Source organism: Anguilla rostrata, chromosome 2, assembly GCF_018555375.3.
Source record: "Anguilla rostrata isolate EN2019 chromosome 2, ASM1855537v3, whole genome shotgun sequence".
NCBI lineage: Eukaryota > Metazoa > Chordata > Actinopteri > Anguilliformes > Anguillidae > Anguilla > Anguilla rostrata.
Genome location: NC_057934.1, coordinates 40337036 through 40464246, shown reverse-complemented (window position 1 = coordinate 40464246; position 127211 = coordinate 40337036). Strand labels below are relative to the sequence as shown.

General features: G+C 40.0%; 6 protein-coding genes across 18 annotated transcripts; 5 read left to right on the top strand and 1 right to left on the bottom strand.

Annotated features, from left to right (window-relative positions):
* Nucleotides 1–32984: 32984 nt before the first annotated feature.
* On the top strand, nucleotides 32985–38497 carry LOC135249501 (stonustoxin subunit beta-like). The gene is made up of 5 exons (XM_064325129.1): nucleotides 32985–33090; nucleotides 35413–35442; nucleotides 36625–36687; nucleotides 37261–37400; nucleotides 37498–38497. Exons 1-5 carry the CDS (start codon nucleotides 33039–33041, stop codon nucleotides 37921–37923), a joined length of 711 nt encoding a protein of 236 aa, XP_064181199.1. The 5' UTR covers nucleotides 32985–33038; the 3' UTR covers nucleotides 37924–38497.
* Nucleotides 38498–50243: 11746 nt separating this feature from the next.
* LOC135248027 (nucleobindin-2-like) lies at nucleotides 50244–64092 on the top strand. The gene is made up of 14 exons (XM_064322134.1): nucleotides 50244–50247; nucleotides 54398–54422; nucleotides 55157–55289; nucleotides 55606–55713; nucleotides 56630–56762; nucleotides 58189–58292; nucleotides 58525–58710; nucleotides 59250–59340; nucleotides 59912–59970; nucleotides 60415–60507; nucleotides 60824–60913; nucleotides 62675–62848; nucleotides 62970–63084; nucleotides 63205–64092. The coding sequence occupies exons 3-14, from the start codon at nucleotides 55161–55163 to the stop codon at nucleotides 63297–63299; spliced, it is 1377 nt and encodes a 458-aa protein (XP_064178204.1). The 5' UTR covers nucleotides 50244–50247; nucleotides 54398–54422; nucleotides 55157–55160; the 3' UTR covers nucleotides 63300–64092.
* On the top strand, nucleotides 50261–53899 carry LOC135248028 (G1/S-specific cyclin-D1-like). Its single transcript, XM_064322135.1, has 4 exons — nucleotides 50261–50599; nucleotides 51585–51800; nucleotides 52305–52631; nucleotides 53215–53899. The coding sequence occupies exons 1-4, from the start codon at nucleotides 50393–50395 to the stop codon at nucleotides 53386–53388; spliced, it is 924 nt and encodes a 307-aa protein (XP_064178205.1). The 5' UTR covers nucleotides 50261–50392; the 3' UTR covers nucleotides 53389–53899.
* An 851-nt stretch (nucleotides 64093–64943) lies between the features above and the next one.
* On the top strand, nucleotides 64944–84304 carry si:ch211-234p6.5 (pleckstrin homology domain-containing family A member 4). 10 transcript variants are annotated; one of them, XM_064322133.1, is made up of 24 exons: nucleotides 64944–65380; nucleotides 68048–68120; nucleotides 68533–68631; nucleotides 68795–68867; nucleotides 69069–69169; nucleotides 69553–69671; nucleotides 69771–69977; nucleotides 71585–71921; nucleotides 72127–72186; nucleotides 72667–72810; nucleotides 73551–73616; nucleotides 73723–73845; nucleotides 74011–74178; nucleotides 75720–75818; nucleotides 76077–76185; nucleotides 76273–76358; nucleotides 77082–77192; nucleotides 77451–77550; nucleotides 77711–77766; nucleotides 78504–78641; nucleotides 79227–79838; nucleotides 81349–81473; nucleotides 81732–81842; nucleotides 82076–82214. In XM_064322133.1, the coding sequence occupies exons 1-23, from the start codon at nucleotides 65325–65327 to the stop codon at nucleotides 81814–81816; spliced, it is 3147 nt and encodes a 1048-aa protein (XP_064178203.1). In that variant the 5' UTR covers nucleotides 64944–65324; the 3' UTR covers nucleotides 81817–81842; nucleotides 82076–82214. The 10 variants fall into 10 exon arrangements, with proteins under 10 accessions (XP_064178203.1, XP_064178195.1, XP_064178193.1 ...); XM_064322125.1 differs by having other exon boundaries at nucleotides 65001–65380; nucleotides 76312–76358; nucleotides 81727–81842; nucleotides 82076–84304; XM_064322123.1 differs by having other exon boundaries at nucleotides 65003–65380; nucleotides 81727–81842; nucleotides 82076–84304.
* A 4349-nt stretch (nucleotides 84305–88653) lies between these two features.
* On the top strand, nucleotides 88654–115045 carry LOC135248024 (liprin-alpha-3-like). 4 transcript variants are annotated; one of them, XM_064322118.1, is made up of 33 exons: nucleotides 88655–89106; nucleotides 89242–89326; nucleotides 91201–92332; nucleotides 97870–97971; nucleotides 98922–99086; nucleotides 99604–99678; nucleotides 99762–99821; nucleotides 100043–100171; nucleotides 101267–101359; nucleotides 102302–102354; nucleotides 102677–102770; nucleotides 103165–103299; nucleotides 103515–103598; nucleotides 103832–103963; nucleotides 105310–105372; nucleotides 105511–105614; nucleotides 105803–105968; nucleotides 106069–106262; nucleotides 106707–106953; nucleotides 107392–107525; nucleotides 108038–108189; nucleotides 108905–108998; nucleotides 109126–109207; nucleotides 109385–109585; nucleotides 110308–110370; nucleotides 110768–110794; nucleotides 111156–111331; nucleotides 111632–111729; nucleotides 112132–112307; nucleotides 112596–112664; nucleotides 112882–113044; nucleotides 113405–113468; nucleotides 114263–115045. In XM_064322118.1, exons 3-32 carry the CDS (start codon nucleotides 92006–92008, stop codon nucleotides 113455–113457), a joined length of 3711 nt encoding a protein of 1236 aa, XP_064178188.1. In that variant the 5' UTR covers nucleotides 88655–89106; nucleotides 89242–89326; nucleotides 91201–92005; the 3' UTR covers nucleotides 113458–113468; nucleotides 114263–115045. The 4 variants fall into 4 exon arrangements, with proteins under 4 accessions (XP_064178191.1, XP_064178188.1, XP_064178190.1 ...); XM_064322120.1 differs by lacking the exon at nucleotides 89242–89326 and having other exon boundaries at nucleotides 105511–105590; XM_064322117.1 differs by lacking the exon at nucleotides 89242–89326.
* A 262-nt stretch (nucleotides 115046–115307) lies between these two features.
* Nucleotides 115308–125696, bottom strand: LOC135248025 (uncharacterized). Its single transcript, XM_064322122.1, has 2 exons — nucleotides 124709–125696; nucleotides 115308–120008 (listed from the first exon to the last, which is right to left on the bottom strand). Exon 2 carries the CDS (start codon nucleotides 119987–119989, stop codon nucleotides 118340–118342), a length of 1650 nt encoding a protein of 549 aa, XP_064178192.1. The 5' UTR covers nucleotides 119990–120008; nucleotides 124709–125696; the 3' UTR covers nucleotides 115308–118339.
* Between the last annotated feature and the right edge of the window lie 1515 nt (nucleotides 125697–127211).

The following is a 127211-nucleotide window of genomic DNA, read 5'->3' as shown; positions in this document are numbered from 1 at the left end:
TTGATTAATGAAATGGCCAGCTGATTGTGTTGCACTGTCTACCCTTGTACAGCTCATCACCACACAAAATGGCATGACTGCTATTGACTCATCAAATGCATTCTACTGCTCATCACACACCGACATAACCTGTGTCACCGGAGAACAGACACTCTACTGTAAGGTAATAATACAAAAAAAATAAAAATACACTCTAGCATATTTTTTTTCAAAAAAAATTGCCATGAGACTTCTGAAAAAGGTAATCCAGGATCATATAACTCAGAAGTCAATGGGTGTGGCTTTGAAAATTTTAAGCCCATAGTATTAGAAGTAGTATTTGAGAAAGGTCGGTTAAATCTATGGCTGGTTTTGCAAGTTTCAATGACCTTCATGACAAATTCAGCTGACTACAATCTAGTCTTTTTCTATATTTTCAAGTATGTGACTGTTCTCATACACACTTTGCCTTATTCCCCCAGTTGTCTACTGTTTCCTTGACAGATGAATCCCTCTTGGTTCCCAAATCAAGTGGTAGATTATTAATTTGATTTCATACCATCCTCTGGGACTTCTTAACTTTCTGTGACCAAGTGTAGCTGGGAAGGGAAAATTGCACCTGACCATACAGAATAATTTTGGGAAGAAGCTCTAAGGTGAGTTAGTCGTACTTCTTCATGTGCTTGACTAACTTTGATTTAGTTTAAGGTCTTGAGATATACTTTTTTACATTACAGACATTTAGCAGGCGCTCTTATCCAGAGCACCGTACACTTTTTTTACACAGCATTTACATTGCATCCATTTATACAGCTGGATAAGTACTGAAGCGATGCAGGTTAAGTACCTTGCTCAAGGGTACAACGTCAACGTCTTAGCGGGGTCTTGAACCTGCGACCGTTAGGTTACAAGACCAACTCCTTACCCATCATATTACACTGCCGCCCACTACACACTACCAAAGCCAGACTCAGTAAACTGTTTCCAGGCACTACTAATGCATGTGATAGGTGCACTTTTTCACCTACAGATCACATTGTTTTACTTCTGTCCAAAGTGATCTGGTTTCTAGTCTTCATTTTTTAATACTTCGTCCAGAGTCCTTAATATACATTGGAGCCCAGTCCATTAACACTAAAAGGTCACGTTTTTAAACTTTCTATTACCACCAACCCTGACACCCTTGTCCAGCATTACAGCATCAATTTCTGTACCGACAGTGAGGTTAGATGTGGGGATGTTGGTGTGATGTGGGTGGGGAGTGGATATGAGGTATAAATTTTGTCTAATTGAGAAAGTTCAATTTAAAGTTACAATCTCGACGATTTCCGTTTTGTTCTCTTTGGCGGTACCAATGGCGAGAAGCGGTAATTGCAGGTGTGTTTTTGGACCTCACTTCCCATCGATCCAACCGGATCTAACCAATGTCGCCTGTGTGACGTCAGTCAGTTGGCACCTGGGCCACGCCAACTGTAACACTTACTATTTACTGAATAAAAAATGGTTATTATAAAAGTAACGTTATGTACATGCTCATTCATTGTCTAACATTAGGCTAACTTAAGCTGTCTTTACACCGCTGAGCCAGGTTAAAATGCTGTAGCAGACCTGGGGTAGAATTAGTGATGATCAATTTCCACAAAAGTTCTTTATCCACCTTTTGCCCGGTATGAACATCTTTACACTGCAGAGAAGAATTTGCGGGATTCGCTGTGGCTCGTGCAACTATGCATCTCGTGCACAATAAACAGTCTTTTTCGTGAATGATTGTGTGATATTTTTTAAACAACTGCCTTGCAAAATGTTACCCCTGGTGTTTCTGGTTTTGCTAGCTAAACTGTTCGAGGATAAAGCTGAGCTGGGTGTTAAATTAGCAATCAGAACAAGAAGAATAAAACAAAGGAGATTTCATCAAAAAACGGCATCAAGGCTGAAGGAACATATGAGGAAGCGTAATAAAATAATAACAACGCTAATCCATACTGCCGTATTCTTTTATTTAGTTTTCTCTGGCTTGACATCTTTACACAGAAATCAGACCTGGCTCTGCTCCACCTATACCCCGGCTTTATTCTGATCATTATAATATATTGATGAACTTTATGGCAATGTAAATAACGGTAACGTTAAGGCCAGTTCAGATCAATGATTCGCAACGAGACAAAACGGTTTTAGAATTTTGCAGAGAAAATTGCAGCGGTGTGAACTGATTAGTTGCAGAGCGTCTGAAGCCGTTGCCTAGGGTCCCAAGAGACCCACCTTGTCAAATCGCCAATGCAGTTTTAGAACGTTTACAATCCGACGTCTTGGAATTTTGCAAGTTGCATCCAGTCTCGTTGCGAATCATTGATCTGAACTGGCCTTTAGTTAGCACATTGCAACAAGGTAGCATTGCATTCGAGTGACTGTTCGCGAGGTCGGTACCGGGCGGTAGCATTAGCTAGCGTTTTTTCTAATTGTTAGCTGACATTAGATTGTGTTAATTACATTAGCTAGCTAGCTAACGCAACGTTACCTTGCTTGTGATTTTTTTCCTGGGAATGTCGCCACAAACACCCAGTTCTTAATCATAAATTATTATTATAATAATAATAATAATAATAATATAAATATAAATTAATATAATAATAGGCTCAATCACCATTGTGTTACCTAATTCGGCGATAGATAGTGACTTAACAGACATTTATTTAAATGAAAATCTTCAAGATTATTGCTTTATCTACCTTGTTAAATGGCAGTGCTCCACCATGGAATCAAACCTACAATCTTTAGAAGATCTATATGCTGTGTTCCCCAACCATTATACTACACTGCACCCACATTATGCTGCACTGCAACCATGCAACTATATCCCAGCTCATAAGATTTATCTGGCATGCTTGCAGACTTAACGGATTTACACTTGGACTGGATAGTAGGAAAGTGCTCATCGGCCTCCAGTGTGAAAAGCTACACACTGCAGGCTGAAGAGATGGTGACAAGTTATGATGAAGTGATTTCAGAAGGCCACATTTTAAAATGGGACTTATCAGTAATCACAGAGACCAGACCAGAGGATGAGCTGCCAAATAGAAAAGCCCTGTGCTATTTGCACAAAGCTGCAGTGAATTTTACGCTCCACAATCCTCACAAAGTCCTAAAATCATAATCACTTGTGAAGAATGCTAACATTTCATTCTTGTGGGACTCAGACAAGTTAAATTGAATGGTAGCACAATCAGCATTAAAGAAAATATAGATTTTAGTTGAACTGATACCAAAACATTTGTGAATAAATATGTTAATTCAATATTTTCACTATATTTTTTAAAGGCTGGAGCTGCATATCAACATATATCACCAGCCTGGTCATGCGTTGCTGTGGGATGGCATTCCATTCCTCAACCAGGATTTGTCACAGGTCAGCCAACGTGGTTGCATTGGTCACTCTAGCACGTACAGTATGCCCGAGCTGATCCCACAAGTGTTCAATTGGGTTGAGGTCTGGGCTGTTGGCAGGCCATTCCATTCAACCACGTTGGCTGACCTGTGACGAATCCTGTTTGAGCAATGTAATTCCATCCCACAGCAACGCGTGACCAGGCTGGTGACCAGCATGAGGCGGAGGTGCCAGGCTGTTGTGGCTGCATATGGTTTTTCCACCCGCTACTGAGGCTCCTGAGTGTTTGTTCAATGAATAAAGCCTAAAATTACCAATATGTCTTGTTTGTTCCTTGTTACTGATAGACAGTTCAATCATCCAGTCCCCCAAACACCTCAAAACAATAGAGTCAATACCAACAGGAGAATACACTGTTTGACATTGGCAGGGAAATTTGCGACATTTCACTTGGGACCCCACCCACATAATCAGCTGTGCTGCTCATCCCACAAATGCATGATCCTTACAAATTGGGACACCATTGTAAAGGGAAATGAACAGGCTTTCCAATGATATAAGATACAATGCTAATAATACAGTAACAACAGAGATATGATCGACCAAACACAAATTTCCAAACTTTTTTTGAGGAGTTTATTATGTTCTAAATGTGGTCAGTGCAAGTTTACTGCACTAGTATCCCATGAGGTGAATCCATGAATATGTATGGGTTGTTTTCCTTTTAATGTTTTCTGTCCATTGGTGCAGTTGGTGCATTGCATAGCCCTAATTAAAGAAGTGATATGTCTGCATATGCAGTAGTAAATTCCAGGGACATAGCTGTGATTACTCAATGTTCTAGAGCATGGATACTCAAATCTGGACCTAAAATTGAAATCCATCCCTGGTTTTCTTTCTCCCCCAGGTAATTAAATGAATGATTAGTACTACCAAGTGGCCAGACTGTATAGCACACTCCCAGGCAAGAGTAACAGGGTTCAAGAGTTAAATCTGACTTTGAAATAAAGTACATGTTAGTTAAGTACAAACAATTTTTTTTCATTCCAAACTGTGTTGGTGATGATGACTAAGTTAGTATTGAAAGATAATGATAAAATATTGAATTTAGGCCAATATCTTTTCATCGCATAATTATTGGTGATAAAACTGATCGTAATTTTCGATTGCAACTCTCTGAGAAAGTTCACAGTAATACAGGAAGGAGAAGGAATACTGAACATGAGGCTATTTTGGTTTCTGCAACTTGAGATGGGGGGGGGGGGGGGGTAGTCAAGCTACATATACGGCTGCTTAGACATGAGACCTTGAGAAGGGCAGATAAAAACTGGTGTTTATTATAGTGTTAATGCTTTTTTGACAATGATAGGCTACTGACTTCAGTCTGCACTGTCATCTAGTTTTGGTCATAATTTGCATTCTTGATGGATGAAATTATTTACATATTTGTGTCTTTACCTGTGACATTCAGACATGTGACACATTAAAGTAAAAACCTGAATAAATTAGTGGAAAAACATAACAAATGCAGATTCTTCTCTACAGATGTACCGCATACAATTAATACAATTAAACTATTAACATCATGCTGTGGCATGTGCAATAATGTTGAGCAGGCGCAGTTGACCTTGATTTTGGAAAGATGGCAAGAAGAAAAGATCAAAGTGACTTTTAAAGAGGGCTCATTACTGGGGCACGGATGGGAGGAGCTTCAGTCACAAAGACTGCTTGACTGGTTAGTGTTTCAGTAGGATTAGTGTGCATTAGTGTGAAATGTAAGTAAAAACAGAAGTTGTAATAAACCCCTCATTACAAAGATGAATGCACATTCGAGGGTTCAGTGGTACAAAAACCATAGGCCGTGGTCTACAGAAATGTGGAAAAAAGTGATATGGTCAAATGAGTCATCCTTCACCATATTCTTCTCAAGTGAGTGAGTGCATCTGTGGTGTACACCAAAAGAATGGTACAGGCCTAAATGCTTAACCCCTACAGTGTGGAGTTCCGTGGCAATTTCCAGGCATAATTTTGGTCCACTAGTCCCCTTAGAGGGAAGGGTCACTGCAAATCAATACAATATATATATATATATATATATATATATATATATATATATATATATATATATATCCTTTATTTAACCAGGTAAAAGTCTCATTGAGGTTAAAATCTCTTTTTCAAGAGTGACCTGGCCAAGAAAGCAGCATAAACATTGTTACAAAAATAACACAAGAATACAAACAGACAAATACAACTGTCATACTATACAAATAAGTGAACACAATATCTTGTTAAAATGCAATACATAGTTATTCTGAGTGCTCACCTTGATCCTATGATGAAACATTTCTATCCTGATGGGAGTGGTCTCTTCCAGGATGACAATGGCCCCATCCACAGGGGACAAGTGGTCACTGAATGGTTTGATGAGTATGCAAATAATGTGAATCACATGCTATGGCCATCGCAGTCACCAGATCTCAACCCAATTGAGATTTTGGACCAACGTGTTCTCCATCACCATCATCAGAACATCAAATGAGGGAATATCTTTTGGAGGAATGGTGTTCCTTCCCTCCAGCAGAGTTCCAGGGACTTTTAGCATCTTTGCCAAGGTACATTGAAGCTGTTCTGGTGGCTTCTTTAATTTGTCACTTGCCTGTATATTGCCATAGTCATAGCCTTAGCTACGACAGAAAACATCAAGGACATGATCTCAGTAGTTGTTACTGAGTTTTCAGCACACTGCTTAAAGTAGTCAAAATGAGAAAACAAGTAATGGTTGCTGGTAGCTAATGACCAGTAGAATACAGTATGTTGTATCCTTTGAATGCTAGATCTAAGGTTAATTAAGGTTAACTCATAATATAAATATGAGTTTTGTTTAGAGCATAAAATTATCCATGCTCATCTGTCGGCATATGGTCTCCATGAACCGAATGTTCATACAGTATGATCACAAGCACACACATTGCTGTTGAAATGATGGGAGCCAGGGCAATGGCAATGATTTCTGAGTGGCTAATTTCTCTACCATTCGTAAAATAAAATAATTATTTTCTGTGTGAAACTACAAAAACAATTGTAAAGTCTCTTCTTACAGACTTTAGTTTTCCTGTTATATTTTTAACCCCAGGCTAGCTTACTAGCTTAAAACGTGGAATGTATGAACTAGCTAGCAAACCACTTGTGCAAGCTGTAATAGCCTACCTTGCAGTTGTTTGCTAGATGATTACAGAATGGGTCAGATCAGCACCTCTCTCTTTGTTCATGCATTAGTAAAGTGAACTATCTAACAGTATAAGGCTAATATGAAAGCAGCAGTGTGGGAAAATACAGTTTGCATAGTTAAGTTGTTAGTTGGTATACTACTGTATTCTGTAATGAGGAAGCTTATTAAATCTCCTACAGGTGTTGATTGCATTAGATGACATACCCCATAGCCTGACCAAATGTTTAGCTTCTATTTGATCAATGTTCTGTTTCATTTACCTGAAAATTGATCCGTTTGTTACTGTTCTGACAGTGTTGTTACTGTTCTGTAGGCATTTGAGCCATTGTTTCCCACCAGATTGTAGACGTAGGATGATAAATATATGCAGGATTTGTGCGTCTCAGCTGGAACCTGAATTGACTGTCACAATCAATATACCTGTACTGAAGTGGCACTCATTTTCCACCTTTTCCTGCATTTTATTCCTGAAAAATAATACATTTTTGTTGATCCCATTAATAGTTGTGTTTTGTCATCATGTTTGTACAACCAAAAATCGATTTAATATTAAATATAAAATAACTCCTTGATGTACATGTCAAAATTCTTTAAACTTTTGAAATTTTGATAGTAATGCCAGATAACCATGTTCATCATGTGGCCTGCCATTATGATGACCTGAAAAACCGGTCTGGTTACAGCCCTAAGCACAGTGGCTGTTCATCTACACACTGCGTAGTTCTTACTCATTCAAATGTTGCTATTTGCTTCAGACTCAAGCACAACCCACTCTATTTCACCCAGAACGCCACAAGCTAATTTCCAGGTAAGAGGCCCCTTGTCCACACTTTAATGAAGACAGATACGGAATACTGCTTCCTCCAATTTGAGCAGTTAATGAAAAATATTGAGCACATTTTTTCAGTTCTTGGTTTTAAAATACTTTTGCTCCCGTTGACTTGAACCCAATGGCTCCTGGCAGGCTGAGGCTTTTAATCTATTTTTCCCTTTTCATTTAATTTTGTGCCATGCCCCTTTCTGCGTTAGATACTGTTTTGCTCTGTTGCATGGCATGAATTGATGTCTCAGTTCTCAAGCCATGCTCCTTCTTACTTTGTATCCTCCATGTTCTTACATTTTCTTCTCTCATTAATGCAGGACTCCTCTCCACCTGAGTCTGGATGGATACATTCTCAATGTTTTTAATGCATCTCAGTATGTCATATTTAGGTAAGAGACTGGGATTTGCTCAAGTATTTCTGCATCAGAAAAAGACAGGAGAGTAATGATTAGGAGATTAATGATTATGTTTTTATGCATGATTAGTACAAAATTGTGTGAAAAAAACTAAATTAAATCTAGGAAACTTCCACCTTTTCTCAATTTGTGGGCTTACAAAATGTTGGGATTTTGCTTGATGGCAGAGGGGGGACATCCTGGGGTGGAGGGATCATATTTTAGCTAATTATAGTTTTGAAACGTAATGCGTTATGCAGGCAGAAGATGGTAAAGGATATGCTTATATATAAAGACATACAGTAAGGGCTGAAGAAACTGGGTCATTTAAGTTAGTAATTCTCACCTCCTGGTACAGTATTTCAGATTAGGATGCAAAGGTAACCTGTGAAAGGTTAATTTAAGGGATCAGTGAAAAAGACAGATCTGTGATATGGGTTGATGCTGCAAGGCAGTGTCATAAGACAAGACCTGCTGTCAGTGTTCCTTTAGTGGGCAGGCTGATTCCAGGCTAGCACTGCAGTGGTTTTTAAAACAGTCAGTTTGAAGGGACATGCTCACAGTGCTCAGTAGTAAGGACAATACAGATGCAATCTGACAATGCAGCAAGAGGTCTGTTTGCAAGAGATCTGTTTGCATCTTGTATGAAACTAGAGGTTGGTGCGGCAAATGTCAGATCTAGTACCAGAATGAAGTATGACCTTTAGTGTACAGAGCATTAAACTTTCATACAATTAGCCAGGTAAAATGTGGTTACTTGTTTTTCCATTTAAAAATCAGGCATTCAGACAGGGGGAGGGCAGGGACAACAATGCAAGCGGGATAAAATCACTATGATGAAACTGTTAAACATCCAAGGAGATCTTGCAGTGATATTTGTACCAGTACCATAGCTAGATGGGATTACATTATTAAAGTGCCAGATGTAAATATTCTCATGATTGGTGTGGTATGTATACCATCCCGCCAAGTTACGGCTTGGTGAGTTGGCATGCCCCCTACCTATACAGCACCAAGAGTTTGGAACTTTTTAAGGTACAGATCTAACCACAATGTCCACAGACCCTTAGCCCTTAAGAACATTAACTTCTGCACCTTCTGACCTCATGTAAACACACAGAATTCACAAACAACTTCCTGCATCCATACAATAATGTGGGAAGTTGGGTGATTTTGCATTTTTTACTTCTTTTTCCTGTCAATTACATCATCATAAATTCCCCCTGTACCACAATCAATAATTCCTCCCATTGGACATTTATCTACATCAGCCAATAACAACATCTTGTCTTGAAGGTAGCCAATTGCTTGCAGGACACATACACAAAATGTGCACAATGTCTGCCAGTTTGGCTCCGCCCACAAAAAACATCATCAAAGTTTACTAACATGAAAATTGTCTATTGGTATGTGGATCAGTAGCTATTTATGTGTGGATCGTAATACTATACTGTACCAGCTGAGAATTACTCACCTAAATCACACAGTTCCTTCAGCCCGTACTGTGTCTTTATATATAATCATATCTTTTACCATCTGCTCCCTGCATAATGCATTACCTTTCAAAACTATAATTAGCTAAAAATATGACCCCTCCACCAAAGGATGTACCTCTCTGCCATCAAGCAACCAGTTTGGTCAGGAAACTCTTGCTGCAGCCGACCGTTTGTCAGCCTCAGCAACCACGTTCTCATACTGAATCAATCACATATGCTCATCACTACATGTAGTCCACCAGTCACACACATCACTTCATGTTCTCATATTCAAGCAATCACATACACACATCACTACTTGTTTTCATACTCAACCAATCTCATGCAGACATCACTAATGGAGCGCTTGTTTTCAAACCTCTCCAGTGCTGCTCGCCGCCAGTGCTGCACTTTGCGATCGAGTTAGCAAGCTAATGATGAAAGTTTCATGCTCAGATCTTTATTTTACTACCACCACTACATTAGACAAACTATCAAGAGACTGCTCTTTCTGCCACTAGTTTGGCTCCGCCCACAGAAAACAACATCAAAGTTTACTAACATGGAAATGGCCTCTTGGTGTGTGGATTGATAGCGATTTGTGTGTGGATCGTGGTGCAGGAACAGCGAAAGGAAAGCCTCAAAATCGATAAAAGAAAAAAAGAAAAATTACAAACTTACATCACGTGTGTCACTTGTTCAACAAATGCAAATTCAACACTTCACAAGCCAATTTTACATTTGAGAATGTCTTATTGCAAAAAATACACACAGTAACTGGAAATTTAGTTTTGGTTTTCATATATAAAGCATGAGGTATTTGTGCAAAAGGGAAAATATGTATTCGCAAATATATATGTATTGCTCATTAATTGAAATGTCAAATTCATTTCATTTTACAAGACAGTTGAAAGATGCATGTTTGTGGATAATAAAACACATTTATGAATTATCACTTGTTTATGGATCATCATACATGCATTTAATAATAATAATAATAACAATAATAATAATAATAATATAACAATAATATTAAGAAAAACCTCTTTCCCTATGGGCCTGCTACCTCCCTAGAGTTGCGGTATATTATGTTAAATAGTACTCTCATGCAAGCTTCGCGGCCCGTAAAGAAACTACCCTGAATCCACAACATCATGCCCTCTTTCACGTCTGTAGCATCCAAGAGCATTACCAAACATGATTTGCTTCTCTGTTGGGTCATTTGTATTTTGCAATTAATCGAGTGAATCGGCACAACGTGCACACATTGTTTTATATAAAGGATGCTGCTCAGACCTGCATTTCTTGGCTTTGCTGCTTAATCACTGAAACAGCATTTCCTTTTGTATGATCTAGTCAAGCTTCCTCTAGTGGGGGGGGGGGGGGGGGGGATAGAGAGAATGGGTTACAGGTAATAGCCTGATGAAATGAAATCCTTGCCATCCTTTAATGGTGTTAAATCAACGGTGCTCTTTGGAATTTATCTTTGTTGTGCGTATTTTGTGGGGCATTTGCTGGTGTACGAAACGGATCAGCTTCTATGACAGTGAAGATGCAATCAGTATCATTAACAAAAATCATTATGATAATCGGTAATTTTCTTCAAGGTGGCTTCAGCAGATGCGTTTATCGTCTGGTTGTGCTACATTTTGATGAATATGATGCAATCCCCCAAACACCACCAGCAGCCATTCTGCTATTTCCTTTTAGTCGGGTATTCTCAGAAGTCTGTAACTGCGCAAAATCAATGTATGGCAAGTCTCGAGTTATAAAAGTGCACAACAACGCAAAGCGGACTGGGGTTGATTTGTGTTCACAATGCCTAAATAAAGTGGACTTCTAAGGTGGTCTGAGTTTGGTTCATTTCACAGTGGTCTGAGTTTGTTTGGTGTGTTCACATTGTACAAAAATGCTGAGTCCACTTGAGAGGCTTAAACAAATCCAGTGTGAAAACACCCTTAGCTTGTTTGCCTTCCATCTTAATAGAAAAATCACATATTTGAGATGACTTCTCAGGGGAGAAATAGGGTTTAGCATTTGAATTAGGGATAGGGCTAGTAATATGGTAATGTAAGTTTTCAGGTTGAAGCAAGTTTAGGGTTGTATTTAGGAGCTAAGGAAAGGGGAAGCACAAGGGTTACTCTTTAATTTTGGACACCCTAATTTTTACTAATAAGTTGTGACACTCTAGCTCATGTATTTTGATATTTTTTCTGTGAAACACATTTTTCATATTGCTGAATTTATAATGTTTAGATTTTTCCCCATCCATCGTAATAGAAGAATCATATGTCTGTGATGACTCCTAGGGTTAGAAATAGGATTTAGCCTCAGGATTAGGTGCAGATTATGGTTAGTGTTAGGAATACGGTAAGCGTTACGGTTCCGCCAAGATTAGGGTCATGTTTAGGAGCTAGGGAAAAGGTTAGCACCAAGGTTATGCCTTGATTTATGGGACCGAAATTGTTCCACTATTGGGACATATTTATGGACTACACATGTATGGACCACACTATGCACACTATTATGTGCATTTATCATGACAAATAAGTTTTTTCATAGTGACTTCAAACATATTTCCTACCATTTTTCAACCATCTTAACACAACAACCACATATTTAAAATGACTCCTAGGGCTTTCCCTTTCCCTTCCTCCTAAAAATAACCATACACTTGCTTCAAGCGCAATGCTTACGGTATTCCTATCCTGAAGCACAACCATAAACCCTAACAAACTTTATTATATAAATACTATTTATTATAAATATTGCTACCAATAATTTTACAAAGTGACATTTTAAATGTATAATTTTTATATTCTTAGACTAATTAAGTATACCTATTCTTACACTAATTTTTTTGAGATTTGAGGTACAAGTTTCACAGGTTTTATATTTGCCGGTTAATGTTAGCTAACTAGCCAAATGGTTTGGGAGCTGAAGTTTCTAATTCTATTTCCATATTGAGCTAGCTACTATAGCAAATAAGCATTGGCTTGTGACATTAGGTTGAGGTAGGTATGGTAAATTTGCTTGTTGCTGACTAATTATTTTGTTAGAAAATAAAGAAAATAGTAAAAATGACACCAAAAAAAAAAACTGGAGAGAAGGTCAAATAGGACATGCCTTACAAATTCAGCAGGAATGGCAATGTTAGCAGTATGAAATGGGTGTGTGTATTCATCATCTTCTCACAGTTAAGGGGAGAATGATGGGCCAGAATGTCAAGGTCATGAGATTCCAACCCACCACCACCCAGTGGTACGCAGTGACATGGCAGTTATGCGAAATGTCCCAGAATGGTCTAACAATTATTTAAATATTGTCCGAATGTCACAATAATCACCACGTGGGGAAACAGACAAAAAAGACGCACTAGAGAGCAAAGTCTGAGCAAAGTCTGTCAACAAGGAAGTGAACTTCAAAAATGAACCCTGGACTTGGCCCCTTGGTTGGAACAAGAACCCTGGCCTGGATCAGGAGCTGGAGTTTCATGGTAAAACAGTAGCTTGTTAATTCCAAAGCTGTGCATGTATTTCAGAAATGATACGCTTTCATCTGGCATGAATAATCCCTGGAATCACTAATCACAAAAACTATAGATTAAAAGGAAAAATAAAACGCATTCACCTTTAAATCAAATGTAATCTCATATTGTTGCACTCTAAAACTATAATGATTTGTTTAACTAACATTTTAAAAGCAGTTATATGGTATTGAACTAAACGATAACAAGTGCTTGAGCTAGTACTTTTGTTTGTCAATGCTGCCTATGAGAAAGAAATATGCAAACCATGCTGCAGTGTAGTGCATATTTATTTCAAAGGGAGAATGTCTGGGGATCACATGACAGACCGATGAGTCCCTCACATTCTCTGTGGAGCTGGGCTCTAGATGGAAGCTGAACATGTCCGTAGACACATTATCTGAACGCAGTGGCTTTGGTGAGCTGAAATTTATTTGGGCGGCAAACTTTCCTTTAAACTGATCATTGATTGGGCTCCACCCGTTTTCATTCATTTTCCTTGATTTAGAAGCCTGCCAACAATCTGACTAATCAATTGGCAAGTAATACAGCCACTTCACATTCTGTTTAAATTAAATGATGAATTCAATTTAGAAAAATCTATTTTAATCACTAAGTAAAGATACGCCAGCGTTTACTTTCAGCATAACCACCAATAACATAACCTGCGCTTCATTGCACATTGCTGATCTTTGCCATGAATATTCTTCAAGTGTCCAGAGAAGAAAGAGGTCTACATGTTTCCACAAATAATGCTGATAAATGTGTACAATTTTGCAATGCATATAAAAATTATTATTTAAAAATGAACTTCACGAATTAACATGTAACCTTCAAAGCCCTGTCCAGATGGGATTCATTTCACTAGGGGAGGTAATGGCAAATTTCAGGTAAATTTTTACTAGCATAATTCAGTAATTAATTTTATATGCCAGTGGTTTTTTCCTCTTATAATTCTATTGCCGTCCAGATAAACGTATCTGTATTTAATGCAAATTACAACTGTTTTGGGTGGTACATTTTCATAATATTTTCCATTGTGGTAGTGCATCGACTGCTAAAATTGGTGTTGGAAGCGTGGTTCTCCCCACACTGATATGAGGCATTAAGTCTCTTCTCGAGTCCAGTGCTGAGTCTTCTTTGTTTTCGACATGTCTTCGACTAAAAGAATGAAACTTTTCATTCTTTTAGTTGTATTACATTACACGTGTGTTGTGTTGGTTCCTTTTCTTTTTTTTCCTGTAAGATGAGAATGTGTAATGAGTACATCCAGAAACAGCAAACAGACATGCCTGTTAGACAGATATTATAAAGGGAAAGGCTTTTTCCGTTATGGACTGGCCAGTGAAATCACTGATGTGCAATGATGAGAAAATACATTACTGACATTGTCCTGCAATACTAATCCCATCCAGACAGGGCTTTTAGCAATCATTTCCCATATAGCAATCATTGTTATTTCTTACATACTTTGGCTGAAGAGGGTAAATAATTGCCATTAGACATTAAAAGTCTGTAATTAAGAACTTTTAGCAGCATGTAGCAAGGTCCAGGGTTGCAAAACAAAGGAAAAGTAGCTTACACAGGGCTCTCAAGTTTGGTCTTGGAGGAACCCTGAGTAAGCTGCTCTTCCTTTGTTTCGCTAAAATGATTGCAGTCTGTTAATTATTTGATTGCTCGCACAATTTTGCCCCTGAAATAAAGTCAACATGTTTTCAATTGAGCATACTTTTATTTTTTAACATAACGCTGCCTCTACAGAAGATGAATGTGAAGATGAATATGAATTCCAACATAAATTGCGGTAGTTATTACCAATATCCTAATAACTCTCCATTTGTGCTATTCTTTTAGGAAAAAACTAGTTTTGAGTTTGAAGGACCTTTAATCACCTTATTATGAACAGCCTTTCTTGGGAAAATGTACTTCTATTGCTGCCATTTGGCAAGTTGATTCAATGTGGATATTTGAATCTTGCCTGATGTTCTGTCAGTCCCTGTTTAATAACATATGACCCTTTTTACAGAAAATGTCCACTTTTTAGTTCCTCCCACTAGGGTGTGTTCTATCTGTACCTGTATCTGTATATGTTCGACCAATAAAACTATCTCTATCTGTATCTATTCAGATATAAAATGGTTGTTTACCCTTTCTCCAGTGTTCGTTGCTCCCCTGTTATTATAGTGTTCTCGGCCAAATTTGGCCGGTCTGTTTTAACTGCTCTTATATTAACACAAAAACCATAAATCACCAAATTTTGTTTAACACCTTTTTAAGCTGTGAAACAATGTCTTCAACTAATGGTTAACATGACAACTCTGTTATCTAATCGAATAACTCTCGAGAGGACATGAAACTGTTGACATTGTTGCCTGGAATAATAGGCCTCCCGGACTCCGCATCCCACAGACTTGGTGCAGCCTCATTGTTTGACCGGTATACTCCTGCCAGAATCAACAGACCCATGTAGGCATGGAGGTCTGCCCGGTCCAATTCTCTCCACTTGTCCCCAAACACACGCCTCCCCTCCAAGTCTGTCGTGTCCAGTATAGTTTTCTCAATGGACTCCGGTAAAAAGAGTTGGAAGCTGGAATCGATGTCATCTACACGAGACGTTGCATACCGTGTTGGCCCTGGGGTCATTCTCACTATGTTTTCCACTCTCGCTCTGCTTCCTCTGTCCAGGCAGGATGAATACCAGAGCAAGTTGCCATTCTTGGGCTGGAATGTCACCTCAGGGACCTCTTCCTCAGGGGCCTCTTCCTGGTTGTCTGTTGACTGTTGGTCAGTCTCATAATAGTCTGGATCGAAATCTGGATCGATGTTGTCTTCCATTTCCGAGACATCTTCCTCTATCTCTGGTTCAATTTCAATCTCCTCTCCATCATCATTTGGTTCAAAAATATGATCCAGAGCCTCACTGACAGACAGTCGCCTACTCATTGTGTTCACAGAGTAAAATGAGAGCAAGGAACAAAGAAAGCTTTATATATGGGGTCTGTGAGAAGATATGATACATTGTTTAGTCTGGAAGGTGTGGTTCACCTGGGGGGATGGGCACATAAGCGCATTGAGAACCAACCCCCCTCTGTGTGTGTGTGCAGGAAGGGGGGGGGGGAGGGGGCGAATGTGTGTGGGGGGGCAGGGTGGGGCAATGGGGGGCAGGGGGGATGGATGAAAGGGTGTGGGGCGGATGGGTGGGGTGTGAGGGGGTTGTGGTTTTGGATGTGTGGGTGAGTGTATGGGGATGTTTTCCATCTTCTGGATGAACATAATATAGTCTTACCCATTCTTTTCCTATGGCGGTCATTTTAGACCCAGAACACCACAGGTGTGACAAAGTTGACTAAACCACTCAAAATTCAATGAAAGTGGTGATCAGCAATTTTATATGTTCAAATGCCTAGTGTGGAGGAAAACATAAGGTCTTGAGGCAATCAGATGAAAAACACAATATTTGTGATTCAGGAAAATTGTGAATCGGATTTGACCCGAACACTAGAGGAAGGTTACAAACGTCCAGTTTTTGTGACTTCTACCTCTGGGTTTTATCAAAAAATAAATACAAATACACATAGGGTTGAAAACAGTATTGTGGTTGAGCAGCTACAAATACACATATTGCACACCCCTAACTTCTACCAATGCCACCAGAACAATTTGCTGTCAAGTAATAGTTTGGGTCCTTTTACAGTACTGTTTAAGGGACCTTAATCAGGTAGTAATCTTGAGCCTATCCACTCTGTTTAGGCGTCCGTGTCAGAATCAGCAGGTAATATATATAAAGAAAGGTCAAGGGGCAAAATCAAAGGGATGACATGAGTGCTATGCATAGTCCCAGCTACACATCATACCGTCCTGACATACTCTAAATATGTCCCATTAGCGGTCTCATTAGCCAAAACATTTGGATTAGGATTATTGGTTGTAATAAAGAAATGTTTTCATTCCAATTATTAAACTTAATAGGGTTAGCTTTGAGCAAATCAAAACTGATGAAGATAAGCAGATTTCTCTCTCTCTCTCTCTCTCTCTCTCTCTCTCTGTGTCCACTGTTAGTGTTCATATCATGTAGAAATAGTTCAGTAAACTTAACACATTAGTAAATAATGGGTCTGCGCAGAAGAGAATATTCAAACGTTTAGAATCTGTGGTCGAAATAGCTGTAAAAACTAAAAACAGTACAGTAAATACTCCAAGCAAATTTGTTCCCTGACATTGTTGCCTTGCATTATCCTTTTTTTTTTTTTTTTTTAACTCAAACTACCGGAAGGCTGCAGTTATCACACCATAAAAGTGTGACTAATGGTTAGATGTAAAACGTGGTCCATTTCAACTAGGAAGTGATTTTGAAGGGGTGATTTTATTTCAGATTACTGCCAGCACGTTAGGTAAACAATTTTCAAGCCCCTGGGAACATATGACCTGCAGTAGAAGAAATAGTTGGAAGACTGTTTACTGTTTATGGGATCACCAGATATGTAGTAACCTAAAGACTGTACAATATATCAACTCAGCCAAAATAATAAAATGCTGCATCCTGTAAAATATATTTCATAAAAGTTATGAAATGCTGTACTAAGAACAACCAAATAAGTAAGAGCAATAAAATGGAGCGTATCTCATTTTAAGTGTTACTGTTTCTATTATTATGAACTTGAACCTCATAAGAGATAATATACTGTAGGCAGCACACATTTAAGCTCACATTATGAAATTCAGTTTATAAAACTACCTGTGATCCCAACACACACGCACACATGCAAGCATGCACACACATACACATAGACTTATGCAGTCTGCCTCTCTCAAACACACATTCTCAGATACAAGTAAAATGAACATACAGCCCTGAACATGGAAACCTGGTAATAATAAGCCTGGTATTATAATGCTGCTGCAGATAGATTTATACCTGTAGGTCTCTATGTCAGGTCACTGTAGTGACCTTTGGGGTCACATGTCTGATTCTCTGTAGTCCCCGACAACTACTCCTTCTAGAAAATCTTCTCCTTGGCTGCTTTCTGCAATTGAACTTAACCTCCAGCTTCTATTTCTTCCATAGGCATTCCCCAATCTGGAAAAGCACAAAAAAACGATTACATATTTCTCATCTTACTGGGAATATCCGAGTGTACCCTAAAGTAGAAACCAGCAGTATGTCTTTTATATGCCGTTCACATTATCTTTATGGGGTGACACATTAAAATAATCTGTGGTCGGTTTCATTGTTACAACACTTTTCCAAGGCACCAGGGAGAAAAGATGATCCTCAATGAAAACTGCAAGGTCTGGTCAGTGTCACCAGCTAGGCCGTTAATCGAAATACAAATTGAAAGTCCTTGCAGGACACTTTCAATTCTATTTCACCAAGCCAAGGGTGACATCTGGTGTTCAGAGTACATTTAAAGCCAAAGCCATTTCCACCTACATTCTGCTTCATAGTTAAGTCTGTGCAACAGTTATTATGTCCTGTCATAAACAGGAACCTCCTGTCATGTTTGACCCCACTCCAGTTTTCATGTTCACTCACCTTCATCTCTTTAATAGTCATTGTAAACAATCTCTGGATCTGGTCTCCACTGATGAATATTCTGTCCACAAGTTTGTAGATGCTGTCCTCTTGGCAAAAAGAATATTTCCTCCAGTCCAGGCCTGTGCCTGTGGTGTCCGTGGGGTTATATCAATACTATGCAATCAGTGATATATTATCCATTCTCTTCAGTTCATATGAGCTGGCTTTCAGTGAATTCACTCCTGATGAACAAAATAAATGATAGGCACTCCATGACACAAGGCCATGTGTGTTTGGGTGTAAATCAGAGATTCTGTGACAAAATGATTCTATGCTAAGTATATCAATGTATGTTGTTAGACTTGTACTGTACATGTAAAGATGATCGAGCGAGAGAGAGAGAGAGAGAGAGTGAGTATGTGTGTGTGTGTGTGTGTGCGTGAGCTTGCGCATATGCACAAATCCACTACTAAAACATTTGCAAGCACACGTTAACACTCTCACTCCCATCCCTGAATTACTCATACACACAAAGCTACAGCTTTCTCACATGTACACACAAATCATTCATTTGTTTGGGAGGGGGATGTGCTTGCTGGTGTGTCAGGGTGAGAACTGTAAGTGCATTTTCACAGGGATTTCAGTCCAAAGGGATAGTAGTTCTGTTCTTGAATTCTGATTGCCTTACAACTCCTCCGCACTGGGCAACACCTCATGTGCATAAATACTTTAGGAGTAGGCCTTATGGAACAAAAAGATCAGCTTTACAAAGCTTTCAGCTTATTAAATCTTTTTTTTTTAAATCCGCGACAAGTGCTATCAAGTCAATAGGTACATGAGTGCATCAGAGATAGGCATCATACTCTCCTTAAACCACTGAGAAGTCAATTAGGATTGGATGGAATGGAGCGGACTTGGAACACTGGTATCGGGCCAGGGTTAGGGAGACAAGCAATGATCAGTGATAGATCCAGTCAGTAACGCGTCATAGGCACATAGCCAGAGCCAAGTGAGGAAGAAAACAATCCAGTGTCTGTCACTGCTATTAATAGGGACACACTGTAGATCAACCCAGCTATCATTGCTATTTTTATAATGTCAGCAAATTACATTAAATCATTGTTTCCTAATAACCATTAAAGGTTATTTGGCAAAATGATCTGAATGGCGCTCAAGTGTTGTCCTTATATGAACACAGCGTGGACAAATGATCCAACTCAGTGGCCTGAGGTATCATTCCATGACATCTTCCTCTATCTTATTGAATCCCCTAGTAAGGAACCATGTCAACTGCATTTTGGTCCATGACCATTAAAATGAGGCTAACAATAGCTAGCTGACCATAATCAAATGGTTTCACCTTGAACATTCAATTGCAGAAGCAATGTTAACCATGTCATTTTGCGGGCTTGTGCAATTAGCAATGGTCAGCCAGAAGTTTCTTGGCAATTAGCCACACATCTGTTCTTTTTTTTTGCATTTTGAAAATTGCAGTGTTTTTAATATATTACTAGATTTTGTCCCAATTTAAAGACCTATACCTGACCACTTCATTGATTTCCTATGGAAATCATATTTCATTATGCCCTGGATCAAGGCCACACAGTGTCACTGATGCAAAGCAGAATGATCCCTAATAGCTTACTCTTGTGGAAAACCTTCAGCCTGCTAAATGTGAGTGAGTGATTGAGTGAGTGAGTGAGTTACAAGCCAGGTTCATGAGGTGCTTTACATCAAAGAAATGAACCATTTACATGCTCCATTTTAAAATCACAAAATTCTCTTCTCAGAAAAAGAACATTGAACATTGTGCTTTGTGTAAAAGAGCCCCCTGTGAATTAAAAATGGATTGTCTCCACGTGACAATCAAATTGCAAAAATGTTAAAATAATTTTTTCTTCTTAAAATGTATTTGTGTTAAAACAGATACATGGATGCTATATTGCATTAAATTGTTTTGTTTTGCTTTTTGTTTACAAAAAATCCAATTACTCCCCAGTGTGACATTGTGACATCATCATTTTATAAATGAAAACATGACTTTGGTCATATTTAGGGAACAATTACATTCCTTCGCTATCTTGTTTTTCCTCCCTCCCATCAAGCATATAAAATGCAAGCTTCCAGCAAGAAGGGTATGAATCCCAATATGTAATGCTTCACACATGAAGACAAAACGATCAAATCAGTGCATTATGAAATTGAAAAGAGGCAATATTTTGTCTTTGGAAGAGTTTGAAAGGTTTGCAAATAATTCATGAACACATGCTGAGGGATGGAAGGGGGGATTGTCAGATCCTTTAGCCTACACATTTTTGTGTTTGTGTTTTTGAGTGAGGTTTTCTCACAATAAATCCTCATTTATGGCACCCCAAAGACCAGAGATAGTGTTTTATAAGCCCATCTGGTGTGTTTTTATTATCACTCAAGATAAGCTAGGGTAAGGTTTCAATGACCTATTCACGAACCTTCCAATGTCATCCTATGAAAAAATACTTGTGCACCGAGCAGAGGTTGCTATGGGGTAGCACTTCCTACATAGGTTGCAAAGGGCATTCAGTTCCATTTTGGTTTGTTCCTCATCTATCCTCCCTTGCAGACCAACTGTTAAGTTTGCTTGCTGCACGTCAGAAATTAGCTCACTCGAGAGAAGAGAGCAAGGAAAGGGAATGCATTAAAGTGGGACCAAATCCAGCCCTGACGGTGTTCTGAGACTGCTGAAAGACACATATGTATTTCTGTGTACGCTTGCTTGATTTTGCTTTATAACCACTGAAAATCAAAACTAAAACAAGGAACAAACAAGAAAATGTATGTGATGGATGGATACATTTGTGAACAATGGAAGAAATGCATGGTACGTTTGTAGGAGAGCACTAGTGACAAGTGGCATGCCACAGTCCACTTCGTCACACCCTGAAAAACTTGGCTGCTTAAGCAATGTTTAGGGTAATTTTCCTGCCACAAGTTGAAGTGCTGTCCAATGAGTTTTGAGGTATTTGGTTGGATCTGAGCAAATAAGATGTTGCTGTACACTTCAGAATTTATCCTGCAGCTGCCGTCAGCACATCATTAATTAAGAGCCAGTTCCAGTGGCAGCCATATATGCCCAAGCCATAACACTACCTCTACCATGTTTCACAGATGAGGGCTGCTGCTTGAGGATCATGAGCAGTTTGTTTTCTTCTCCACACTTACCTCTTTCTATCACTTTGGGATAGGTTAATACTCATTCCATCTGTTCATAAGACTGATACTGAACTCTACAGTTTTTTGTATTGTAGTGTACTTTTTTAACAAACTCTACCCTGGCTGTTCTGTTCTTGTGGCTTATCAGTGGTTTGCATCTTGCGGTGAACCCTATGAGGTTATGTTGGTGTAGTCATCTCTTTATGGGAGTCTTTGACACATGCCGACTATGCCGACATCGGGGAGGGAATTCTTGATCTGGTCTACAGTTGAAAAGGGGGTTTTCTTCAAAAAGTATTCTTTAGTCATCCACTACAGTGATCTTTTATGGTTTACCAAATTGTTTGCTGTAGCTGAGCCAGTGCATACCAATGTATTAAACAATTGATTTTGACACATACAATGTTCTGGCTATGTCTCTGATTGATTTATCCTGATTTTTCAGCCTCATGATGGCCTGATTTACTGGCTTTGGCACTTATTTTGACCTCATGTTGAGAGACAGCCGCAACAAATCCAAATTCCACTCATAGAATCAACTCTAGACTAAATGCAAATTCCACTTATAGAATGAACTCTAGACCTTTTGTTAGCTCTCTTGTGAATGAACTAATGATACAAACATGCAGCTGGCCAGAAACAGCTGAGCAGTCTACTGTCCAATTACTTTTGCTCCCGTGAAATTGAGAGACTATGTATAAAAAGGGCTGTACTTCCTACACGGATCTCTTGATGTTGGTGTACATATCCTCAAAATCAAGCTGACAATCAGTCTCTAACTTCATTATCATTATTTTATGTCAAATCCAATGTACTAGAGTACAGAGCCAACACAACAAAAATTGTGTCACTGTCCGAATACCTTTGCATTTAATTGTTTATGAAAACCTGGCTTTTTACATGTTACACTAGATGTTAAAGTATCATTAGGAGCTGCTGAAGATTGTTAAGGAGTCTGTTTATGCAAGTGCTCACAACAAGCGGTTTGAAGCATAGACAATATAAATGATGGCCTAGGAAGCCGCTCATCTTGAGGGGTGGCAACCATCTGGAGGGGCGGCAAATGGGGGGGGGGGGACTTGTGTCCATGCCAGTGCCCTGCCTCCCCCTCCCCCTTCCCCCCTCACCCTATCCCTGATCTGCAATCACATCCAATCCCCCCTGCTCTAACCCCTCCAACCCCCATGGTCCGCATTTAACATTTCATCAACTCCCCTCCTGTCACCCCTGGCCCGCAATCACATCCCATCTCTCTCCCCTGGTCTCTAATCACATAGCACCACCACCACCATAGGCTATTGCGACCTCTAGCTGGCAAAGGACAGAAGTACAAAGGAAAACAAGGGGAAACAAACCGATGGCCTTAAAGGTTTGTATCTGGATTCCGTAGCTTGTGCAGTTTTGTGAATGGTTTAATTTACATCCGGTAAGATGCTTTATTAATGACAGACCTGTAACTGGATATGTACAAAATTATACAGGTGTAAAAAGACACCAAAGCCATATAGATAATTTAATTATATACTGTATGTCGTAGTAGTAGCTAACATCATTTCTAAAACTAAAACTAATCTTTATGTAGCCTAATATACACACTGTGGTCCCATTTATTTACTATAAAGGTAGTAAAGGTAATCTTTGCAGTATTATATAGAAAGTAATGTTACATCATATGGCAAAACTGTAGTAATTACTGGTCTAAGGGTTTTGATTTGCAGCTTTCTTTACTTTAACGTGATATTTAATGTGACTTACATGTAATGTAGAAAGTATAATAACTTGATTTTCAAATGTAAAATTGAGCTCAAATACCATGTAGGGGACAAGTATAGTCACATATACCACATTTGTTATATTTTTCATTTTAATTCTGAGGCACCAGGATCTTTTTGTTGTTTGAGCTAAGCAAAACAATTACTTGTCACTGGTAATACACTGCTAATGCTCAGAAATGTTGACAAAATATCCTAAACAAATAAATGCCCTATTACATTTTCAGATACTTTCTATGAGGTATTAATTGGTAGCAATTAACCATATTATACGACTAACTTGTAAAGAAAAAAAATGGCTGCCTCATAAATCCTGCTCTTGAGATGAGAGATTGGTTAATTTTGTCTATGTGCCCCCTGCCTTATTTCTATGCTTGTTGAGAGGGTTGTATTGCTGAATGGGATTCTATAGTGTTTATCAGTAGGGAGCTCATAGAGCTTTCCATTCTCATTACACCCACCTGATTGCTTGCATGAGCTACAGACACTTTCTACTTTAAATTCCAACAGACTACTTAATTAGAAATGCACTGAATGAAATGACTGAAGTATTTTTTATTCTACCTCTCTCACTTGATTAAAAGAGGGACATTTAATCAAACTGCAATGGCAATTTGCCCTTAGATTTGAGTAAAGAATTTATTTATTTATTTGGAAAATGCACTTATCCAAAATGATTTACAGTACGGGTCCTTTCATGAGAAAGGACATACTATATTTTGCAGTGCATCAGTGCTAAAGCATCAAACTGAAAAACAAAGTAAAACCTAACCATCTGCAAAATCACCAGACAGAATATAGGTGTCGTATTCCGCTCCTATAAATACTTGTGTATGGTTATTTTAAATGCACTAACGCACTAGGCAGCTCACAGAAGGCAAATTAACTCTAAAGTGAAATATTTGGCCAAGTTTTTCCCTATTCCCTGTAAATGTCCAGTTGTGTGAAGTATCATCTTCAATTCTTTGTTTATGTTTTGTATACCTTCTGATCTGATGACTGTCACTGTTAGTCTCATATAGTCTATCCATTATCACCTGAGTAGGAAACAATATTCACGTTCAGACATAAAACCTAAATGGCAAGAACCTTTTCTCCACTCTCATGCAGACACAGGTTCTTTTGCACATCTTACAATGTTTTACAAGTTACAAACAATTCTATTACATTCTGGAGTTCATTAGAGTATGAGACACACAACATAAAATACATGACAGGTAGGGGGCGCCACTGACACTTTGGTACAGTATCCGGGAGGGCATAAGATGAGCCAACAGAGGGCAACAGAGGGCCAGCACTCTGACGCACTTTTTCTTGTACTATGACCATGAACTTAGCGACCTTGGCTACACCACACTTGCTACCACCACACTTGAATAGGTCATACACACACACTGTACTATACAAGTAAGAAAATAAGCAAGCTATTACTGGGGACATTGCTAGAAGTTAAGAACAGTGGAGACTCAACCTAGACCATTTCAGACCTGCCATACCCATTTTCCAATCACAATTTAGATATTAAGGAATACTTTGTCTACAATGTGATCTCAATAGTGTTTTCATACGTCAATTATTTCATAATATGCACATGTTGCTTGGCAATTCACAAAGGTTATGCATGCACTGATACAAAAATTGCTGATGTCAAGGTAAAATCACCAGATATATTTAACTTTTTCCTAAAGATGTATAGGCTATAATTGCTAATTCAGTAAAATTCAAACTTCAAACATTTTTTTTCATTCTTACCGCCTTGTAATCATGCAATTTTTTTAACTATACAAATGACAAGTCAGCTACTGTGCTAATGTTAGCTAATTGCCAAGCAATGTGTTTTGTTGCCAAGCAATGTGTTTTTTTAGTATAGTGTTTAATCTAACAGCTTGCAGAAGTGTGCCCCTTGTCAGACCCCCCAAAGGAAAAAAGACTGTGTTTACTGTGTTGGCAGGGAGTCAGCAGGGGTGATGAAGAGACAGTGCTCAGTTACAAAACATCCTACTAGATCAGCATTTAGTAAAACTTTGGTTCTCCATAATACAGTGTAGGGATCATGTTTGGTATTGAAAGCTGATGTCATGGGGAACAAGTTGGCATCTCAGCTACAAAGGTTAACTCGGTGTGATATGCTTACAGGGATAACGCAAGCAGGATCATTGATGTCCTGTTTTGTTGTGTCCTTATTTGACGACTTGGGGTTTGACTTTGGTCTTGGGTATATAAGGGGAGATGTGCAATGGTTTGGGGAGACTTGTCAGTACGACCTGCGCACCACTCGCAAAAAACATCTCACTACACACACTTTTGCACTATTGTATATTGCCATCATTGAACATACTGTAAAATAAACTGCATTAACTTTAACCTGCCATTCCTTTTTGACTGTTACCACTGCACACCTAGCAATTTCAGGGTCCTAATATAAAAATATAAGGCAGGATATCAGCACCCTGTAGTCACTTGCTTATACACCAGTGCTGTGCTAAGATACACAATTAAATCTATGCAGGCTACACATGCCAGAGGCACGTCTGCATCTACCAAGATAGATATTGATCTGTATAGAGCCACACTCCTTCTATGCACAACTGTAAGCACAGAGGAAAGGTTAAAACATTTTGGAGTCAGATAACCAAGGTAAGATTAGATTAATCCTGTTCCAGTAGCACCAGGTAAGACTACACATGTTCCTTCGCTACTCAGATATGAGAAGTTTCTTACACGTGTGCCACTTGGTGCATTAATTAAGCAACCATTCCCTTAACTTTGTAAAAAAACTGTACATCTGCCAATGTTTAATACAGTGACACTTATTTTTTCTTACATAATGTTTCAGTGCGGATCCCAGAATAGTGTTTTTTTATATAAAGTTACCCACATATGTATTTTGGTGCTTCAAATGAATAAAGAAAAATGAAGATTCCCTTATAATGTTTGGAGTACATTTTTAATTACAGAATGAAGCCCAAAATGTGACCAAAAATCTGTTCATTTTACTTTGAGTGAAAATTCACTCAATTATAATGGTCTCTAAAATTAAACTCTTACTGCTGCCAGCTTCCAGAGCCAATAGACTTCTGGGCTCTTAATCTAGACTGAAAGGCTGGGTCCAGTTATACAGATCAGTGGCTCCACGGTAAGGGGACAAATTTAGACACTCAAAAATCTCTTCACATTATAGGCAGGGACGGCACAAATAACCGTTTTAACTATATAAATGCCAAGTCAAAAACATGGTTAATGCCAAATGGCATAAATTCTTTAATTCTGTCTGATTTCACAAAACGGGAAATATGAGACCCTAAATATAGCCTACCTCATAAATAAAAACAATTAGCAATTGTCCATACCCAACATCTCAATATTACAGAATATCTTCCAGCTTTTGATGAAATAACTAACAGTCTATGTTCTGTACTATTCATAGGCAGCTGGTTCCCTGTTGTGGTTACCATTAGTATATATTATCCTATTTTAGGTTACGGAAGACACTTGATAAGAACGTTATGTCGTTTCATTGTTGCTTAGTTCATTAAAAGATGCTTTGTGACGAGGCGGTTAAAATTTAATTTGGTTCAACAAGACCAGGTTAAAACTGTATATGGCTGGACCTAGCACACGTGATCCGGCCGACCAATGGTGTAACTTCATCACTCACTCAGTCACTCAATCAGTCAGTCACAGACATTAATGTTTGTAGGGCTGGCCCAACTGTTGCGGTCCAGCCAAAAAGAAATATATCAGTCATAACAAAATAGATACATTCATTCAGTGACTAGTTGTGTTACATAATTTAATTTATTTTCCCTCACTGCAAAAAGTCAGTCTTAACAAGTGTTTTAGTCTTGTAATGAGACTTAAAATCTTATTTTTTTCTCACAAATAGAAAATCTTAGCTTGATGTAAGTTATCCTTTTGCTTGACAAGTGAAATTGTCTTACCATATTGGAAAATCTTGAAATGAGTCAAATTGTCTCACCACATTGGCAATATGTTTATCTTCTTGAGCAGAAAAATAATAGAAATAAGAGTTTAAGGTTAAGAAAAAAGATAATATAAGACTAAAATACTTAAGATTGACTTTTTTTTTTGTTTTGCATGTACTGTTATATTTCCTGATGCTATAACATGTCAAGGACCCCTGGATGACAACCTTTGGTGTCAAGCCTAGTATCAAATAATGGTTTCCCAAGAACTATGTGCTCATGCACCTGTCACTCTCGCTCTTTCATCCCTCTTCCACTTCTTTTTTTGTCCATCTTTCTCTCTTAGCCCCTCCTCCTCTCTAACCCAATCCAAGTTTAGTATATGACAGTTGCAGGTTAGTCCCCTCCTCACACCACTAGCCATGTTCCCCAACACCCCGCAGAGTGACAGGGGATTAACGGGTCAAAGTCACTCCTGCAGGTCAACGGGTCTGAATGTTTTCTCCAGACTGAATGTGTCAGCAGTGACTCATTCCACCAATGCTTTTGTATGAACCTCCATTTTACGGTCTGATTTTTCTAGAGAAACTTCTACCTGGTGTTTCCAAAAATGTTCACACAAAATCTCAATGAAAACGTCTCTGTCAAATATAATGTATTTGTGTACTTGTGCACAATCTGTAAAAGGAGACTTGGTTCTGGTGCGTGACACTTAGCTACTTATTCTGTCTATTGGTGGCGTGTAAAAGTGGACTGCTATCCAGCTGAACAGTGTCAGGGTGGCTCAATGCATTAATTTCAGGGACAGGCCAAATGCTTTAGAGTCCCCTGTGCCTCCCTAACGCTCGTTCTTTTGAGCTGTTTTAAATTCTCTTGCTGTATTTAACTGTTATGTAATTTTATTTTCTTTCTCTTTGTGTTGTTGTTTTTCTTAATGCACAAAATAATTGTAACATGTTTGACAAAGGAAATCATATTGTGCTATTTTAAAGTCCCTCTCAGTGTTTTTTTTCATCTACTATTAAAATTTGAGAAGGTGAAATATGAAGATATGAACTCAGCTGGAAGGCAGATGCAAATGTGAATGCTGCTTTTTAATGGTTTGAAAGAGAGATGCAGAGTAGGCATTAAAAATGATCAAGTAATCTCAGCTCAAATTCCACAAAAATAATGAGAAATTTAATTGTAAGTCACATTTCCAAATCTATTATCAAATTACATATAATCAATCTCAATCTATTTGATATTTGGAGTAAATTTTACCATATGAACAGAATCAAATGGCTACACTAAATCATTCATCAGTTCCTAAACACCAATCCATCTTGTTGTGACATACAATGCTTTTGCATTGGTCAATAGTTGATTGACAGTATAAACATCAACAGTATTGTGCTGGAATAAATCACAAATTTTTTGGGTTATTGGGTACTCTTCAGTGTACATAGAAAGTAGCAAAGAGTAGCAAAAGGACAACTCTCTATTTTATAACAGTTGTAGAGTAGGCTTATAGTTGCTAAGCAAGGCAATAGTTGATTAGCATGACAAAAATGGCACCCATACAACTTAGACACTAGATCTGAATCAAATCGAGCCACTATCTCAATTTATGGAAACAGTAGAATAGTGCCTCAGTCAACAAGACATGGGTTTATTAATGAATTTCTTGAGAAGAAAATGGCGTTGCGGATATACTGTAAGGATATACAGTGAGCTCCATAATGTTTGGGACAAATATTTTTTTCCCCGTGATTTGGCTCTTTACTGCACAATTTTAGATTTGTAATCAAACAATTCACTTATGGTGAAAGTGCAGAATCTCAGCTTTTAAGCGTTTTATACATTTTGATTTCACCATGTAGAAACTACAGCGCTTGAAACAAAGCCCTTACGAAACAGAACATGCGACAAGCTCTACAGAAACTTAAAAATACATACATTTATGTGTGTATGAAAGCACGTGTATATTAATGTTACATGAAAGCATTCAAAATATTTTACATAATATATCCTTTACTTCCATTTAGATTTTTCATCTATTTATTACAACAAATAATGCATTTATACTTAATAAAACGCGATGGCTGAAATTGGATAGCTGCACTCTGTGGGCTATGAGTAATGAGCCTCCTGGGATGGCACTAAGCACACTCATCCTTTATCTAGAGTCCATCCACCAATAGCCCCTTTACAACATCCCCCCATTAGGCACCTCATCCCTGGGACTGCTGAGGGTGACCAAAGACAAATTACAAATAGACAAGTAGGGAGGCCTAAAGTTGTCTGCATCATTTTACATTCTACATGGAGAATGTGAGCATTTCTTTGTCCGATCATAAGCTAAGAATCAAATCTTGATACAGGAATTCCTTTTATTTAAGAGCACGGTTTTATATATAGTGCTTAAAGGAAATAAATGATCCATGAATTAACTATATTCTATACATTCAGAGGGAACCTGGTTTCTGCCTTTTCTTTTCTCTAATTCCACAGGTTTTAACAAGAGCCCCAGAACCAGAATATGTAAAACATGGTTTCCCCCAGATATTAATTGCAGAGCCACTGCATCTGTGCTGAATTCATGAGAGCCTTCCATTGATGAAAACCTGTAATTCACCTTTAGTGGGATGGTTAGGCAGCCCCACTAACAGATCACTACTATATATTGCTTGCACTTCACTCATGAATTTTGTTTTATAATACCATGGAATTTGAAAAGTTTTTTTAATGGAAAGTTTTCTATTAAAGGTTTTTGCTATGTATATTTTTTTCCTCTCTGTGCTGCAACGTTTTTGACCCTACCTACAGCAGTGCGACTGACAAAAAAGTTTGACCTAATCTACAACCCTACACAGTTTTCTATGATCTTAGGTAAAATCTTGTGTGCTGTTTAACAAAGCTGGCATTATGTAGCCATGTTTTCACCAGGCCAGGTAGAGCCTGTAGCATGTGAATGCCACAGCTTGCTGCTTCACGCTGGGGCTGCTTGTAGTCTGAGGCGCTTCCCCCTACACTAACAGTTTTCCTTGGGGATACCCTGTAAAACAACCATGTGAAACCAAAGATCCACCACCACATTTCACCATAGATATAACACACTACTGGTGTGCAAGGCCATACAGCTTAAAATAAGTTATGCAGGGAAGGTGCATCTTTGTGGAGACATATTTTACTCTGTGTAGATTTATGCAAAGTATTGTGGGCCTAGCCATTCAGATTACACAAGATCTCAGTGAAAGGCCAGGCTTCCTGACCTACTGTACACCTATGGCCCACATGCACAGATTTTGATGTCAGGCATAGTGTTCTAGTTTTCATCCTATACATTCCTTTGTAGCTACACACTAAAGGACAGAGCAATAGGCATATAGCATATTTCCACATATTTAAAATAAAACAACATGGGAAAATAACAACAAAAATGCGAATGATGAATAATATCAAAACAGAAAAGGTTCTTCAGTAGATTATTTAAAAAATGCCCTACAGCCCACCCAATATTCACAAGAGGGCTTTTACTCTTCCTACAAGTAAGACCTCCCCAGTTCTCATTGATTGGTGATGGTATTTTTTTGAATGGGTCCACATGAAGCTGGAAACAATTCTACTTCTATCCTCCAGAAAATATGCATCACTCAACAAGGTCAAACTCATTTACTTATGTCAAATCAATTACTTTCTGGGTCAAAAAAGCTGTTTGTTATTACATTACACTTAGCAGACACGTTTATCCTGAGTGACTGCGAAAATACTTATACATCACAAATACTGTGAATGGAAAATCTCACAAGAAATTGTAGGTGTAGGTCTTATGTCTGTCTGGATAGAAGGGACACACAGCAAATGGCAGAAGCTAGAAACTCTGTGCTTCATAGTAGCTGTGTATCCAGACCCAAAAATAATATTGGGAAATGTACAAATAATGTTTTGAATAAGATTATTTGTATAAGACCTACAGAGCCTGGAATAAAACATTGGTTCTTGTGGTTCAGCTATTCTTCAGGGGCGGTAGTACCCAATTTGATTATTGGATCCTAATGTTCCAGAAAAGCCTTGTGATTTTATTTTTAATTTTTTGCAATAAGATCAGATATTTTGTCAATATTTGAAATACAAGTTCATTTTAAGATTTGTTTTGATGCACTTTGTATTACACAATTACCTACTCAAAACCCCCAAAAAGCTTTCCAAACTCATGTTGCCGTTCGGATTACCAGATTGTTCGACAGCACGCTACAATGAATGTTTGGTAATTAGATAGAAGTTTCAATTGTAATTAACAAAGTTATAACAAAGATATCTTTCCCCAGAAAGAATAGATGTCTCAATTAAAATTTTGGCACAATCAGTTTATTACATATTACTAAATTAATTCAATAGACAACTTAACCTCAAGCGTTACCACTAGCGTTCTTATTTATCAGCCTCATTTCGCTGCCTGGTAAGCCAACAAAGACCCCTAAAGTTGATCACTAAAAAATTCTCACCTAATGAACAAAAACCCTCAAACATCTGTCCAACAAATCAGAAACACTCTTCAGGATGCAGGTTTGGATCTGTCAGGGATTACTGTCCACAGAAGACTTCATGAAATACTGAAGGCTTCACTGCAAGATGCAAACCACTAGTCAGCCACAAAAACAGTTTACTAAATAGAACCTAAAAGAGCCAGGAGAATTCTGAAAAAAGGTGGATAAATGAGTCCAAGATTCACTTGTATCTACGTGATGGCAAGAGCAAAGTGTGGAGGTCAATAGGCTGCCCAAGATATTTTTTTATGGGTATAAAAATACCCATAAAAGCTGAGAATTTGCACTTCAGCTATTCTATGAATTGTTTGATTACAAATCTAAAATTGTGTAATACAGAGCCAAATCAATTCAAAATATGTCTTTGTCCCAAATGCTATGCAGCTCACTGCATATTTGCAAATACAGGGCATATATTTTTATTTATTGTACTTTTCTGTTATCTATTCCATTTAAAGTGAAGGTGGTTAGCCGAGCCAGATTCTGAAGGAGACACTGCGGGGATGATGGGTAGACATCTACTGTGTTACCCTTCTGTCATGTTCAAATGATTTGTGTGTCTCACAAGGTGAGAAAATGTCACCAAGGACACACATTACAAACATGAAAAAGGTGCACAATGTATGACAAACATGCCAAACTGTGGGGGTTTTTTTGAGAACCAAACTCAATACCAGTTTGAATATACGCACAAAAAGTGATAAGAATATACAAAATGAAATAAGTGTGTTAATAAATATCCATTCATTAATCTAATTTGGAACTTTTGTTAGGCCTTCATGGTTAATTTTTTTTTTTTTTAAACAATTGACACGAAACATTTACTCTGCTTATCATTTATGCAACATATGCAGACCATATATATTTGCAGTAATAATCTGTTAATATTTTCAGCAGCAGAGATGAGTGTATTTGGTAAAATTATTTTTGACTTTGTGTTCAGATTCAAAAATTGTGTCATTGGATGAGCTCTCCATAGCTTTGATTGACAACCTTGGGAGATATTCCATGTTCCAGTCATATCCAAAATGTTTGTCCATCTCTCCGCTCTTGAAGAGACACTTTGGTTACGCAGGTTTCAAATGCCAACCTCATACAGTAGTTGCTTTCATGTCTGACCCTATTCCCTCACACCCCTTTCATCTGCCCTCTCAGCCCCCCCCCCCCCCCCACCCCCCGCAGCCCTCACCCCACCAACACCTCCACCTCTTTCATTGGGTATAAGTACCCTGAGAGAGGGACAGGCTAAGCATTTCTGGTCTGAGAGATAAAGAGGAAAACAACCCAGCTCTAAAATGCCTAGCAGAACATCAGCAGCTAGATTAATTCCTGTCTCGCAGAAGTCAGGTAGGAACTGCCCATTTAGGCAACACAAAGACAAAAAGATGCAGAATTGTGTAAAATGTTAGACATTGAAATGTTATTTTTAAATGTACATTATATACATGAGAGTCATTATATTTTAAATAGATATCTGAAATTAAATGACTAAATTAAATGAATAAAATTCTGCAAAAGATTGCTCTTAAATAATGAGGAAACTAAAAATTACATTTTATGAGGATGACACTGCAGTGCCAACACCTGCAGAAAATGGATTAAACTGTATTAACAGTTTATAGGGCCAAGAAAGTGCCAGTATTGTTTTGTGTATATGTTTTCTTAGAAATTTTCATTAGTCGTTTTCATAGTCATATTGTCAGACAAATTTAGTGCGACAGAGAAACAAGCCAAAAGGTAATTTTTAAAAATCAGAATAAAAAATGACATTTCAAGAATGGTATGATCCAAACACAGGGTTTTAGGGATGAGGTGGCCTAGTGTCGTGGGGCCCAATGTGAGATCTTTTCATGGGGCTGAAAATTTCTGGTGGCACCCTTATTTTTCAGCCAGGGCACTTGTGACTTATTTGTTCAATGGTGACGAAGGGTCAAGCAATCGCTGTATATGAAATACAATACATATCACCATAACTTAATAAGGATAATTGGTTTTTCTGGGTCAGTAGTATGGGAAAGAGAATAGGTAAGTCTCTGTTAGGAAGTACATGTGAATCCTTGTATTGTACATTGTACACAATGGGTATTAAGACATCCTTATCGAGGTGCCACTTCACAGCTGCTCTTGTATGTTCACTTTTAATTTGAGGTTTGAATGTGCATCAAAAATATTAAGCAGGTTGTCAGATAAACAGCTACAAACACAAATGAACTCGAATGGGAAAGCCAGCCATAAAATAAATGTAAGCTTTCATCACTGAGCATACGTTGTGTGATTTATGATCTGAATATTTTTTTGTTTACAGGCAGAGGGGTCATGTTACAATAGCTCCGTGTTCTTACCTCGGTCTTCCTTACCAGTCTCGCTCTGGAAATCGCTCCCTTCATCAATCATTTTCTAAATTCTTTCTCACCTCACCACTCTCAGTCTTTTCCTGTGTCTGTTTATCACTGATTTATTTCTGTCTTCTTTTCCTCTCTCAATATCAATATTTTCTCAAGTTAGTTTTGCCCTACATAATATTTTAATAAGATCACACTGTGATCTCTAACATTCACAATCCAGAGAAATATGCAAACAGCTTGGATGTAACTCTTCAAAAAGTCATGAAGCATCAACTTAAAATCAAGTCTTACCTGTACACAGAGTTCTTCACTCATACGTAGATAACCAGAGATTACCTTTGATCAAGTGATCCAAACCAAAATAATATCTCATTGGTGCAATATGAATTACATTTAGTTACCGCTGCTGTTACTCTGAAGGAGATCAATGGTGAATAACCAGTTTAGTGATTAGACGATAATAAAATATTATCGTCTAATGTGCTAAATGTTCAATATTGTCCATGAATATTTATATGTGACCTTGGTTTTGAGTCTGGGTGGTCATATAATACTACCCAAAGGAGTAGTTATTGTGATTCAGACCCTCAATATAAAAAATTATTGCCCATTGTTGGAAAGGCTAATATCGTTCATGACGTTCTATGAATTCAAGACAAAGATGACAGCAAAATAAAATATACAATTACTAAAGAAGGCAGCAAAAGGGTTAAGTGCTCCCTGCGCTAGGTCTAAGCTAAGTCTTTACTTTCTATTGAACGCATACACACTCAAAGCTTCTTCTATTATCTTGAGTGGCTGAATTAATTATATATTGAGACAGCCAGGACACAGTCTAAACATTTCCCTGCATCTGTGTTACATCTTGACATTCATAATGTTGCTCAATGCTCTTTGACAGTAGACCTTTCAGCAAAGGTACATCCAACTGTAGATTAACACCCACAAACCAGGTCAGTAGAAAAGTAGAAAATTAAACTACAAACAGGGTTTTCTGGATAGCCATTCTCATTGACAAAATATCATCAGGACCAAGGCTGACTATCTCTGTCCAATCCTATAGAAAATTATGAAAGAGGCACCAAGGTATGAAGACAACAAGCAGTTTATTTATGCATGTTCAGGTATGCAGTCTGGGCTGATTTAGAAACAATGGTATGGTATTGATACTGTATACTGTATATTAGTGTATATAAGGCAAACTGCTGGACTTACGTTAGCTTTTACCTACTCCGATTCTGGTGACTTTTTAACCCCATCCACTCGTTGTTTTCACTCCTGATTAATTATATTTACATCTTTTTTTTTTTTTTTTTTTTTTCAGAACAGAAAAATGCTATCCCAGGTCCTGCTGGTAAGAAAAGCTGTGTGAAATGATTAATGAATAGAATTAAATGTAAACTTTTCACAGTGAATATATGTTTAATCATGTCAGTGTTCTTTGTGGTTACATTCTTAATCATGACATTTATTAAGGGCATGCTTGATAAAACAATAAATAAAATAAAATAAACACACAGGCAATGTGTTATTTAATGCCCTGTTTGTACTATGGATGCAGTGGTGGTCAAAACTAATCAAATACCATACTTCAGTTAAAGTAAAGATACAACCATAAAATAACTACTCAAGTAGAAATGCAAGTCACCTATTTAAAAAAAAAAAAAAACTTGAGTCAAAGTCTCCAAATATCTGGGTTTTAATGTACTCAAGTTTTCAAAAGTACAATTTGAAAAATACATTTTTCAATAAGACAAAACTAACCATTTTTTACAACCATGAACATCTCTGTATAGCGTAAAGACATAAGGAGCCACATTGCGAGTTGAAAAAATGAGCCTTCTTTGTTTACCCTGAGATGGGAAATATAGGTGCCTTCACTTACTGTAGTAGGTAATGCCCCAGGCTCTGCTATCTATAGCTGCATGCATGTAACAAATACACCATTACAGTTATTATAAATTATACCGGCCAACCCAGAGAAATGCAACGACCATACGAAATGTAACAAGTAACGACAGTTGTCTATAGAAATGTATTTTAGCAAAAAGTACATGATTTCTTTGTAGATGTAGTGGAGTTGCTAATAATGTTTATACTCAGCGAAAGTACAAAGTCGCCAATATTCTCCTTAAGTACAAAGTATCTGTAACCATCAAATATTTTTGAATGGGGATTCCCATGTGATTTTTTACAAAACATCAATCTAATTACAATTAAAGTTAGTCAAGTGATTGCCTTTAATGTAAAGCACATTCATTGATGCCAATATCCTCCTTAAGTAGGCTACAGTACCACCACTAGATGGATGACTATGAAAAACAATATAGCCAATTCATGACCTCAGATGTTAATCAGGGGAATTATGGTCCACCAAAGAATCTCCTCAAGCTATCTCCGTGTCTTGTTTCAAAGTCAGTGGAATGGGTTTACATTTCAGTTACAAGTTAAGAACAAATTTTAACTCTCTCCATGCCAACAGTCTTTTATGCTGTGTAACTGAATGAGATTTGCCAAATTTTCTGTCTCGCCGCAGTGGAAACTCCTGTCTATGACCCAAATGTCCCAGAGCCTTCCAGCAGAGCAGAGCTCCAGAAATGTAAGGAATTTTGACTTAATTTATTTATAAAAATGTTGTTTTATTATTATTATTATTATTATTATTATTATTATTATTATTATTTCAATTTTTATTTTTGGTCTGACTCTTTTAATGATAAATGACCCAGCATATGTTAAAATTGTGTAATTTGCTCTGACAGCAATATAAGGACACTTCCCATTGAGCACCTAAAAAATGCAAATGTAGCATTTGAGGACCACCAGGTGCTAGGAGTCATCATGTATCTTCTGAATATCCTGAGAAGTATACGGAAAACAATTTAGAATTTAGAGTGTTTTGCAAAATTGTAAGCAATCAAAAGAATATAGGGCAGACAGGGGGTAGATGTAGAAGAGGGAAATTGGAATCAGACAATGGAAGGTAGGGAGACACTCTGCTGTCCTTACTGAGGTGGACAGGTTGTTTCCCCAAGAAACAAGTTCACTTAAGTTGATCTTTTCTAATGCTCTCTCTCTCCTCTTTTTCTGTCGGTCTCTCTCTCTCTCTCTCTCTCTCTCTCTCTCTCTCTCTCTCTCTCTCTCACTCTCTCTCACACACACGCACACACAGACTGGATGAACCTCACTCTGAATGAAAAAACTGCTCAGAAGATGTTGTGGGTGTCAGAGGGTGGTTCTAAGGTGGTTCGTTTGACTGAGGAGGTCTGTCCCTACCTGGACAGGCCTGAGAGATTTGAGCTCACACCACAGGTAGGGTTGTCTAAGTGCTGATGATATTATGCTGTTGTGATTGGCCAGGTATATCTTTTGAAAAATATCTACACTTCCTTTCTCTCTCATTCTATAGGTGCTCTGCAATGAGGGCTTATGGGGTACAAGGGGATACTGGGAAGTGACAGTTTCAGGATGGGTGGTTATTGGTGCCACATATGAAAGAGTTGGAAGGAAGGCTTATGATGGTCCCTCTGGTCTTGGAGAGAATGATGAATCCTGGGGTGTGGGTTGGGCTGGATCCTGCTATCATGCCTGGCACAAGGGCCAGGTTGTGGAGGTTATGGGCATCCCCCACTGCTCTACTCTTGGGGTGTATGTGGACCAGCCAGCTGGGCTCATAAACTTCTACCTGGTGGAATGCAAACAGGAGGGGGAGGAGGACACAGGAAAGAAGGAAGTCAAGCTGATTTACAAGTTTCAGAACCCAATGACAGAACGCATTGTGCCAGGAATCTGGGTAGGAAGGTCATCTTCTTGCTGTATACTAAAGAAAGATTGAGAGAGAAAACAAAAATTGAGAAAATGAGGGAACAAAATGGAAATTTGAAGTAAAGTAACATCAGAAAAGAGGAGAAAAGAGCAGTATTGGAAAAGGAAAGGAGAGAGAACATCTTTTAGATTTATATAGAATGGAGAGGAGTAAAAGAAAGTAGAATTAATTTTTCCTTGAAAACACCAGAAACAATTATGAATCGGTTGAAAACAGGAATGGGAGGGGAACAAGGGTACAAAATATATTTATATTAATATAAAAATTATTAAACATTAAGTTAATATATTAAGTACTATTCTTATTATTATCATTATCATTTATGACCTGGTTAATAATAGTTATTATGAAATAGTATAGTTAGTAAGTTAAAAAATTATTTTTGTTACATATCTGAATAAATGTTTTATTTTATAATTTAAATTTGATTGCAGTTAGTTTTTTGTTTTTCATGTCTAATTCATATATTATATATGATAGGAACTGTATGTGAGACTTTGAGTATCTAGACTGTGAAGGAACTGTATGTGTAGTGCAGTACAGGAATATGCTGTGCAAATAAATATGTATGTGTAAACCTCTATATTTGTGTGGGCAAATTTTCTTTTTTTCTTGAAAAATAATTGATCATTATTTTTGTCAGTCAGCTTATCATGATGCTGTTCTTCATGATATATAGGTGAATTTTCGCTTTTGAAGTAGTAAACATTTTTTTTCTGAAAGGTGATTTTGAGGATGCAATACACAGTTTTATCTTCTATATAAAAGAAAATTAGAGCATAATTTCAAGCTACATGTGCAGGTATTCAGACAAAATAAGCAAACTTCAATCAATGCAATGAAACTTCAAAAAGTGTTTTTATTGGTTTATGAGAAATGCCCCACCCACCAAAGTACAGGGGTTTTCATACTTGGCCCAGATCAATGTTTTTATTTTATGCAAAATTCTATATGTTTTTTATATGTGTCTTATATATATTTATATTTTTTTTTTTTAAGTTTTCATTTTCTAAATCACATTAAGGAAAATAATAAAAGTGAAACAGGGAGAATAACTACAGAATAACTTTTTTGGAAATATTTATGGGGTTTCAGAAAAACATAGGAATAAATGGTAGACATTGAAACTCATCAAATGAAAAAATCAATGATTCAATGAATTTGCGTGAGTATGTAAGCTGAAAGTAATAACCCATCCCCCACCTGCCTTCATATTTAAATTTTTAATTACAAATTAATTAATTTTTTGGAGCAGGACCTGACACACAGAAATTGTTTTGCTAGATTGCACAATTGACTGGGTATATCTCTCAGATCATTTCAAGTAAAATGGATCTCCAGTTCCTCTGACAATAACATGACATAGATAATGATACTGTTTGGCTGGGTTTGAGCTGATTTTAGCATTGTAGCAGAGAAAGAGCAAATAATTTATATCCATATTAATCTTGATCGCATCAGTACTCCTCATGGTCTCGTCCCTAGCTTATCATTCAGTGCTGCTAGTCTTTGGATTGGAGAGTTTGAGTGCTTTGATCTATGATCTCTAAATAAGGCTGCAGCTGCACTGTTTCATTCTCCAATCCTTCCATAGACTGGTTTATGTTCTTAGTGATATTTAAAATCAACTCCTGGTATAACTACTTCATTTGCAATTCCTCTGGGTCCCACTACATTTGAAGGGATATTGATATAGAAATTTGAATCAATTTGTTTCCCCTTCTTTTGTAATTGTTAGAAATAAAGCACAATAAGCACAATGTGAACACGGGATTTGTATTCTTCATGGCATGCATAGCTATTTCTTAAAAGGGAAATAATCCCTTTAAACAAGAAAAGCACCTAATTTAGAAAAGTTAAAATTCTGAGGTTGCAACTATTTTGGTCTGGAAACCAAAATACACAGGGGTGCCCCAGGGCTTTAGGTTCAGTTTCATCATTATGCTTAGAATACTTTTCACTTTTCAGTTCCAAGTCTTTGATGTTTTTGAAGTTATTGCTTCTATTTCATTTTATTTTAGTCCTTATGCAAATATTTGAGTAGATTCTTCATATAGACTGTATCATTGTTTATAATTACTAATTATATTTTATTACGAGGTCTTGTATTGGCTGCTCCTGTAGGAGCACCTGTGAAGTATAGGACCTCACCAAATTATGGCCTTAATTATTGACTTAATCATGACCCCTGGTTGAATCCATGGTCAAACCACACGATAAAATATTCAGTTCAATTCTTTGAGACCAAAAGGGATCAAACGCACTTGTATCAAAATGAAACTACTCTACCAGACCTTATTTAGACCTGAACAAATGTAGTTAGCACTGCACATGGTTTTTGCTTTTTAAAATGCTTAGAAACATTTTTTCATTAAAATGTCCTCAACCTTTTTATTAGAGCAACCTACATATGTCTGCAGGTTAGTGTAGATTAAGGAGTAAAATTGTATCACAGCAGTTGAGCACAATGCCCTTGTATTATTAACTTGTCCGTGTAAAATCTTTGATCTTGCAGCACAACTCTGCATCATCTTGCTTCTGGGTTTTAATCCCCCTGTGCCAGATTCAGTCCATATACAGCAAGCTACATAATGTTTGGAACAAAAACATTCTTCTTTTTTAAAGTGCATATTCTTAGCTTTTATTAAAGGGTATTTTTATTCATTTTGGTTTCACCATGTGGTAATTATAGCACTTGTCTGACAGATCAGAAAAACTTTCTTGGAGGCTGGCATGGATGTGTCAGTGACTACTGACTGCATAAAACTTAATGAACAGAACTACACAGGCTACATTGAAAGATGCAAACCACTAGTTTGCCACAAAAACTGCAGAGTTCTGGAAAAAAGTCTTGTGGACAGTTGAGACCAAGATTGACAGCATCACCGCAAGGGCAAAGTGTGGACATTCAAAAGGAACTGCCCAAGATCCAAATCACCTCTACTCATCTATGAAACATGGTGGTGGGAGTGTTATGGTCTTGGCATGTATAGCTGCCATAGGCACTGTCTTACTTGGCTTCATTGATGATGTAACTGCTGATAGCAGCAGAATGAATTCTGAAGTGTACAGAAGCATATTATCCGCTCAAGTTCAACCAAATGCCTCACAACTCATTGGATGGCATTCCTACAGAAAGATAATGATCCCAAGCATACTGCTAAAGCAAAAAGGAGTTTTTCAAAGCCAGAAACTGGATGATGTTCATATGCTGAAGAGAGAACTTAAGGCAACTAGCCTTTGAAATCAGCTGGAGCTGAAGATGGCTGCAGCACAGGATTGGCACAGCAACAGCAGAGAAGATACTCAACCCCTGGCGATGTCTATGGGTCATAGACTTCCAAGTAGTCGTTGATTGCAAAAGATATGCACCAAAGTACCAAGCATGATTACTTTCATTCACATAACATTGATACTGTATATCTCAAACATGATGGTGCCCTGAAATGCAGGGATATGCATACAAAGTACTATCATTTCTACAAGGTGAAACCAAAACGTATAAAAAATACCATTTAATCTGCACTTTAACCGCATGTGAATTGTGTCATTGCAACTCTAGAACTGTGGAACACAGAGCCAAATCAAGAAATGTCTCTATCCCAAACGTCATGGAGCTCACTGTATGTTACAGTATATGCGGCACTCATATGTTATATGAGTGGTGTTAATGGAATTTCTGCAGATCATTTGAGAGAGTAACAACTGTGCTCCAGTGTACTCTTCCCCCATGCACATGCACACCACTGTGAGAGTATTCAGGGGTTGTTTACTCTCTGGTGCCACTCAGTGGGGTGCTCGCATACTGGCCCAAAAAAAGAAATATGCGCCCATTCACCTGTCATATAGTGTGAGGGGTAATGAGGTGTACTGGAGCTACACGACAAGTGCCTAAATGAAGTATCATGTTTAACTGAAAAACAAATATTAATTTTAAAACCATGTTAATAGAGGTTCATGTTCACATTATATTGTCATAGAATGGACAGATTTGAGGATGATTATTAATTACCATTCATTCAAATTCTGCAGATTGCTAAATGATACAAAACATAAAAGCATAAAAGTAAAGCACAACAGACATGCCAAATGAAATCTGGGTTTATTAATTAAATGTTATAGAGGTATAGACAGCATGGTTCAAATACACAGGGTCAGTGTGAAAGTATTCACTTTAGTTTGCTAACTGGTGAGTCTGTATTAACTTCATTCTGTCGTCCCTCTCCCCTTCTTGAGTACTGACTGATGGCCTGTGACAGGTTGGATGGTCATGGGGTAGGAATCCAATCATACTGAAAGTGTAAAAGTGAGAAGGTGGCTACAGTTTACTTTAACTGAGTCAGCAAAAGACAAGAAAAAAGACAGACATATCCTCCTGACCAAGAATACAGCATTAGAGGTTGTATTCTAAGAATATTATGCCTGTCATTTCAGAGAAGCTATATTTGCGCCAGTAGGTACATGTAAATGTCTGGCATGCGTCAAAGTCGTAACCTAACCTGATGGTCTGTGTAACTATTCCTAACTTGAGATATGGTATAGTGCACATGGCTCATGTTGAAATATGGCTGGGAATAAGTGGGGCGAATGGGAATGAAGAAGATGAGTAATCGCATGTAGCCCAGTTCCAAGGTGAATGAGTACAATGCACGTATCTATCAATCTGTCTGTCAGTCATTTTGACCTGCATACAGTACTGAAGAATGTACTGAGCCATCATTTTCTATTCTGACATGCTGTCATCTGCATGTATTTCACTCACCTTCTGAGTTAAAAATATTCCGTACTCACATATTTTGCTGTTTTGATGCCTTTTAAGCCATATTCTAAAAACTATATGCCACTTGTTTACAAACAAGCATAATTATGGTATATAGCTGAAATAAAAATATAGCTGAAACACCATTTTTTTATTGTACATTGTTTGTATTCAGCTTTCACGGTGATGTGTCTGAATTTACTGGAAAAATGGAGTGTGATTCAGTAATAATAATAATAATAATAATAATAATAATAATAACGCAGAAATGCACATTTATGACATTTTAGAAGGTATTACTTTGTGTAGCAACATAATTTAAAAAGTATTGCTTTGGGTTGCTGAGTGGATCATTCTGTTAAGGCATGATGATTCTAGGGCTTGATTGGACTCTGTAATCTATCAACTCTGAACCTTGCCAGTGCTGTTTGAAGTAGCATCCATCTACACAACTTCTGTTGTTCAAACACTGCGCAACAAAAAATAGTTAATAAATAAGTAAATAAATAATACACTGCCTTATAAATAAATCTACCATGCTGACCTTTGTTGGCGAGCGACAGCCAGTGGAGTAGGAGAATCATGCACTTGAATGAATACCTGGATTTCAGCTCAGTTGATCAAAGCAATGAGAAATGGGAAAAAATGCACTGGAAAATAAAATGACAAGGGCCTAGCATAGCCATAAATTGCTTACCACTGCTTGCTATGTAGAAATTCCGTTCAAGTTTTTGCATTGCTATAATGAGCAACTTTATACCAATAAAATAATTCAGTTTTAAGGTGGGTTTAATTTAACCAGTCCAAGGGATTTTAGCCATTTGTGTAATTGTGGGATACAGTATATCAAAAGTAGGTGCTTCCACACAGGTGTGGTTCCTAAGTTAATAAAGGACTTAGCATAATTACAAGGTTGCCAGTAATTATGGTTAGCATGGCTAGACAACAGGCCCCTAGTGACTAAAAGAGGGGTGACTGCTGGGGCAGGTTTGGTTGGACTTTCAGTGTTGAAGACAGCTGACCTTGCTGATTTGTCACAAGGAACAGCGTCTGAGATGAAGTCAGCTTAGAACTATGAGGGAACATCATCAACAATGTTTATGGCACCTGTGGTCAAAGGGGCGTACTCCTGGACTGTGATGTCCTTGGGTTAGTAAACAAGGATGAATCCTGCGAATGAGCAGGCAATCAGATGAAGAACGGCCTTTTGAGAAATCTGCAGAGTGGAATGTTACAAGTCTGGTGCACAAACCACTAATTTCACCTGGCAATGCACAGGTGTGCTTACAGTGGTATACATAATGGACAACTGAACGGCAAAGAAATGTTATATGGGCTGATGAATCATCCATTTTCATGTTTTTGAGAAACAGGCAAGTGCACAGTTCCAACAGTGATTCCAAGAGTGATCACCTTCATCCCATGTCATTGCCTTTATGTCTGCCAGGAGGAGTGTCTTTGGGGATGACAATGCCTCTATTCATAGAGCATGTACGGCCACCCTGTGGTTTGGTGAGCATAAAAACTATGTTATCCATATGCCATGACCTAATCAATCACAAGATCTGAATCTAATCAAGCATTTATGGGAGATTCTGGAATAACATCTAGGACAGTGGTTTTCACCTTAGTCAACAAGGCCTGACTTTTTTATGTGAAAGAAGGGTTCTGTATTCCTCCTGCAGAATTCCAGATGCTGGTAGATTCTTTGCCACAGCAGATATACCGTAAGCTGTTCCAGCAGTGTGTAGTGGCCCAGTGGCCTAATATGTGCCTTCATACTGGTATTTCCACCTTTTTGGCCACAACCTGTATATTATTGTAATCAGTGCTCTAACGTTGTTTTACTATTTCATTTTCAGAAGCTTATTTTTCATTTATTTTTCATCTATTGTCCATACCATAAATATATGATGTGATACCATGACCACAAATCTTTTAAGAATCGATTTCAAGGCAAATTTATCTGTAGTTAAATCACAGAATGTCATCGAGAAAATACAATTAAATACTGCGCGTCCCTGATCAACAATTTCTCTTTTTGCTGAGTTTTAAAACATATTCATAAAATGCATTTCATTGTCACATAAACCCACATAAACAATTTATCTCCCACCCTCCCACCCCGAAGTTGCTCGAAGTGCTGAACTTTATACCCATGAGACATAAGACTTTGCTCATGAATGCGAAAATGAGAAGGAACACTGCCCGTGACCCCCTTTGTTCAGCCATCCATCCACAGTCTGCCTGCACAAGTCACAGACAAAGGGTCCTCCCCTGACTCACTGTCTGTGCAGGCTTAACTGGTAGACTGTGAAATAAGCAGCTTGACATCATTGTGTAGCGCTAGCTCTCATTTGTCTCAGCTGTTGTTGAAAAGAGTCTATACCTCTAAGTGCCGGGGCTATGCGTGTAATGGCTGTTGCGTATGGGGAATTTCCACTGAAATATAGCAGCGTCCTAGTTTTACACATTGAATTATTATTCTTATGTGTCAGTAATGTAAACAAATAGGCAAACATATTAAATTAAATTCTATTCAATTCTTATCTTGTGCATTAATGTTTTCAGCGATGCCCAACGTGAGGATAAAACCACAAGCTAGCAATGTTAAACAAGGGACACAAGGGACAGGGATAGTCATCTGATTTTATTATTTTTTTAAAGTCACTGTCGTCTGTAAAATGTTAGTCTGATAAATGGACTGTCATCAACAGGGCTGTAGAAATCCACGGAGGACATTCAGCTCATCATTCAAAAACATATTTAACCTGCTGAAATTACATTACATTCACTAACTGTAGCTACTGTAGCTCTACAGTATCCACCCAAATACATAAATAAATGATGTGGTTATTTAACGCCCTGTGATCCGGGCACTGTTCATTTCTTAATTATCTAGAAAGGCCACTGTAGTTGGGGAAATACAATCCACTATTGAAAAAAATGGTTTGTTGCTTCTACCGATTGGTTTTATTTTATTTTTTTGCAACTACATGCTACTGCATAATGTTAAAATGATTTATTTGCAATAAACAAGCATTTGCTATGATATCAACTGTTTAGTTTAATCTTGTGAGAGTTAGTTGGGTTTTTCATGACGGTACATGGGTTCATTGAAGATAGAAACCTACAGGACCTTGCCAGTGGTTTTAAAAAATCACTTCATTTTGGGGACTGTGATACTGGCCAGTTTCATATCTACTTATTCACAATCCAAACTGTGCCAAATGACAGCAAATCTGCCAAAACATAAATTAAAAAGTGCTACCAGTGCAATGTCCATCACTGCCAGCAAAATAATAGATCAAAATGATAAGAAAGAAAATACAATGTGTATGTTTGTGACAACAAGATGTTAAAAAATGTCTTTAATTATGATGTTGTTCTGTATATATTTTACAGGATAATTTACTTTCTTGGACTAGCCATAGTTTTCTGTCTTGAGAAATGTCAGCATTAATAAGAGAACAAAAAAACTGGCTCTTTAAAAATAGGCCTTTCTTTTTTGTCAAAACAATGGCCTCCTCTGCTGGTGATTTTAAGTATTGCAGAATGAGTCATGCCAGAAGAACTGCACAGTGCCATCTTTTTGAACAGAAATGTTCCATTTTGGTGGTGTTTGTTCGTAGGGTTGGGGCTTAGCACAATTTTGATTTTATGAAGCAGTTTGAGAAACATCACCCAGAGAGAAATCCAGTCAACTATAATGTCATGACATTCACTGCACAATATATGTATGTACCTTTTTTATTCCTGGATGAAAGTCTCACAATTTCAAGTCACTGCACCTTCATTATTCTTTTGAATCGTCTCACTCACTAGAGAATTATGTGAAACAGGTTAGTGGATTTTTTAGGCAAGACACATTATATTGTTGCACATTTTATGGCAGGAGATTGGTAATGGAACTGGAGGAGAGCTTGGTTACTGTTTTTATGTGGAGAGAGGAAATAGTATGCAGCTATACCTGTTGTATTATCAGATTCAGAAGCAGGTAGCAATAAATATATTTTCTAGCCTAGGCTATTTTAATTTTGTTTTAGCTGCAGTATCATTTGCTCTACTATAGTGGAGTGACAGAATCTTAAGCCAGGTGAAATAACATGTGTTTCATTATATTCACAGCCATAATATTTGAAGCAGCAGCGGAATTCTCTGGTTTGTCAACATAAATAACTGGTGCTGAGGAATCCAGTCTGTCCAATAAGCCAGAGGGGAGGGAGTCCATGGAGGTGCTGGCATAGTCAACTAATCTACTTGCTCTCTTTGCTTCAACTCTCACCAGATAGTTTCAGAACTTTGCAGAACCTTTGTCATTGTGAAGTCACTTCCCTAATAAACACAAAGGTTTTTTGTGTAGCATTGCCTGATTTATTGAGTTTAGCCAGCAGCAAACAAATAATCATTTATTATGCAAATATAAAATATTAATGATGGATTCTCGGAACAAATTATGTAACAACCTGGTAGTCTGTCTGCGAATTGCTCCAGATTTATTAGCAAGTCTTAAATATATTGATTCATAGCCCACCTAAGTTTATACTGTGCATATGTATTGTATGATTTGTACTGACAGAGTAGGTATAAGTAAATAACTATTCAGACTAGAAATCTATTTAGAGCTCATGACATGTTCTAAAGCAATGTATGCTGCTTTGTAAGTGTTACTGTAAGTGTATTATTAGTATTATAGTATTTGTACAACAAATCACATAAGAAATTTCTGAATGTTTCTGATGATTAGCCTTAGATGTACTGTAGTATCAATGCTTACTTGAGAATTTTTATTTTACTTTGCACATTTATCAAAATTGGAGCTGGCTTTTAGTTTGACAGTTGGATTCCTTCTGTCCCATCTTTGTCTGGCTGTGCTAGTTATATTCCTGTCTGTCAATTCTCTGTCACTGAGCTCACTGACAGATCACTGATACAGTCTACTAACACATCAACTCGGAATATAGTTAGCATCATACCTTACTGTAATTGTGTTACACATTGATTTTGGTTTTGCTATTTAAATATTCTTTAAGAACTCAAAATTTCTGAAATCTATTAAATAAGATATATTTCCCCAGAACTATAAATAAAATGTATTTTTGTTACTCTGTCACATGCCATGCTTGAAGGCATGATTCAAATCCTCTGCTTCTTTCTGTGTCTGTCTCCTGATAGATATGCTGTCCATTTCTATTACTATTCTGCCAAAATTGTCAATGATCTTGCAATCACAATTATTTTACCAAAGTTTACTAAACTCATGAGATGTTAAGTGCACTTTTGTATAGTAAACCATAAAACATCCATAATATACCGTGACTTAATGCAGTCTAATGACTGGGTGAACTGCTCTCATTCTTCTTTTGTCCTACTTTTGTCAGTCAGCAGGTGTCAGTGGAAAGTCCCATTAGAGAATAGGAGCACACTTCTCCCCTCTCCAGAGAAATGAGCTGGAAAATAAGGGGAGGAGAGCCACTCCTCCTTCTCTCCCTCCTTCTGTCTTTGCTCTTTTCTTCTTTGCCCTCCTCTAGATGTCTGTTTGAATACAGCTGCAACGCATGAATTTAGCACGCTGTTTTAAACAGCCTATCTGTTACTCCATCCCTCTACTCGTTTAACTTTTGGAGTCCATCAGTATTTCACAGTTTTTAAGTGCAGTTCAAATTGCTTTGTTGGTGTGACCTGGTGCGTTTGTGTTGGCACTGTGTGTAGTATACTGTCGCATAAGTATCTGTGCTTATTCTCTGAGCTTTAAGGACTTGTCTCTAACATTAGCTCTGTACATTTACATAGAACAGCTCTCTAAAACAGTAGACATTCACATTCTGTGTAATTTCCAAGTTTGCTACACTGCTTATTGTCTGCTGTCTAGCCAGGGTCTCAAAATATGGGGTGAAATGAGAACATTCTATTTCACTATTCAGGCATCTGTTTAATGTTAACAAGAGTTCTAACAGCTTATTTTATATGAAGTTTCCAGTGTTGTTTCTACCAAAATCAGTTCATTTTTAGTTCTTGAATCTGAACATAGCTTTTGTTTTCTTCTTGGCAACATAAACATTTGCAGTATTTACCTTATGTGTACTGTCTCTCTAAGAAAAAGTACAGTATGTGGGTAAAGTAAGTGTATTAGATTGGTTTGGGTTGTTTTATTTGGACTGAGAATACAAAGACAATCCATTTTTGCCATCAACTTGGGCAGACTATGCAGTGATATTAACACAGTGTAGAGTATTGGTCACATGACAAATAAAAGAATTCCAGTTATAAATACAAATAAAAAGTGAATTATGTCACATTATTAACAGGTCAACATTACCTATGGCTAAACGATCTTTATTCACTGTTTTTAATACAATGTTTGAGAAATGGATTTTAAAATATTTTACTATATTATATTGCTCTTCACCCATAAAATACAAAAAAAAAATGTTTTAATCTTTATTTCTTAAAGACTTAAAAAGAACAAAATTAAAGAATGGCACAGAGATGTAAACATAGCCCTAAACCACAAATGTGGTGAGTAAAAAGTCAAGTGAAGTCACTGACGGTGTCAAATACAGTGCATGTGTTCCTTATGCGCATGACCCTTTTGTGACTGACAGAGAGCCCCAGAGGAGAGTGCGTGTTTGTGAGTGTGCACAATGGACCATAAGGCCAGAAGCCGGTGTCTGACAGTGATTTGTGAGCAGGACAATACGCCTCATTGACCTGCTGAACGCCACTGTCTGTTTCACATACCACGCCCTGCCCTCCCTGGTGTATTCATGGTGCAATAAACAGATTAATGCAGACGGTGGGAGGGTGCCACAGGTTCCTTTGACAATGAAAGTTCCGAGGGAGAGAGAAAACTGATGTTAGCAAGACCGATGTTGGATTAAACTATTCTTTTTATGAGTACTGAAGGCACTTTCTGTATTGTGTATATAATGTAATACTGTACATTTGCTTTTGTGTCGCTAATGCTGCTATGGCAACTGTAAACTCCGAGCCTCATGGGTTTGTGTTCGCAAATCCACTGTAGTGATTTCCATTTGCCAACTGTTGAATAACCCAAAAACAGATTTGGGATGAGAGCACTGGGATTAATGCGATGGTACAGAAATACTCTCCATTATCTCTTTCCCTCTGTTCATCTCTCTCCCTCTCACTACCACCAAACATAGTTTCTTCCATTGTTATTCATTCTCATTGTCAGAATTTGGAGATGACCTCTTTCGCTCTCCCACTCTTTCTTTACCAGTCCCTCTCTGTCGGAGGCAATCTGCTCCCTTCTCTCTCTGGCCCCTCCCTCTCTTGTCTGCTCCCTCCCTCTGGCTCCCTGTCTCTTTTACTCTCTCTGCCCACCTGTTAATTCCATTGTTGAGCACACACAATTGTCGTCTTTTTTATTATATATTTTTACCAGTTCTTCCCTCCCCTCTTTCTTCTCTCTGACACTCTCTGTCTGTACTCACCCCTCCTTCTCGGCCATTCTTTCATGAGATGTATAAAAAGATGAAAGCAGAGATGAGGAGTCAGACTGGAGAGAAACACACACCCTTTCAGAGTCCACGGGTGAGACACATAGATACTGAGGAACGGACACATCAACACTTGGCACAGAGACACAGACAACGCAAAACAAATAACGGGAAAGAACCTGCAAAGATACAACCAACCTGAGAGGTTAGAGTGAGCCTCCACCAAGGATAAGTGCAGCCCACCTCACTGTTGCAGATGTCTGCGTCACTGTGGTGTGATGAGGAGGGAAGGGTCTCCCAGAAACCTCAGCTGAGAGCCCAGTGGGACCCCAGCATGTCTGGGGGACGCGTAATCAACAGGCTGCTGCAGTCAGAGGAACGATACCTGCTCTCACCTCTCTACATCTCACTGATCCAGAGGGAGCCCCACAGGAGGGAAGAACTGGCCAAATGGGTGCTGGAGGTAAGTATTTGGCAAGTTCATATTTATAATGATCTGTTTGAGGACCATGCCTTTTTGTAGCTGCTGGTAATGATTTGAGATTAGGGCTTCCAAATGATTAAAGATAATCTAAAAATCTATTTTAAAATTATAATTACCCTACCTAAACTGCATTTCAATCACAATTTTAAAGTGTCTTAAGTTACAAATTTAATTATATACTTCAAATAATGTAACTCTCCTTAAGTTAGTGTATTGGTCTCAAAATAATTATTTATGAAATGTAAAATTTAGAAGACTGATCAGGTTCTTACATAATTTCCTAATTACTGGGAAGTATCTGGGAAGATCAAATATCCAGTTTCAACATTGTTTTTAAGAATATAAAGGTATCAGCAATTTAACTTTATGCACTGCAATTATTTGTATTGATTCATTTTATTGAAAAAAATTGACTTCACTCATTGAAGCTACTAATTGTAATACAATTTAAGTTATTTAAAAGGGTAAGGAAAAAGTTTTTTGGACATTGAATGCATTATTCAAGGATCTGCATTATGATGTGATATGATACGATGGTAAGAGGAAATGTCTGCATCATGATAAATGGGATAATTGCTGTATGAAGTTGCTTTCAAAAAACAAATAAAAACTGTTCCGAGTATTACCACCATTAAGATGATTTAGTTTCTTCCTACTGAGTCGTGTGATGGGAAGTTATATATTTATTGCTCAGATACACCAAAATTGAATTTTATGAAGCGTTCCTTTTTATTCTTTTTTATTGCACATTCCTTCGCTAACACAAGTGAGAGGAAAGATAGCTGTAGAGTGACAGTAGCCTACCTTAGAATGGACTAGTTGGGACATTGAGATGTTAAAACGGTCATTTAATAAAATGTATGTGTAAATCATGGTTAAGTAACGTTCCAATCATGTGTTGGCGACTTCATAATCAGTTAACTGTGAGTTTGTGTGCATGTTTCTTTTGGTCTTTCTTCCTCAGGTGTGCTCTGAGTGTGGCTGTGAAGAATCGGTGTACGCCCTCTCTGTCTCTCTGCTGGATCGCTTCCTGTCTGCATCATTGTCCCTTCCTGTCTCACCTCTCTGTCTCTCTGCTGCCTGTATCCTCATTGCGTCAAAAGTGACCGGAAGTGAACCAGTCAGTGCAGGCAACTTGTGTGCTGCAGCCAACTTCTGCTTCCTGCCTAACAATTTAAGGGTGAGTCATTTGACATGCCACCGTGGCACTATGACTATTTTTAGCTTTATGACTGGCTTCATGTGCCCATCTTAGACTTCATGTTTCATTCATGGCCAATAACAGGCAGAAGAGATTCAAGAATTGGATTGTTAGCATTTAGATTTTTTTAAGTTTGAGGGCAATTAGACATCTGAGCAGGCCTGATGTACGTCCATTCTTAGGTCAAATGGTTAGACGAAAAAATCAAATTTGACTCCCATACTCCCATTGCAAAAATAAATAATGAATCAGCTGTGTGTGATATATTATTAAGTTAAAGATATTGCATTAAAAGAAAAACTATCAAATAAACATTATTTTGGGTCTAGGAAGCTGCTTCCTTTTAGTTCAGATCCATCTCTCTCCCTCTCTCTCTCTCTTTCTCTTTCTCTTTCTCTCACTCTCTCTCCCCTTGTATGTAACTGAATTTGGGTTTTAAAATAAAAGTGTGTCCTCCAATTAATATATTTCTCTCTCTTTCAGGACATGGAACGTGTCGTCCTGGCAACTCTCCGATGGGATGTTGCTGTGGTAACCCCACATGACTTCCTCCCACACTTCTTGTTTTCACTGGAGAGGGAGAGGGTGGAGGAGGATGGACAAACAGACAGAGATTCTCAAGCTTTATTATCAACTCTACGACGTCACGTTGACACACTGGTGGCCATGTGTGTCTGTGACTCTCGTTTCTTGGGAATTCCTCCATCTTTAATTTCAGCAGCAGCACTGAATGCTGCCCTTTCTGGTCTGGGAAGCAAAGGTCTTCAGCTGGGCACAAATGAACTGGCTACACTTTGTCAGATTGATTTGGTGAGTGCCAGACAAAAATCATGATCATCATTCAGAACCTGAGCAAATATATGTGGTAAAAACCTCGGTAGTCATCTAGAGAAATGTTTTTATGTTGATGGCATGTGGCATAGTTCATCTTAATTAGAACACAAAAAATACCAAACCATTTTCAGCAATATTCAGAACAGAATATGTATATGTCAATGTAGCATGTTTCATTGACAATTCTAAAGGATCTGCAGGATGGTTTTTAAATTTTACTGCCATTTAAAAGGTATTTAATCTATGTATTTGATCCATGTGTGACATATTTATACAATGCATCGTCTATTAATGCCACTTTTCTTTCTTCTCTCTATCATAATTTCTGCTGACAAAAACAATTTTGGTTTTGAATTTACTCCATTCCACTGAATCCAGTGGGAGAAAAACACTTGATTGTCTTTATTTTTAGAAACCTATATTAATTTCCTAACGTACAAAATAACAAAATTATATTTTGAACAGTTTATGTGCCACATTGTAATTGACCGGTCCTATTTGGTGAAAGTGAAAACCGTACCACACGTGAGTACAGCATGTCTGTGTATGTATCCCACAGGGTGTGCTGCAATACTACACTGAGCTGATAGAGGGAGCCCTCACAGAGCATCTCAGAAGTGGACCCAGGGAAAGAAAAATGTGTCCAGAAGTCGAGAAGGAGGAGGAAGCACTGGAGGAAATTGACACAGAAAGAGCCAGCACACCAACTGACTTAAGGGAGATTGATTTTTGAGTGTTTTGAGTGCTAATGCATTATCTATTTTTTAAAAATAAATGTAAATGATTTAATTAGATGAATCAGTTAAGACTGATAAATATGTACTAGATAGTTCTAGTATAACCTGTTGGGTTCATGTTTGTCTATCGATTTCCTTATGTGTATGTTTTACATTTATTTATATATTAAATCCCTATATGTCTATTAATATAATATTATTTACATTCATTTAAAGCAATGGTTAAGTTGGAACATATCTAATTTATTGTATTCCTTTGTTATATCGACCTTACTATTTCTGTGGCTATAATATTTATTATTTTATTTTTTGTATTTACCTTAATCACTTTGTTCATTACGAATGTATTATTTATCTATTTATATATTTATTCATGTATTTATTTATTTAATATTATTTATGTTTATTTATGAATACTGCCATATTTTTATTTTGTATTGCGTGAAATAATCTATCCAAATGTTTATACAGATTTATTTTTCAAATCAATTAAATGTATTTAATCAATACAATTATAGCATACCCTACTGTATCGAGTCCAGTGATTCTTTTCACATTTTGCACATGCATTTTCTTATTTGATTGATTATTATTATTATTATTATTATTATTATTATTATTATTATTATTATTATTATTATTATCGCCATTTACTTAAAAAAAAAATGTTTTTGAAGGACAACAAATCAAAGACAAACATTGTTGATAACTTGTAGGAAGGGGTACGGTGCCTTAAGCTGTTTTGCTAATCATGCTCCTGTCATTCTGAACATAACGCCCATTTCCCGAGAAACGGAACTTCTAAGCGGGGGAAAAAAACAGAATCCTTGTGTAAGGTTTGCTAACCAGTTGCTAACACGTGTGTGCCGTTCGGAGAATGAACGACTACACTTTGTACATTTTTATGACGTATTGCATACGCGACGCGTTGAGTCGTAAAGAGAACGTCAGAGGAATTGAGTAGTTGAGACACCAAGGAAGCAAAATAAACGTAGGACATAGATAAACGGGAAACGAAAGATTCGTTAAGGTAAGCAAGTGCGATGTTAGTGGTAACATAGATAACGGCATACATACGTAACTATAACGTTAACTTTTTCAACTGAGGGTTTTGAATTCAGCAATGTGGATAGACAGACTATCTATACACTGTGGGGTGCTAATGTGTACGGTAGCTATCTACTAATGCTAACAACATATAGCTGCTATTTTGTGCAAGGCGCGCACCCTACGACTGCTAGATGACATCTCTGCGCTTACCAGGCAGAACCATGTTTCACGAACATGGATGCTGAAACAACCGATCCAAGATTAGTTAAAATAACAGGATGTAAATTCAATTCATTCTACGTAGCGACTCCCTAGTAACGGTTCTCTCAGCTGAAATTAGCGTGCGAGATGGCGAGATATGTCATCTTTTTAAATGCTGATGTTCCTACCCTGGGCTAGCATTTGACGATTTAGTAAAAAGCAAGCATGGATCTATGGTTTGTGTCTCTAATCGTAGAATATCCACGACTTCACTCTATACTAGAATTTATTTTGAATCGTGGATTCAATATCAAATTTACTGAATTACGCTCTGTTGAATTTAAGTATGCTCATTGAAATGTTGAGCTGACACATTCTCAAATTTAGCATTATTATTTACAGTAAGTCTTTCCTTAGCGATGAATAAAGAAGGAATCATAAATGACTCTGTAGCCATTCCTGTTTTTACTACATTATTGATTTTTGTATTGAAGTCAGTGCTTTTTGTTTAAGGATAATGACTGTGGCACTTCAGTGGCTGCTGCCCTTGTCCATTTTGCTGGGGGTGTGGTCAGTGCCCATTGACCACAATACCAAGCCGCAGGAAACTGTACCTCCCCAGGAGCCGAAACAGGAAGAAAGTGTGGTATGTTAAGCATCAAACATCTTATCTGTCTCTCCTTGGACTAAATAAGTAGAAAGTGGTCAGTTTAACACACAACCGAATTCTTGAAACTTGATCATCGGGAAAATGTCTTTTAACTTATGACATAGTTCAATCATTCGGTCACACCAGATATGGACTGCTGAAGTCAATGAATGACATTTCAACCATATTGCATTTTAAGGATAAATTGTGTGGTGTACTAACCAATTTTGCGTTGTACAGTGTCTCTGTTGTACTTGCCTTCTCCCTCTTGCGGTCAGTGTATGAAACAAGTCTTGCCTACCTCTTTCTACAGGACACAGGCCTGTACTATGACAGGTACTTGAGGGAGGTAATTGAGGTACTGGAGACAGACCCTCACTTCAGAGAGAAGCTACAGTCCGCCAATACCGAAGATATCAAGGTAACGCTTCACTTTGCTTTCAATTTTTGTCTTTGCTTTTTCAAAGCATTTGCATTCAGTCATAGGGTTATCAGTGTGAGTGCAGTGTGAATTAGATTATATGGCTGTATAAGCTAAAGGCTCATTTTTTGTGTAGTAAACTACTTAGACTTAATGTGGTGTTTGTCCGAAGTTTAAAATATTTAATAATCTAATAAAATAATTCAATGGTTTTTTTGAACTTGTCATGCCCTTTAAGGCAGCACCCTTTCTATGTTCACATAACATAGACAGTTATGTCATGTTGAAACCTGTGTCAAGCTCTGAATATTTTGAAATGCGTCATTTTCAGATAATTAAATTTTTATAAAAATCATTTTGATTTGATAACATGTTGGCTGCAACTGGAGAGAGAAACTTTAGTGGCAATTGTATTGCTCACTCACTGATCCACACCATGCATAAACAATTCTCAGCACTGAATGGCAAAAAGGATGTTAACCATTAGAAGAGGAGACAATGGGCTATCAAATTGTTGGCAATGAAAAATTCCCCGTTCAGTTCTTCAATTTTAAATGGGAGAACAGTGTAGCATAATGGTTAGGGAACTAAGTTTGTAGTTAATAGGTTTTGTGTCTGGTTATACTTGCATTGTGCAAGGGACTTAACCTGCATAGCTTCGGCAAAATATCCAGCTGTGTAAACAGATTGTGTATCAAGAGCAAGTATCAATTTGTGTCTGCTAAATGCTGAAATGCAATGTTATCTAAGGGATGTATCAACATGCACGTCAGCATTGATTTTGCATAGAAAAATCAATGCACTCTCTCTTTTACTATGTCTGTGTCTAAATACTCAGTGTCTAGTCTTTTATCTTGTGAGAATGGTCATCTCAGTGAGCATTTAAATACTGCATCGCTCCGTCTGTCCCTCTCAGAATGGTCGTCTCAGTAAAGAGTTGGACCTGGTGGGTCACAACGTCAGGACCCGTCTGGATGAGCTGAAGCGACAAGAGGTGTCCAGACTCAGGATGCTGTTGAAGGCCAAGATGGACAGTACCAACACACACAGTGAGAGGGGGAGAGGGTGTATGAACAGTACCAACAACACATGAGAGGAGAGGGGAGAACGTCAACACAACGGAGAGGGGAGAGGTGTATAACAGTACAACACACACAGTGAGAGAGGAGAGGGTGTATGAACAGTACCAACAAACACAGTGAGAGGGAGAGGGTGTATGAACATACCAACACCACAGTGAGAGAGGGAGAGGTGTAGAACAGTACCAACAACACAGTGAGAGGGGAGAGGGTGTATGAACAGTACCAACACACACAGTGAGAGGAGAGGGTGTATGAACAGTACCAAACACATGAGAGGGAGAGGTGTAGAACAGTACCAACACACACAGTGAGAGGGGGAGAGGGTGTATGAACAGTACCAACACACACAGTGAGAGAGGGAGAGGGTGTATGAACAGTACCAACACACACAGTGAGAGAGGGAGAGGGTGTATGAACAGTACCAACACACACAGTGAGAGAGGGAGAGGGTGTATGAACAGTACCAACACACACAGTGAGAGGGGGAGAGGGTGTATGAACAGTACCAACACACACAGTGAGAGAGGGAGAGGTGTTGAACAGTACCAACACACACAGTGAGAGAGGAGAGGGTGTGAACAGTACCAACACACACAGTAGAAGAGAGTATGAAAGTACAACACCACAGTGAAGAGGGAAGGGTGTATGAACAGTACCAACAAACACAGTGAGAGGGGGGAGGGTGTATGAACAGTACCAACACACACAGTGAGAGAGGGAGAGGTGTTGAACAGTACCAACACACACAGTGAGAGAGGGAGAGGGTGTATGAACAGTACCAACACACACAGTGAGAGAGGGAGAGGGTGTATGAACAGTACCAACACACACAGTGAGAGAGGGAAGTCATTGTCGTAAGAAATTGTCATATTATCAATATCGATATGAGCCTCATATTAAGAAATATCAATATATCGAAATATGTCAGGACCCTACCACGGGGTATGAAAACCTTCTGAAAGCACTGTACCATTACTGTTACAAGCCTCTATATGATAGTACATTGCAGTTGAGTGTGATCCCTTATGGTTTTATTAGTTTAAATGGAGTCAGGACAACATGATGGAAAACCTTCCCAAATTTTACAATGAACGGATTGTAGGGTATTAAGTTTCATCCAGAAATTATTATTCAGCATTGTTAAATAATTTTTTTATTTTTTGTCTGATCCATCAGAAAAGCTCCACAAAGCTTCATTTGAAAATGAATTGAAAACAGATTGTTGAATTTCCATTGACTAATAATACAGTTGATAACAAAATCATCACAAAGAGTTAGCATTTTCACCCACGTAGATATCATTGCAATGTAATGATTTTGGTGCATTAAACCTTCTGTGTCCCCAAAGTGTCCAGTGCTAATCCAAGTCTAATGTTGCCCCTTCTCTTCCCAGACATGCAGATAGACCATGCCTCGCTGCTAAAGCAGTTTGAGCACCTGGACCCCCACAACCAGAACACGTTTGAAGCCAAAGACTTGGAGCTCCTCATCTCCACGGTAACAAAGTGGGGGATGGGGGGGGGGGGGTGATGTGATTCAGAGAGCATAGAAAGCAAGATTGGGGAGATACCATGGCAACATACAGTTTAACCTTGGGAGCAAAGTTAATCATAAAGATTTGAAAGACATGAATTAACCGTGAAACAGGACGTTATGAATGAAGTCTCCTGTAGGGCTTTGTTTTCTGGCTTTGTTGCCTCATGGGGCCCATCCAATCTGTCTGCGACAGGCGACCAAGGACCTGGAGAGCTACGACGCAGAGCGCCATGAGGAGTTCAAGCGCTACGAGATGCTGAAGGAGCACGAGAGGAGGGAGTACCTGAAGAGCCTGGATGAGGAGAAGAGGGAGAAGGAGGAGAAGAGGCTGGAGGAGTTAAAGGAGAAGCACAGACAGCACCCTAAAGTCAATGCTCCGGTAAGAGAGAAGGGAGCAGAGGTCAGGGCAGGTGGCAGGAAGGGAATGCATTACATTACATCACATTTATTTATCAGATGCTTTTATCCAAAGTGACGTACAAAAGTGCATATCATGGTCATTGGACAAATTCAAAACACAGGTTCAATAAGGTACAATACTCATTTCGTACAGCTGTTTATAGCCAAGCACACAGTTCAGTTCACGTAATTAACATTATTCTGACCTAATTTATGCCAGGCCAAACTAGGGAGAAGAACAAGCTACAATATTAGAACAAATACAAATGCAGAATGCAGTTAGAGAGAGGTGGCGAAGAGAGATGTGGTTGCTGAGGGATGAAATTAAGGAGAGAGAAGGACATAGAGATCAGGGTAAAGAGGCACAAATGCTCTAGAGGCAGGCATTTTCGCCTGTCTGTGCGCATACCCAACCTCGTCTCACACCTGGCCTGCGTTAGTGTGGTCTTCACTCTGCTGCATTGTTGTGAACATGCAGTGCGCTATTCTCACCTTCCTTATCTCTTCCCTCTACCTCAGGGTAGCGTGGCTCAGCTCAGAGAAGTGTGGGAGGAGACCGATGGCCTAGACCCTCAGGAGTTCAACCCCAAAACCTTCTTCAAACTCCACGGTCTGTTCACCAGTCTTCCCCTAGCACACGGCTTCTGCTTCTTTTTTGACAGTTGACCTAAATTAAGGAACGGCACTACTCCACTGTTCCGTGTGAATACCACAGCTTGCCGGTTTATGCCACCGCTGCTTAACGCCTGAGTCACTTCCCCCTTTACTAACTATTTTCCTGAGGAAAACCTGAATTCTGAAGAGTCTTTGCAGTGTCAGCGGGCCTCTCAGTAACAGCAAATGAATAGATATGCAGCTACTTGTGCTGTTCACATTCAGTGTGTATACAAACTTAAATAGTACATCATTTATTTTCTACTTTTATAAATAGTATGGGAAATGTTTAGCCATTATGTACAATTTTTAAATGTTGAAGAAATGGTTGAAGAGCCTTGTTTTATGGACTAATGCTGCACTCCCTCTTTTGCAAAATGGCTTCCACTATGAATTCTATGAAAAAAGAAAATGTATTGAATTATTTGGCTCTGATTTTATTTGTGGTATTGCATAACAGGTCCTTATTAAAATGTCCATGAAGGTACTATGTTGTAATTCTGCTTCTGACACAATTTTTTTCAAAGATACCAATGGAGATGGAGTTTTGGATGAGCAAGAACTGGAGGCTTTGTTCACTAAAGAGGTATTACAATCCTTCTCTGTCTGTTTGGTATCACTGCTAGTGGTCTGCTGCCTCCAGTAAATGTATATGTGCAATGTGTAAGGCTGGGTGTTTGTCAGGGAAGTCACGGGTGTCATGGATTCCATGATTTTTGCCATTTTTTGGCAGTTTCCCCTTTTTTGCCATTTCTGCAAAAATGTTTTCTTCGATTTTTCAGCAGTTAATAATGATAACTGTCAACGTTAACATGGTCTACAGTGTTATTTGTACAGGCATACACATTTTAACAATATTCCCAATTACTAGGAGAAAAAAAGTGTGACAATGTATATAGATTCTGAACATTTATACTGACATCTAAGTGAAAATAACTATAAATAAATTCTTTTTTTAAATTTTACTCTAAATCTCTCTCTCTCTCTCTCTCTCACCCCCTTTCCTTCCCCACCCCTCTTTCCCCTTCAGCTGGCAAAGGTGTATGACCCCAGGAATGAAGAGGATGATATGATGGAGATGGAGGAAGAGAGGCTGAGGATGAGAGAACATGTGATGAAGAATGTCAGTCTTCCCTTTCTCTTTCATAACCATCCATCCCTCGATTGCTGTCTATGTATTATTTGCCTCTGTGCCTCAGAAAGTCCATAGAGCACAAGCGTAGCATTCACAATAGTACATAAAGTAAAAGCTAAAGTACATAATTCTGTCTATTCCATGTCTTGCATTTATCGTAATTGTATTGTAATGACTTCATATTACCGTACTGTCCCCATTGCAATACCCAGCAATCAGCTAATCCTCTGACAGTTTGGTAACCCCTGTTGAAGGTTATTCATACCTTATTTACCTTTTTTATTCCCCCAATTGTTTTTGGTAGGTGGATACCAATCATGATCGTCTCGTCAGCCTAGAGGAGTTCCTGAAATCGACAGAGAAGAAAGAGTTCAACAATCCTAAAGAATGGGAGGTGAGAAAGAGTTTAAATTCTTGTAGGAATAGTAATATGCAAAGCATTTATATGTTATATTAACACTGTTACTTCTGTATGTAAAGAATGACTCATCCTTCCCTGTCTAATGTTGTCACAACATGAATACACTCACAATATGTAACTGAATATTTTTCCTAATTGCTCATTTGAGAGATACTTCTGAGAGGGGAATCCGCAAAAGGCTATGGGATGTTTTTGTGCCTGTTTAAACCACCGCCAGTACCATTTTTTTAAAATTACATATGATGCACTAAGCCCCCACAATGGGTGGGAAGCACATGAAGTGAACTATCAGGAACATAACAGCAGAGATGCTTAATCTTGGTCATGTATATTTCAGTTGTTTACTTGCATGTATTTTTCTGTCAAAATGACCATTTCTATGCAAATAGGGCTCAATACCAAGCATGCAGGATTCATAAAGATGCATTCCTCCTTTGGTTAAGAGATCAAAATAATTCTTTGTTCCTGGTTGAGTCAAACTAGAATGACTTTATGACAAAGAATGACAGTTAACCTGCTACCTTCAGTTTGTTTTGTCTTATAATTTATGTGCCCTATTTCATTATACGGAACAAATATTTTGACTTACTCCCATTTTCTCTTCAACCACATGAATTAAACAAAGAAAATTCACTTGAAATAATAACAATTCATTGAAATTATTATTATTCAATTAATTGAATTGCAATTTAAAACTCAATTGAAATTGCTATGAGGTTGAGATAGCAATCTATTTGCTGGTGATTCTAACGATTTTCTTTGTGGCTCTACGGTTCCTTTTTTAGTTAATATTATAGCACCTTATATCCTTTTAGTTCTTTTTATACTCCATATAACTTGCTAGCAACCATACCAACCTTCTCATGGTAAATTGTTTAAGCTAAACAGGCTTGGGCTTGCTTGGTACTTGGATGGGAGACCACCTTGGGAAAATGTTGCATCTGCTGGAGGTGTTAGTGCGCCAGTGGGGGGCACTCTTTCCTCTGGACAAAGAGAAATCCAGCAATGTTGGCCACTGTGCTGTGGAACGATGATGATGATTCCCAACCTTGGTACTGCAGACCCTCTGTCTATGCTGGTTCATGTTTCAACCACAATTGCAATCCCGGAATTTTAACAAGGTGTTTGCTGGTTTTGATAATGAAAGGATCATTTACCATCTTAAGCCACATTATGTCTTTCATAGATATGCATTCCGTGAATTACATAAAAACAGGTATCAAAATTATTTAACTGATCAACTAATTGACTGAAGTGAATCAATGGTCCATAAATCTGCTTTTCTCATCATAAGATTGAAATGTACAGGTCTTTATTTGTGTATGTAATTTGCTAAATCATGGAGAAGATTTGTGAAAAAATCTAATTGCTGTTCTAAAGATACAGATACAGTACACCTTTAAAGATGCTGGAAATGCATTTGTTTGACAAGAGTTGCAATTGTGCAGTCCAGAAACCTTCTTTAGATTTAAACAAATATTGAGATATATTAAGAAGGTACTGTATTTCCCCGATAACCATGAAGAGGCACATTTCAGCAATATTCCAAAATAAGGTATTTTCCTCCGGATCAGTTTTTTATTATGTCAGTTTGAAGTTTTGTGTAGTACATATTTAAGAATAAATAATTATGCTATGATTTATGGAGGGGTCTTTGTCTTGGCTTAAGCAAACTATGTCTAGAGACATAGCCATAGTGGTGGTGAGACTGACGTGATCGTTTTTCTGTTGAAGACCCTGGACAACACAAAGCCTGTGTACTCGGAGGCGGAGCTACAGAAGTTTGAGACGGAGCTCCGGGAGAAGGAGATGGAACTGGGCAGGAGGGCCGCGTCTCTGCGGCACGAGCAGGAGCTGCTGAAGGAGAGGGGCAAGGCCCTGGAGGCACAGAGGAAAGAGTACCAGCAGGTGAGGGTCAGGGGTGACAGTGCCAGAGTTTCACTGGAAAAATCTAGGATGTTTCATTCAGTGAAATTATGTATATTCTTAAGAAGGGTTTGAATTGCCCCCTTTTTCTGTTTTTCTTCAGGCAGTAATGGAGATGTCCCAGAGACAGAAAGTAGCACAGGCACCGGAAGGGCAGCCCCCTACAGGCCCTAATAACGAGCTACAATTTCAGGAAGGGTTGAAGAAACTAGAAGAAGGTGAGAGGGACAGAGTAAAAATGGGAAAATGTGTTGTATTGTGTTGTAAAGAAAGGACCTACCTCCAGTAGGCTTGCATAGTGCCTCTTTGTGTTTTTAATGCCCCCTCTCCTTCTCCAGGTGCTAACCCACCCATTTCCCAGGATGTGGTGGGAGAGGCCAAGAACAACCTCCCAGTGGAGCCACCCCAGAATCTTCCCCGACACACCCTTTAACGCAGTGCGACCCTCCACCCCTCTGAGCACGTAGAGCCACACTCGCGCCATCTCCCCTCAGCGTCACAGCCCCTAGGTGGGCCCCACCTACACCACCCTCTTCCTCTTCCTCTTTAGCGAGCCAGCACCGCGACATCTTCATTGAACCTGGCGGCTTGGTGTTGACTGAAGCTTAACCACGGATGCAGAGAAGGGAGGCTGCGATACTTCATTCATCACAATTTTCAACCGATTTGAAAGCACGGATGAGGTAGAACTGAGAAGATGCTCTTCCCTAACCCCCCTTCCCTGGCTTAAGCATACATACCATTCCTGGCATCAGTAACCGCAGTTCGCTGCTGTAAGCAGTTGTAATTCAGAACAAATGGTCTCTGATGAGCCATTACACTGGTATCATGCTCATTTACAGTTATGTATAGAATAAAGTCAATGTGCACATTATTATTACTGCAATGATACTCTGCGTCAGATGCTAACATTGGATGTGTGTGTGGACGCAGGTGGAACTGTGCTGTATTTAATGAGGTAAATGGTGTTGATAATTTTAATGTTTGACATGATGTTCCTATTTCCACGCACGCTCTGTTCTGCTGCTCCTTTTTCAGCCGTTCTCTGTTCTGCTGTCCCATCTGCTACGATCCTCTAAATCGAATTCCCTCCGCTCCTGGTTAATTCTTCTCCTTCTCTCATGCACACAAACAGTCACAAACCTAAGTGGGACATACCTAAACACACATTTTTTATTTCTGTACTGTTTTTAAGTTCCAATAAAGAGCTCAATTTAATGAGAAAATGGTGCTTTATTGAACTTTCTTGGTATGTATGTCTCTGTTTCCGTGTGTGTGTGTGTGTGTGTGTGTGTTTATATGCAAGATAATCGTATGAGTGTCTGTGTGTTATTGTGCGATATATATTGCATCTGTATGTCTCCTTTTTGGTGCCTATGTATTTGGTTTGAGTGTCTGTGCGTACCCATTCCTCTCTCTGACTCCTCGTCCAGGCACACCGTCACCGTTGGAAGCTATGCAAGTTATGTGGCCAGTCACTTGTGATGGGGGTAATTATAGATTGGGCACTGTTCTTCTCTGTTCCTGCCCTCTTCATTAACCTCACCAGTCCACTCGCTCTCTGTCTTTGTGCTCTGATGTGCGGACTGTGAGTAGAGCTGACCCTCCTGCACTCTTAGTCTGATATCATATTAGACTGTGTCCAAAGTCTGTCTCCCTCACCCTCTCCGCTGCCTCTCAGCTTTGGTCACAGTGTATTAATTGTTCCCACTCTTGTTTTCCACAGAACTGAAAAAACCTGGAAAATGTTTCATTCCCACGCTTCGTCTTTCCTTAGTAACCCCCCTCTCAACTCAGGCACGCACGTGCCCTCACACATGTCCTGTTTCACTTTACTCTTTCCCTACCGCTATCCAAAATCAAGTAGTCTTAGAAACCAATTGGACAAATTGGGGAAATTATGGTAAAGGTGGAAGGGTTACTACAGCGTCAGCATAACTGACACAAGAATATGTTGGCAATGAGGGAGAAGGCTAGAGGGAATTATGGTATGGTCACACTGAAAAGCTATTCATAATTCATTTAAATCTCTTAATACTGAAGATGTATGGAAAGATGGGCGACATAATTTGTCGATGCTTACTAGAGAGCTAGGCCTTTAAAAGGGGGTTAATATAGGTGGGGACTTGGTATCAAATGACAGAGGGAGAGAGAGAGGACAGCTGTTTTCAAATGCCCAAGTCACACAATCCCACACTCAGCGAAAGAGAGTGAAAGAGAGAGAGAGAGCAAAGGGGAAGGAAGGAGAGAACACAGAGGGCTCACTGTGAGAGGAAAGAAAGAGAGATTGACATTCAAAAGACAGTGTAGGTAGGCAGAGAACTGCAGATAAACACGGAATACGCAGAGAGGAGATAGGGCACAGAGAAAAGAAGGCATCTCTGAAGCAAAGAAAGTTTGGCTGGGGTGAAGTTAAGCGGGTATTGATGGGCAAAACGAACAACGGCAGGATGCATTGATGACTGGGATGGAGCAAGAGAAAGAGTCAACGAAAGAGTGGAAAAGATTGGTCAGGTACTTGAATACAGAACCTTTACTCTGAAGTCAACTGTCATTTTGTTATAATGATAAAGAATCACTGCTTATAAAGATGACACTTTATTTATAATGTTTGTATCTTTCACTCCTAATTGTTTTTTTTTCTTGTATAATTTTAAAAAATTAGATGCCCCGGATTTACGACGAACATTCAGGATCTTTATAATTATGATTAGACGGTTCAATGAGCATCCAGTTTTTTCAATACAACCAAAGAGGTTACAAAGGGTGATCTGAAAATATGCTTGACCAAGCCAAGTATGAAGCCAAGTAACGGGAACAGGTTTATTTCTATCAAATTTGTTTTGCAGTTGTGAATTTATGTTCTGCTTATGGTAGCGCTCATTGATTTCCTCAGGCCTCTGAAGCTAAATTAGCGATATTTCCAAAATATAACCACGATCAAAGATCACTTCGTCATATAAATGTATTTGTTCCTTGCTTTTTAGTGCCATTATGCTCTAGTGTCTGTACTGCAAGTGGTCCTGTGTTCAATGGCACTGACCCCAGATTCAATCAGTTTCCATCCCTAGAACAGCGCAGGCTATCCGCTGCATTATGCAGTGCTCTTTACTGTGCACGGCAATGTAAAGTCAGGTCAAAGCCTGTGGGAGGCCTAAGCACTTTAACTGCCAGGCATTACACACATTGACGTATGTTGTGATCTTCTTGGGTTCATTGATATATGCTGTCTGTAAATTGTTGTGCTGTAGTGTCTGTGCTCTAGGATATACTGTCATCCTTATATGTCCTGGTGCCGGGTTCTCATGATGCAATCTAGCCCACAAGCCCTCACAATGTTGTGTCTGTATGCTGGACAAACCAGCATCTTTAGCTGCTCTTGCTCTCCAGAATTTTGCATTTCTGATCTGTGGCCTCTGACCTCAGTACCAGTGAGCCAGATTTTCAGAATATTTTGGCAGCTCGGCACCCCCTGCCACCCACATAACCTGACCCCTTGATCCCCACTCCCAGTCTTGTCAATTCCTTATTGTTCGCTCTCCTTTCCTTTCTCACTGGGTTTATTGTCCGAAGAGTGTTTACACACTGTATAAGTTCTCCTCTCACAATTTCATTCTCTGAAAACAATGACAGTGACAGAGGTATTTTACCTGATTTTCCACATCCCCTTATTGTAAATATTTTTGCCATCTGACACCAATCTCTTTTCTCTCTCACAAACACACAATCACTGCCAGTTTTCTGTGGCTCATTATTTTAGTCTTTCTGGAGTCTTTTTTTATTTTTTTTATTTTTTTTTGTATGTTGATCATATCCCAAAAGATTAATGTGTAAATATGTGTGCAGTTTGCACCCGGTCCCTGGCAAATGCAACATTCCAGTTCTGCATTCCAACAGATTAATTTTCACACACTCCCTGACCCTCCCTGCTCCATGGCAATGCAGCTGTCACCTGTCAGTTTCCTTCTAGAATAGCAAGGATGGCACAGCTCAGTATAGAACTCAATAAGTGTGTGGCAGAGAGCCTGTAAATTAAGAGAATTTTGACTTGATTTTCTGACTTAAGTTTTTGTTCCTTTTTAAGTTTAATTGCTCTAGTTTCATAAAGTGAGTTTACAACAGCAGTGTCTAACCTGGGATTTGGATAATAACTTCTTATCAAACAGGCTGAGAATAAGTGGAGGAGTAGACAAAAATACTGTATATTTTGTACAATGCACTAATACAATGATCCCAAGCATACCTTACCAAAGTCCTCACCAGAAAGAAAGATGATGTTTTTAGAATGACTGTCAGAGTCCCCAGACTTCTGTGTGGAGGTCCCAAATGTGCAGTGCATGCTAGGACACCATGAATGTTTCTGAACTAGAAAGGTTATGTAAGGAAGAGTGGGGGGTTAAAATTCCAATAGAAAGACTGGCCACAGGAAATATTACCTGCCAAATGTGAAGTATTAACTGACAGAGTGCCCAAACGTTTGCACATGCCATGTTTACTTGATTACTTTAAATCTGTAATAAATGCATTTAAATAGTATTCCTGCATTAAAATTACAAAGATGTTAATAAGATGTCAAAGTTTTTAACCACTTAACACAAATTATTTTAATTATACACAAGCTGTTCTTCTTGACTCCCTTGCAGTGGTACAGTCACACTTAAATATTGAACTATCCTCATTGACCTGGAGCAATGGGAATTTCAAAGTATGGCTTTAAAGGAAGTTATTTACAGATCTCTTTTATTAAACATTGCCTCTTCCTTTCGTAATCCAGGTTGATGGATTGGCCTGTCATTGTTCTCCATTGCCAGGCCCCACTTAACCCAGTCTTTTTTAGTATTCCTTCATGGATCATTTTCATCGTAGACATGTAGTCTGCAATAATGTAGTCTTTTACATTGAATATTCTTTGTTTGAGATGTATTTGGGACATGCTTTTTATTCATTTCTGCCCTCCCAGACTTTTTGAATGCAATGTAGTTGGCTACAGTATTCTTTGCATTACAAATATACATTTAATTTTGTAGGATATTCTGTATGGTCAAGTGTACATGAAAATAATGCATTAGAAATCTCGAAAATAAGACTGAAATAAAGTTCTTTGAACCGCTACACAAATGTGATCTTTGATTTGATCTCTCTCTCTCTCTCTCTCTCTCTCTCTCTCTCTCTCTCTCACAGAATGAATGAGCAGGATAGAGTAAGCCAGGCTTCTAGTCTGGCCACAATCTCTGCTTTTCCTGTCCATGGCAAGGTTTGTTTCCATGACAGCCGTGTGTCAGCAATGCCCATCACAGTGTCAGTGTTCCCTGTGTCATGTCTTTCACAGTGTCAGGGTCAGTTACATTTCTCCATGTTACTCAGTGTCTCTGTTACTAAATTATTGAATCTTTCACAGTGTCAGAGATACATTTTTCCCAATGACTCATAGTGTCTGGGTTACTCAGTCATTGCATTTTTCACAGTGTCAGGAGTTACATTTCTCCATGTGTCTCACAGTGTCTGTGTTTCTCAATCACTTCATCTTTCACAGTGTCAGTTGCATTTCTCCATGTCTTTCTTAATGTTCATATTACATTTCTCCATGTCTCTCACAATACCAGAATTACCCTATCCATGCCTTTCTTGGTTTTTGTGTGATTTTGAGTTCTACCTGTTCCCTGCAGGGCAGTGATGGTAAAGTGCAGACTTTTGGCAAGAGAGCCAGAGCTGTGAAGAGAGACCCTAACTGTCCGGTGGTGATCAGAGGTTGGCTATACAAACAGGTACACCACCAGCCAGTCGTCCAAAATATGCGCTACACTGATAAAAGGTTTAATGCTATGCCAGTACTAATCTGCAGTAATACTGAAAAGCTAATTCAGTGGTATGTTTGCTCCCCTGCATTATTTTGAATGTTATGGTCATACATGCAATGTCTATTTCCAGGACAGCTCAGGACTAAAGCTGTGGAAAAGAAGATGGTTTGTCTTGTCTGACTTTTGTCTTTTTTATTACAAAGGTAACTATGCGTGTCTTCTTGTATGCAACAACTGGAATAAATTGTAGAACATATAGAAAATGTAGATCATTTTGAATAAATAGATAAAACAAGATATGAAGGCTATTGTGTTGTGCCTAATGAATGCATCTCGTGTGTTAAATGACTCCTAGTTGACATGGAAATAATGTACTATTTCTCTTTTCTTGCCCTCTTTCTCAGACAGCAGGGAGGAGTCTGTTTTGGGTAGTATTCCTCTCCCCAGCTACAATATTCTCTTCTGCGCTCCTCGTGAATGCAAGCACAGAAAATATGCCTTTAAAGTAAGTAAAAGGAATTGTGCTCACCAACATGGAACATCTCTCATTTCATTTCGCATTGCCATCATTGTTCTCGCTGCTGGCCACGTCCAATCATTCTGCCGTACTCAAGGAGATACCTCTCTGGGTTAAGTGCGCTAATTTGTCTGGCTTCCACTGCCAGGCTTATTGTCTGACAGGCGTCTCTTTCCGACTCAGTGCTAGTGCCCTGTAGCGTACAAGCCATCCAAGGGTAAACTTTACAAAGACATTATTTTAGCATCAGTGTTTCTCGATTATAACATCCATGCCGTATCTCTTAGTCTTTCTCAGCTCCAAAGCCTGTATGTACTGTTATGTGCTGTCAGTCAGTTTGTACATGCAGAATCATGTGAGCTGTTTTCCAGGCAGTGCACCAGGGAATGCGTTCCTATGTCTTCAGTGCTGACACCCAAGAGGACATGCTGGGCTGGGTTAGAGCTCTCAGTCAATCAGCCAACATGGAAATGGAGGGCTCCCTAAACAGGTAACTCAAGACTCCTAGCTACTCACTTTGCCTTCTTAAATCTGGCATGATTTGATGAGAATATTTAAACTGACCTTGCGTTGACCTTCTTTTTTCCAGGCGTTGTTCGAGTTACCAGGACTTCACAAGGATCGGGGGCAGCAGTGAGTCACTGGCCCTTCCTGAGACACCTTCTGTCAGAAATGGTCCGACGCAGATGACAGTGCAAGGCAATGGATCCCAAAATGAATCAAGCCCACTAGTGGGGGGAAGAATGGGAACACCACAACTGGAACATAGGGGAAGGCAGAAGAGCATAAGACAGAGGTAAGACAATTCGCAAAATTAAGACATATATTTATAACTAGGTGAATAATACAAAACAACGTTCTTTGTCATTATAAAGAACATGTAGATGAGACAGTGTATACGTACAACTAATGATCAGATTTACCAAAGGTCTTTTCAAAGTAGCCCACTGGAATTTTACAATTTGTATTTTGATACTGTCCTAGACGTGTTGTTCCAGAGATTTACATTTAATAAAAACAAGTTTCTACCAATCACCTTTCATTTATTTTTAGATATAATATTAAAATGATATATGTTTTACTTATTTTGTGTATATATTCTGTAGGGTATAAAATGAGTCATGAATTCAGTTTTACTTTTAGACGTTATGTGGCCTTCTCCTGTCAGTGTTTCAGCTGTGTCAGTTGCTTCTATACCACAACTGTTCCTCCTGTCGCTCTGCTCCACCACTGTCTGTGCCTTTTGCCTGTATGATGTATAATTTTATTTTTGGCACACCACCTAACATCTTGCCATCTTTTCTGTATACACATCCGCTGTTCATTTTGTTATGGCTAACAAATTAATGTCACTAAGGTTTTCTTCTCTGAGGCATTATACTCCAATACTGCAGGATAGTATTGTAACACTGTATCTCATTGGCCATTACCTTTATTTCCTGAAATGTAAGTTTCCTTTTTCTTGTGGTTGCCAAGCTACTTGTGACTGGTTGCTCAGTATCCATTTCTTAGAGCCTTGTTAATCTGTGTGTGTGAACATGCCGCATTGTGACTTTTCTATTGGTGTCTTCTTCCACAAACTGAATGACAGCATTCTATTTTTTATTGCATAATTAGACCGTATCTGAGCTGCAAAATAGTGAATGTTTTTATTCTGCAGCTGTTTCCTTAGTTCCTCTGCATTTCATAGTTTCATAGCATCTTAGTCACAGTCATGAAATACAATAATCTTGTTAGCATAAACAAGTGTAGGTTTAGAGGTGAGACCTTATAGGTTTATGAGGATAAATACCTTTATTGGCTATGCATAATGGCCATAACCCTTGTCATAGACCTATACATGGATAAATATTATAACAGACCAATAGTAATTGGGAAAAAATTAGATAAGTTGTAATAATAAGCATTATGGCATTAGTGACATGATGTCACATGTTCTATGATTTTACATATTCTATAACATAACCATTGTTACAAGCTTATAATAATAACTGGGTATACTATTTATGTGTGCTTATAACAATGGTTATGATGCATTATGTCAAATTTCAGGTATTATGATTACTACTTCAAGTGCTACTGTAATATCCAATACTTGCATTTTGGTTCAGAACAGCTGTAACACCACACACAGAAACCCACCTCCGTGTGTTTAATCTTTCATAGAACTGTTGAGTGAACTGGTCATACAACACTGATTATATTTTTTGCCTTGCTGAAAAGCCCACTGAAAGGTAAATGATTCAGAAGTAGACTGTGACTAATTTGGTGGATTCTCTTAGTACTGCCTTTAATGCATCTAATGGTACAACAATATGTAATTACTTTTAAGGAGATGCTCACTCAGTCCAAACATAACTGCGATCCCTTTGAATTCTGTTCTTTTTCCTCCCTCTCTCTTAGTCCTTCACCCAGAACTTCGACTCCCACAAACCCTGGTGGGCATCGGAGGCGTGGCCAGTCCCTCACCCAGGAGACAGCTGAGCAAGACACCCTCCCCCTGAACTACTCTCATCAAACGCCACCCCAAACCATGAAATACATTGGACCCAGTCCTCTGACCCCAAGAGGTCAACTAGGGTCACGCCCCCATACTCCTGTGGGCAGGGTTGACATTCGACCGCAGGATGACCCCCTTTTATCCCCGCAGTCTATGGGCTCGGCCCCACCATCCCCAAAGCTGGATTTCAGCCCCTGTTCCCTCACCCCCACCACAGAGAAAAGGCACACCCTTAACAGGGTAAGCATGGCTGTTAAAAAAGCAAGGACTTATGTATGTAAACGCAAGTGTTGAAGAAGGGTAAGGAGGGGTTAAACTAGACGTGTAGGAGGTGAGATTAAGAGGGCAGTGGAAGGAAGGAGAGAGTGGGGAGATATTATTCAACAACAGCCACGTTAGATACTGTATCTAATAAATAATTCTTCATGTGCATTTTCCCGTTCAGCCTATTCCCGGGTATTCTTCCTTGCACCCCATCAGCACTGCGAGGAGAGCTGCAGGAAAGGTATGGATGGAGACAGGCAGGAACACATAACAATACTGCAATCAGCGAGCTGGACGATGAAGATTTACTTCACAAAAGACTCTGAGGACGAGTAGACTCTCTTCAGTGACACAAATGTTTGCTGCATCAAATTTATTAATGTGTAATTACATATACTGTATCATATATATGTACACACAGACTAGAGAATGCCTTCCTCTTTGCAGTTCTAATTCACATTCTCTGTTCTAATATGGATATGGAGAATTCAGTCAGTTCCAGTATTTACAGTAGCCTGTCAGTACGAATAAACCAGGGTAGTAATTACATCACTATTGTTTTTTTTTAAATAAATGGTTAAAGCAAATGAAATGTGCCATATATACTGTACACTGTAGGCCACTCTGTTTCTTTATTCAGTTAGTTCTTTGTGGTCTATTATACACCTATTATACTTTGTTTGTTTATTTCAGAACGTTTATGTCCTTTCTATCTTCATAGGCCTGCTCTCCGGGGGGGCAGGCTGGCTTATTGCCCCCGTTGCCCCCTCCAAGAATTGCCCCTGTCCCTCCCCCACCTCACCATCACCATCACCATCGCAGCCATATGTCTGTTTGTCTGCTACAGCCAGCTATGGTACCAGCTGTTAGTCCGCATATCAGTCTGAATTCTTGTATGTCAGTCTGAATGAATGGGTTGTGATGGTCCTTTGTTTCTTTGTCTATGTAAATATGTATGTATGTTTGTGTCTGCATGTGGGTGTTTGTTTGTGTTTCTGTATGCAGTATTTATATTATAGAGATGCTGCTATTCTGTATTAAAAGTGCATTTCACATGCCTTATATAATGGGCTGGCTTATTCTATTGCACTGTGGTCAGGTTGATTATGAGGAAGATGAGAGATGTCTGACTATGTATAGACAATCCAGAATTTGTTTAAATTATTCACTTGTCCCTTTGGTTTCATGTGCTAGAATGGGCCAACTCATTTTATGAGCAAACAAAGGCATATATTTTATAAAGATAAAAATATATGAACTTGCCAATTAAGTATTGTTATGGTGCTTTGTTTAGCTTTGCAAATCGAGCAATGTGATTTGTTTCCCTCTTACTTTTTTCCCTCTCCTTTTTCGGACTCCCATTATCAGTATCTCCTGCTTTAGTTTCTACAGACACTGACATACAGACCTGTCAACATAGATACACTTTATTACTTACTGATACACAACATACATTTTTAAAATGGTGGTGAAGGGGGTATTCATATCTGGAAAGTTTAAGGATGAAGATTTTCACCTGGTTGAATGTAATATAAACTCTATATTGCATACAATGCAGTCGACTCCCTCTGTCTGTTTTGATCAATGAGCTTTTTTCTTTTGCAGCCTGCAACCTCTGACCTCTTCCAGGAGAGAGATCAACAAATGAGGACCCCAGAGAGTGAAGTTGATGTGAGTGTAGAACTTCAAACTGACATTCATTTTAATACTGATTACAGTTATGATTATGGTCCTTAGTGGAATGATTTTTTTCTATTGTGCCCTTTCATTGGGACAGTGGGGGTGGTTATCTTCTGGTGGTGATCTATCCTTTTTTCAGGCTGTGCTGACTAGGCTGTGCGGCTGTGACAAGCTGCTTCAGTCTCTCTCAATAGAAATGGCCGAGCTTCAAGCAGACAAGGTCAGTTCTGGCAGTCACAGCAGCTTGTGAACATTATGAGTGTGGGTGAGTGGGCTGGTCAGTGACTCAGTGACTTCGTCAGCCTGTAGAATATTCAAGATATCCATTATGGCTGAATGCACTTTCTTCCCTGTGTCTCTCTCTCTCTCTCTCTCTCTGTCCCAGGACAATGTGCAGTGTGCTCTAGAGATGGCTAGGCTGCAGTTGGAGGAATGGAAGGGTCAGGGGTTCAGAGGCCAAGGTGTCAGGGGGCAGGAGGGATTGTTATCTCAGAAGGCTTTGCTCCAGGACAACCTGGTCACCATCAGGGCCAGAATGTGTGATGTATCAATGGTAGGATATGTTTTTTTTCTAATTTGTTCTTTTGTCTGCAGTTGTAATGCCCATGTGTACTTGTAGTTCTTTCCCATAACTGCAGTGTAGTCTGTCAGTTTGGGAGAGGCCAAACTGGCATGTGTGTCCCCCAGTATGTGCAGTCAGCTGCCTCTTATTTCAGTCTGTAGTTCCTCAGCTGAGCTGTGCAGTAATTTCTCTGCCGTTATCTGCTTAAGAACATAAGACGATCAGAAGGCATAATGACATTATCAGGTCAATCAGCCCTTCTAGGCCTGATACTAGAGAATGCCCAGCACTGCTTCAAATCTTACAGAGGATCTCTGCTCACAAAAAAATGACCTGGCAAGCAGTTTCACTCACAGATATTTCTCTTTGTAAAAATAAATAAATTTTAAAATTCTGATATCCATGCAGAATTTACCTATAGCTATTTACTTGCCACGTCTCCTTGTTCTACTGAAACTGAAAAATGCATTTCACTTTATTTATCCATTTTAATAATTTAAAAAATCTGTATCAAATCCCCCTTGGGTCTCTTTTCCCTGAAGACTTGAAATATTTGTGAAGAAAAATATGTGTCTTACCACATGAATATTATTTTTCACACCAGGACCCAAATTAGTTACCCTTCTTTGTACTTTTTGAGCTTCTGTATCACTACACACTGTACTCATAAGTGTGATAATGTCAGGATGTGAAACCTTTTGTCTCACAATGAGCTTAACAAACCTCTTGATGTTAGTCATCTGTTAGTTAATCTTCAGTTGGTTTACCAGCTGTACACTTCCCTGCACTGTATATGCCATGAATGACATTTAAAGAACAGCTGCAGTGTCAAAAGGTAGGCACATTTTCTAGAGCAGTGCAAATGTGACTGGCTGTAATGGATTGGTACTGCCATCAAGTCCAATATGGAAAAATCCACTCATAAAAGCAAATGGTAGAATCTTAATTAATTACTCATGGATGCAACATTGTATTAGCTACGTAGGACAGATTGTTAGGGATGGTGTTTTGAAGTCTTTTCTTAAACTTAAAGAACAGTTGGGGTTGACTGATGTTGTTTTTTTTACAGTATGTATAACTTAAATGTATCTTTGCATTTGATATGGCTTTATCCTGTTATCAGAGATAATAGCTCTGTTACTTGTAGAGAAGAAACATAACTATTATCAAATATGTTAGATGTGCAAATTCCTCATTGTGCTGTGGTTTGCTTACTTGGAAAACACATGCAGAATATACAGTAGAAGTTAGCGACACATAGTATTGCATTAGCTTTTTATATCAGTAAAATAAACAATATTAATGAATTGAAAAATACAAAAAAAGGATTTAGTATGAACAATTGGCTTAAAGATGTCATGGATTTACTAGTAATGTATCAATTGGCTGCTGCTCTCCATCAAACCAGCATTGGCCAAGAGGGGCCATGAACATACATAAGAACATACTTTATATACATACAAAGATGAACAAATATTCAGTAGGATTGAAAAAATGTATCTGATTCATCTTCTCTGCTTTTCTCCTGTCAGGAAATGGAAAGAGTGTGGTGTCAGTATGAAAGGATGGAGAGTGAGCTGTCTGTCCTTCGTTCACACCTCCAGCACATCTGTCGTTTTGGGAGGCCCCAGGTAAACTCCTCTCTTTGTTTCCCTTCTCTCTCATTTACTCTAGTCTCAAGTCTTTCATATCCCAATTCCCTCATTCAGCTTTTAATGGCATGTAATGAATGCTTCCTCTCTCTTTCAGAACTGGTCATAGCCAAAATGAATATCCCTCATTACACTGGTCTCCTTTTCTGGCCACTGAGTTTTTTTTAACCTAAAAATGACAGTTTTTCTTACCCATTGCCTACACAATCTGCATACATTTAATAATCCAATTTTCAGGAGCAGTCCCAGGCACAGAGGGAATTGTGGATGATGGAGGATATTCTCTGTGGCCTCAAGGCCAATCGGAATCATTTCCGGAACATGCTGAGGTTGCCAAGGCAGATAGGTAACTTACAGCGTGTTGTTGCATTCATTTTAAATATACTCACTGTGTAAAAATGAACAAATTAACTTTCTCTGTGTCCTTCATCAGTTGCCTCCCCAATTCTACAAAAGTCTGTTCTCCACCCAGGAGCCCCTGGTCCACAAACAGATGGGATGCAGAATGATGCATCTATGGTACATTACATTTTTTGCTTGTATTTGTTTTTTATGGGATGGAGAATGAATGCGTATTGTTTGATTGGTAAATGCAGAACACAAAAAAATGTTTGCATTAGAAATGGGATGATCAATGCTCATCGTAAATGATGACTTCATCATAGCGACTGAATTATTATAACTTGGTCTGTAGTCCTTCAGCTTTTCCACAGCAAAAACCACTTTTTGTCATCCTCTATTATTACTTTTTTTTTTTTTTTTTGGTCTTCAAGAAAATTTATTCTTCCTATCCTGCATAAAAATTTGCATCGCTTCATTCCTCCCTTTTCATTCCCTTTTCTTTCCAGTCAGCCATCCACCTCTCTGTCCCCTTCTGCAGTCCTTCCACTTCCTCGCTCCCCTGCTTTCATTGAGCTCTTTCGTCTATATTTAAAGCGAATACCTGTTGGTTGGATATTGATGCTTTTGTTGTTTTTGTAGTTGATAAATAAATGGATTTCTTAAATTAGTGCCAGTGAGAAAATCAGTGCATCAACAACTTTGATAGCAATATCCATCCCTGCATAAATAATCAATTTAGGTGTTTTTGCCCACCAGTCTAGGTAAGGGCTTAGTCACAATATATTCAAACAAGTTATTACTTCAGTTATTTCATAAATTATGTTCAAATGAAAAATGACACATTCAAAAACCAACCTTACACAAGAGTGTTAGGTTTTAAATAATCAACTGTCCATTCAGGGGGTGCAGTCAGAGCCCCCACCCCGCCCCCCTTTGCCTCAGGAACTGCAGGGGACCAATCAGGACAGAGAGGTGGAGCAAGGCTGGCTAGAAAGTGAATCAGAATTGGAGGTGAGTGTCAATGGCTACTAACAGACCTACACAATTATATATTTTTCAGTTCACTACTGTATTTGACCGATTACAATCTCATGCAACCAATAATGAGATCAAGCAGTGGTATATAAACACAACTTAACAATGTCACAAATTTTACCTTTTTTAAACTTTCATTCCTTCTCTATATCACACTGCGCCCTCTTACCATCCATTCCCCTTCCACCCTGTTTTTCTCCTCTCATTTCTTTGTTCTTCCTTTCTCCATCTCAGGGTCTCTACAGTGGACTGTCCTCCCATCATCGGTCAGAACAATCTGGAGAAAGCTCATCTGTCTTATCTGGAGACAGGAAGAAATCGGATAACATGCCAGGTAATATCTCTATTCTGGTCAGCCTCTGTGTACCTGGTACATAATGATCTTAATATATAAATCTTCAATAACTGAATAGCTTGAACACATATTGTAATATTAGTACCAAACAATTGATACAGAAATTGTTTATGTATTGGGTCATCTGTCTGTCACACAGGCACTCTGCCTGGTCTTACTGCCTCCAACTGGTCCACACCAGACACTACAGTCAAGGTGAGCTGCACTTACACAGATTCAAACAAAACAAGAGGCCATTAATACGCAGTATGCCAGCCACCATTCAGTACATTTTGAAAATGAATAACTTTTGGTAAAAATAATCGTCCGATGTAAAAATATCGTACCCTGCTAATCTACATTTACCGTGTTTCTTCACCATGTCAGTACATACACGTAAATGCAGGTCTGAGTCAGCTAATGACGCATTCAGCGACGATGTCTGCAGTGTGCCGTCAGCAGGATTGGCAGTTTGTCCCTTTTCTGAGTTATGTCTGATTACGTCTGAGATCAGCACTGGAAGAATACAGTTCTGACGATGCCGTGGATGTGGCAGGAAGGACCGGCTTTTGTGCGATAATTTCAAAGCAGTCTGTGGCCATACCCTTATATTAAACCAGTATAATTCAGATCCAATAACCATATGTGATGGGGAATAGTACTAGTTGTGTGAAACAAATTCCCCTGCTGTGTCTCCCTCGTTCGGTGTAATTAGGGCATGATGTCATACCAAAGAGAAACAACAGAGGGCAGCAGATATCTGGATATCCACTGCTTTGCACAAATGTATTAGCTAGACTCTTAGCTGGAATCTATATCTGTTTCAGTTTAAACATGTGCCTGTGCTCAGTGAGGGCACAAGCACTGTGTACGAACCCTCCTTTCAGTCAGGTGGTTAAGAAACCCAGAAGTCCAGCCTGTCCACTGTATTAACCATGCCATCTTTCCTGCAGAGGGTGAGGATGAGTGAGGAGGAACAGAGAGAGAGGATGAAAAGAAACCAGGAGAGGCTGGCCAATCAGAAAAAAGCACCTACATCCAGTCCCACCAACCATAGCCAGTCTCAAAGGCCATCTCCTCCCAAAGAAGAGGTAAGCACGTTTGACACTGAGAGTGAACGTTAAATCGTACTCTACAGGGGACTGCCCAGGCCTCCCTCCCTGCTTCGTGGGTAATCGAGATGAGGCTGGGTTCACTCTTACGTGACGCATATCGACAGAAGCATCAAAGGAGTGCTCTGCTAGATTCTTCCAGAGGACAAGGCTGCGGGGCTACAGAACTGCAGTATAGAGAGGGGAGGAGCTCCACAAGACTGGCATTCTGCTGTCTGCCAAAGCCAGGGAATGCACTGATGAGTCACTCTCGTTTCATAAAGCATGAGCCATGTAGATATTGTGCGTGTGTGTGTGTGTGCGTGCAAATGTATACAATATACTGTATGTGTGTATGCCTGGGTGCACACGTGCATATGAGTGTATACGTGTGTTTAATTTTGGTTTTATGTCTGGAGCTTAAATCACTCTAGCAATACTTGAATTAACATGGCCTCTTCAGGAATATTAAAACAAGATTGAGTGTATTTCAATGGTCCAATGTGACTATTCACGATATGTTTCAATGAGCCATTTGCACTACATTAACGTGTCCTTTCACTTTCTTTATCTTTGTTTCTTTAGCCTCCCTTTCCTCTCAGAGTGACACGAGTCCTCACTGCTGTCCTGCCATCTGCTCTGGTTGCCAGGCGTGTGTCCGTCGAGGACCCCCCTTACGAGCTAGCCACTCCTTTGCCTGAGCAAATATCCCCTGGGATGCATCAATTAGTACCTGACCAGAACAGAAAGTCACACAGGAAACACAGAGAACTGTTTCTTGAGAAGCGTCACCAAAATTCTAACAGGGTACCAATGGAAGTAATGAAAGATGGGCATGACCAAAGTCTGGCATTTGCCTGTCAAGAACCGTCATCAGAAATGACCGAGCAGAAATCAAATTTGCCTCATACATCAAGGGAATTGCCTAATCACCAGCACACAGCTGCCATAGAGGATGACTCTTCTTTATTTTACCAAAAAAGTCCTAAATCCTCTACGAGCGAGATGCAAGGAGCAACTGAAAAATCTATACTCCCAGAGGCGTCCAGTATAGAGCCTGAAATTTCTCTGCGACAACACAGATGTGACTGGTCAGGATCAGGAAACGGAAGTTTGCACTCTGACCTTAGATCAAGAGACGAAAATGGGTGCTCTGCGTTTACTGGCAGTGTGCAAGCAAATGGCAGAAGGGAAAAGGTGAGTTGCAGGCGAACAGGCTTAAAGGCATGAAGTGCACCAGTACTCGCCATGACTGGCACTTCTGATTTTTAACTGTTTGAGTACTGGCACTTCTCACTAAGTAACTCCACCTCTAGATAAAGCATCAATATGCAAGAATATGTAGTTAAAGAAAATCCAGTACATGCTTATGTACTTTCTGACTACTAAGTACAGGCTGCAGCATGCTAGCAAGACAAAAGTATCAAGCTAAGTAACGCTGATGTTATCTTGACTTATTGAAGACAAAACAAAACGACCTCCTAGTTTTTCAAGAGTTGAGGCCAAATGTGTTCCCTCTGTGGGATCTGTTCAACCGCAATATATAGAAAACATTTTTAGCATTTTCTTTTTAGATAAGGTCGCACGTCATATTAATTCATATAATTTATTTTGAAAAACATTTGTGTCAGTCTGTCAATAGAGAGCAGTAATGTGAGTGACAACCACTTGAACAAATTCCCTGTGTGAGGAGTATATATGAGAAGGCATGTGCTTTTTGCAATGCTGATAAAACTTATAATCAGCAATGAATTAGCTATAACAAAATCAGCGTGCACCAGCGCTTCAAACACTTTCCCATACACAAGAGTAGAAATGCACCCCCAGAGGGAACAGCTATGGGCCAGGGAACAGATTTTCAAGCAACAAATGCAAAGGAAGGAACACACAGACAGACATCATCTGAAGATTAGGAGACGTCAAACACAGTACAGATTATTTCCCCCCACATAAAGCACTGTTTGTAGGGAGGGGGATTATAACAGAGGAGAGGGCAGCAAGGAAAGAGATACAATATCTTGTGATACCTTGAGTAGAAAGCAACGTAATAAGGAATAAGTAAAGAGAAATAAAAAACGTGTCTTGTTCTTGGCTGAATGGGTGGTTATGTCTAGCTAATCAGCTGAATAGAAAATGTATATGTAGGACTGGATCAAATGGTTGCTGGGCCTTGGGCAAACATAATTTTCATCTTCTGATGTATACTTATAACTGATGTGATGCTTAATATAATATCTTGACAGAAATTATTAATACCTTAAAATGCATTAGTCGAACCATAATCCTGAACAACTCAGAAAAGACACCTACTGTAGTGTCACTTGAGGATAATGGTTAGGTATGAGTTGGGTAAGCTTGGAGGCAAAACACTATCGGCACTTTTAAGAAGTCCAGTTATACCTGAGCACCATTATACCAGACCCAGCTATAGTTTTGTTATCCTATATAATTGATGAGATATCACTCAATCAGATTATTTTCTTAGTTTATTAATGGTAACAATTCTTATGGAAATGTAATATTCATGTTTACTGTACGCTTTCTCCATGGCTGTTAATGGATATTTATGTGGACATAGTACACCATTTGTAGTGTCCTTGTCCATAAAATCAAATTTCCATTCAAGACTGGTCATAATTTTGAGTTGGAAACTGGGCCCTAAACACACTCCTGTTTGACTTTGTGCATTGACCTCTCTCCTTCACAGGTTGGAGGGCGCGCCTCCTTTCTGGTTTCTGACCTTGAAGTTGATCCTGACCTCTGCCTGACCCCAGAACAGAGGGATGCAAAACTAAGACGAGTGGAGAGGATCAGGGCAAGAGTAATCAGGAGGTGCATGAATCTGTCTATACTTCTGTCTGTCTGTCGGCCATTTTGTCTTTACAGTACTTGTGGACCTACGGAAACATCTAGATATCTTGGAGTACAGGTCGGCACGTGTTATCCATTTTACCCTAACCACCAAATTCTTTCTGTCTCCTATGCTTTCTTTCTCTCTCATATACTCTTATTTCTTCACCACATCCCTCTCTCTCTCTCTCTGGCACTCTCTCTATCTCTCTCTCTTTCTCTCTCTCTCTCTCAGTGCAGTCAGAGAGAGCAATGTGCAGCCCAACAGTCCACAGACAGGCGACAATATAGAGAGACTGATGAAACACTCCTTCACCCTACCTAACAATGCTTCAAAAAGGCAAATGGCAGGTACGGACTATATGTACTATTACATCCTTTATTTCTTTCTCAGACATTTATATATGTTATGATATTAGTTGGTTGCTGGGGTGGCAGATTAGGGGTCATTATTGAATGAATGTACATATGCAAAGGATTTGAATCCTATGGTCAGTTTTAAGGTCAGTTTAGGGTCAGTTGCTACAGTACTGTAAGTGAGTGGAAAGAGTTCATATATCAACCTCTCTCACTCTCCTTCCCAGCTGGCTCAGGAGATTCAGAGGAATACTGCTGTGTTCAAGGAGTGGACTGTGACCACTGTTGCCATAGTTACGAGGATCCTGACCTCAGCATTAATGTTACAACCGAACCCCATCCCGCCAGAGTCCCACCTCTTAATGTTATTAAGGTAGAAGGAAGCACAGAACGTGAGAATTCTGTCCTGAAAAAATGTACACAGCGACCCCTTAAGGGTCACAGGGGTGATACTGATGTCAGTAGTTGGCACCATAAAGGTGTGCCCCAGAAAAACTTCCTTTCATCCAATCATACTACCAAACTGACTGTGTTTCCAACCAATAACAGCCTAGAATCCACTCAGGAGGCAGGAAATTCCCGTCCATTCCAGTATGTCACAAAAAAGGTAGAGGAAGTGACAGGAAATCGAAATGAAACCCCCTTTTTGCCTACCAATCGGAGGGCAGAGTGGTTCCTTTCCACTAATCAGATGGTAAAATGTATACCTTTAATCAATCCCAATATAAAATCAGTCACCGGTGAAAATGCTACATCTGAAGACCATAACAGTTCAACCTGTGACTTTACAATTCAGCACACAGTGACTGATGCTACCTCAGAGAGTCTCTTGTCTGCAGCCAAACAAAGTGCAGACAGTTTGGAGGAAGATGCATTGAGTACATTTCCTGAAGCTTCTGAGCAAGGCACACAAACAAATTCCACAGCCATTCATACCTCATCTCCTAAAAACCTACCCAAACACAATCACAACCCTGCCCCGATTAAATTAGCCAATGAAACAAAAGAATCTGATCATCCTGACTCAGACAAAACAGAGGAGTTAACATTATTTGCCAGTCAGAAAGAATTACCCAAACAAACAACCATTAAGTGTGAGAAGCCCCAGAATCTGGTCAGTGCTTTAAATAAACAGCAAGAGTCTCCACCTAATAGCGGGTATGATACAGCTAATACTGAGGATTGTAACACCCCAGAATGTTTGACAAAACAAATAACACCATATGCCACAATCAATTTTGATGCTGCTCGTGGCTCATTAGCGGAAGCTAATACTGAGGTCGTCTTAAGCAGTGAACCACAGGACCCACAGCTGGGTGATCAGAATGTATGCCCTGCTCTCTGTGTCAAAAAGATTCCTCATTCTTCCCCAAAATCAACACATGAGTTGCACATTTATGAGGAAATAGCCTACGGTGCCACATTGCGAGATAATCAAAGCCAAGAATGCCCAGTGGCAGTTAAAGATCTCCCCTCATCTAATCCCCTCTCGTTCAGATACACCGAACACATTCCCATCAATTTGCCTGGGCATTCTGCTTTCTCCAGTCAAAGTGCTGAGACAGTAATGGAAACAGGAAATGGACTATCCACGGAGGTGCAGACCGAGTCAGAGGGGACCAATGAGAATCTAGAATTATCAGAAAGGAAGGGAAAGGAAGTTTGTCTTCGAAGGGATCAAGCCAATCTGAACTCAAAGCCTAAGAATGGAAATGACAATCAGAGCTCTCCATTTATTAAGGCAAGAGTTACTGTGGTGAGGACCAGTTTATAATGAAGGGAGAGGGCTGAGAACGTAATAGATATTGAAAAACAGAATAGAAAATCCCTTGATTTTGAAAGTGCAAGTAAGTTGAAGAAGAAAATGTGAAAGTGACAGAATGAGAAAAGGAGTGAGACACAGTCAGAGCGTAGAGATGGACAGTTACATTAGGCAAGGAGGGGAGTCAAAGCAAACTGATTGACACTGCAGGGCAAGAGACACAAAGAGGAAACTGCCCCCATGTCATGAGGTGGCAAAAGGAACCTAATTTTCTAATTTTTAGTTTCTGAACTGAATTTTCAGTTTCAGCAAGATGTGTACAAAATGTTTTTATCATCATTCATTCCACTATTCTCTGAATTACGTTGCGTTTGTTGCAAACGTTGAACCTCTATATGTAAACCTCTGCCAAAGAGGAGATAACAGAATGGACAGGAAGTACAAAAATTACATTTAAATTGAGTTTCATAAGCATATTTGTACAAATGAATGTAACACATCAGCAACAGACTATATACTAACCTACTTAAATGATTGTTATACTGAATTCCATTGATAATTCCATTATTATTAGCAATAGACATATATTTGCATGTTTTTAGAATGAAATAGTTTCACCTATAACCTATATTTTAATTGTAACATTATGTTTATGTGTTTCTGATTTGTTAATAAATAAACATTTTAAATCACAGTCTGCTTTTTAGACTTATGCATGCCTTTCCCTTTCCAACCTCTCTCTCTCTCTCTCTCTCTCTCCCCCCCCCCTCTCTCTCTCTCTCTCTCTCTCTCTCTCTCTCTCTCTCTCTCTCTCTCTCTCTCTCTCTCTCTCTCTCTCTCTCTCTCTCTCTCTCTCTCTCTCCACAAGCCAAATCAAGCCGCGATGTAGGCCATACATATGCATTGCAAGACAGAATCGTGCTATACTTTATTGAGTTAATCCTCTCCCTCTATACCTCAGCCTAGACAATGAAATTATTTCAATCGTTTTGCTTCACTCTAATTTCCCTGTCCGTCGGTTCCTAAATGGCCTGATGCGGTACTTCATTTTAAATAAAACAATGTCTCTTTAAATTCTACCGCGTCTATGTTAATGACATCATCGTCCAAAAACACATTACATCATCTCTTTCTGGACACCACTGCCTTTAAGACAGCCCCGCCTTATTCCGCGAGTGTCGGCCGATCTAAATCTGCATTGGTTTTATCCAGTATCAGGTACATCTCCCATTCGCTTTCATCTGGATGCGCTCATACAACCTGAGTTGTGGATTGGCTAAAAAAATCCAGAACAATCGACTGCTCAGCAGAATGGGATTGGTAGAACAGAGAACGCGGGTAATCCGGTGTCTGTATTTTATTCTTTCTTGACGTCGGTGTGCAGAGAAATTACTATCTTAAATCTTCCCACGTACGCATACTGCTGAAATGTACACAGATCCATATGCAGGCTACAGGCCAATTACGGCAGCAATAGATCCATAGGTCATACGTCATTTGCAAATCTAAAATACTCCATTTTACGTCCAGGCAAATAAAAGTCAAGACGGATTTTTTTCCACCAAAAAAAAAAAAAAAAAGCACAACAGTGACATTACAGTTTTGATTACTTAAAAAAAATATCCCAATGCCCATTTTGTTAGTGACCCAACTCATGTGACACTTACTTTTTTTATCTTGTAGGTTACTGTATTTCTCACCAGTGCTATGTTGAACACAGACTTTTCTTATGCAAACTCAAAATTTGTCCCCAGGATCCCAGCGGTAATGGCGGTCTTCTGGTCAACACAGTGCCTCCATACAATCTTCTGAAAGTAAAACAATGGAGGAGTTAAAACTGCAGATAGCAGAGTAGATTTGATTCAGTGATGTATTCCAATATGTGGCCTATTGTACCTACCTTAAGAATTTGTTCAGATGCATAGCAATTATATGCTAAGCCTATTGTGCTGTAAAGTTGCTGTTCCTGAAATGATCATGAATTAAGTAACTGGTGCAATGTGGCAATTCAAGGGCAATTTTCAAGGGCATTGGCCAGAATTGTATCCACAACCATATAATTAGTGACACAGTGCTTTACATTGCTTGACGCAAGGCACAGGTGTACCACAGAGTACTTTGTAACAGAAGCCTGAGAGCTAACAACTTTTGAGACACGTATGAAGAAACACAGGGACATGCATGTTATTAAATTAGCCTTCAGTTTATAGAACCAGAAACAGAGATAATAACTAGAGCTGCAGGCAGCTATGACAGGGTCCAACTGTAGGCGCAAGCAATCCGAAGCAATTCATAACACCACCAGACCATTGAGACAACCACACAGCAGCTGGCCGAAGATTATCTGTTCCCACAATGTTAGTCCCAGTGATACTGTGTATCCAGTGGCCAAAATAGCCCAAACACGGGCCCATTGCTGTGTTTTGGGTGCGTCTGAGATTACGCCACCGCGGCAATTCCCCGAAGGGCACTGATTGGATGGTTTGTGTTTTGAGTTTGGATCTTGTGCGTGTGAACAGAGGTTCCATTCTGCCCTTCACATGAAAGTTTTTTACAGTGTCCAAGTTTCTCAAAAAATTGAAAATGGTGGGAAAACAATCCAGATGGAGAATTACATCATAGTTTCTATGAAACAGGTTGTCTCTCAGGAAATCAGAGGAAATAAAATTCCTGATTATTAAGCCTAAACACACTTGCTTCAGTTATAGGGCCCCCCAATGGTGGACAATGGTTATTATTTGTATCTGAGGTGTAGGGGAGATTTCAAACTCACCTTGTAAATTTGACACTTCTAGTACATTTTTCTACTGCGCAGTCACTTTTAGCCCTAGAATAGTCCAAATATGTCTCCATTGGTGTGTTGTGGTGCATTAGAGAGGCAGCTATAGAGATGGAATTAAGATGAGGGCAACAACATAAATTCCTGTTGCATATTTTTTTTCTATTTGATTTGGCTCTGTACTCCACAATTTTAGGTTTGTAATCATTGGATAGCGCTACATCCTACAGCAAGGCAATGATCCCAAACATACTGCTAAAGCCAGAAATTGGACATTTTCAGACTGGCTAGGTCATTCACCCAATCTAAATCCAATTGAACATCTGTTTCATTTGCTGAAGAGAAACCTTAATGTAACTAGCCACCGAAACAAGCAGGAGCTGAAGGTGGCTGCAGTACAGGTCTGGCAGAGCATCACCAGAGAAGATACTCAACACCTGTCTATAAGTCACAGGCTTCAAGCAGTCATTGCATGAAAAGAATATGTGACAAAGTACTGAACATGACTATTTTCATTTTTCAGTGTCCCAGACATGTTGACCTGAAATGGGGGGGATTACAAGTGCCATAATTTCTACATAGTGCAACCAAAATGAGATTGAGTATTCTTGTTCGCATTGTGTGCAAATTTGCAATATGTCTGGCTGTTATTCAGCCATCTTTGGCATAGCAACTTTACCTTTGCAATTTACCCAGAGCCTGCTATAAAGGTCCAACTTACAACATTATTGTCAGTATCAAGTACAGATCTTGAGAAGAAAATTACATAACAGGCATTTAGCAGACACTCTTATCCTGAGCGACATACACAACTTTTACATTGAATCCACTTATACAGCTGTATATATACTGAAACAATACTGGTTAATACAATACCTTGTTCAAGGGTATAATGGCAGTGTCCTACCTGTGAATCAAACCTGTGACTTTTATGTTACGATACATGTATTCATACCTCAGTCGTTGGGCACACCAGTTGAAAATAAAATGGTGAAGGAGAATGGCTCATTTGCATATTTAGTTATGATGAAAATTCAGAACCTTACATTGACCATGTTTTAGATGTAGAGCCTTCTTTGCAATTTAGTGGGACCAAATGTTATCTGTTAGGAGTTGAATTAACACTGCTGGAGTTTAATTAACACTGGACTGTGTAACACTTTTATTGTGTAATAAGCGCAGACCAGATTGGTCTGTATGGTCAGCTATTTGCTTTCTAGGAGTTTACTTGGATGTTCAGAAACAAACAAAAGTGGCTTTCATCGATTTGGACGTTACCACAAGTCACTTCACTGTAAGTTGCTTGTGCGTTAATGTTTATGGACAGACTTTTGTCACAAATAAAGCCCCATGCTTCATAATTTGAGAACATGGCTGGTCTCATGTTACCATCGGAAATGTGTTTCCTTGATTAACATCGGTAGCCCTTATGTGCAGAAAAAACCTTCCTACGCACATTATACGGCGTTTTCACTTACTGTTACAATTATTTCGCACCTCTGTAACAATATGCCGACTAGGTGGTTGGAGTGTAACATCGGATTGCATGTATTTTGGATTTAATTGTATCCGACTGGATTAAGTTATGAATGTAATTGAATATTGCCTGCTGATATGTCAAAGCTGTTTGGAGTAAAATATTTCATAGTGCTATGGGAAATAGCAAAATCCAAAAACTTACATGTATGGCAACTCTCCAAATTAGTTTCATCTGATTAGTTTTCATCATGAGATTCTTTAGTCTTTTTCAAACAATAAATAAATAAAATTAAAACAGAAAATCCAGTATACTGGAAATGATGGGTCTTCGAGGCAGTTCTTCTTTGTGAGGAGGACATATGTATCCATGTTTCAAGAATCAAGGTGAAATGGGACATGACTGCTGACCTTTCAAAGGTCATAAATGACTTGTTTTTACCATTATGTTACCCAGTTGCACCATATGGTTTGCAATTTGCAACAATCACTAGCCTGTAAAGTTCTGCCAGTTTTCGCTGTACCACCCTGAGTTTATAGCTGTTTTAAAATATGAAACATTACAAAAGCAAATGGTTCCATTGATTCACCTACCCATAGATAGCTGAATCTATACTTGACCCATATGCCCTAATACTGTTAGCAATTCGCTAATGAAACATGATTTATATGGTTAATTAGGGGTACAATAGCACCGCATTGTAGGTTCTACATGATGCTGGTACTGAGGTGAGATGAGGATACCACTGTTACTCTGTGTTTTTCCTTCCGCAGTTGATGCTTACAGATGTGTTTAAAACGTTGTTACAATTGTCATGGTATGTAGTTTATAACACGTCTTCCTTTGCAACTTATGCTGTCAGTTGCTGTAGGCTACCTGTCACTCTCATTGATAATGTATTATCAACCGTGGCATACGATAGGTCCTTAACGTGTGTTAGAGAAAGACAGAGATGGCAGATGAATTCTGAAATTCACTGAATGTTCTGAGAATGTTTCTTTAAGACTCATTACCTTTTCATCCGAGATAGAGCGAGAGGAGGAGGGGATATAGGCAACGGTGTGGTGTTGTAGCGTCGATTTCTGTTGCTTTGTGCCTTTTACATGTAGAGGGAGGAGATAGAGTAGGAAAAACAGTTATCCGGGTTTTAAAGGGGGTATTGGCTCTGAAAAAACGAGAGAGACTGTGATGGAGCCGAAGGGAATATAATGCCAACCATCTGCTTGCGACGATGATCATGGTAAGCGACAAAACCCATAACCCATTTCATACCCATTGCCTGTGACTGTATCATGAAATGTCCGTGTGTGCGTGTTTTGTGTGACGGTGTGAATGTGTGCATGTAATAAATCTGTATGTGTATTCGATTGTGTAGCGGTGCAGGGAGGGAGAGAGAATGGAGGGAAAAAAGAATAAACGATGCAAAGCTTGGAATGTCGAGACACTTCATGCGTTGACAGGTGCGTTAGCTTGGACACCACACCACAAGTAATTTTACATGTGTGTTTTAATTTAGGATAAGTTGAAGGAAAAAATCTTAAACGTACCTTAAGTCAACTATATGCATAGTGTGCCTCATATTAATTGTAAAATATAGGCTGTCGTTAGTTTCTTAGACAGTTTCTCGCATGCTACTGAATCATATAAGACCTTCTTCCGTGTTGTATATTTCGTAAATAGCTCATATGTGTCCAAACACATGACCATAAATCGAGGTTAGAGAATTACTAGGAAAATCATTTCTCGCTGTCTTTATCCTGTATTACACGATTATATTGATAGGCTAATATGGAGTGCGTGTACCTATCTCGTGCTCCTGTGTGTTCGAATTGTGTCTTTACATAGAACACTAGGTGCAGTCAGTAGCCTACATATGAGCACAAACCTCCACAACGTTTATTTTCATACAGATCTCGGACCCCTGATGATGTGATTATCATCGCATTATTATTATTATTATTATTAGTGTAATTAGGGTCGTTGTTATTAGCTATTAGGCTACAGTGGTCTTGCACTGTAGACCGGAGCTTCCGAAAACAGCACAAACAGAAACATACATAGGCTACATAGCTAGCTACACAATATGGGAGGGGGTCTTATATGGCAGCGTCACCCAAATAGGTGTTAACAGCCAGCAGAATTATGTAATGTCACAGAACGGTATCTTTGCGAATGTAGAATTTAATTAAATATAATTCAACATAGGTGTGTGCGTGCATGTGTTGTGTGTACGCGTGCGCGCGTGTGCTCATTTGACTGGTGATATTTCTTTTATAGATTTTGAATTTGAGGTTTGGTTATCTTAACCGGCGACATGTTGTCTACTCAGGTTTCTTTTCTGTAATTGACATAAAACCATACACAATTTCTGGCCTATATACATGCATGTTTGTCTGCCTAGCTGCTGAGTGTCCGACCTGTGAGTATTGATTCTATTGGACCATTTCATGGTATAAAAAGAACATGCAGCCTATTCTCAATAGCACATTGAAGACCTTCCTTCGCTTACTTTGTGATAGCCTATAGGGTGTCTAAAACGAATAAGGTAATATTCCATTTATAAATAGTTGTTGTTGTTATTATTTGATTGGTATTTGGAGAGGTCTATTTTAATGTCGGCCTTATCAGCTGCTTCATCTCCATGTAGTTACGCTTCGCGCCCCCGTGTCTGGTACTGCCTATATAGCTGTAAGGCTGTAAGTATAGTTACGATGTAAGCAGCTTTGTAAACACGAAACAGTCGCATTTATTGGTGGTATCATGTGTTACAGTGTATGTATTGCGTTCAGGAATTCCTCCTTCTGTTATATTCCCTATCAGAATCTGGAAGCGCCATCGTACAGTGGCCTGGACACCCACAGGATATTTTTGCCCCATTTCCAAAAGTGTAGACTTAATTTTAATACTGTAATTAATTATGAATGTAATGATTCAATAGTTAAGGATTCACAGTGGTTAGTCATTTTCCTTATCATTTTACTTTTCACCAATTCTCAAATGATATTGGTTAAGATATTAAAAATAATATTAAAAATAAGTTAAAAAAATATATATATTCCATAATCTTTCTCATGCTGGTTAAATGACTGAACTAAAATAAATACTTTTGTCCTCCTCTGTTTCTCCATGAGTCCTAAAATGAAAACTTTTCACTGACATGAACAACGCTTTTTTTGCTGTGTCCAGTCCCTGTAGTCCCCTCACCTTTACCCTTTCATCACTTCCCAAACCCCTCTTTGCTTTTGGTTTTTGGTGTCAAGGTGTCATACCATGTGTCAGATCAGACTGTGATGACGAAACACTGTATTAATATAGCGCTCCTTTTCTGTTTCAGCTCCTTGTCTACGTGCTGTGAAGTCCAATCCTGGGGAAGTAGGACCTCCTCTATTCCAGCCTCCCCTTTTGCCCCTCCCCTCTTAAACCCTTAGACACACCAAGTCATCCTGAACCCCATCCTCGTGGACCCTTCTTAGATTTCAGCTTTCAAGAAAGCTAAACTACACATCACTGAGTTCTCTGCGGCCACAGCATGTCACCTAACGTTGCATGAAGTTACACACATTCTCTGTAGCATATCATAGCATTCCTCTTAGTCTGCAGTCACCGACAGCTTTAGAATGACTAACACATAGCCCCACAAGTTCATACAGTCATGTGGGATAGAAAACCATAGAGGCGTTTTAAAAGCATATTTTACCAGATAATTGAGCTCATAGGAAAACATCATTCAACGCAAACACAGGCCCAAGTTCCTGTGCGTATATAAGTTCATATACACAGATACGCTGAAATTATTTGCAATAAACTGAGAAAAGACACTGATCGTAAAATAATTCTGTGGAACAAATATAGCGCGGCCTGCAAAATCACACGCATCCAGGCCGTTAGTATGGGTCTTTAAACAAACTAAACCTGCTCATTGAAGTTGCAGAAAAGATCGACCGATCGCTCTTCTATAACGTAAGCCACACATAGGCATTGCTGACACCCACTCACTTGAAACAGGGCGGCAGTGAGACACATAGACACCCACACACTCTCACTCGGGCGCACGACGTGACAGGCGAACCCAGGCAGCCGGGTCCCCAGCGGAACGCTCACTCCTGCCGACCGCGTAGCGCACACACTCCGGTCTCACCATGATGTGCGAGGTCATGCCCACCATCTCGGAGGACGGGAGGGGAGGGGGCGGCGGGGGCCCCTCCTCTCCGGCCGGGGGCGGGGTCGGGAGCGGAGGCGGGATAGGGGCGATGGGAGGCGGGTATGGGGGGCAGAGGGGGGGGGACGAGGGGGGCAGCACGGGCAACCTGGAGTCCCTGATGGTGAACATGCTGACGGAGAGGGAGAGGCTGCTGGAGAGCCTGAGGGAGACGCAGGACAGCCTCGGGACGGCCCAGCTGCGGCTGAGGGAGCTGGGGCACGAGAAGGACTCGCTACAAAGGCAGCTGTCCATCGCCCTGCCACAGGTAAGGGAGTGGCTATGTCTACGCACACGGTCTGCCGTTGCTATGACAATATGATCTTGCCTCTATACTTTGTCCCTTGGAAGTGAAAACCTATTATAATCTTAAAGAGATTATGAATGATTGAAAAAATGAGGAGACATCCTGGTATTGTCTGGTTCAAATCAGAATGTCCCACCGAAGCTGCTGTTGGGATGATCTCTTGAATAAGTTTTGATTACTGTGCAGTCCACTGAGTGATGGTTGATGATGGAAGAGAGGTATCCCTGGAAGGGTACGGAGCTGGAGGGGAGGACTGAATTATTGAGAGGTTCAAGGAAGTAAAACAAGCAGGAAGGACAAGGAGAGGCATAGGAGTGGCAGTGATCCAACCTTCATTTTACAGTATCTACTTAAAGGACTTTCTGAGTTTCCATCATTATCAGTGCCAGCCCCCCGATTTCCCTATGATTAGGGATTCTGAATTTATATGTGGTCATAAACGTTATACATATGAACAGGCATTAGGTCACCATAAAGATGCTCAGTGAGAGCTGTGGTCCATTGTATACACGCTGTGCTGCTGGAGCACTGGAAGAGATTTCACTAGAGACTGAGACCAGACTTAGAGAGAGACCCAGACAAGAAGAGAGGAGGTGCTTGGACTACATTTCTACATCGATTCAGAATTTGTTATCAAAGGACAGGGGCATGGTGTTAGTTACATAACAGAATGGCCTAAACCACAGAGAGAAGATAAACTTTAGTGTCAGTCAAAATACCGACACTGGGACGTTTTGAGAGAGAGAGAGCGAGAGAGAGAATGGAGGTATATTTTGTACAAGGTGACTGACAATGTTAGAGTACCTTAAAGTACCACAACCACAGCATTGACAGAGAGTGAATCTAATATAAACACATTGAGTTGACTCATAAGAAGACACTTCCGTTCATGAAAAGACCAACATGATGCGTGAGGGGCCGGTAGTAGTCTTCATCTACTGCTGCGGTGGCATTTTCGCAAAGCTTTAGAAGTATGTGAATATGGGAGTGAGAGAGAGATGGTTATACAAAACAGGCTCTGACACCGACAAATCTATGCTCAATTTACATATTGTTGCATGCTAATTTGGACTCCAGAGAATCTATTCTTAGGTGCTGTGAGTTAGCACACAGAGACAAAGAGCGAAAGCAAGCAAGGCAGAGAGAATAAGTGACTGTCTGGACCTTACAGCACAATTGCACCTACGTTGTCCTGGGAGTAAGGGAAGCGGTTAATACACCACACACATCCCCTGGACCCTGCATTCATGGGTAACCACAGCCACTCAACTGACTGAACTGAGAGTGAGAATGAAATGGAGTCAGAGAGGAGGAGGACTGAAGCGAGTTGTGGGACAGCGGTGCCAATGGGAACTCTAGCCCATTCCCAGCAAGATACAATCCCAGAAGGCCTAGCGCCAATGGGCCCACTGTGTCACCATCTGCACAGCCTTCTCTCTCCCCTACTCTTCCTCTCCATCTGTGTCACTGTGTCTGCATCTCTGACTGACTGAATGAGTGGATCAGTGACTCAAACATAAGCTGACCAGTGCGCGAGCTCGTTCGCTGACTGTGCAGCTCGTATATTTATGTTACTTAGCTTGGGGTTACAACACCCCAATTGCTGACTTGACAATGGCAATGTAAATATGTATCTGAAAAGGTGTAAGTGTAGGGAAAAGTAACAGAAAGTGCTTTCAGCACCACTTATTGCTGGACAGCTCCCCATTCAGCACTACCCTGGAGAGAGTGAGAATGTAATGTTTGATTGGCCCATGTTAATCATGGGGCTTTTGGGCAACCTGCATAACTGACAGCTTTGTTCTAATGACTCACAGAATTAGCAGAAGCTTCACAATGACAAATTGCCTGTCAGGATTTATATATTTTAATGCAAACAGAGGATTGAAGGGTTCATTCTAAAACTTCATTTCCGATTATTGCTTGAAAGATTTGGGCTGGGATGGCTTCATAGTATTTCAATAGTTTTCATCACAAGGAAATCGCAAGGCAAAGGGTACTCTTGCTTGACAGCCTGGCATGGTTTGTCTTCATATGCAAATGTAACGCAACATACTGCTACATTTGTAGAATCAGCTTTTAGTGTAATATTATTTGTTTGCCAATAACAGCGGCATCAGTTTTATATGATCTTGTGATGACTGAGATAATTCTGCCTATGATTTTTACAGAAACAGCTGGTCATCTCTTCGCGGAGAAAAAAAAAAACCTTTTTATAATTACAAATTGTCATATTGTGGATTTTGAGAATAAAACAATTCTGCCAAATGTGCATTACTTATTATTCTGATTCCTGCCTCTTTATGTAGGCGCATGTGTTGCGGAATGGAAACATAAGCGTGCCGTAAAACAGGCAACTCAGCGAGAGCATGTTGACTGCTTGTAGTTGGCAAGGCGAGCAGAACGACTGGAGCCAGGTGCTCTGTTCAGCGGTTCCAGTGACCTCTGCTAATGAGAGGACCGGTGGGCGAAGTGAGCGCGTGCAAAGCAGCGGTCAGCCAAGTGGTGGGAGTGGTCACGCTTGTGCCTGATTTCTGAGTGACAGTGCAGCATACCTGCGCATGGCAGTGAACTATAGGGGAGCCTGTGGTCCTGCGTTGTTATGGTGCCAGAGTGGGTAAACTGAAGCTAAATATACTAGCTTGGCTAAAGAGTTGTGTTTATGCGGAGAGCGTGATGGTCAGTGGAGTGGTCCAGATGGCTCTTGCAGATGGCTGAGAAACAGTTTGGTCTACTTCAGATCTAGTCTGGATCCCTCAATATGCTATTGATTGGTATTTCGTGTCCTGGGATTGTGTTGTTAGGAACAAATTTGTGGTTACCAGTAAGACATTTTTAAAATCTTAACCCCTTCTACAAGGTTTATTTTTATTTTAATATTCCAGTTTGCAAAACAACAGTTATGTGATAAAACGGCAAATCATATCGGGTAGATTAGCCTTTATCAGGTTTTTTCCTAAAGATATTTTTGGTTGTCACAATATTGTAATATTTTGAATGTGTTACTATGTGTGAGTATGTAGTCCTTGCAAATGATTATTGACTGTAAATAATATTTTCAACTGTTCGCATAATCTGAGAAACATTCTTACTCTTAATATTATAATCCTTCAGGTTCTTTTGATGTGCATGCTGTTTGTTGTTCATGCCTTCTGAAAACCAAAAACCAAAAAAAAAATTGCCTTTAATATTCTACAAGTGTTTTGGTTGTTGTTATTTTTCATTTAGCATGTAGCAAAGGATCTGAAGAGAAATAGTACTGCCATTATCTGAATTTACATGACCTCAGAGACTAGTGCAAGATGCGGGGAGTGAGTACAAAATGTGGCCCTTGGAATATGATGCTTTAAAATAAACTAAATAGATGGAAGATTGAGTGCCCGACTGTTGGTACTATGCTGTGTTGAATTTGTGTTTTATTTTTGCCATGGGTTTGAATACACATATATACACACACGTACAGTGCAGTTTGTAAGTATTTGGACCGTGACACAATTTTTGTAGTGTTGGCTTTGTAATGCATGTAAGTGCATGTGTCATTGCAAGTAAAACAGCCCATCGTGAAGCCGAAAAATCTGAATAAATCGATCAGGGACAGTTAAAACTTTGAGTGTGCCACAATCAACTGTTTGACATATTAGCAAGAAGTAAGGGCGCAATGGTGAGATCAGCAATAGCGAATGACCTGGTAGACAGTGAAAGACCACTGTACTGGATGAGAGAAGAACACTTACAGTTGTGAAAAAAACCCTTCCCAACAGTCCAACAGATCAAGAACACTGTACAGTATGTAGGTATAGAGGTGTCAAAGACTACCACAAAGAGAATACTACACCAGCATCAGCGGGTTTGCTGCAAGATGCAAACCACTCATAAGCCTCAAGAACAGAACAGCCAGGCTAAAGCTTGTTAAAAAGTATACAAGAAAAACTGTAGCGTTCTGGAGCAAAGTCTTATGGACAGATGAGACGAGTATGAACCTGTACCGAAGTGATGGAAAGAGGAAAGTGTGGAGAAAGTAAGGAACTGTTCATGATCAAAAGCATAGCACCTCATCTTTGAAACACGGTGGAGGTAGTGTTATGGCTTGAGCATATATGGGTGCCACCGGTACCGTCCCTCTTCTCTTCATTGATGATCTGACTGCTGATGGCAGCAGTAGGATGAATTCTGAAATTTACAGAAACTTCTGCTTGGATCCATCCAAATACCTCAAAACTCATTGGACGGCGCTTCACCTTGAAGCAGGACGATGACCCCAAATATACTACTAAAGCAACCGATGAGCTTTTCATGGCCAGAAACTGGAATGTTGAATCCAACTGAATGTGTTTTTCACTTGCTGAAGACAAGACTGAAGGCAAAAGCCCTGAAAACTAAAAACTAATAGCAAGTGAAGATGGGTGCAGTATAGTCCTGGCAAAGCATCACCAGGGAAGATACCCAGCGTCTGCCTATGTCTGTGGGTCACAGACTTCAGGTAGTCATTGAATGCAAAGGATTTGCCACTAAGTACTTAATTTCAGATAATGTTAATGATGACTTTATTTAAGGTTATGTTAATTTGTCCAATTACTTTTGGTCTCCTACAAAGGGGGAAGTATATATAAAAAGTGCTGTAATTCATACATGGATTGCCTGAAATGGATGTAAATACCCTGACAGTCAGCGGTGTTTGTGTGTGTGTGTGTGTGTGTGTGTTTCTGTGTGTGCACGCAAATATATTGCAGTAACCACTTTGGTGAGTGCAATTATTATTGTGCTTTCATGCAGTGCTATCTGAGTTTATGTTATGCTCCAGTGTGTAACAGTGTGATGTAACAGCAATGCTAAAGCACACCAAATCGAATGATGAGTCTGGAAGGGTCACCACAGAAGGATATTTATGTGATACAGTGCATCACACACACTCTGAAAAAGTCCACCAACCAGACAAAAATCTGTTTTCTGGTGGGTGTGTGCATGCGAGTGTGTGCATGCGTGCAAGTGTGTGTGTGTGTGTGTGTGTGTGTGTGTGTGTGTGTGCGTGCGTGCGTGTGGTTCGTGCTTATGTGCTTGTTTATGAAATAACACAGTAAAATGTGTTTGTAAAATTTTAAAGTAATTTAACCAATCTTGGAAAATTGAAACCGGATTAAAACTACTATGATATTGGAAATATTAATTTACAGACGGATACTTTTTTAAAAGCAATATATTGTATGTCCACTATATTTGTGTGCTCTTTTATTAGGAGTTGTGTGATGTTTTGCTTTGCAATGCTAACTAAAGAGTTAAATGTGTGTGAGTGCAAGGCACAGAGGGAGTGTGTGTGTGAGTGTGCATACATGCGAGCATGTACGTGTGCTTGCGTGGGTGCTTGCGTGTGTGTGTGTGCGCATGCATGTGGGTATGCGTGATCATGTACGTGCGCGTGCATATGTGCTTGCGTGTGTGTGTGTGTGTGTGTGCTCTTACGCTACGTGTCGTTTGATGGTTTTTTTTCTGTTTCTCTTCAGGAGTTTGCAGTGCTGACCAAAGAGCTGAATGTGTGCAGGGAGCAGCTCCTGGAGAGGGAAGAGGAGATCGCTGAGCTGAAGGCAGAGAGGAACAACACACGGGTCAGTCGCCGCCTCTCATCCCTGTCTGAGCCACGACTCCCTCGCTGTAAACCTGAGAACTAACTCTGCTGACAGAGCATGCTTAAGCTGAGCGAAGGCAAGGTGTCAGAATTATTCACTGTCCTTCACGTTCTGTCATCTTCTCTCAGTCGTAAGTGAACGCTTTCTTTTGGTTGTTTTCACCTCTTTGTTTCGCTGAAATGGGTAACAGACAGCCACTCCACTCCTTTTCTCTCAGTGATTTTTGAAGCAGAGGTACAGTCTGGATTACCAGATGACATGATTAGCCTAGAAGGGTTTAGAAAGCAGAGAGAAAACATATACCTTATAGTTTTAATCAAGAACAGCAAAAGGAGTTTGTCACTTTGATTGAAATGCATTTTAGACCAATGTGTACTTACGCAAGCTGATTAAAACATTTTCCATTGGTTGAGATGGTCCCAAGTTAAGACAGTGCTGTTATTCAGGCTCCTAAAGCTAGGCATGGCGACCCAACTCACCTCTGTGAACTGTCTGTGTTCCTTCTGCTCCTGTCACTAGCTACTCCTGTAGTTATAGGGACAAGTACCCAAATTCTTCTCTCTCACTACTGCCCTCTCTGTTCAGTTTCCATTGTCTTTCCCTCTCTATTGTCCTCACATTGTGTTATTTATCTTCTTCTCTCAGTAGCATGCACTAGTGTTACTAAAGCATACATCTCCCATGAGCCACTATGATCAGGAATGGCATTTCCAGCTCTGGAGGCCAGAGCCCTCAAATCTTAGTTTAATTTAAATTGGATTGGAGGTTTGTTCGCCGGATGTTTCAGTGGCACCAGAGTTTGCCATTGAGCGGTAACTGTTAAACCTGCAATACTCCTGGATCGTTGGCTCGTCTATCAAAAGGACTATCTGTCTGCAGAGGTCAGTCTTTGTGACCTCACTTCCTGTCTTCCTCTTTCTTTCCCCCAGTTGCTGCTTGAGCACCTGGAGTGCTTGGTGTCCCGTCATGAGCGCAGCCTGAGGATGACTGTGGTGAAGAGGCAGGCTCAGTCCCCCGCTGGGGTCTCCAGCGAGGTGGAGGTGCTCAAGGCCCTGAAGTCCCTCTTCGAGCACCACAAGGCTCTGGATGAAAAGGTGAGTCAAGGGGGAGATGTTGCTTTTACCAGGTCCCCTTTAGGATTCTGACCAGTATAACGCCTAGTTATACACATTTTTAACTTGCAGAGTGCACATTTTACCTTTAATGATTTATTCTAATTTTTAAAATGCCAGCACTGGTAATCCTTATCACTTGGAAAGTATGCTATGACACTTCGAAAGGAAGAGCCATCCTATAGGAAGATGTAACCATGGAAATGATGAGCACTGCGTTGCCACACTTGAAATGTCTGTTGGTGAAAGAGGGAGACAGTAAGAAAAGGAGAGGTGATATATGGTGTGCCGACTGTTTCTCAGTGGTTCTGACTGTCTCAGTCCACACACTATCCTCCCCAACCCCCTTATACTACAGCCGGTCACAACCTCCTCCACCATCATATCCCTGCTACTGCCCGGCTCTCCTGTGCCTGTGCCTTCTGTATTCTTTCCCTTTCTTCATTTTCCTTTTTCCTTTCCCTCCTCTTCATTCCACTCCTCCCCTTTCTGGCCCTAGGTTCGAGAGAGGCTGCGCGTGGCCCTCGAACGGGTTTCTGTGTTAGAGGAGGAGCTGGAATCTTCCTCCCAGGAGGTAAGGTTATGTCTGCGCTGTGTATTTTTCAAAGTCTCTGCTTCAGCTGCAAGCCGTTGAGCCTTATTCTCTTTGGCTTACAGGTGAGTTCCTTAAGAGACCAGATCAAAAGACGACAACAAGGGTTAGATAATGGGAAAGAGGTAAGGTGGTTTTGCATACGGTATTTGTGTGTGTCGACAAGGATAGTCTTTTAAAAGAGGCTATACAGCTACTAGTGTGCGTAGACCGCAGCGCCATTTAATATTTGTCGAGAGCTTTTCCCCGCATCTCTAGTCCTTTTTCTCTTTATCACCCCTTCCCTCTCTCTTCTCTCGTTGACTTGATTTTCCTCCTTTCTCATGTCTTTTCCACACTCTCTCAGCGCCTGCCAAACGGTCCTTCTTCCGTGTTGGATGATGGAGAGGTTGACCGGCAGAGAGAGGGAGAGATTGAGCGACAGAGAGGAGAACTCTCCCAGCTGAGGGAAAGGTTGGCTCTCATGTGCCGACAGGTGGGACCTTACACTGGCACACCTTTGCTTTTTTAGGACATAAACATTATGCCATTTGGCAAGGCTTAGCCTGAACGTACCTATCCTGCCATGAAATTTCAGTATTGGTCTACTAACATCCATTAACTGCCATTTTGGATTTCTTCTTTTTTAAATAATAATGGTTTCCCGTGGACCCACATAAAGGTTTCCTTGTATGTACAGGATTTATCTGTTCACCATTACCACCTTTGGTCACTCACATCATAAAAACATCTTCATTTAACAATTTGCCACATGCATTAACTTTTGGACTTAAATCTTAATTGAAAGGTCACACCTCCGATATTTATAATATATTTGAAATATAAAATATTAAGTCTGCTTGGGAACTTGGGTAGAGAAATTGCAAATCAGATTCTGTGTTACTATATTTAGGGTCTATATAGGGGTTTGTTTTATATGGTATTCTGAATCGGCAGAATCTCCATAAAAGCAAACTGTTTAAAATGTGTCCATACATAGATGAGAACTTTAAATTTTGAAAATCTGTTGCTGCTGTTTGTTTTATATTGTAGACTTGCAACACATTGTTTTCACTTTCACTTATAGTGATATCCATAAAACACAGTAATTTTACGATGTGGCTGACACAACACTCCTACACCAACCTCTCACATAAAGCGGATTAAACAAATACTTTTCAGTTTATGAACTAAAAACCACTGTAAGAGGGTTGTTTATCCTATTTCTCTATTCCATCAAATCCCTAAAGAATAACTGATTGCATCGCACTTTCCATTTCCTTCCTATGATATTTGTGTTTTTTCGTAATTGTTCTCTTTATAAATCTCTCGAGAGCGAATGTGGAAGAAAAATGAGTATGGAGTGACTTTCACAGAGCGAGGGCTTGTTCATTGCAGTTATTTCATAGCTAAGTTCAAAGCACACAAGCTGACTTATGGGTTACCACACTTCCCTCTTGTGGGCAGTTGTGGAATCACAGTCACTGTAAAATCTTGCCAAAGGAATTGAAGTAATATGAACAGCTGTCTTTTTGTCCCCTGTCCTCCAATAACTTCATCTCCTATACCACCCACTGTCTCCGTCTGTCAGGTAGGAGAAATAGAGGAACAGCTAGCTGCTGCAAGGAGGGAGCTGACAAAGTCTGAGGAGGCCAATCAGAAACTGCAGAGAGATGTTAAAGAGGTGGGTATGTCTCGACTGTTCTTGTGTGTAGAATCCGAAGGGTCCTACATTTGGGGCTGTTCTGGAAACTGCCTTTATCTACCGCTGTTCAACATGACTTAAAATCCACAAAAGTGTCATGAATTAAATCCCTACGAACAAAAGCCAAAACTGATTGTCACTGTCAACTATGTATTGTGTGATTCATTTATGAGTTTATGGGATGTGAAATGCAAATCATTTTGGTGGTGATATGCCATAGAATTTGCCCTGGAACTATGCAACAGGCTTACGCAAGTTTCAGATTGGAATGGGGGAAGTTCCAATATGAGGCTACCGTAGAGGATGTTATCATACGTTGTCAAGGAGAACTTTGCCAACTTGTTTGAAATTCAATTGATGGGCTAGAAGAACAAGTCTGTACCTGTGTGTTTAGGTGCAGCTTCCTTTGGTTGTTGTCTGCTGAAAGTGCAAAAGTTGCTTGGGATTTATAGAACTTAAGTCTTGTTGAAAAGGGAGTTTTTCAAATCCACGTTTCCTGAGAACTGTAAACAACATGAAAGGAGCCAATGAGCCTGTTTGGGTTTGCAAGTGAAATCCAAAACAGGCAACAAAAAAACATGGCTTTCCAGCGATTTTTTTTTCTTGCTGTTTTTTGAATGGCAACAAATAGTATTCTTCAATATATAAATGACTCCATATTTTAATGGGGGCTTTTGACTCTCTTTACAGAGTGCGTGTGTGATAGACTTTAAACAGGGCAATTGTCTATTATACCATCATAAGTATCTGTTTTCTGTGTTCTCTGGAGCTTACTTGTTCACATTCAGCCATTTATCATTGCGCCCCTCTGCCTTTTCGTTGTGTATCTGCTATTTACTGTCATTGAGTGGTTTATCTACAATGCAGAAGCAGATGGTTTATTTAGACTTTGCCTGATAGTTTCTGTCTCTTTTTTCTTAGGCTCTTTGTCAGAGGGAAGATATGGAGGAGAGGATTACTACATTAGAGCGCAGGTAATTTTCACTCTACTGCAGTTCAGCCTCCCTTTGACCCAGAATTCAGTTGTTCTGTGTCCTAACTGCACTTGAATTTCCCACAGTACTTTACCTCACCTGCTCTTTTTAGTTTACTCTCTAACCGACTGCCACTCCTACACACGATTCTCCACCGGTGTTTGAACTTGGACCAAAGAGACATTTTATGATGAAAAACGGTTTAATGCGGTTTCTATCCTTTTGTCTTCGTCTTCCTGTGAGTAAAGCTCTCTTGCTTCTTCCTGAGTGAGTCATTTTATGCAGTGTTTACACTAGTCTGGTTTGTGTTTGTTCCGTGCAGATACCTCAGCGCCCAGAGGGAGGCAACCTCACTCCACGACATAAAAGACAAACTAGAGAATGAACTGGCAAGCAAGGAGTCTCTCTACAGACAGGTACCAACATTACTGTTTACATGATTCAGAAATTACAGAAGTAAATATTGTCATATTGAAGACTGAAAGGATAGGCCTACAGTCCAAATGTAGAGTCGACTCTGTAAAGTGTCTTTGTGACAGTTCTCTGTGAAAAGCGCAATGCAAATAAAATTGAATCGAAAATATGACGACGTGTATTAGTCAGAACTATATAATCGTTCTTTGCTCGCCATGTCTTGTCTGCGGGCAGGACGCTGGTGTAGTTTAGTGGCGGACAGTGTCATTTATCTTGACCTTGGGAGGAAGTCGGCTGTGTTGCCACTCTAAGAACAGAGTACTGCTGGGGGAGGAGTAATGATCAGCAGACATAAGTGTCTTCCACGCTCGTTCTTTCCCTCCTATACCCGACCAGAGCGAGGAGAAGAACCGGCAGCTGCAGGAGCGACTGGACGACGCCAAGCAGAAGCTGCAGCAGACGCTGCAGAGGGCCGAGACGCTACCGGAGATCGAGGCCCAGCTCGCGCAGAGAGTGGCCGCTCTTAACAAGGTGCCGCTCCCCCTCTGGGCCCCTCTCTCCGCCTTTCAGCTCCTCTGTTTCACCGTACCCTGGGCTCTCTTCCTCTCTGCCTGCTGGAATCTCTTGTGGTACTGTAGCAGTATGAGAGTGGTGTATCCCAGAAGAGAGTCTTTGTGCATGTGCTTTATTGGCTCGTTTTCACTCACTCTCTCCCCTCCACCCCTCCCTCCCGTTCTGTCACCCAGGCGGAAGAACGCCATGGCAACTTTGAAGAGCGATTGCGACAGATGGAGGCACAACTGGAGGAGAAGAATCAGGAGCTACAGAGGGTGACTATCTCTCTCTTTCTTTGCCTCTCGCTCTCTCTTTCTCTCTGTCTATTTATAGTGCCTCTCTTTTCTACACCACCCATTTGTCGATCCCCATTTGCATCCAAGGACTCTCCGCTCACCATCCAGCACCACTTCCAGTCAAGCGCAGTGGATGTCCTGTACAGTACAAGCTCCTCCCCTCTTTCCCTCCATTTCACCCCGCCCCTCCTTTTTTCCCCTTTCCTTTCCAGGCGAGACAGAGAGAGCGAATGAATGACGAGCACAACAAGCGGCTATCCGACACGGTGGACAAGCTCCTCTCGGAGTCCAATGAGAGACTACAGCTTCACCTGAAGGAGCGAATGGCGGCCTTGGAAGAGAAGGTGCTGCACTCAAACCCGGGCGTGGCTGTTCAGCGAGGCTAATTCGGGAGGGCGGTGTCTCGTAATGTCAACAGAAGCCTTGTCCCACACTTCATCGTTAGAAACCATGCAGATTTTATAAAAATTATAGTTCCTGGTCTAAAGTCACATGCGCTTTGATGAATCTTTATGAAAGAGTCAATGAAAGGGTGTGGTATAAAATGGGTGATTGTAAGCAGGTTCAGCGTGCTTCCTTGATACAATAATATTGTGCGATGGAATAATTATCTATGCTGCAGTGAAAGAGCACTGCCTTGAGCCAACTTATTCAGCAAGTCTGTTCGCTTTTGAAAACATCCCTGGTGATTTTCTGATTTTCAAACAGGTTTCACGCAACACATGGTAGCTTAATACTGTGTTCGCCCCTTCCCCCCCCAAGCTTTGCTGCTAACATAATGTTTGAATTTTTTTAGTTTAGTGAACTCCCTGTTGTGTAAGTTCAATGTGCATTTATTTGCTGAGATGTTGTATTAATAGATGAATACATATTCTGTTTGTTCATTGTTGGGAACATAAGCACACTGGTTTCCTCTGTTAAGCTAATATAGGATGACAGGATAAGGGGAAATAAGCAATGTGTATCTCTGGTATAGCCAATATGCAGGGTTTTGTATTCGTTTTTTAGCCTGTAGCACTAGTGCTAATAAGGTAAAAACATTTACTAGCACAGAGAAAATCACTGTAGCGCAGACCTTAAAGGGGATTCTATTGGTCTCGGTTGGCATGCTTTATTATAAAACAAATATTCACAAGTGAAGTGCAAACTATGTACAGTGAGCTCCATAATGTTTGGGATGAAGACTTTTTTTGTGATTCGGCTTTGTATGATAGTGACAACTTGAAATACATCTCCCATAGTGCTCGCAATTATCCGTCTTAGAAGAGAAAGCTCATTGAACTCTGAGTTTGGCAGATTTAACATTTATATTACTGAAACACAATTTAACTAAACAACTTGTCACATGGGTGCAATACAAATATGTTTTTATATTCGCACTGTTAAATCGCAAGTGCAACAATATTGTCACACTTTACTGCCCTGCCAATATGCAATGATCCAGCACTGTTGGTAAAGATCGATGACCAGATAAAATTATGCTAATCTTTGAAGTGCGGTTTGCTTAACCAAATGTTTTTGTTCAAGTTAATCACTAGAATGTATTCAAACAAACTTGGATACATTTAATCTGCACTGTGCTCTACTTTGGTCAGTGTAGAGGTGCCCCTCGACCCCCATGTCGGTTTTAACCTGTACTCATTACACGTGTCAGCATTCAAAATAGTTTTTTTCTCTCTTTTGCTTCCAGAATGCCCTTTCAGAGGAGCTAGCAAACATGAAGAAGATACAAGATGATCTCCTCGCTAACAAGGTATGTCTCTAGCTCAGAGCGTCTAGACGGCATGGGTTTGGATCAGTTCATTAATTTTTCTCTGTGTATGTGCATGCTATATTGATTCTCTCTCCCTCTTTCTATCGCTCTCTCTCTCTCTCCCTGCCTCTCTCTCAGGACCAGCTAATAGCTGAGCTGGAGAGGATTCAGCTGGAGCTGGATCAGCTGAGAGGGCGGCCTGGCTCCTCGTACTCCAGGTTAGCCACATTGGCGATTGAAGGGTATCTATGTTTCGTAAAAGCATTAACAAACACTTTATACATTAGGGAACAATAATGCACAAATGCCATTTTAGATCATAGCATGCTAATTACTGCATGTTGTGTTGAATTCCTCTCCTAAAGCTGAACAGCCAAAGTGGCCTCAACTGCCCTCTCCCCCCTTTTTTTGTTGCCCTTGCCCTTGTCAGGTCCCTCCCAGGAAGTGCATTAGAGCTGAGATACTCCCAAGGAGGCGGGTCCCTCCCGGCTGGCTCCACCACACACCTGGATCACTATGGCAATGCCGCCTCCGGGGGCGTGGTCAGGCGGGCTCACCGCGGGCGATGGGGCGGCGCCAGAGATGAAGCCAGCAAGGTGACGTGGCCCACGTGAGGCCTGACCGTGTCACTGTCTGGGATAGCTCAGCAAGCCCACGCTGCTTGCGCTAACCTCACCTTCCCCCCCTTCCCTGCAGTATGGAGAATGGGACAGCGGCAACCTGCTGGGTCCCGGGTTCGAGGGAGGCGTGGAGGGTGGGTGCTCGGACGAGGAGGAGGACAGGGAGACGCTGTTCGGCTCGGAGTTGCTGTCGCCCAGCGGACAGACGGACGTGCAAACCCTGGCCATCATGCTACAGGAGCAGCTGGAGGCCATCAACAAAGAGATCAAGTGAGCGGCTCTCTCTCCCACTTAGGCTGGTCTCATTGGGGGTCAGGAACCTGTATTAGGGAGAACACAAGACTCACTATTGGATTTTGAAAGGTTCTGATTCCTTGGGGTCCATATTCTTGCAATGGTTTGATCAATAATACAGTTTTTTCTCTTTTTCCTCAGCAGTGTCATTGTTTTGGATTGGCCTGAATTAGCATGTAGCGTCCACAGGGAAATTAGTGGCTGTTTGATTTCACGTATAGTTAAGCTGCTAAGTGTTGTTGTGCAAGTTTTGTTCATAAGGGCGAAAAGGAGTGAGGATATGCATCCTTCATAATGAATGTAGGTCAAAAAGATATATGGCAAGACTTTTGGGGTTTGGGAGGGAGGGTATAAAGAAAGCGAGAACAGGTTTAATCGTAGCTCTCATTATTACTCCTCTCTCGTCCCCCCCCCTCCCAGACTGATTCAGGAGGAGAAGGAAAGCACAGAGCTGAGGGCGGAGGAGATCGAGAGCCGGGTCAGCAGCGTTGCGTTGGATGGCCCCCCGCTTCCCCCATCCTCTCTAGGCGGAGGAAGGGACGGGACTGGTCGGGGCTTCATCCCCCCTTCTCTCACCTCCTCCACCCTGGCCTCCCCTTCGCCCCCCAGCTCCGGACATTCCACGCCCCGCCTGCCTCACTCTCCCGCCCGGGAGACTGACCGACCGGTACGCTGCCATTCCGGGTCTGTAGAAAGCGTGTGTCAGTCATTTTGAGCTGGAGTTCTAATCCTGCTGCAGCTTCATGTGTTCGAGTTTGTATTGCCAGTTTAACTTGAGTTTTAGAACTGTTTTCCAGGTCTTGTCAATTCTTTGAAGGCAGCGGTCTGCTTTTAATGCTAACTCAGACCATTGACTGAAGTCCTGGGATGTGGACAGGAAGTTACACTGCCTCCAGTTCCTGTTGTAAATGAGTCTCTCTTTGCATATGGCAGCATAAACAGAGACACCTTTGGCCATGAGGGCAGGAACTGCCTAGCCTTTTATTTTTGTTTCTAACAAGCCACTTGGGTAACGGGGGGATTTTTAGTTCCTTATGCCCCAGAGTTGCTCTAAACAGAATTAGCCAAGGCGCCAGCATTACTGAAAGGAAATGTTTCACTTCAGAACAATAAGGAGGATGACAGGTCCCTGGCCCTGCTGGACTCCACTCCTCCTCCCACACCTCGTGCACTACGGTTGGACAGAATGACTCACACACATCCAGGGGCAGGGCTTGATGACCATCGTGAATTCCGCAGGTCAGCCAGCCACTAGTCTTTTCTAGACATCTTTGTCTCCCAACGTCCAAAATTGTATTACAGATTTGTAAGCTGATATTTAAAACTACAGGCTATGTCATTTTCATGGTATGTTAATATGGCAGTAAATTGCCTTTACTGGAAGATGGAAAATCAAGGCAGAGAGGGACTTTTTAATGTTAATGCAGCCTTTTCCAATTAAACAAACGACACGTGTATCTTTGCTGGAATTTTGAATATTCCCAGTGGTAAAAGGTTACCAACTTGTATAAATACCAGCTTGTATGCCAAATAATTAAACTAATTGAATGTGTTCTCCAATACATAAAAAATACTTCGGCATATATTTTACATATCCTTATTGTCACATTCTGTATTTAAAAATTCTGTATTCAAAGTTTAAAGTGAACCAGGACTGATATTTCAGATATGTATAAGCATTAACTTAAGCAACCCCTCCCTGCTTGTGCGCTAGGCTTATGTGAATACCTTCCTTTCCTCTGGTGTCTCAGCCTATCAGCAGATGGCAGCAGTTCCAACAGCAGTCAGGACTCCCTTCACAAATCCAGCAAGAAGAAAAGCATCAAGTCTTCCATCGGCCGCCTCTTTGGAAAGAAGGAGAAAGGGAGGATGGGCCAGCCCGGGAGAGAGTCTGCGTCACTGGGTGAAAAGAAAGAGCAACACAAATATGCAATATGCACATTGCACAGCTGCTGACGTTCATTGTAGTACCGCATAGTTTATCATTGAGTGTGATGAATTGTTGTGTGATGACGAAGTCACATTTTTGTAGCTTAGTTAAAAATAAAGGCAGGGGCTGCTGGGTGGGTCATCACTTCAACTGTGTTAAGGGACAGTTCCAGTGCATGTATTGACCCAGTTGTCCAGGATCAAATCCTGACTGTGCCAACTGTGGCAAGTAGCCCCTGTTGCATAGCCAATTAGGCAGCAGTGTTTCTCAGGGTTAGGGAGCGTTCAGTCGGCCAGGATCCGCGCCTCAGCACTATCTAGCGAGCCCGCTGGTTGATCCGGCCTCCGCGGTCTGCTTGGTAGTGCTGCGCGTTAAGTGTCTGACTCATCTGTGCAAGCTTGGCTTGTGGGCTGCGGTGTGAAAAGAAGCAGCTGGCGACATCACATGCTTTAAGGAGAGTGCGTGCTTGTCTACACTCTGCTGCGAAGACAGAAGCATGAGCGCTGCTGAATACAGTTGGACTTTCCAAGCTGGGGAGAAAAAGGGAGGTGGGTGGTGAAAGCATTTTAAAAATAGAAGCAGAAGACAGTAGCAACTACAGTTAAAATGGTTGCCCTGTTCAAGATGAATAGCGTATAGGGCCAAAGTTGTAGCTGTATCTCTGCTGACACCCTCTCTATTCTCTCAGCCTCCACACCCTCTGAAGACCTGGGCTCTGCAGACCCTCTGGGCCTGACCAAGCTGGCTGGATCTGTGGACAAGGATCGACGCAGCAAGAAGAAGTGAGAAAATATCTTTCTTCGCAGCTTCCTTTTCACCATTTACCCAGATTATGACTGGGTATTTGGAATTTAATGGACGTGATCAGGTGACCTGACTTTAATATGTATTTATCCTTCACTGCCTCAGGCATGAGCTGCTGGAAGAGGCTTGTCGTCAGGGGCTGCCCTTCGCCTCCTGGGATGGGCCCACTGTAGTCTCCTGGCTGGAGGTAATGAGTCTTCCCCCGTCTGTCTGACGGTGTCTCTCAGTCAACGCAGCCACCAAGGAAAAATAATCATTTCCCTCTCTTCTGTGAATTATGCTGACTAAGGTCGTCTTTCTGGCACTTTTCACTGCTCCGCCATTTTCTCCCTCTCCCGTCTTTGCTCGCTTCTCTCCCCTGTAGCTGTGGGTGGGGATGCCGGCGTGGTATGTAGCAGCGTGTCGGGCAAATGTGAAGAGCGGTGCCATCATGGCTAACCTGTCGGACACGGAGATCCAGAGGGAGATCGGCATCAGCAACCCACTCCACCGGCTAAAGCTGCGGCTCGCCATCCAGGAGATGGTGTCCCTCACCAGCCCCTCTGCCCCGGCCAGCACGCGTTCTGTCAGTACCCGCACACTGCAGACTGAACCCGCACACTGCAGACTGTACCCACACAATGTAGACTGTACCTGCTCACTGCAGACTCTACCCTCACAATGCAGACTGTACCCACACAATGCAGACTCTACCCTCACACTGCAGACTGTACTGCCAGCTCGTCAACCCACACTGCGATACTGACACGCAGACTGTACCCACACTTTGCAGACATCCACATCAGACTGCCACATGACTGACCAACATAGCTACACACTGCAGACTGTCCCACCATGCAGATGCCCACAGCGATTACCTAAACAGCGCATATGATCCCAATCACTGTTACCTTTATGACTCCAATACAGGCCTATCTACACTATCACCCTGCTTGTTTCAAGTTGCCATGTGCAGAAAGTGCAAGTACAAATACATTGGAATTATTACTCCTACAGTTCCTGCCAAATATACGTGTAAAGGTCATAATGTAAATACGATTTTAAAGATTTATTATCCACTCGAACCAAAGTTCTGTGAATGTCTGCCTATGTTGTTTATACTTAAGTTCTATTAGAAGGGCCTTAGGTCATTTTCTCTAACTTAATTAATTTTTTCTTACAAATTAATTTTACACTTTTTCCGCTGTTTATAGAAAGCGTTAATTACCTCATTATCTCAATCATATCTCATGTGATGCTTTTCTCTCTCCAATTTCTCTAAATCCCCACGACTGGACATGATTACAGTCCACCAGCAATGTGTGGATGACACACGCTGAGATGGAGTCGCTGGCCACTGCCACCAAACCTGTGAGTATCTGTGGCATGGCTTTCGAGATAAAGAAAAAATCGACCATTTTATAATTTATTATCATTAGAGACACCATTTTATCTAGGGCAGTTTCCTCACCTGCAATTCAGCCACCCGGCATTCAATTTCTTTCATTTCTGTTTCTCTTTCTCTTTGTCTGTCTTCCTAATTAGGCAGTAGAGTTGAACCCCTTGCTTCCTCAATTTCCGTTTAAGTGTGAATTTTTCCAACTAATATCCATTCACTAACAAAGTATTCCTCCCTCTGGGTCCTCCTTTCCACCCTGCTCTCCCTTACCTCCATTTTCCCTCAATCAAATTGCCCTCAATCGCTTCTTCCCTTCTGTCTTTCTCCTTCCGTCTTTCCTTCTCTACTTTCTCCTCCCCTGCCTACAAGGAGCTGAAAGAGATTAGCTGGGATCAGGTAAGTACCTGTTGTGAACTAAAATCAAAAAAGGCATCTAATAGTATGTATATGAGCACACACATGCAATATGCATGCGCATATTGCAAGCACATAGGCATGCAGTTGCACAAATTCTCACAAAGACTAGATGTGCAAACTTGAATCTTTCTCAAGCTCCAGAACCCTACATCTCTTCGCTTTGCTTCTGTGCTCTGAATCCCCTCCAGTCCACCCTCTCTTCCCCTTTCCTCCCGTCTACCTGCCTTTTATTTTCCTCCTTCTGGCCTTTTGCTTCAGTCTATTCCGTGGCTGTATTCCCGTTCCTATGCGTGATTTATGCTCTCATTTCCACCTGCTTCACGTCCTCGTCTCTTTGTAGATCCTGGCCTATGGGGACATGAACCATGAGTGGGTAGGGAACGAGTGGCTGCCCAGCCTGGGCTTGCCTCAGTACCGCAGCTACTTCATGGAGTCCCTGGTGGATGCCCGCATGCTGGACCACTTGACCAAGAAGGAGCTGAGGGGGCAGCTTAAAATGGTGGACAGCTTCCATAGGTATGGGCCCGGCGCCATTTCGGCTCCAAGCACCCAGTGCTTCACGGAGATTGTATCTGATGCCATTCTTCACCCTATGCTTTATGTTAACCATTACAGTGTTACAACCCTATACTGTATATAGCTACTTTTCTGCCTCAAAAGGGGCTCAAAAGTCCCTGTTCTGCTGCTGTGAGTTTGATGTCTTTTGATGTACCTGGTGGCCATGTCGTATGGAAGTGACATCATGTCACATTCTTGACTTGCATCCAAACCCATGGCTGTGATTTCTTTCTCTCTCTCTCTCTCTCTCTCTCTCAGGGTCAGCCTGCATTACGGCATCATGTGTCTGAAGAGATTAAACTATGACAGGAAGGAGCTGGAGAGGAGGAGAGACGACAGTCAACATCAGAACAAAGGTGACTTTCCCTTACATTCATCTCCCCGTTCAGGCCTCCTTCATGACCTCCTCCCCTTCTACACCACTCTAGTGATTGTTCAGACTTAAACCAAAATATAACCTGCAAGTGTTACGAGAGGGCTTGTAAGGTCTCAAGGAGTTTCCAGTTGTGGATATTCTGTCTGACATTTTTTCTTAATTGGTGGAAGATAGATGAATTAATGAACCAGATTAATTAATCACAGTTGCAGTTGTTCAGCCACAACACTGCCCCCCATTTCATCCACCTACCTGACACCTGACTGGCCAGGCCTTCATTGAAACGGTGTCATCTTAGTGAGACTCACCTGGATGAATAAAGGATAAGCCAATTTAAAAAATAATGGTACGTTCTAACAAGCTTGGCCCCCCTCCCGTCTAGACGTGATGGTGTGGTCGAACGAGCGCGTGATGTGCTGGGTGCAGACTGTGGGTCTGAAGGAGTTTGCGGATAATCTGACCGAAAGCGGGGTTCACGGGGCGCTGCTGGCTCTCGACGACACTTTTGACTACACCGACCTGGCCCTGCTTCTTCAGATCCCCAACCAGAACACACAGGTAGCCCAGCTGTCCCAACCACTGCTCCATCCTGACTGTGTTTGATCTTTCTCTCAAGAACAAAACATTAGCATGGTTTTAAAGTTACGTTTTGCTTGACAAGTGAAATGTTCTCACCCCGTTGTCAAATCTTCAAAATCTTAAAGCAAGAAAGTAATAGAAATAAGATTTTATGTCTAAGTGTGACTAAAATACTTGGTTTTTGCTGTGCTCGGTCTCCAATCCACAATCCATGATTCACTGTTATGACTGAGGATTTTATTGTCTTCCTACTCCTCGTCCTCTCAGGCCAGACAGCTTCTGGAGAAGGAGTACAACGCTCTCATCTCCATGGGAACAGAGAGAAGGCCTGATGAGGTAAAGACAAATCATAACAATAATAATAAATCTTCAAGAAATTAAATGTTGCTTTCCAGAAGCTGTTATTCAGAACAAAAGAGGTTACAAAAGACATGCAGTCATCCTTGGAGAATACACACTTCTATAAATGCTTTATGGACCTCCACGCAACTGTGGTTGATCTTTGATATGTGAGCCCAGAGGGTGACGGTTTCTGTCTCCGTCTGTCTCTCAGGATGGCACAAAAACCTTCACTCGCTCGCCCTCATGGAGGAAGATGTTCCGAGAGAAGGACCTGAGGGGAGTCACCTCGGACTCCTCAGAAACATTGCCCCCAAATTTCCGTGCCTCAGCCATCTCCACGCCCTCCGTGACCTTGAGGAAAGTTCAGAGCGAAGGTGAGGAGTGTTTTCTCTCCTTCTGATGCCTTCTTCTTGCCAAGTCTACTCCGCCATTCCACCAGTGTGTTCCTGCCTGTCTGTCTTTCTAACACTCTGTCAGTGCAGCTTCACTGCAAAGAGCATTTTTTGGAACTTGCAGCGGGGCAGCAATGGGCCTGTCATGGCACCGCTCCTGTCGGCACCTGTTTTTTTAAGCATGCCAAGAACCACAGCATCAGTCGCATACTGTAATGTAAACCACATTTTTGGAGAGTGCAGTGCAATGCTGTGTAGCACTATGTATAGCACCTGTCACAGTAAATCAATCTCTCTCTCTCTCTTACTCTCTCTATGTCTCTCTGTCTCTCTCTCTCGCAGTTAACTCTGGGTCCAGAGGAGAGTCAGGGTCAGTGAGAACATACTCCTGCTGAGACACACTGGGGTGAGCAGAGTCTGTAGCCATCATTATGTATCGCCTTGTTTATTATTATAACAGCTTACAGCGTGTATTAATGTTGCTACATTTAAGGAAAGTAAGATTACCACTCGCTTTCATCGAAGTACAAGTCTGTACTGGCAATTCTGGAATTATTTCCATTCAAATTTTTTAAGTAGATTCTGTACTGCTCATTTTTATTTAATTTTCCAGTTATGCAATTCTGGCATATAACCTTAGACCACAGGGCAACATTATGGGATTTATAATATTAGGCTTACTTACTGCCAACTAAATGCAGTACAGTGATTAAAATAGAACAAAGCAGCTTCCCTAGAAAGCTGATAGGAATACCAGAACCAATGGTACCATTAACAAAAAGTACCAATAGTTACTCCATTCAGAAAAACAGCTTGAGTTACAAATAAATATCATATATATCAAAGCAACAAAATTAAAATGCATAATTTTATGAAGAGATTATAAAAAATAAAGTTGTACAAATTGTGCCATTGTCAAGTGCCCATATAGGATGAATATTGTCTTTTGAACTATGTGCCAGTGACTTTATGATACAGAGAAGAATAGACACAGCTGTATTGCTAATTATTGTAAATATCAATTTAAACATAAAACAATAAAATGGAATTCTGTATTACCAACTTAAAACTTCCTATCCTAGAAGGTGACTAGACAGTAATTCTGTAATTCTGCACAAAAATGTGCTGGAAGTTGTTAGCATGTATTCACTGAGAAGTCCTACAGTCTCAAAAAAAGTATAATCTTTGTATGTTCTACAGGACCCACTGGATTTGTGTTTCCTTCATTTGGAAAACAACAGGGAAGCAATGAAAAGAACAAAAGCTATATAGATAAATATAAATACATATAAATATATATTTGTCTTACAATTCTGCAATAACAGAGAGAATGAGAGAAAACACTTGGAGAGAAGAAAGCACTGATGTCTTGAAGAAATGAGGATGAGAAACAGCAAATGTATGAATAGCTGGAAGAGATAAAAAAATATATCTGTCTGCCTCTCTTTCTCTCTGTCTGTCCACAATTGTGCTGTGAAGCCGTTAGGATGGTTTTGAAACTGACTGCAGTTATCCACGGTAGCCCCATCTTTACACAGTGTTACAGTTTAAGGACGTAAAAACCGCCCACCTGGCAGCCATTTTTGCTCTCGTTTTCTATTAATCTGAAGAGGCGAAGCTTCTCTGGGGTGCCCATGGGCTCACTTTGATCTCTCTGTCATGTGCGGCGGGATATGAATAATATGAATATGTTATAGGTGTCTTCATGTTCAACTAGAGCTCTGTATCCAGGCATCCATGGTGGTGACGTTAGTGTGAATCCATATAAAACTAGCAGTGTCTATACACTGCGACAGAGCGGACACTGCCATAGAACAGACTGACGGCGTGTGTATGCAAGTGGGCTGTGGTGTACTTCTGCTTGGTTAGGTCAGCTCATCCTATCCTCGATTAACTGTATTGAGGTCACATTCAGTTTGCCTGGTTGAAAACAAGTTAATGGTGGACGGTGACCTATGATTTGTGTTTGTATAACAAAATAAACCTCACCACTGTCCATTCCATTCAATCTGGTCTTTTCTGGGACAGAAATGGACAGTAGAAGAGATGATACACCTCCATGAACCAGCAGTGGAAGATCTGAAAGAGCATAGAGGATAGATGAAAAGATAAGCAAAAAGAAAGTGTATAGGCAGTGATTTAAGGGGGATTCACTTTATGCACGTAAGCCATAACAGAAGAGAGAGAGTGACAGGGAATGAGTGGCGGATGGGAGGCCTATATATATATATATAGAGAGAGAGAGAGAGAGAGAGAGAGAGAGAGAGCACAGAATAATATGCAGCTAGGGGGCACTGGTGAACAAAACAAGACAAGATTATCTTCTGTGTTCAAATGCATGACAAAACAACAGTGACAATGAACTCAAATTTAGAGAAAGACAATTATAATGAATTTAAAAGATATACATGAGGTGGGGGAAGAGTTTGCAAAACGTGTGTATTTTATTTATTTTTTATTTTTATGATAACTACTATTTCTGTATGTATGTATGTATGTATGTATTGAATATCTGTATGTACTTGTTCATTTATTACTTGATTCTGACTGACTGTAATTCAATTTAATTTATTTAGTTTGAAAAGTAAATACATTTTAAAAATGGACAGTAAAAATATGCTACTTGTATGTGTAAATTTTGAAAACAAATTGTGTTATGATTTAAATGAAAAATATTAATAAAGAGAACAGTCATAACAATGGAAAATTACAAGACAAACATGACAATTACAGTAATGATGATAAAACCAAAAGTGGTAAAAATAAAAAAAAATGATGCAAAACCACTGTAACAGTATGGTCTCTGAGTGTTTATTGTATAAGATTCCATTGAGAGGTGTAGGGGTTGAAACAAAGGGTTTCTTGAAGTTTCTGATTATGTGTTGGCATGTGGGTTGGTGAGTCCATTTGTGTGTAGATGTCCTTATATAAATGTGCAAGTTGGTCTTCGTTGTGCATTATGACGGGCTCGCTAGTCTGAATAAGGTAGCGTTTGATTTACTGGATTTGAATAATGAACACCCATATAAATGAATGTACAATAAATATTACTGCATGTACAACATGAATAAGATCAGTACATTGTTACAATGGTTTTAAAAGTATAATGTTAGTGCAACTCAAAATTAGTATTTTGATTACCGTAATGATGATTACTATTGTTATTATTATACCTATCAAACTTCTTCGACATAAAAATAGGAGTATCAACAATCTGTCTAGTAAATTAACAATATTGTTCACATCAATAATAATGCTTTTCATTTCACAATAATCATTACATAAATGATTATACTTAAACAGTATGAAGCGGCACTTTATAGATACAGTATATCTATTGTCAAATCCATGTGTATAAAATATTATTAATTTCTGTCTTAGCTAGTGTTATGAAGTTGGCCGATTCATTTTAAAGTGATTACTTATTGGTTTAAAGTGAGCATTGCTGCATTTACATTTTTATGTGTTTTGACGGCATGCATTTATGCTCAAGTCTAGACTAGATGTGCCTGTGTGAAAATGTGAACTAGGAAAGACTACATGCCTTGTTTGGATGTTCAGCCATTATACGACACTCACTCACTGTGTAGTTCCACCGAAGTGTGGACTGTATCGTAACTACATCTCAAAAGGCATGTGGACCCACTAAAGGCACAGCCCTGGAATTGTGCTCGTGTTTGCATTTTGTTTGCATAGAAGTTGCCATTCAGCCAGGAGACACGTGATAAAAATTCTGTTAGTATCTCTGCATTCGATATTTCAGGCATACGTATATCGAGTCATATCTCCTCAACTTTGAAGATTCAATCCCTGCTATGGTTCTGCATGGACATGGAAAGAGGCAACAGCCCTGCAGAAATTGCACTCTTTCAATAGTGAGATTGATTTTGCTGTCATTTTCTATATTGCCATTCTTGCACATAACTTCTAGTGGTAAACACAGACCACAGTTCATAAATTAATTACTTTTATTACTTACGTTGGGAAACATCATTTATATTGTTAGCCTTGTCTGTGGTTAATGACATGCTGGTCATGAAATATTTTAGCATGAAAAGATGAATATGAAAGTATTCTAATTTCATTACACAAACACAAATATGCTAGGAGAACAAATTTCCTGAAAGAACTAAACTCGTTGAAGGAATGCATTGATTGTTCAGTGCCCTGTGGTACTGTACATTATTTCGCAATATAAAAAGGATGAATTCAGTAGTATAAGGGGTAATCCTCAAGTCAAATATCCAAATACTGCTGATTTTTCATTCCACCTATCAACAAATCACTACCTAATATAAATACATATATAATATATAGCTATATACACAGATTATACATAATCTGTATGTGTAATATACATACATACACACGTACATACAAACACACACACATACATACAGTGCACGCATGTAGTACATACATCAAGAAATATATTAATATCAAACATATTTGTAGTGGATTACATGTAAACTAAACAATACAAATAATTTACATCATCCATAAAATATAAAAAAGTCATCAGAAGAATAAAAAACGTACATCAACATATTTCCCTTTGATTTGAGATTTTCCCATGTTACATAGCCATGGCAGATGAGGCCAGATGAGATGGATGTTGGTCATATGACATGAAGGTGGAGGGGGAGAATGAATGCAGAAGGGCAGAAGGCAGAAGGCAGGTCCAAGGTTCAACGGAAAATCGGAAAATTGACCAGATGGAGCTTGAATCAAAGTTTACACTGGAAACACCCAGGCCTCCTGCCCTCTCCTCAGCTCTTTCATTATGCTTTAAACAGAGGCAGCTTCAGCATAGCTTCACTTCTACATGGTGTGCCAAACCTATTCTGAATGATCCACTCAAATCATTTCTCACAGATAGATTGCCTACAGGCATAAACACCACCTGTGTTTAAGATATTTAGTCAGGTTTGGGATGGGAAGAAGGCTAAAGTCGAGGTTCACTGGATGAATAGAGGGAGCAGTAGAGTTTCTTTACTTAGAGAACTTCCAGAGAACATATTTACTCACTTTATGAAGGCACAATAATCATATGGATTTCTAGATTATGTAGGGTTTTTTTTTTTTTTTGATGTAACAGTTATTTAACAGTACAGTGACCATCTTCAGCACAGTTGAGTTGACAGAGAGAAGTATGACATCCCTTGGGAATGTTAGCAGCAGCAGATTCCAAACAACACTTGAGACACTCCCTTGCAGTGCATCCTGTAACTTCTGATCCCGTTCCCTTTTTCCCCACCCCGTCCCCAAATTCCCTAACTAGTTCCTGGTGGCTCTGGAGAGAAGCACGCATACGCAGGACGAGTCGATCCTGATCCACCTCCACCCGATCTTCTTGTCGACATCCGCAGTCAGAGCCCTGACGTAGGACTGCTTTGGCTTGCACATGCTGACCCACTGCTTCTTGTCCACTCCCCGGCAACTCCCTCCAGAGACTCCCATGGGCCCTGGACTCCCCGGGGCCACCTCCGCTTTGCTCTTACCTGACCCGCGGGGGTCGGCTGTCCTGCACCGCGTCTCAAAAAAGTACTGTTTGAGAGGACCTGACAGGGTCTGAATCTCAGACAGCACGGTGACGGTACGCCCATAGAGATCGACGGCGGTTTTCTTGTCCGTTACCCACACGTTATGCGCGTCGCACACCGACATCTCCCTCAGCCCGACATAGGAGGCCTGGGCACGTTTGGGCCTGGCTTTAGGGTGAGAGGCCTGTTCTGTCTCAGCTCCAGACTCCGAGCGGGCGTCTGCCTCTCTGTCAAATCGCTTGGATTCGACCTGTCTCTTCCCATCTCCTGGTCCCTCTATGTACGTATCGCTTCCTTCATTCCTCTCTTCCTCGTCCTCCCCCACCCTTTCGTCCTCGGTAAACCCGCCCTCCAGCATGAATAAGAGAGGGGGATGGTTTGGGGGGGAGGGAGAGGGTGAGAACAGTACTCTTGGGTGTGTGTCCAAAAACAACAGATCTGCCTCTCCCAGCAACTTCCCTCCAATCATATCTGTCTCTGATGCCCCTTGTACTTCATTCAATTCACCCCCCCAGTTACCAGTACTGTCCGCCACCAACAGCTTTTCTGGCTTGTCATAATTGCCCGTTGCAATGGTGCCATCCTTGGAGATAGCATATTCATACGGACTGTAGTGCTCTTGAATTGAAATGTCTGCCATTTTATAGTGTTCTTCGAGCTTTGTTTTTTGGGGAAAATAATTTTCCTTTTGAATGGTGGCAGGTAAGTGGTTGTCTTCATGAGCATTGATATCCTGAGATTTGTATTCCTCTGCTTTGCGGTTATTTGGAGAAATGTAGTTCCCTTGCCTTTGTCCGTCCTGTAACCTGTAGTTTTCAGTGTGAAAGCTTCTCAAGTTTCCCCCTACAATGTCATTGTCAGTATCTTGATCTGTATTGTCCCTTTGTGTAGCAGTATCAATCCGGGGATCTTTTTTACTTTTGCTTTGAAGTAAGTATTTCTCCTGCTTTGTTTTGTCCTGGTAATTGTAGTCCACTTGATTAATTAAAGAAGGTAAACTGTAGTCCACCTGGTTGTGGTTATTGTGCAACTGAGAGTCTCCTGTATCACTCAGGGATGTCTTGTCTGTTTGATTGGCAGCAGTAGTCACAGTAAAATCCTTCTGTGAAGCATTTTCTAGATGATTAGAGTTTTTCAGGCCTTCACTACTTTGGTCAGTGCTGTGCAGAGAGGACACGCCCACGTGATCCTGCTTGCTATTTGTCATGTCAGTTCTCGAACTCATACTTGCATCAGAAAGACTGTGGTATTCACTGTTGTAATTTTTGTGGTTGTCAAGGCTTCTGCCAGGCTCTGTCGCTGCGGCAATGGGCCTTGGGCCAGGACTGCGAGGGGAGGGCAGGGCCGAGGTGATCACCATGGCAACCAAGGGAAGCCAGTGCATCACTCCCAAGACGTATCAACTAGGAAAAAACAGACAGAACATATTTACATGAGAGGAAGACAAGGAAATGTAACTTTCTTTCCAAATAACTCTACATGACATATGTGACAAGAAATATTGTTTGGAGACAGTGCTCAGTGGTTAAGCATTTTGTTTCTGCCACTAGATGGCAAACAAGACCAACGTTCAATAACGACATATTATTCATTCACGAGCTAACATCTTAACATGCTTTGCCAAAGGTTGCCTTGAGCAAATCTGAAACCCATTATCTCAGAGGTGTGTGTCTTCAACTGCAGTGATGTGGGTGAATTCCAGCACTTAAATCTCCCTGACTTGCACTCAGATACAAATGTCATTTCTTTCTACACCCTCCCCACCCCAAGGTACAGCCAGGTGTCCTTCTTTTCTTTTGATGAATAACAGAAAGGAGGGAGGGATAGACCTGAAAAAGAGAGTAAAACGGGAGGAATGCCCAGAATGCGAATGATGCGGGTTTAGACTAGAGATTCCCTCAGGGTGATCTGTCATTCTCACCGCAAGGGGGAGAGATAGGAAGCGAGAGCCAGGGGTGCTCACCGCTGCACATTTACACGCTCAAACGTCAACACGCCGAGCAACAGCCACGCCCGCACCCTTGCTTCTGGGGCCCTGACTGACAGATTGCTGTCAAACCAAGGAAGAGAGCACCACTCCAGGTCAAGGATCCAACTACAGAAAACACCTAAACCTGCAATCTGAGCTGCCAAAAGCACAATATGCAGTACTCACCTTTGGATTGCCAATACTTTGTAACAGATATTGATGGGATCGCTCACTTTATTGATGCGGTTTTACAGACTGCTCCGCTGCTTTCATTTTTACATGTTGGCATGAGCAACTGATAGACTCTCAGAACTGGTGCAACTCGTTACACCATCAAATGTATTTTTGAACTTTTGACTGGCAGGTAGCATATCTGTGGACACATGACTGCCTTTGTACTGAGGTTTATAAACAAATCACTCCCAGGTAATACATGTGACTTCTGTGTGTATGTATTGTATCACAGATCTGTAAGTGTAAGAATATCATCTTTGGGATTATTTATAAAATTGGCTATTTTGATCAGTATCATTTATTTATCCTGCATAAGAAAGTGTATTAAAATTAAAGTTTCCATATTTCTGTATTGCTCTTTATGTTTTTCACTGCCTCAAGTTGTCTATTAAAACTCACACCTGGAGTTGACTAATTCTCCTGACCTTTGACCTCCTTCCTAAATTATTTGAATAGCATACCCGTCACTATGTCATTCTGAAGGCCTGACAAGGAGGTGTTATTGCAATGTGGAAAATGCCAGAATGTGAGACACCATCAGTGCAACAGGGACTAATCCGGTCTCAAATACAATCAACACTCTGCTGCTCTAGAAAACTGATTGGTAGCAACAGAATGTGCACTTCTGTCTTTTATGAGGAGCTCAGTGATGTTGAGCCAGAAACAGCCAAACAGCCCCATCAACACCAAGAGTAAATAAAAGAGAGAGAGAGAGAGGATGCATTTTATGAGATAGTCTTTTAACCTTTTTTTATTGAGAACGAATGACAGAAAGAGGAGCGCATTTTTTGCATAGATGTGCTTGTTTTACAAAGCCTTCCAGCAGAGAGGGCTGGCTACAGGGCGGGGGTCTGTGAACTCAAAAGACAGGCAGCCACATCTGCAGATAACAGCGTTCGTTGTCTCTGTGGCACACAGAAGCACTTTCACGCTTCATTTGAGCCAATGACATGCTTCATTGGCCGTGGCTGGACTCGGCCAGCTCACTCTGGGTTTACTGGCTGGTTTGGAGTGATGGATATTGTAGCGCATTTGCTCACACATACTGCCCCTCGTACCTCTTGGTACAAGTTACACTATACAGTAAGTTCTGGCATCCAGTCAATATAAGGAGCTTGTACCCTTTTAAAGTTAGTATTGTATAGTTTGACAGAAGTACAAAGAGCAAAGATCATATTTCCAAATTGGAAATGTTGACTTATTCAAGGTGTACAGTCATTTAAACATTTGAACTCAACTAATTCCTCAGTTTAAATAATTACCCCAGCACTGTGATTTCATGATCATTTCCAATAAAATAGATAATGTCCTTTCTCGGAATTAATTACACCCATTACCTCATAGCAGGCCTGGAAACATCACCCTGAGTAGACTCCTCTTTAGGATTTTTTGTTATGTCCACGGAAAATGTGGCTTTAGTTTATATTTCTAATCACACAGCGGGATCTCTAGGGACATGCTGTTCTTGTTAAGGGATCCACACATTAGTAGCAAACTACTGTTCCAGTGTACCTTTTAGAATGCTTTACTGTGCAATGCTCAATATAAAGTCTTTCTCCACATACTCTGGCAAGTTGATATACACGGTTTTCTAAAATAATCTGATTACGACTACATATGCTCATAATTTCAGCATCTGAACTTTTACAAAGCCCATTTAGCAAGGACAAGGATTATTGTTTTCATGGCTGTTTCAAATAATCTACAATTACCGCTAAAGTTGATCTTTAGTTCCCTTCAAACAAATTTCTGTCATTGATAAAGTTCAATGTCGGTTTGTTTGGTCAACCAAGAAAGCTCATTAAAGAATCAGGCCATCACTTACTGTGTCAGATCAATAAATTTGGGTGGGTTTACAAAACATTCAAAAAAATTACGCAGGCAATAATAAGTTTGAGAAAGACATAGTCCTTTGTAGGAGTGTCCCTTTAAGCAAGGACTTGGATAAAACAAGAGACAGCAGCTGAACGCTGACAGGTTTGACCACCCATGGTGTCACTCCTCAAGGTTATCAACACTGGCATTACTAACACTGACGAAATGAGATACATTTTCTGTCCTCAGTCCTCTTTCAATCAACCTTAACTTGCAATGACTCAGATCATTCATGAATCATCTCAACAACAGGAAACCCAGACACTTATACAGTTGCCAACACGCAAACCATGCAAGACCATTTTGTAAACACGTCAATGGTGATTTTACAAGTACAACAACTGTTATGTAGACATTAATTTTGCATTATTACTGGAGTTCAGGTTGTTAAAGTAAGACATCAGGTTTTTGCTGCACAACGGTTGAAGAGCATAGTGATAGGCATACAATGGGAGTTAAAAGGCTTCTGTAGCCTTATGCATTAGAGAAAAAGGGAAACAGATTGAGAGCATGTGCCGATGCTTTGGGAAACCAAATGACAGTTTTACGGCCATAGTACGTGGAGGGTGTATTTACTTTGTGCCACTTGTGTGTCTGAGGTTGTGTGTTTGTCCGCACATGGTTGAGCTTTTCTGTCCTTAGCACAAACAGTCCATTAGTCCTGTTGATTCTCTGATCACATCACGCTCCATGTATTCTGTCGACTATATTCTGTCATGATCTAGTGTCTCTCACAGCATGCTTCCACTTAACTGGTAATCTTGACTATAGTCTGTTTGTGTGAATGCCTCACACAAGAGAGAGAAAAATGTACCATCCATTATGTATTTTCAGAATAACCCTTGCAAGAATAAAAAAAAAAAATCTATTTACATCACAAATGTATTTTCTATACATCTGAAAATCAAAACTTGAGCATTAATGAATATGAATGCATATAGCTCCTACAAACTATGGGGGGGAAATCACAGGACAGTATCTACAAAGCTCTTATTAGTTGATTAGTAGTGCAATTTTACCATTAAACTCATTAGGACTGTGTACTACAAACATTCAAACAGGTAGTCGACAACCCTTGCAAAGGGTGATAGAGCTGCTGTTGAGCCATTTTACTTTTGAAATGAGTGCATTTATAACTTAATTATAAATAATTATAAGAACACGTATAAGGCAGAAACAACTGTCATAATGCTAGTTTCTACTTCTAAAAATGTACAATAAATAAAAACCAATAAAAATAAACGATTTAAAAATATTTTTTCAGAACAATCATTTTTTCGACATCATGGAAAGGAAGAAGCACTAAAATTATGTATTTCAGGTTTTCAAAAAATATTTATATAAAATGAATTGAACATCTATTTCATATGCAAAAAATGGCATAACAAGACTAGACAATTACACAAATGTGGGCCATATGGATGATATACTATACAATTGTGGGCCACAGAGTGTAGTAGAGCAGGGTTAGAGCACTGGGCTGCAATCATGTGGGAAACAAGAATTACACTCATTGATAGCAATTGCTACCTTATAGCAATAAGGTAGCAATTCCCTCAGTTAAGAGATAATGATAGTAATAATATGTAGTGTGTTTCAGTGTTCAGGTAATAAAATAAATAACATGCATTTACTTGTAGGATGTATGTACTAGCCCATTAACCCCATACATTACTGTCAACATTGTTTTATCAAATGTATGTGTGTACCATGTCCGGGTGGTACGAGAAATATTCTAGTTCATTGTAATTTATTTCCCTGAACCTAAATATTTTTATTGTCGCAATTACATTTCAGTGGCTTAAATTAGCTTAACATAAAATACCTGCTTGTTGTAGCAACTGATGTAGTGGCAAATAAAGGCTGAATTACAGCCCCATGTAATTAAGGCAACAACAAGAAAAAGGATACTACTAATACTATGCTTTTAGGCTACTGATACAACTACTACTACTACTACTACTACTACTAATAATAATAATAATAATAATAATAATAATAATAATAATAATAATGTGTTCTTACCGTTTAGGAGAGATTCCAACAGCTCGTTCTTTCAGCGGACAACACATTGATTCCGTGGTGGTCCAAGACTCTCCAAGAACCCGTAATCATAGCTTCAAGTGATATAATTGTCAAAATCAACTGCCTACATGTTTTCTGCATATAAGCAATCTTTACATTATATCGCTTAACCATAATGCGTTTAGAATAGCGTCCTTAAAATATGTTTTTTAAATTGGCAGTGGATTTGTGACCATCTAAACATGAAATAAGACATCCCACAACACACTGTAGTTATTTTTGACGAAATTTGGTAGCCTAAGAACTGCGATGTCAAAATAGCAACTTATTAAATGCGGACATTAAGTCAAGTCAGGGTTAAAAATAAATATTATAAGTCCCATAAATGTTAGTAGTCTGGGGCTGAAGAAGTCGATGTCGCAAAAAGTTGGCGCAGTGAGCTTCACTCACTCTCGAGACAGACGTGGAAGGAAGAACAGAGCGGGAGGGGAGGATTTCTAAAGAGGGAATAGGACTGCGTGGACGGCAACAACAGAGACAGACAGGATGAGGAACATCTGTAAAGAGTGGCAGAATCGACCGCCTCCTAATTTACACAGGTTATTTCTGGAAAAACGTTTTACTGAGAAATAATCAAAACAAAATACAGCTATGCACGACCGTTCGATATCTTCAGATGTTGACCGCGATGGAGGTATTAATGCAGTTTTTAATGAGAAACACGTGTTTCATATGTCTATAATGTTGCAACAACTAAATCTAACACATCCCACTTGCTGTTCTTAACTGATAAGTGTCGATGTGGCCATATTTAATCAGGAGAGGTAATGTATCCAGCAAAGAGGTTTTTTTCTGAAATATAAAAACGAGAAGTCATGAGTTGCCCAGGGTCCGTGCACTTTTCTTTTTGCAGTCGCAGTAAATCAGCCAGGTAAGTGATGACGTCACGACGAAATTGTCGGGGCGGTACTACAGTGTGTGCGTGTGAGAGAAAGCGAGGACGGAGAAGTATGGCAAGATAAGCGCGTAAAGTGAGTGGGAGAAAAGTGGAATGAGTCGAGGGAAAGCACAGAGATCGAAGGGCGATAAGAAATAATGGGAGGAGATCTTAGCAGAACTGGGAGCCGTTAATGTCCGATCAGCTGCTGGTCTAGCGTCAAAGCTCTAATTGAATGGGAAGCCATAAACTGGTCGATGTTCAGAGAAAGGGGCCACCCCTGGCCTTTTCTTTCCTTTACCAATCTGTCGTTCTCATTTCGCCAAAACCTTTCTACCTGAAAGTTTTAAAAGATGAAAGGATTAGGGAAAGAAAGGAGACAAAAGAGGGACGTGTACTGTTACAGCACTGCCCTGAGCGCCTGCCCATGAAAGAGTGCGGAGAAAAAAGGGAGTGAGAAAGGAAGAGAGGTTAATCCAGACAACGCACACTGGATCCTGAAGTACATGACAGTATGCAGAGATTGATAGTGATCGGACACTGGCATAGGATTAATGAACTATTTTGTACATCTAAAAAGGCTGAACACTGCTGCGCTACTGTTGAGAAAGAGGGTTTACTCTTTTTATCCACCCTCCCTGTGTTTTCTTAGTATTTGATATGTGTCACTCACATTAGCTGTGCCCTCCCTCCACTTGTTTCTTTGCTTTGTCTAAACTTGCCTTGTACATACTTACCGGGAGATACGTCAGCCTTAAGTCAAGAGAGCGTGAGAGGCAGAGAATGTTGGGACAAAGGATGACATGGCAGAGGGCAACATGAGTGTGAAAAAAAGAAAAGCACACTATGAAAATACCGCATTCTCATCAGCTCCAAACATTCTTGGCCTGTGCCATGTTGCAGTGGATCCATTCATTTGTGTTTTTGTTGAACCCTGACAGATATACCTGACCCTGGACCCCTTCCAGCAGTGTCAGAGGTCGACTGCCCTCTACTCCACCCTCACATGCCAGCCGTTAATACAGCATGACAGAGAGCCATTTGCGATTCCATTTCAGGTTTTTTTTTTTTTTTTTTTGGAGCAATGATTTTTGAATTTGTGTGGAACCTGGCTGGAAAACTATATAAAAACTGAACAAAACATAGGGAGAAGAAACAGTTATGCAATGGATTTATCACTTTTTTCTGTTCATTATTGTTTGATACATCAGCAGCAATGAGATTACACATAATTACCATTCAAGTTCAGTTCCAGAGTAATATGTTTGAACAAAGACTCACTTGAGGAATAAAGACCTAGGTATGCTAGGTAGTTATGTTAATATAGATTTTATTTTGTTTCATAAATTCCATTAAAATGTTTTTAGGTCTTTATATATTATAAAGACAAAGTAGACATTCATAATTTTTCTCATATTAATATGCATTATTAAAGATAAAATGCGCTATTATACTAAGATAGAAAGAGGAAAAGGGGACAAAAATAAGAAAACACACTTGCATTTAACTATAATGTGTGTCTCCAGTTTAGATCTCCACATGTGATCCCTGCATCAACACTCCCTG

Coding starts and splice junctions, on each gene's coding strand:
- LOC135249501 (XM_064325129.1), top strand. CDS start 33,039: ATGCCTAGCAGAACATCAGCAGCTAGATTAATTCCTGTCTCGCAGAAG. Junction 35,443..36,624: donor TGCTATCCCAGGTCCTGCTG/GTAAGAAAAGCT, acceptor GTCTCGCCGCAG/TGGAAACTCCTGTCTATGAC. Junction 36,688..37,260: donor CAGAGCAGAGCTCCAGAAAT/GTAAGGAATTTT, acceptor ACGCACACACAG/ACTGGATGAACCTCACTCTG.
- LOC135248028 (XM_064322135.1), top strand. CDS start 50,393: ATGTCTGCGTCACTGTGGTGTGATGAGGAGGGAAGGGTCTCCCAGAAA. Junction 50,600..51,584: donor TGGCCAAATGGGTGCTGGAG/GTAAGTATTTGG, acceptor TTTCTTCCTCAG/GTGTGCTCTGAGTGTGGCTG. Junction 51,801..52,304: donor TCCTGCCTAACAATTTAAGG/GTGAGTCATTTG, acceptor TCTCTCTTTCAG/GACATGGAACGTGTCGTCCT.
- LOC135248027 (XM_064322134.1), top strand. CDS start 55,161: ATGACTGTGGCACTTCAGTGGCTGCTGCCCTTGTCCATTTTGCTGGGG. Junction 59,971..60,414: donor AGGCTTTGTTCACTAAAGAG/GTATTACAATCC, acceptor TTTCCCCTTCAG/CTGGCAAAGGTGTATGACCC. Junction 63,085..63,204: donor GTTGAAGAAACTAGAAGAAG/GTGAGAGGGACA, acceptor CTCCTTCTCCAG/GTGCTAACCCACCCATTTCC.
- si:ch211-234p6.5 (XM_064322123.1), top strand. CDS start 65,325: ATGACTGGGATGGAGCAAGAGAAAGAGTCAACGAAAGAGTGGAAAAGA. Junction 69,672..69,770: donor ATGGAGGGCTCCCTAAACAG/GTAACTCAAGAC, acceptor TCTTTTTTCCAG/GCGTTGTTCGAGTTACCAGG. Junction 77,551..77,710: donor GAAATCGGATAACATGCCAG/GTAATATCTCTA, acceptor TCTGTCACACAG/GCACTCTGCCTGGTCTTACT.
- LOC135248024 (XM_064322117.1), top strand. CDS start 92,006: ATGATGTGCGAGGTCATGCCCACCATCTCGGAGGACGGGAGGGGAGGG. Junction 100,172..101,266: donor TGGCTCTCATGTGCCGACAG/GTGGGACCTTAC, acceptor TCCGTCTGTCAG/GTAGGAGAAATAGAGGAACA. Junction 113,045..113,404: donor GAGGAAAGTTCAGAGCGAAG/GTGAGGAGTGTT, acceptor TCTCTCTCGCAG/TTAACTCTGGGTCCAGAGGA.
- LOC135248025 (XM_064322122.1), bottom strand. CDS start 119,989: ATGCACTGGCTTCCCTTGGTTGCCATGGTGATCACCTCGGCCCTGCCC.